This window comes from Nycticebus coucang, chromosome 2 (genome assembly GCF_027406575.1).
Source record: "Nycticebus coucang isolate mNycCou1 chromosome 2, mNycCou1.pri, whole genome shotgun sequence".
NCBI classification, from domain to species: domain Eukaryota; kingdom Metazoa; phylum Chordata; class Mammalia; order Primates; family Lorisidae; genus Nycticebus; species Nycticebus coucang.
The window spans coordinates 146,976,054-147,108,043 of record NC_069781.1 but is presented as its reverse complement, the minus strand read 5'-3'; the positions used below and the strand labels follow the sequence as shown (position 1 = coordinate 147,108,043).

The 131,990-nt window shown below is 41.8% G+C and overlaps 1 protein-coding gene and 1 non-coding gene across 3 annotated transcripts; both read right to left on the bottom strand.

The window, feature by feature from the left end:
• Positions 1 to 17,378: 17,378 nt before the first annotated feature.
• Positions 17,379 to 127,296, bottom strand: LONP2 (lon peptidase 2, peroxisomal). 2 transcript variants are annotated; one of them, XM_053582108.1, is made up of 15 exons: positions 126,901 to 127,296; positions 118,908 to 119,142; positions 114,537 to 114,668; positions 112,518 to 112,640; positions 107,677 to 107,840; positions 105,057 to 105,151; positions 99,748 to 100,006; positions 89,270 to 89,411; positions 71,193 to 71,343; positions 66,503 to 66,629; positions 56,999 to 57,132; positions 39,331 to 39,473; positions 23,176 to 23,383; positions 22,092 to 22,282; positions 17,379 to 17,795 (listed from the first exon to the last, which is right to left on the bottom strand). In XM_053582108.1, exons 1-15 carry the CDS (start codon positions 127,131 to 127,133, stop codon positions 17,574 to 17,576), a joined length of 2,559 nt encoding a protein of 852 aa, XP_053438083.1. In that variant the 5' UTR covers positions 127,134 to 127,296; the 3' UTR covers positions 17,379 to 17,573. The 2 variants fall into 2 exon arrangements, with proteins under 2 accessions (XP_053438083.1, XP_053438084.1); XM_053582109.1 differs by lacking the exon at positions 114,537 to 114,668 and having other exon boundaries at positions 126,901 to 127,248.
• Positions 90,117 to 90,246, bottom strand: LOC128580306 (small Cajal body-specific RNA 24). Its single transcript, XR_008378605.1, has one exon. It is a non-coding gene; the product is annotated as a small Cajal body-specific RNA 24 (non-coding RNA).
• Positions 127,297 to 131,990: the final 4,694 nt, after the last annotated feature.

The following is a 131,990-nucleotide window of genomic DNA, read 5'->3' as shown; positions in this document are numbered from 1 at the left end:
AGGTGGGTCGCATGAGTGTATGAGTTTGAGACCTAAGCAAGAGTGAAACCCCCATCTCTGCTTTAAAAAAAAGAAAAAGGCTGAGGCAAGAGGATCATTTGAGCCCAACAGTTTGAGGTTGCTGTGAGCTGTGCAGCCACGGCACTTCACTAATGGTAACAAAGTGAGACTCTGTCTCAAAAAAAAAAAAAATTTTTTTTTCCCCCTCAAGGCAGAGAAACTGTCCTCAGTAGAGTACGGTGGCATCATAACTCATGGCAACTTCAAACTCTTGAGCAATCCTCTTGTCTCAGTTGTTTTTCTATTTTTAGTAGAGACAGTCTCACTCTTGCTCAGGCTGGTCTTGGTCTTGAACTTATGAGGCCTTGAACTTATGAGGCTTTTTGTCTATTAGTCCTGGGATTACAGGTGGGAGTCACTGTATCTGGCCATTTAATGTTTTATAAATCAACTAGGCTGAAACACATTTTAATCAAAATCGGCACCATTACAATCAACACATTGACAATGAGAAATAAATTTATTCCTATAGTGTAAAAATTCATGCTTTTTGATTTGAGGAACTCTTGGAAAGCATTTTTTTCATCCTGCTGGTTGTGGAAACATTTTCCCTGCAAAAGTTGTCACAGTGCTTGAAGTGGCGGTTGGTGAGAGATCGGGTGAATGTGGTGGATGAGGCAAAACTTTGTAGTGTAGCCCAATTCCTTCAACTTTTGAAGTGTTAGTTGTGTGACATGAGGTCGGGGGTTGTGAAGAATCGGCTGCAAGTCTCACAGCTGTCGGACGCCTGTCAAGGATGTGCTCAGCGGATGCTCAGGCATGGTGGTCTTGTAGAATCCAGAAGGCTGTAGTGGGCCAGGCTGGCAGCAGACCACCAAACAGTGACCTTGACCTCTTAGTGGGAGTTTGGGTCTGGGAAGTGCTTTGGAGGATCCTGTGGGTCCATCCACTGAGCTGTTCATCACCAGTGGTTGTATCAAATCCGCTTCTCATCACACATCACAATCTGATCGAGAAAAGGTTTGTTGCATGGAATAAGAGAAAATGACACTTGAGGCTCGGCGCCCATAGCACAGTGGTTATGGGGCCAGCCACATACACCGAGGGTGGCAGGTTCGAACCCGGCCCTGGCCAGCTAAACAACAATGACAATTGCAAGAAAAAAAGAGCCGGGCATAGTGGCAGGCGCCTGTAGTCCCAGCTACTTGTGAGGCTGAGGCAAAAAATCGCTTAAGCCCTGGAGTTCGAGGTTGCCGTGAGCTGTGATGCCATAGCACTCTACCGAGGGCAAAAAAGTGAGACTCTGTCTCAACAAATGAAAAAAGAAAATGACACTTGATAATGACAATTGCACCGATTTCCAGTCAGCTCCTGAGGCGTCCACTTCTCAAGCTTCTCCCACTTTCCAACTTGGTTCACATGTCCAAGGGCTGAAGGTCAGTGCTGAGCAGTTCAGCATCTTCCTGTGCACTGGTCAGAGGATTCGTGCATTGCTCTCCATGGGCCGTCGTCAGCTTCAGTGGCCGCTGCTCCTTAGCTTCCAGGCTCGCTTCTCTGTACAGCTGTTTGAACCTCCTCTGTGCTGCACGCTCCATAGCAGTTCCTGGGCCAGATGCGTTGTTGAGGTTTCTAGTTGTCTCCACTGATTTACAACCCATTTTGAACTCAAATGAGAAAACTGCTCAAATTTGCTTTTTGTCTATTAGACTCTAATACCATTTTCATAGCCAAAAATAAATATAAGGCCGGGTGTGGTGGCTCACACCTATAATCCCAGCATTCTGGGAGGCTGGGGCAGGTGGATTGCCTGAGCTCTCAAGTTGGAGACCAGTGTGAGCCAGAGTGAGACCTCGTCTCTAAAAATAGCTGGGTGTTGTGGCGGGCACCTGTAGTCCCAGCTAATTGGGAGGCTGAGGCAAGAGGATTGCTTGAGCCCAAGAGTTTGAGGTTGCTGTGATCTGTGACTCCATGGCACTCTACCCAGGACAACAAAGTGAGACTTTGTCTCAAAAATAAATAAATAAATAAATAAATAAAAGTCATTAGCAAAAAAATAGTGAGAAATGCACATTAAAATGATATATAACATAACATTTATTAAAGAATGTATTCCACGTGTCCCATGCTTATAATACCAGCACTTGGGAAGCCGAGGTGGGTGAATTGCCTGAGCTTACAAGTTCAAGATCAGCCTGAGCCAGAGCGAGACCCCATCTCTAAAAATAAATAGCCAGGCGTTGTGGCGGGCGCCTGTAGTCCCAGCTACTTGGGAGACTGAGGCAAGAGAATCACTTAAGCTTAAGAGTTTAGAGGTTGCTGTGAGCTGTGACACCATGGCACTCCACCGAGGGTGACATAATGAGACTCTGTCTCAAAAAAAAAAAAAAATCCAGTATTACACAGCAAATTTCAACAATGCAAAGACTGCAATTACTTTTGGACAACCTGATAGTGTCTTACTATATCCAGATAACACTAATGTTTTCATTTTCCAGTCAGTTCCCAGATAACATTAATGTTTTCATTTTCCAGTCAATTCTGGGTATGCAGTTACTTTGAAAGGTATTAAGACCCTGTAATTGGGGCAGCACCTGTGGCTCAAAGGAGTAGGGCGCCAGCCCCATATGCCGGAGGTGGTGGGTTCAAACCCAGCCCTGGCCAAAAAAAAAAAAAATTATGTAATTATGTAACCCTTTTACCACACAACCTGATCATCTGAGCACTTTAATCTTGGAAAAACACCATTATTGGTAATTTCTAAGAATTCTTTGTAATTTTAGCCAGTTTCCTGTTGAATATCTAATAGGTGTAGGTAAATTTTGTTGGTTATTTATAAACTAAACATTATGTACGTGTTCTGGTTATAGTCTTGGGACCCTTTTTCTTTTTTTAAAGAGATCATACTTTTATCATTGTTTTCTGGAGAGGTTCCACAGGACACATAAGAGTAGAGTATGTTTAGAAGAGTTGCCTTTGAAAAGGAGAAAAAATAAAAAATAAAGCCTGTTGAGTGTAGTGGCTCACACCTGTAATCCTAGCACTCTGAGAGGCCAAGGCAGGAGGATCCCTTGATCTCAGGAGTTCAAGATCAGTTTGAGCAACAATGAGATTCCATTTCTACTAAAAATGGAAAAATTAGTCAGATATTGTGGGCACCTGTAGTCCCAGCTCCTCGGGAGGCTGAGGCAGGAGAATTGCTTGAGCCCAGCACTTCGACCCCAGCAGTGAGCTAGTCTGATGCCACAGCACTCTAGCCTGGGACAACAGAGTGAAGACTTTCTCAAAAAAAAAAAAAAAAAAAAAAAAGCACAAAGAATTTTCCATTTCCCCTTAACCTCATATTTTGCTAACTAAATAAATTTTGTGTGTGTCTGACAAATAATGATTGACATTTTAATATTAACTCTGTATTTCTTGGTCCATTCGAGTTTTATTTATAGGGTATAACGCTCGTTCTTAAGTTGCTTTTGTTATAAGTATTTTCTCCATTACTACCCTTGCCCCTTATGGTGTTTTTTTTTTTGGGGGGGGGGAGTTGTATGTAGGCTAGGTACAGGTGATGATGCTCTTTTGCTTTTAAACTTGAATTTGACCTGTTGAATCATTAATATGGTAATTACCATTGGGGAACAGTTTTTCTTTTTGCTTTGAGTGATTTTCATCGTAATATGTCTTACTTTTATTTATTTATTCTTCTTATTTTTTTTTGTAGAGACACATTTTTACTTTATGGCCCTCGGTAGAGTGCCATGGCATCACACAGCTCACAGCAACCTCCAACTCCTAGGCTTAAGCGATTCTCTTGCCTCAGCCTCCAGAGTTAGCCGGCGCCCGCTACAACACCCGGCTATATTTTTTTGTTGTTGTTGCAGTTCGGCCGGGGTTGGGTTTAAACCTGCCACCCTAGGTATATGGGGCTGGCGCCCTACTGACTGAGCCACAGGTGCCGCCCACTTTTATTTTTTTTATAGACAGAGTCTTGCTTTGTCACCCTTGGTAGTGCCATGGCATCACAGCTCACAGCAACCTCCAGCCCTTGGGCTTAGGCCATTCTCTTGCTTCAGCCTCCCAAGTGGCTGGGACTACAGGCACCCGCCACAACGCCCAGCTATTTTTTTTGTTGCAGTTTGGCCAGGGCCGGCTCTAACCTGCCACCCTCGGTATATGGGGCTGGTGCCCTATTCACTGAGCCACAGGCACTGTCCAGTGTTTTTTGTTTTTTTTTTTTTTTTTTGTAGAGACAGAGTTTCACTTTATTGCCCTCGGTAGAGTGCCATGGTCACATGGCTCACAGCAACCTCCAACTCCTGGGCTTAAGCAATTCTCCTGCCTCAGCCTCCCAAGTAGCTGGGACTACAGGCGCCCGCCACAATGCGTGGCTATTTTTTTTGTTGCAGTTTGGCTGGGGCTGGGTTGGAACCCGCCACCCTCGGCATATGGGGCCGGCGCCCTGCTCACTGAGCCACAGGCGCCGCCCTGTTGTTGTTGTTTTTTATTGTTGGGGATTCATTGAGGGTACAAGATACAGGACTTTGTTTTAAGGCCCACATTTCTGTGGACTTTCAACTTTCATGAGTGCCTGTATTTCTTAGCTCACCTAAAATAAGTGTTCCCCTCTCTCATTAAGAGTTCATCATGTACACACAAGTCCTTTCTGGCACCCATTTCTTGTTTCTTCTCCTAGGAGAAAGACAAAGGATCTGGCTAGTCTACCCCCTGAGAAGTTTATGCCACAAGACCCTTACTTTAAAGCCCTAACCCCAGGGAATGGTTCATGTCAGCATCAGCCAAGGATATCAGGAACTAAGGTGGTCCCAGAACTAATGTGTAACCTTCCCAATATGAGAGCCACAACTGGGAGCTTCATGGAAATTGCAGACACCTAGAAGGGCAAGCATGTCTCTCCAGTGAACCTTATCTTCAGGAGTTAGATGAAGTCTCTACATCCTAGGACATCATTGTAGTTCCACAGGCCCGGGAACTTAAAGAGCAAGAAATTAGAGCAAGGAAACAGATAAAAAGAAATCACTCATGAGGAAGAATCAGCAGAAAACTCCAGGCAACAGGAAGAACCAGTCCAGAACAACCCCTCCAAGGGACCATGAGGTAGCTACTGCAGAGGATTCCACCAATAAAGAAATGTTAGGAATGACAGAAAGGGAATTTAGAATGCACATGACAAAAACAATGAAGGAAATGATGTAAACAATGAAGGAAACTGCTAATAAAGTGGAAAATAACCAAAAGGAAATCCAAAAACAGAATCAAATAAGAGATGAACGATATGAAGAATATAGAAAGGAGGGCGGCGCCTGTGGCTCAAGGAGTAGGGCGCCGGTCCCATATGCCGGAGGTGGTGGGTTCAAACCCAGCCCCAGCCAAAAAAAAAAAAAAAAAAAGAATATAGAAAGGATATAGCAGAGCTGAAGGAACTGAAGCAGTCAATTAAGGAACTTAAAGATGCCATGGAAAGTATCAGCAACAGGTTAGACCACGCAGAAGAAAGAATTTCAGAGGTACAAGACAAAGTCCTTGAGATAACTCAGAGGCAGAAAAGAAGAGAGAGAAAGCAGAACGTTCACTGTCAGAATCATGGGACTTTATGAAGCGTTCCAACATACGAGTTATAGGAATCCCAGAAGGGGAAGAAGAATGCCCCAGAGGAATGGAAGCCATACTAGAGAATATTATAAAAGAAAATTTCCCAAATATTGCCAAAGATTCTGACACTGCTTTCAGAGGGATATCGGACCCCAGGTCGCCTCAACTCTAACCGAGCTTCTCCAAGACACATTGTGATGAACCTTCCCAAAGTCAAGACAAAAGAAAAGATTCTGCAAGCTGCCAGGAGTAAGCGCCAGTTGACCTACAGGGGCAAATCCATCAGAGTGACTGCAGACTTCTCTAATGAAACTTTCCAAGCAAGAAGACAATGGTCATCTACTTTTAATCTACTTAAACAGAACAATTTCCAGTCCAGAATTTTGTATCCTACTAAGCTAAGCTTTAAAATTGATGGAGAAATCAAATCATTTACGGCTATACAAGCATTGAAGAAATTCGCCACAAGACCAGCTCTACAGGAAATACTTCAACCTGTTCTACACACTGACCATCACAATGGATCAGCAGCAAAGTAAAAACTCAGAAATTAAAGGACAGAACCTAACCTCCACACTGATGCAAAAGATAAAACTAAGCAATGGACTGTCACAAAATAAGATGAATAGAATACTACCACACTTATCAATTATCTCAATAAATGTTAATGGCTTGAATTCCCCACGGAAGAGACATACATTGGCTGACTGGATTAAAAAACACAAGCCATCCATTTGCTGTCTGCAAGAAACACACCTGGCTTCAAAAGACTAAAGCTCTGAGTCAAGGGTTGGAAAGCAACTTTTCAGGCAAATGGAATTCAGAAGAAAAGAGGAGTTGCGATCTTATTTCAGATACATGTGGATTTAAAGCAACTAAAGTTAAAAAAGACAAAGATGGTCACTTTATATTTGTTAAGGGAAAAATACAACAAGAAGATGTTTCAATTCTAAATATTTATGCACCCAATTTAAATGCTCCCAGATTCTTGAAACAGACCTTACTCAGTCTGAGCAATATGATATCTGATAATACCATAATAACAGGGGACTTTAACACTCCTCTTACAGAGCTGGACAGATCCTCTAAACAGAAATTAAACAAAGATATAAGAGATTTAAATGAGACCCTAGAATAACTGTGCTTGATAGACACATATAGAACACTCCATCCCAAAGATAAAGAATACACATTCTTCTCATCACCCCATGGAACATTCTCCAAAATTGATCATATCCTGGGACACAAAACAAATATCAACAGAATCAAAAGAATTGAAATTTTACCTTGAATCTTCTCAGACCATAAGGCACTAAGGGTGGAACTCAACTCTAACAAAAACGTTCGACCCCACACAAAGACATGGAAATTAAACAATCTTCTGTTGAATGACAGATGGGTGAAGGAAGAAATAAAACAGGAAATCATTAACTTCCTTGAACATAACAACAATGAAGACACAAGCTACCAAAACCTGTGGGATACTGCAAAAGCAGTTTTGAGAGGAAAATTTATTGCTTTAGATGCCTACATTCGAAAAACAGAAAGAGAGCGCATCAACAAACTCACAAGCCATCTTATGAAGTTGGAAAAAGAAGAACAATCTAAGCCTAAACTCAGTAGAAGAAAAGAAATATCCAAAATCAAATCAGAGATCAATGAAATTGAAAACAAAAGAATCATTCAGAAAATTAATGAAACAAGGTGTTGGTTTTTTGAAAAAATTAATAAAATAGATAACCATTGGCCAGTCTAATGAGAAATAGAAAAGTAAAATCTCTAGTAATCTCAATCAGAAATGATAAAGGGGAAATAACAACTGATCCCACAGAGATACAAGAGATCATCTCTGAATACTACCAGAAACTCTATGCCCAGAAATTTGACAATGTGAAGGAAATGGATCAAAATTTGGAATCACACCCTCTCCCTAGACTTAGCCAGGAAGAAATAGAGCTCCTGAACAGACCAATTTCTTTTTTTTGGTAGAGACAGAGTCTCAGTTTATGGCCCTCGGTAGAGTGCCATGGCATCACACAGCTCACAGCAACCTCCAACTCCTAGGCTTAAGTGATTCTCTTGCCTCAGCCTCCCAAGTAGCTGGGACTACAGGTGCCCACCACAACGCCCAGGTATTTTTTGGTTGCAGTTCAGCCGGGGCTGGGTTTGGACCCGCCACCCTCAGCATATGGGGCTGGCGCCTTACCGACTGAGCCACAGGCGCCGCCCTGAACAGACCAATTTCAAGCACTGAGATTAAAGAAACAATAAAAAATCTTCCAACCAAAAAATGCCCTGGTCCAGATGGCTTCACACCATAATTCTATCAAACCTTCAAGGAAGAGCTTATTCCTGTATTGCAGAAATTATTCCAAAAAATCAAGGAAGAAGGAATCTTCCCCAACACGTTCTATGAAGCAAACATCACCCTGATACCAAAACCAGGAAAAGACCCAAACAAAAAGGAGAATTTCAGACCAATCTCACTCATGAATATAGATGCAAAAATTCTCAACAAAATCCTAGCCAATAGATTACAACTTATCATCAAAAAAGTCATACATCATGATCAAGTAGGTTTCATCCCAGGTATGCAAGGCTGGTTTAACATATGCAAGTCTATAAACATTATCCACCATATTAACAGAGGCAAAAATAAAGATCATATGATCCTCTCAATAGATGCAGAGAAAGCATTTGATAAAATCCAGCATCTTTTTCTAATTAGAACACTGAAGAGTATAGGCATAGGTGGCTCATTTCTAAAACTGATTGAAGCTATCTATGACAAACCCACAGCCAATATTTTACTGAATGGAGTAAAACTGAAAGCTTTTCCCCTTAGAACTGGAACCAGACAAGGTTGTCCTCTGTCACCTTTACTATTCAACATAGTGCTGGAAGTTCTAGCCAATACAATTAGGCAAGACAAGGAAATAAAGGGAATCCAAATGGGAGCAGAGGAGGTCAAACTCTCCCTCTTTGCTGACGACATGATTTTATACTTAGAGAATCGCAAAGACTCAACCACAAGACTCCTAGAAGTCATCAAAAAATACAGTAATGTTTCAGGATATAAAATCAATGTCCACAAGTCAGTAGCCTTTGTATACGCCAGTAACAGTGAAGATGAGAAGCTAATTAAGGACACAGCTCCCTTCACCATAGTTTCAAAGAAAATGAAATACCTAGGAATATACCTAACGAAGGAGGCGAAGAATCTCTATAAAGAAAATTATGAAATCCTATAGCAGAGGATTTTAACAAATGGAAGAACACACCATGCTCATGGATGGGCAGAATCAACATTGTTAAAATGTCTATACTTCCCAAAGCAATCTACCTATTCAATGCCATTCCTATCAAAATACCAACGTCGTACTTTCAAGATTTGGAAAAAATGATTCTGCGTTTTGTATGGAACCAGAAAAAACCCCATATAGGTAAGGCAGTTCTTAGTAATAAAAATTAAAGCTGGAGGCATCAGCATACCAGATTTTAGGCTGTACTACAAAGCCATAGTGGTCAAGACAGCATGGTATTGGCACAAAAATAGAGACATAGACACTTGGAATCAAATAGAAAACCAAGAAATGAAACTAATACCTTACAACCACCTAATCGTTGATAAACCAAACAAGAACATACCTTGGGGGAAAGACTCCCTGTTCAATAAATGGTGTTGGGAGAGCTGGATATCCACATGTAAAAGAGTGAAACTGGACCCACACCTTTCCCCACTCACAAAAATTGATTCAAAATGGATAAAGGACTTAAATTTAAGGCATGAAACAATAAAAATCCTCCAAGAAAGCATAGGAAAAACACTGGAAGATATTGGCCTGGGGAAAGACTTCATGAAGAAGACTGCCAAGGCAATTGCAACAACAACAACAATAAACAAATGGGACTTCATTAAACTGAAAAGCTTCTGTACAGCTAAGGAGACAATAACCAAAGCAAAGAGACAACCTACACAATGGGAAAGGATATTTGCATATTTTGAATCAGACAAAAGCTTGATAACTGGGATCTATAGAGAACTCAAATTAATTCACATGAAAAAAGCCAATAATCCCATATATCAATGGGCAAGAGACATGAATAGAACCTTCTCTAAAGAAGACAGACGAATGGCTAACAAACGTATGAAAAAATGTTCATCATCCCTATCTCTTAGAGAAATGCAAATCAAAACCACCCTGAGATACCATCTAACCCCAGTGAGAATGGCCCACATCACAAAATCTCAAAACTGCAGATGCTGGCGTGGATGTGGAGAGAAGGGGACACTTTTACACTGCTGGTGGGACTGCAAACTAGTACAACCTTTCTGGAAGGAAAGTATGGAGAAACCTCAAAGCACTCAAGCCAGACCTCCCATTTGATCCTGCAATCCCATTACTGGGCATCTACCCAGAAGGAAAAAAATCCTTTTATCATAAGGACACTTGTACTAGACTGTTTATTGCAGCTCAATTTACAATCGCCAAAATGTGGAAACAGCCTAAATGCCCATCAACCCAGGAATGGATTAACAAGCTGTGGTATATGTATACCATGGAATACTATTCAGCCATTAAAAAAAATGGAGACTTTACATCCTTCGTATTAACGTGGATGGACGTGGAAGACATTATTCTTAGTAAAGCATCACAAAAATGGAGAAGCATGAATCCTATGTACTCAATTTTGATATGAGGACAATTAATGACAATTAAGGTCATGGGGGGGAGGAAAAGCAGAAAGAGGGACGGAGGGAGGGGGGTGGGGCCTTGGTGTGTGCCACACCTTCTGGGGGCAAGACATGATTGCAAGAGGGACTTTACCTAACAAATGCAATTAGTGTAACCTGGCTTATTGTACTCTCAAGGAATCTCCAACAATAAATAGGTTCATTTTGGGGCGGTGACTGTGGCTCAAAGGAGTAGGACATCGGCCCCATATGCCAGAGTTGGCAGGTTCAAACCCAGCCCTGGCCAAAAACTTCAGGAAAAAAAAAAAAAAAATATATATATATATATATATATATAGGCTCATTTCAAGGTGTCAGTGAGATACAGCACATGTGAGCAGCATCTAGAATGCTCCTGGCTGGCAGTGAGGTCACTGAATCATCACAGTGCCTTTTACTTTTCCTTCGTGGCCTGTAAATATATATTTATTTGTGTGTAGTCATCACCCCTACTATACACTAAATTCCACAAAGCCAGAGCACGCATCTTTTTATGTCTAGCACTGTATACACATGTGTATCTGTTGAATGAATAAATTAATTCATCAAATAAGAATGTACTTGGCCGTGGAAAATCTGCGCAGTTGGAAAACCACATCAAGTAATTGGAGAGTGAGTCTAAAAAAAGCTTAAAATGCGGGCGGCACCTGTGGCTCAGTCGGTAGGGCGCCAGCCCCATATACCAAGGGTGGCGGGTTCAAACCCGGCCCGGCCAAACTGCAACCAAAAAAAAAAAATAGCCGGGTGTTGTGGCCGGCGCCTGTAGTCCCAGCTACTCGGGAGGCTGAGACAAGGGAATCGCTTAAGCCCAGGAGTTGGAGGTTGCTGTGAGCTGTGTGAGGCCACGGCATTCTACTGAGGGCCATAAAGTGAGACTCTGTCTCTACAAAAAAAAAAAAAAGCTTAAAATGTTACTGTGAAAATGCATTTGGACTATTTCCTCTTGCCACCTACCCACACCTCCCTGGCCCCACCTGCCATCCTGCCTTCTACCATTCCCCTCTGCCCCTTATGGTGTTTTTTTTGGGGGGGGAGTTGTATGTAGGGTAGGTATAGGTGATGATGCTCTTTTGCTTTTAAACTTGAATTTGACCTGTTGAATCATTAATATGGTAATTATCATTGGGGAACAGTTTTTCTTTTTGCTTTGAGTGATTTTCATCGTAATATGTCTTACTTTTATTTATTTATTTATTATTATTATAATTTTTTTTGTAGAGACAGAGTTTCACTTTATTGCCCTCGGTAGAGTGCCGTGGCCTCACACAGCTCACAGCAACCTCCGACTCCTGGGCTTAGGTGATTCTCCTGCCTCAGCCTCCAGAGGAGCTGGGACTACAGGTGTCCGCCACAACACCTGGCTATTTTTTTTGTTGCAGTTTGGCTGGGGCTGGGTTTGAACCCACCACCCTCGGTATATGGGGCCGGCGCCCTGCTCACTGAGCCACAGGCGCCACCCTGATCCAAAATTTTTAAAGTTTAGATTATTTACCAATTCTTCTAGGTAGGAATCCAAATGAATAAAATTCTACCATGAGCAGAGTAGACTCTGACTGGGTTGAATTCTGACCCTATACCTATTAACTTTTTATTACCTTGTGCCTGCCTGGCGCCTGTGTAAGGCCCAGTGTCAGCTGCGCAGGGGAGTGAGGAGGCTCCCCGTGCTGTCAGTGCCTGTTTGTGTGCCCGGCACTAACCCAGGGGGCTTGCTGAACCAGATGCAGCTCCATGAAGTCTCTTTGATAAATCAATTTCATTATTATAGATACAATATCGTAGGCTTTTCTAAATTTTGAAAAGCATACCTGGTTTGCAGGTAGTAATATAAATGATTGTATGAAAGAATATTTGGCCTTGTAAAGGTTTAAAAGGCTTACACTGCCATGTAAGATGAAGATTTAGCCAAAAAGCTATTTTTATTGCCTAAAAATGTACTGACGATATGTTAAGAGTTCAATGTATTTAAAATTTTTTTTATTGGGTCCAATAAATTTTAAAAACATTGAATAACTATTTGTTAGTTCATTAATACAAACTATACTGAGTGCTCCAAATCAGTGAATTTTTGTGTCAAACTTTTCCTAGAATTAAAAAAGTCCCTTTGATAAAACTTAAAAAAAAAATCTCAATGGCCATTTGCTGGATGTGCTTGTGTATATTTAGATCCTTTTAATATTTTCCTCCTGTTTTTGTGCTTTTTTTTTTTGAGACAGTTTCACTTTGTCGCCCTGGGCAGAGTGCTGTGGCATCACAGCTCATAGCAACCTTCAGCTCTTGGGCTTAGGTGATTCTCTTGCCTCGATTCTCTTGCCTCAGCCTCCCGAGTAGCCTGTTTTTGTGCTTAAAAAAATTTTTTTTTCAGGTTAACGTATGAGTGTATAAATGACCAAATCACAATATTTGAATTTGTTAGGTAGCGTCCCCCTTGTGGCTATCTCCTGTACCCACAAGGTGTGCCACATACCCCTACATTGTGCCCATTCAGTGGGAGCACTCCACCCCCCAACTTGAATTGAAAGAATTTTTCTCCTATGTGGGCATGAATTAAATCTTCTGGCTTCATATTGTGTGCTTTTTTTCTATAATAAAATGCAGTTTTCATTGCAGGAGCCACAAAATGAGCATTAGTATTGGACTAAATCATCAAGTTGGGTAATGACTGTATTATCAATTTTTTTTTTTTTAAGACAAGAATCTCACTTTGTCTCCCTGGTTAGAGTGCCATGGTGTCATCATAGCGCACAGCAACCTCAAACTCTCAGGCTCAAGCGATCCTCTTGCCTCAGTTTTTCTATTTTTAGAAGAGATGGGGTCTTGCTCTGGCTCAGTGTGGTCTCAAACTCCTGAGCTGAAGCAATCCAGCCTCCTTAGTCTCAGGGTGCTGGGATTACAGGCATGAGCCACCTGGCCTGACCAATAGTCTCCATTTTTTCAGTACTATTAGCCGGCCCAAGTTCAACTACTTATTTTGGCAAAGATAATGTGAACTTTTCTTACTTCATTACAATAAACCAAAATTACTTGATCTTTATAGCTAATTTGGAAAGGGAGATGACAAGCATGTTACATATTAACATTCTTTGTAGCTTTGTGTCCACTCCCATAATAACAGTAAAATTTACCTCATTTCAGTGACTTGTAAAGGGAAATATACTAAGTCAGTGCCCTTTACCTTCAGCAGATGACTACCTTACAATGTGGTCAGGATGAGGGTGGAATTGGGAGTTATTTTTCTTTCTTTTTTTTTTTTTTTAGAGACAGTTTCACTTTGTCACCCTGTGTAGAATGCCGTGGTGTCACAGCTCACAGCAACCTCCAACTCTTGGGCTTAAGCGATTCTCTTGCCTCAGCCTCCTGAATAGGTGGAACTACAGGCGCCTGCCACAGTGCCTGGCTAGTTTTTTGTTGTTGTTGCAGTTTGGCTGGAGCCGGGTTTGAACCTGCCACCCTCGGTATACAGGGATGGCGCCCTACCCACTGAGCCACAGGCACTGCCCGTGGGAAGTTATTTTTCAGTGGGTACAGAGTTGGTGCTCCTGAATCATACACTTAAAGATGGTAAATTTTATGTATGTTTTGCTCAGTAATAGGAGAAAAAGGAAGAGTATTGATGTCAACCAATGTCTCCCTTCCCTAAAAAACAAAAGTTAAAGAAATAAAGGTCATACTGTTAAATGTCATACATGGCAGGGGAAGCACCTGGGTTTCTTTTTTTTTGTAGAGACAGAATCTCACTTTATGGCCCTCGGTAGAGCGCCGTGGCCTCACACAGCTCACAGTAACCTCCAACTCCTGGGCTTAAGCGATTCTCTTGCCTCAGCCTCCCGAGTAGCTGGGACGCACCTGGGTTTCTTAATAGGCCACAGGAGATGCCCTCCTGCTAACAGGCAAAGCACAACCGTCCAGGCTCTGGGGGAAGACTACAGATAACCATAAGTTGAAAAAAAAAAAAAAGTTTTTTTTTTTTTTTTACCAGGACCCTGCTGGGTAGAGTGCTCTAGCATCACAGCTCACAGCAACTTCAAACTCCTGGATTCAAGGGATACACCTGCCTCAGCTGCCCGAGTAGTTGGGACTACAGGCACCTACCAGGATGCCCAGCTAGTTTTTCTATTAGTAGAGATGGGTCTCTCTCTTGCTCAGGCTGGTCTAGAACTACTGAGCTCAAGCAATCCACCTGCCTCGGCTTCCCATAGTGCTGGGATTACAGGCAGGAGTGGCCCAGCTCTGAAAGTTCTTTGTTGCTACCCTGTTAGGGTGGTTAAGAGGCAGAGCAATTTGGGTGAGGATCAGCTCCCTCTGGTTGCTGAAAACGACTTAACAGTCATAGTTCTTTTCCTTCCCTGTAAAATGACTGAGTACAAATGATAAAATTAACAGTAGTTGAAAAGATAGGGTATTTGTATCCTAATTTTTCTGTGAAGTTCTGCTGTAACTTGTCCTTGGACTGGACTTTCCTTTCCAGAACACCTTCACAGATTAGCAAGTAATACAGTATTTTGGGTAACTTGCAGACCTCATTTTCATCCAGGACATTCCCAAATATCTTTACCTGTTGTTTTTTTGTGAGACAGTCTCGTTTTGTCACCCTCAGTAGAGTGCTGTGACTTCATAGCTCACAGCAACCTCAAAGTCTAGGGCTCAAGTGATTCTCTTGCCTCAGCCACTCAAGTAGTTCGGACTACAGGTGCTCACCACAATGCCTCACTATTTTTAGAGACGAGGTCTTGCTCTGGCTGAGGCAACCTGTGAGCTCAGGCAATCCACCAGCCTTGGCCTCCTGGAGTGCTAGGATGACAGGTGTGAGCCACTGAGCCCAGCCTCCTATCTGTTCTTATATATATTTTGCATCATAAGATTCTGAAGTCCACTGGAAGCTGGCTAGAATAATAATTAGAAATTGCTATTATTTTAGATTGCATTCTAACTTAACCTCTACAGTAACAATCAGGTACCATTATTTGCATTTCACAGATGAGGAAAAAGATACAAGAAGTTCACCCAGCTAGTAAGAAGAGGAGCCTGACTTCATACTTACTCAGTGTGGACTGAGTGAGAAGGGAACAGGCTGGGGGTCTACCAGCAAGAAGCAGAAGGCAGGTAGCTTAGGTACGGTCCCGGGATGGATGCTTGCCCATTCCTGAAGAAGAGCCCAGTCTCTGAAACTTGTGCTGGTGTGTTTCTGTGATGTGTGTTAGCAAAGCCATTGCCAGATACAAGCCCAATGCTGAAGGCTACTTCCCTCAGTAGAAGGGATGTGTAAGTCTCATCCTAGGCTCACGGAATTCCAGTATTTTCCACAAGGACAAATATTTGGCTTTATTTTTTGCCCATTTCTCCTTTTTTAAATTTTTTATTATTTTTTTGTAGAGACAGAGTCTCACTGTACCGCCCTTGGGTAGAGTGCCGTGGCGTCACACGGCTCACAGCAACCTCTAACTCTTGGGCTTACGCGATTCTCTTGCCTCAGCCTCCCGAGCAGCTGGGACTACAGGCGCCCGCCACAACGCCCGGCTATTTTTTTGTTGCAGTTTGGCCGGGGCTGGGTTTGAACCCGCCACCCTCGGCATATGGGGCCGGCGCCCTACTCACTGAGCCACAGGCGCCACCCCAATTTTTTATTATTATTTTTTTTAGAGACAGAGTCTTACTCTATCACCCTCGGTAGAGTGCCCTGGGGTCACAGCTCACGGCAACCTCCACCTCTTGGCCTTGGGCGATTCTCTTGCCTCAGCCTCCCAAGTAGCTAGAACTACAGACGCCTGCCACAACGCCCAGCTATTTTATTTTTTTGAGATAGAGCCTCAAGCTGTTGCCCTGGGTAGAGTGCCCTGGCGTCACAGCTCACAGCAACCTCCACTTGTTGGCCTTAGGCGATTCTCTTGCCTCAGCCTCCCGAGTAGCTGGGACTACAGGCGCCTGCCACAATGCCCAGCGATTTTTTTTTTGTTGCAGTTTGGCCGGGGCCAGGTTGGAACCCGCCACCCTCTGTACATGGAGCCCGGTGCCCTACCCACTGAGTACAGGCACTACCCACGTTTGTGTATTTAATGTGTGGCCCAAAACAATTCTTCCAATGTGCAGCAGAGAAAAAAGTTTGGACACTCTAGACCAGCATGTCTTTAGGTTGATTGTGATAAAGTATTACATTATAGCTCTCACAGAGCTTAGCTGTGTGCCAGATTATTTCTCTACTACAATTGAAACCCATGTGCCGGGCGCAGTGGCCTGTAATCCCAGCACTCTGGGAAGCCAAGGGGGTGGATTGCTTGAGCTTACGAGTTGCTCCCAGCCCGAGCAAGAGTGAGACCCAGTCTCTAAAAAATAGCTAGGCGCTGTGGTATGCACCTGTAGTCCCAGCTACCAGGGAGGCTTAGTCAAGAGAACTGCTTTGAGACCGAGTTTGAGGTTGCTATGAGCTGTGACACCATGGCACTCTACCCAGGGTGACAGTAAGACTCTGTCTCAGATAAAAAAAAAAAAAAAAAGAAAGAAAATACATTCTCAGCTATTTAGGCTCTTGGTTTTAAAACATGACTACAATGGTCCCCTCAAGTTCTTGAACTTGACTGGGCATCAAGGTTTTTTTTTTTTTTTTTTGTAGAGACTGAGTTTCACTTCATTGCCCTCGGTAGAGTGCCGTGGCCTCACACAGCTCACAGCAGCCTCCAACTCCTGGGCTTAAGCGATTCTCTTGCCTCAGCCTCCCGAGCAGCTGGGACTACAGGCGCCCGCCACAACACCCGGCTATTTTTTGGTTGCAGTTTGGCCGGGGCCGGGTTTGAACCCGCCACCCTCGGTATATGGGGCCGGCACTTTACCGACTGAGCCACAGGCGCCGCCCGGCATCAAGGTTTCTTAAAACACAGATACCTGCTCCACTTTCCACCCACCGAGTTTGATTCAGGTGGTCTGCAATGGGGCCTATGAATTTACATTTCTGACAAGTTCCAGGTAACATGATGTCGTTCTGGTGACTGCACTGAGAACCACTGCTCTGTGTCTTCCCAGGGATAGTAATGGTCCCACTGAAGACAAGAAGTCAATTTTTATCAATTTATTGAATCAACATATTTCTGTAACACACTAGCTACTGCCTGAGTGAGGCTCAGCACTGCTGCGATTGTGTTTATAAAGCAGGCACGTTCTGCACACCCTACTGGTGTGGATAAAATCCACCTTGTCAGTACCTTTTGGCACTTTGAAACTTAAAATTCTAAAAAGCTGAGGTTTGGGCCTATAGTTTGCTATTTAAGAGACCAGGTCCGGTCTTGACGGTAAAGCCACCATCAAAAGCTGCATTGAGAACTTCATCCAGGCAGCCTGCTGTGATGAAACTTAAATCCTGTCGTACATTGCTGGGGATCCCCTCCAGATCTTTCTCATTTCTCCGAGGAATGATGACCCGCTTCAGCCCTGCTCTGTGTGCTGCCAAAACTTTGTCTTTAATTCCACCCACCTAAAGGAGAGAAGGGAGTTTTGATGTTAATGATCACCCTTAAGTTGAAAGAAACCCCAACCCACCTTTTATTCAACCACCATTTTTTTTTGTTATTGTTTGTTTTTTGCAATTTTTGGCCAGGGCTGGGTCTGAACCTGCTACCCCCGGCATATGGGGCCAGTGCCCCACCCTTTGAGCCACAGGCACCACCCCCAGCCACCACTATTTTAAAATAGCCAAACCATCTTCCATTTTATTACAGTATGAGCTAGAAAAGACACTACCAAAGGTTAATAATAACCTCAAATTTTTAATGTTTCAATTAGCATTACATTAAATCCTCTTAAAGGGAGGGAATTTCACATTTGTGATAGGTGTGAGTACTTCTGCCAGTGATTCCTTTTTAAAATACTGTCAGAATTAACATTTATATTCCCTCCTGTAATCACAGTAATCTGTGCTTAGGCTGGTTCTGATAAAGCATCACACTGTTTTGACCGGTTCCTACAGAGATTGAGCCGTGTGCCGGGTTTATTTCCTTCTCTACCGGGTTGAAGCCATGACCTGTGTGCTACTTAAGAAAACATTATCTAAGCTCGAGTTTTTAAAATATGTCTACAATTGACCCTTCAAGAAATGGAGTCCTCGGGCGGCGCCTGTGACTCAAGTCAGTAGGGCGCCGGCCCCATATAGCGAGGGTGATGGGTTCAAACCCGGCCCCGGCCAAACTGCAACCAAAAAATAGCTGGGCGTTGTGACGGGCGCCTGTAGTCCCAGCTACTTGGGAGGCGTTGGAGGTTGCTGTGAGCTGTGTGAGGCCACAGCACTCTATAGAGGGCCATAAAGTGAAACTCTGTCTCTACAAAAAAAAAAAAAAAAAAAAAGAAATGGAGTCCTCTTTTGTGGGGCCCCTCCTCTTAAGCATGGGCCAGACTTTGTGACTTGATTATAGAAAGTGTGGCCTGGGGCAGTGCACACACCTGCAGTCCCAGCTACTCGGGAGGCTGAGGCTGGAGGATCACTTAAGCTCAAGAACAGGAGTTTGAGCCTCAGTGTCTGCAATATAGTGAGACCCCTCCACTCTTGTCTCTTGGGAGAAAAAAATAGAATATGACGTTCAAGGTTAAGTAAAAAAATAAGAGGTCTTAAATCACTTGCCTGGGGGTAGCCAGTCACCATGTTTGAGGTCTCAGATAAGTCCAAAAGGTAAGGAACTGGGCCTCCTGCCACAACCAGGACCTATTTGCCAGTCGTGTGAGTGAACCACCTTGGAAGCAGCTCTTCCAGTCCCAGGCAACCTTTAGATGAATGCAACCTGGCTTTTATCTGGACTGTGAGATGAGAAGCCCCTGGGCCAGAAGAACCTTGCTAAGCCTCTCCTGAATTCCTGACCCACAGAAACTTTGAGAATAAATATTCTTGTTTGGGGTAATGTGTTATGTGGCAATAGATAACAAATACAGCTGTAACGTCTTCCCCGTGGAATACGTAATCCTGGAGACAGCTCTCTGGGAGCCCTCACGTCCAGTCCAGACCGGCTACTCCCTGGGCCTTCTGCATAGCCATCATCCTGTCCCTCTGACACCCTCTCACCATTTTCTTCTTCATGTGCTCAAGTGCACCTTCAACCTGCCTTGTTCAGGAAGAGTGGAAGACACACTAAATTCCTGCATGTGGTTTCACTGTCTCACTTGACAGACAGTAAAGCTATGTGTACAAAACTAGATTTAAAGTGGTTTTCCCTTGCACTTTTGAAGGTGTTACACAGCTGGTGTCATTGACGAGGAAGCTTTCTCCTTGGTGACCGAGGTCAAGAGAATGAAAACTTTTTCCTGGTTGGTGTAGGTCTTGCCAATCTAAAGATACCTTAAATTTTAAGAAATGTCCCATTATTTGGGCAGTGCCTGTGGCACAGTGGGTAGGGTGCTGGCCCCATATTCTGAGGGTAGCGGGTTCAAACCCGGCCCAGGCCAAACTGCAACAAAAAAATAGCCGGGTGTTGTGGCGAGTGCCTGGTAGCCTCAGCTACTCGGGAGGCTGAGGCAAGAGAATTGCTTAAGCCCAGGATTTGGAGGTTGCTGAGCTGTGTGACACCACGGCACTCTACAGAGGGCGATAAAGTGAGACTCTTTCTCTACAAAAAAAATGTCCCATTATTTCTTCTTCTTCTTTTTTTTCTTGTAGAGACAGTCTCACTCTATTGCCCTCGGTAGAGTGCCGTGGTGTCACACAGCTCACAGCAACCTCCAACTCCTGGGCTTAGGCAATCCTCTTGCCTCAGCCTCCCAAGTAGCTGGGACTAAAGGCGCCCGCCACAATGCCCCGCTATTTTTTTGTTGCAGTTTGGCTGGGGTTGGGTTTGAACCTGCCACTCTCAGTATGTGGGGCTGGCGCCCTGCCCACTGAACTACAGGCGCTGAGCTCAGATTATTTTTTCACTGTAATTTTTTCTGAGTAACTCTTTGCCCAATTCTAAAACCACACTTTTAAATCCAAAGCCTTGCTTACCCTCTGTTCTTGAATGACACCTTCTGCCTTAGCAATCTTTCCCATGCCCCTGCTTTGCTTCACGTCTCTTTCTCTAGTTCTGTTTCATGAGCCACAACTCTCCTGTCTCCTCAGAAATGCTCTGAACTGTGCAGCTAACGACCCCACTCATTTTAGGTGTTAGAATTTATTTCCTTTCTTAGGGTTTATGGTGAAGAAACCACCCCTCATTTCTTTTTAGTAGCACAGCTAGGAGCCACTACTGCCACTTGAAATGTTCCTGGGTAAGGTGAAGAAAAGTGATCAGCCATTTTTTTTAAGCATGGATCTACAAATATAATAAATGGAGTTCAGAATATGACCTTCTAACTTAATGGATGCATTAAACACTGGGAAAAGCATTTTTAGTGATCTTAATTTGCAATTCTATGATTTACTTTTACTATTAACTCATAAAATATGGACTTCTCAGAATAAAACACATTCTTTCTATTTCTCATTTTGCTGTGAACATGTCAAAATTTTGTTGTAGATTGCTACTGGCACTTAATGACTTAATACCCCAAATACTTTCTCAAATTCTGTGCATTTTAACAGTGTTTTTATAAGCAGTTTAGGATATGGACTGGAACCCCCAAGCCCCATAACATAGAATTTTTTCAAAATTTAGCAATTAGATATGGTTAATTGTTATTACAGTTTCTATTCCAGACCAATTGTTTTTTTCTTTTTTTTTTTTTTGGTTTTTGGCCGGGGCTAGGTTTGAACCTGCCACCTCCGGCATATGGGACCGGCGCCCTACTCCTTGAGCCACAGGAGCCGCCCTTTCTTTTCTTTTTTTTTTGAGACAGAGCCTCAAGCTGTTGCCCTGGGTAGAGTGCTGTTAACACCACAGCTCACAGCAACTTCCAACTCCTGGGCTCAAGCGATTCTGCTGCCTCTGCCTCCCAAGTAGCTGGCCTACAGGGACCTGCCACAACATCCTGCTATTTTTTGTTGCAGCCATTATTGTTGTTTGGCAGGCCCGGGCTGTATTCGAACCTACCAGCTCAGGTGTATGTGGCTGGCACCTTAGCCACTTGAGCCACATGCGCCAAGCCATATACCAATTGTTTTTCTATAAACCTATCAAATCTAGTAATCTAACTTTTCTGTAGAATAGGAGGTCTCAAAGAAACAAAAAGAGCTACTGTTGTATTTTACACATATGCTACAGATTTAACAATTTGTTAACTAGAACAAGGCCTCAAATTTTCATGAACTGCTGATATTCTTTTTTTCTTTTTTTGTGAGACAGAGTCTCACTCTGGTGCCCTAGGTAGACTGCTGTGGCATCATAGCTCACAACAAACTCAAACACTTGGGCTCAGGTGATCCTCTTGCCTCAGCCTCACAAGTAACTGGGACAACAGATGCCTGCCACCACACATGGCTAGTTTTTCTCTTTTTTTAGTAGAGATGGGGTCTTGCTCTTGCTCAGGCTGGTCTTGAACTCCTCAGCTTAAGCAATCTACTCACGTTGGTCTCCCAGAGTGTTGGGATTACAGGTGTGAGCCACTGTGCTTGGCCTTAAACTGCTGATATTTCTGATGACCATACTGGCATATTTTTCCTTTAGCACATCTTAATAGGGAAAACAGGGCAAAATTATCAGTTTTTCTTTTGTCAAAATTTTAAGATATACATTAAAGTATAAAAATTTAATATATATTTAAAACCAGGGTTTTCAAATAAAGACAAACCTCTATTAATGTAAATTTTAAAATATTAATTTAAAAAAATTAAATAAAAATTGAAAACCATGTAAATCAGTTGTTTAATACTTACTGGAAGAACAAGGCCTCTCAGTGTAATTTCTCCCGTCATGGCTACATCTGAACGTACCAGCCGCCCACTAAAAAGGGAGGCGAGACAGGTTACTATGGTAACTCCAGCAGATGGTCCATCTTTCATGACAGCTCCAGCTGGAAAGTGCAGATGGATGTCTGTGTTGTCAAGAAGATCAAAACTTCCAAAAGCTTTAAAAAGGAGAAAAGGACTTTAATGTAGGAAAATTAAACCCATTTTTTTCTCCTAAAAAAATAAAATCAGAATGAAATGAATGTTTTGGGTAAATGAATGCTTCAAAATATTAATGGGATGGTACAGAGTGAGGATCTGGAAGAAAAGTTTTGTTCTACTGAAGAAGGTTGAGAGCAAACCAGGAAAATGGGCTAAAATTTCTACAGGGGTTCAAAAACAAAGGTTTAGACTTTACTGAGTAATGTAACTGATAATTTGGAGGTGATCTTAATCTTTTTTTTTGAGACAGAGTCTCACTTTGTTGCACTTAGTAGAGTGCCATGGCATCATCATAGCTCACAGCAACCTCAAACTCTTGAGCTGAAATGATCCTTTTGCCTCAGCCTCCTGAGTAGCTGGGACTATAGGCCCCCACCACAAGGCTCGGATATTTTTATTTATTATTATTATTTTTTAATTAAATCATAGCTGTGTACATTGATATATTCATGGGGCATCATTCACTAGCTTCACAGACGGTTTACCAAGTTTCACATATACCCTTGTAAGATGCACACTGGTGTAATCCAATTCCCTTCCCTCTACCCACCTCCCCCCTCCCTCCCCTCCCTTTCCCACTTCCCCCTATTCTTAGGTTGTAACTGGGTTATAGCTTTCATGTGAAAACCCTAAATTAGTTTCATAGTAGGGCTGAGTAGGCCCGGCTATTTTTAGAGGCAGGGTCTCGCTCCGGCTCAGGCTGGTCTTGAACTTGTGAGCTCAAGTAATCCATCCATGCTGGTCTCACAGAGTGCTGGGATTACAGGCGTGAGCCAGTGCCCTTGGCTGAGCCTAATCTTTGTGACAGAACTGGGAGCTGCCCCTAGGACGCAGCCCGGGCCTCACACACCATTAGTCAGCTGGTACTTCTTTGCATTGCTGCGCAGCCAGCTGATGGCAAGGTGGGCAGACTCCTTCATGACATCCCCCAGCTGGCCAGTCAGTGTCAGCTGGCCTTCTCCGTCCATTCGACTTGCTTCCACAAACATGATCTCTCCACCTAAGGGCGTCCAAGCCAATCCTATTGCCACCCCAGGTTGACTCAAACGCTGAGATACCTTGGAGGAAAGAGGAGAATAATCGGAGTTAGGCCTTCTCAGGCTGACTGATGATGTGCTGGGCGACAGGCTGCCTTTACCTCTGTGTCCTACTACCTGACAGGATTCTCAGTCGTATTTGCCATCTGGCTTTCTGCCTGAGGAAATATTTAAACTTCTCTTTACCATTTATCAGAAGCAACTTTATCTTAAAATATGTGTGAGAACTTTAATTTCTTAAAGTCAGACCTAGTTACACATGCCCTAGTTTTCTTTTTTTTTTTTGTAGAGACAGAGTCTCACTTTATGGCCCTCGGTAGAGTGCCGTGGCCTCACACAGCTCACAGTAACCTCCAACTCATGGGCTTAAGCGATTCTCTTGCCTCACTCAGCCTCCCAAGTAGCTGGGACTACAGGCGCCCGCCACAACACCCGGCTATTTTCTGGTTGTTTTGCATTTTGGCCGGGGCCGGGTTTGAACCCGCCACCCTCGGTATATGGGGCTGGCGCCTTACCGACTGAGCCACAGGCGCCGCCCCCATGCCCTAGTTTTCAAGGAATAAACCCAATAGTTTTATCGGTTTAAGCATTTTTATTAGGCTGCATATTTATACATACTCCAGAACCTAACTTCATCTTAGGTGACCATGAATTTGTTTCAGAAAGCAAAAATTCTCTTCTTAGTACGCCTTTAAGAAGTGTGAGGTGCAGAGATTGAATGTGAAGAGATTTATCACACACCCTAGCTTCCAGTCCCCAGTTACTGCTGCAGATAGGATAAAATGCTACTTAACAGCGTCCCAGATTCTTTCCATGGATAGAAGGGACACTGTCCTGCCGTGGCCTGGCTGCCACTTTACACTGAACATGCCAACCACTGAGGTTCTGGGCCTAGGCAGTGAACCACGGAGGTCACGCATCGAGTCACAAAAGCACGTAAGAAAAAACAGTGATGTTAACTTTCACTGCTCCCTTTGAACTTCCAAATTTCCTATCTTATAGAAGTTATTCACGTCAGAGAAACTAAGCAAAAATATATCAGCCAAGCAAAAATTCGAGTATGAGATTTTTCTACTGAGAGGTTACTTTCTCACTGAGGAAGAGTAGTCTGTAGCCTTAGCTTCTAGTTGCAGGACTGGGTTGCTAATGCTTATTCCTTTTCCAAGGGGCTTGGATAGTGAAAATCCTGATTTTAGAATTTATTCCAAAATTACATGTGGCATCCATCGAAGCTGATGCTTATTTGCAGTAGTAAACATAAATGTCTGAGTAAAATACTTGGAGACTTGGCAGGCCAAACTCCAGCATCCACTGAGCTGATTCAGCACATACCATGGACCATGGTCCCCCCAGCCCTGGCACTTGCCCTGTTCAGTACTGATTCAGGAGAAAGACAAAAAATATCAATATGAAAAAAACCCATACTAAATAAGAAAAATAAAAACTACAGTAGAGCCCCTGTAAGCTGATCACCCCAAGGGACTGTAATAAACTGGTCAATACATGCAGGAGAGGTTGTCAACTTAAGAAGTGACACCTGTTCTGCTGATATATGTGTGTGTGTGTGTGTGTATGTCCAGTCTATGAAAATCAGGTCAACTTACGGAGGTTTTACTGTATTCATAAAACCGTTCACAACGTGGTTTTTCTTAAAATATAAAGTCAATTCTCTATACCTGGACATTTAGTTTGAAAATTTGCAAGGGATTCCTGTTTTTGCTTGTTTGTTTTTGAGGTAGGGTCTTGCTATGCTGCCCATGCCAACCTCAAACTCCTGCCCTCAAGTGATCCTCCTGTCTCAAGCTCCCCAGTAGCTGGGACTACAGGCATATACCATCACACCTGGGTCTAATCCCCCCCCCTCTTTTCAAAACTATTTGACTCCTTTTCTAGGGCCAGGTAAACGAATTCAAAGACTTACCCTGATAAGTCTTATCTATCTACCTACCTACCTATAAACTATATATATATACATAAATTCCTGATCAGTATACCAGGAATCAATATACTGATTCCTGTTTAACACAAAAACTCATTTGATATAACTGTGCTAGCTATGCCATAAATAATCCTTTTCTTTTTTTTTTTTATTGTTGGGGATTCATTGAGGGTACAATAAGCCAGGTTACACTGACTGCAATTGTTAGGTAAAGTCCCTCTTGCAATCATGTCCTGCCCCCATAAAGTGTGACACACACCAAGGTACCACCCACCTCCCTCCTTACCTCTTTCTGTTTCCCCCCCCATAACCATAATTGTCATTAATTGTCCTCATATCAAAATTGAGTACATAGGATTCATGCTTCTCCATTCTTGTGATGCTTTACTAAGAATAATGTCTTCCACGTCCATCCAGGTTAATACGAAGGATGTAAAGTCTCCATTTTTTTTTTTTTTTTTTTTATTGTTGGGGATTCATTGAGGGTACAATAAATCAGTTATACTGATTGCAATTGTTAGGTAAAGTCCCTCTTGCAATCATGTCTTGCCCCCATAAAGTGTGACACACACTAAGGCCCCACCCTCCTCCCTCCATCCCTCTTTCTGCTTCCCCCCCCCATAAACTTAATTGTCATTAATTGTCCTCATATCAAGATTGAGTACATAGGATTCATGCTTCTCCATTCTTGTGATGCTTTACTAAGAATAATGTCTTCCACTTCCATCCAGGTTAATACGAAGGATGTAAAGTCTCCATTTTTTTTAATAGCTGAATAGTATTCCATGGTATACATATACCACAGCTTGTTAATCCATTCCTGGGTTGGTGGGCATTTAGGCTGTTTCCACATTTTGGCGATTGTAAATTGAGCTGCAAGAAACAGTCTAGTACAAGTGTCCTTATGATAAAAGGATTTCTTTCCTTCTGGGTAGATGCCCAGTAATGGGATTGCAGGATCAAATGGGAGGTCTAGCTTGAGTGCTTTGAGGTTTCTCCATACTTCCTTCCAGAAAGGTTGTACTAGTTTGCAGTCCCACCAGCAGTGTAAAAGTGTTCCCTTCTCTCCACATCCACGCCAGCATCTGCAGTTTTGAGATTTTGTGATGTGGGCCATTCTCACTGGGGTTAGATGATATCTCAGGGTTGTTTTGATTTGCATTTCTCTAATATATAGAGATGATGAACATTTTTTCATGTGTTTGTGAGCCATTCGTCTGTCGTCTTTAGAGAAAGTTCTATTCATGTCTCTTGCCCATTGATATATGGGATTGTTGGCTTTTTTCATGTGGATTAATTTGAGTTCTCTATAGATCCTAGTTATCAAGCTTTTGTCTGATTGAAAATATGCAAATATCCTTTTCCATTGTGTAGGTTGTCTCTTTGCTTTGGTTATTGTCTCCTTAGCTGTACAGAAGCTTTTCAGTTTAATGAAGTCCCATTTGTTTATTTTTGTTGTTGTTGCAATTGCCATGGCAGTCTTCTTCATGAAGTCTTTCCCCAGGCCAATATCTTCCAGTGTTTTTCCTATGCTTTCTTGGAGGATTTTTATTGTTTCATGCCTTAAGTTTAAGTCCTTTATCCATCTTGAATCCATTTTTGTGAGTGGGGAAAGGTGTGGGTCCAGTTTCAGTCTTTTACATGTAGACATCCAGTTCTCCCAACACCATTTATTGAATAGGGAGTCTTTCCCCCAAGGTATGTTCTTGTTTGGTTTATCAAAGATTAGGTGGTTGTAAAATGTTAGTTTCATTTCTTGGTTTTCAATTCCATTCCAAGTGTCTATGTCTCTGTTTTTCTGCCAGTACCATGCTGTCTTGAGCACTATGGCTTTGTAGTACAGACTAAAATCTGGTATGCTGATGCCCCCAGCTTTATTTTTGTTACAGAGAACTGCCTTAGCTATACGGGGTTTTTTCCGGTTCCATACAAAACGCAGAATCATTTTTTCCAAATCTTGAAAGTACGATGTTGGTATTTTGATAGGAATGGCATTGAATAGGTAGATTGCTTTGGGAAGTATAGACATTTTAACAATGTTGATTCTTCCCATCCATGAGCATGGTATGTTCTTCCATTTTTTAATATCCTCTGCTATTTCCTTTCTGAGGATTTCATAGTTTTCTTTATAGAGGTCCTTCACCTCCTTCGTTAGGTATACTCCTAGGTATTTCATTTTCTTTGAGACTATGGTGAAGGGAGTTGTGTCCTTAACTAGCTTCTCATCTTGACTGTTATTGGTGTACACAAAGGCTACTGACTTGTGGACACTGATTTTATATCCTGAAACATTACTGTATTTTTTGATGACTTCTAGGAGTCTTGTGGTTGAGTCTTTGGGGTTCTCTAAGTATAAGATCATGTCGTCAGCAAAGAGGGAGAGTTTGATCTCCTCTGCTCCCATTTGGATTCCCTTGATTTCCTTGTCTTCCCTAATTGTATTGGCTAGAACTTCCAGCACTACGTTGAATAGTAAAGGTGACAGAGGACAACCTTGTCTGGTTCCAGTTCTAAGAGGAAAAGCTTTCAGTTTTACTCCATTCAGTAAAATATTGGCTGTGGGTTTGTCATAGATAGCTTCAATCAGTTTTAGAAATGAGCCACCTATGCCTATACTCTTCAGTGTTCTAATTAGAAAAGGATGCTGGATTTTATCAAATGCTTTCTCTGCATCTATTGAGAGGATCATGTGATCTTTATTTTTGCCTCTGTTAATATGGTGGATAACGTTTATAGACTCGCGTATGTTAAACCAGCCTTGCATCCCTGGGATGAAGCCTACTTGATCATGATGAATGACTTTTTTGATGATAAGCTGTAATCTATTGGCTAGGATTTTGTTGAGAATTTTTGCGTCTATGTTCGTGAGTGAGATTGGTCTGAAATTCTCCTTTTTGTTTGGGTCTTTTCCTGGTTTTGGTATCAGGGTGATGTTTGCTTCATAGAATGTGTTGGGGAAGATTCCTTCTTCCTCAATTTTTTGGAATAATTTCTGCAGTACAGGAATAAGCTCTTCCTTGAAGGTTTGCTAGAATTCTGGAGTGAAGCCATCTGGACCAGGGCATTTTTTGGTTGGAAGCTTTTTTATTGTTTCTTTGATCTCAGTGCTTGAAATTGGTCTGTTCAGGAGCTCTATTTCTTCCTGGCTAAGTCTAGGGAGAGGGTGTGATTCCAAATATTGATCCATTTCTTTCACATTGTCAAATTTCTGGGCATACAGTTTCTGGTAGTATTCAGAGATGATCTCTTGTATCTCTGTGGGATCAGTTGTTATTTCCCCTTTATCATTTCTGATTGAGGTTACTAGAGATTTTACTTTTCTATTTCTAGTTAGTCTGGCCAATGGTTTATCTATTTTATTTATTTTTTCAAAAAACCAACTCCTTGTTTTATTAATTTTCTGAATGATTCTTTTGTTTTCAATTTCATTGATCTCTGATTTGATTTTGGATATTTCTTTTCTTCTACTGAGTTTAGGCTTAGATTGTTCTTCTTTTTCCAATTCCATAAGATCTCTTGTGAGATTGTTGATGTGCTCTCTTTCTGTTTTTCGAATGTAGGCATCTAAAGCGATGAATTTTCCTCTCAAAACTGCTTTGGCAGTATCCCACAGGTTTTGGTAGCTTGTGTCTTCATTGTTGTTATGCTCAAGGAAGTTAATGATTTCCTGTTTTATTTCTTCCTTCACCCATCTGTTATTCAACAGAAGATTGTTTAGTTTCCATGCCTTTGGGTGGGGTTGAGCATTTTTGTTAGAGTTGAGTTCCACCTTTAGTGCCTTATGGTCTGAGAAGATTCAAGGTAAAATTTCAATTCTTTTGATTCTGTTGGTATTTGTTTTGTGTCCCAGGATATGATCAATTTTGGAGAATGTTCCATGGGGTGATGAGAAGAATGTATATTCTTTATCTTTGGGATGGAGTGTTCTATATGCATCTATCAAGCACAGTTGTTCTAGGGTCTCATTTAAATCTCTTATATCTTTGTTCAATTTCTGTTTAGAGGATCTGTCCAGCTCTGTAAGAGGAGTGTTAAAGTCCTCTGTTATTATGGTATTATCAGATACCATATTGCTCAGACTGAGTAAGGTCTGTTTCAAGAATCTGGAAGCATTTAAATTGGGTACATAAATATTTAGAATTGAAACGTCTTCTTGTTGTAGTTTTCCCTTGACCAATATAAAGTGACCATCTTTGTCTTTTTTGACTTTAGTTGTTTTAAATCCACATGTATCTGAAAATAAGATTGCAACTCCTCTTTTCTTCTGAATTCCATTTGCCTGAAAAATTGTCTTCCAACCCTTGACTCGGAACTTTAATTTGTCTTTTGAAGCCAGGTGTGTTTCTTGCAGACAGCAAATGGATGGCTTGTGTTTTTTAATCCAGTCAGCCAATCTGTGTCTCTTCAGTGGGGAATTTAAGCCATTAACATTTATTGAAATAATTGATAAGTGTGGTAGTATTCTATTCATCTTATTTTGTGAGAGTCCATTGCTTAGTTTTATCTTTTGCATCAGTGTGGAGGTTATGTTCTGTCCTTTAATTTCTGAGTTCTGGGGCAGCGCCTGTGGCTCAGTCCGTAAGGTGCCGGCCCCATATACCGAGGGTGGCGGGTTCAAGCCCGGCCCTGACCAAACTGCAACCAAAAATAGCCGGGCGTTGTGGTGGGTGCCTGTAGTCCCTGCTAGTCTGGAGGCTGAGGCAAGAGAATCGCTGAAGCCCAGGAGTTGGAGGTTGCTGTGAGCTGTGTGAGGCCACAGCACTCTACCCAGGGCCATAAAGTGAGACTCTGTCTCTACAAAAAAAAAAGGTTAATTTCTGAGTTCTTACTTTTATCCATTGTGGTGGTCAGTGTGCAGAACAGGTTGAATTATTTCCTGTACAGCTGGTCTTGTTGTGGCGAATTTCCTCAATGTTTGTATATCCGTAAATGATTTGATTTCTCCGTCAATTTTTAAGCTTAGCTTAGCAGGGTACAGAATTCTGGGCTGATAATTGTTCTGTTTAAGTAGATTAAAGGTAGATGACCATTGTCTTCTTGCTTGGAAAGTTTCATTAGAGAAGTCTGCGAATGGATTTGCCCCTGTAGGTCAACTGGTGCTTACTCCTGGCAGCTTGCAGAATCTTTTCTTTTGTCTTGACTTTGGACAGGTTCATCACAATGTGTCTTGGAGAAGCTCGGTTAGAGTTGAGGCCACCTGGGGTCCGATATCCCTCTGAAAGCAGTGTGTCAGAATCTTTGGTGATATTTGGGAAATTTTCTTTTATAATACTCTCTAGTACGGCTTCCATTCCTCTGGAGCATTCTTCTTCCCCTTCTGGGATTCCTATAACTCGTATGTTGGAACGCTTCATAAAGTCCCATAATTCTGACAGTGAACGTTCTGCTTTCTCTCTCTTCTTTTCTGCCTCTTTTACTGCCTGAGTTATCTCAAAAACTTTGTCTTCTACCTCTGAAATTCTTTCTTCTGCATGGTCTAACCTGTTGCTGATACTTTCCATTGCATCTTTAAGTTCCCTGATTGACTGTTCATTTCCTTCAGCTCTGCTATATCCTTTTTATATTCTTCATATCGTTCATCTCTGATTTGATTCTGTTTTTGGATTTCCTTTTGGTTATTTTCCACTTTATTAGCAGTTTCCTTCATTGTTTCCATCATTTCTTTCATTGTTTTCAACATGTGTATTCTAAATTCCCTTTCTGTCATTCCTAACATTTCTGTATAGGTGGAATCCTTTGCAGTAGCTACCTCATGGTCCCTTGGCGGGGTTGTTCTGGACTGGTTCTTCATGTTGCCTGGAGTTTTCTGCTGATTCTTCCTCATGGGTGATTTCTTCTATCTGTTTCCTTGCCCTAATTTTCCTTTCACTTCCTCTTGCTCTTTAAGTTCTCGTGCCTGTGGAAGTTGCGGGCGGGTTTAGACGGATTGAACACACGCGACCACTTGCCGGTTTTCCACTGTTTTAGTCCTCCTCTTTGGGTCCAGAAGTCTCTCGCTGACTCCCTGTATCCTCTCAGGGGTGATGATAGGCAGATCCCACCAGCCAGAGATGCCTGGAGTCCTATATCCCCAGACTCATGGTGCCCAGATGCAAGGAAGCTGTTACTGGGCTGCCATCTTGCTCCGCCCTCCGAATAATCCTTTTCTTACATTTGAATCTTCAATGCTCTGTCAAAATAATACCTACCAAAGTACCCCAAAGAAGCAGTAGTAAGATTCTTATAGAGCACCATGTGCTTCAGGAAACGAAGCCAGTTTTCTGACACTCCCACCTGCTGGGGAGCCTTACTAGTGTGTGTGGAAGTAACTGGCAAAGTGTTAATTGGAAAGGGTGCGTGGTTAAGTAACTGCATATGGCCAAACCAAAAGCATCTGAGCTCACAATTACTATCTAATTTGATGGTAAGTGTTCTAGTATTAACTTTAAGTTGAGACTAATGGTAAGTCTGTATAACATCACTATACCTATGTGGGAGAACTGAAGTTACTATGAAGGCGATCAGGCTAATACTTATCTAACAAATAAAGGACCTTTAATTCTTAGACTTGGAGCCATGTGCTGTGAGACTTCAGCAATCAAGCTTCTAGTTTCCGTGTTTCTCCTTCAGACAAGAGGACGTCCAAGTCTATATGAATTTAAAGGGTAAGATACGTGCTGCTTTCTTGCTTCTGAATGCAGTTTTTCTGCCATCTTAATCCCTTTAGACAGAACAATTTGTGTTTTGTAGGAAATGAGTCACTCAATATAATTTCAAAACAATGTTTATCCACCAGCACTTTCCTATCAGCTTCTATTCCCATTACTGGTTTGAGTTATCATCAATTCTATCAGCTGCGATAAGCCTAGGCTTGAAGCTCAGAACGTCTTGATGTCAAGACAGCACATGTGCACCTCACGCTGATTCTGATGTCAAGGCGGCGCACATGCACATCACGCTCATTTTTGTTCCATTTTTCACTTGTCCTATTATTGTGCTCTAATATCCTTACCTGTTAAATCTCCTTCAAAGAAATGGCCAATTTCTTTTGTAAAAATTCTATCAATAAGGTAAATAAGCAGATTGCGAAAGTATTTCAAATATTTAAGGAAAAACCTAATTAGTATAGACTATGTCTTAAATGTATGGTTGCATTCCTTTTTATATTTTTCTCTTTTGAGACAGTCTCACTATGTCGCCCTTGGTAGAGTGCCGTGGCATGACAGCTCACATCAACCTCAGACTTTTGGGCTTAAGAGATTCTCTTGCCTCACCCTCTCTAGCTGGGACTACAGGCACCCAGGCCTCATACACCATTAGTCAGCTGGTACTTCCACAACACCTGGCTATTTTTTTTTTTTTTTTTTTTTTGCAGTTGTCATTGTTTAGCTGGCCCAGACTTTTGAACTCGTGTGCCTTGGTGTAGGTGGCCGGCGCCCTAACCACTAAGCTACGGGTGCAGAGCCATGCTCTTCCCTCTTGATCAACTAAATACAGTGAATATGAGGCCAGGCACAGTGGCTCATGCCTGTAATCCCAGCACTCAGGGAGGCCAGGGCAGGTGGCTTGCCCTGAGCTCAGGAGTTCGAGACCAGCCTGAGCCAGAGCGAGACCCTGTCTCTAAAAATAGCTGGGTGTGTAGGGCCCCTGTAGTTCCACCTACTTGGGAGGCTGAGGCAGGAGCAAGAGTTTGAGGTTGCTGTGAGCTATGATCCCACAGCACTCTACAAAGTGAGACTCTTTCTCAAAAACAAAACAAAACAAAACAGTGTATATGCACAACTCTTTGTCACTATTCCAAGTATCAACATTGAAGGACCCATCAGAGGAAGCAAAATTTTATATTCATTCAAAAGTCCTTTACCAAATATCCTGAGCCAGGTCTATTACCGATCATAGGGACATAAGAACCAACACCTCCTGGAGCTGACTGGCTGCCTTAAGGTCACGGGACAAAGGCATAACTGATTAACCTCCAGTGTAGGGAGCTACCTGGTATCTACAAAGTGCTTATGTCTTTAAAGAGGCAGAGGTCCCTGTCTGAGAAGACGATCTACGGTTCAGGAGTCACAGGAGAGGCGGTGTAGAGTCTTAGAAGGGCCAAGGAATGGGCCATGAATAATTTTGTGGACTTCTTTCCAGGGACAAGCATGGTGCAATGCTGAATGCAAACCTGAGCAGTCGAATTGCTGTGGGTGTGCAGGTTTGTTCTGTAGTGACGCTTACACTGCCAGCTGGTTTCTTTATAGCTCATACAGCGCTTTCCATGCTCCTGCCAGGGCTGTCACCAAACGAGCTATCCATCTGGCAACCTCCTTATAAAGCCTTTAAACAGAGATCCTAAGCCTTGAATTCATGAATATTCAATTTTTTCTAGTAGATTTATTTCATTCAGAAAAGGGAAGGGCAGACTCTGTTTCCCTTGGAGAGGTGCTGGGGTCTACCAATGTCGTTTCTTTTCTTTTCTCTGTTTTTTGGAGACAGAGCCTCAAGCTGTCGCCCTGGGTAGAGTGCCGTAGCATTACAGCTCACAGCAACCTCAAACTCCTGGGGTCGAGCGATTCTCCTGCCTCCACCTCCCAAGTAGCTGGGACTACAGGCACCCGCCACAATGCCTGGCTATTTTTTGGTTGCAGCCATCATTGCTGTTTGGTAGGCCCAGGCTGGATTTGAACTTGCCAGCTCAGGTGCATGTGGCTGGCACCTTAGCCGCTTGAGCCACAGGTGCCAAGCCACCATTGCTGTTTCTTAAGCAGCATTAAAGAGCCCAGGTCTGGCCTGCTGCTTGTACCACTGACAACCAGCTGCTTTCTGAGCCTTGCAGTAGGGCCTTTCCTTGGCACAAGCGATTCCCGATGAGGCCTTAGCTAGACTGAGGGTGTACTAGCAATGCTGTCTTCAACAGGTGCATACACCACAAAGACAGGCTGTGTCCAGCATGTTTAAGTGGAGTGGGGAGGAGAAGTAATTTACTGTCCTTGGGGCATTTTCGAAGTACTGCCTGGGCCATCTGGCTACCAGAGTGATATTCAGCAACTGAGGTATGCAGCACTTCTAGGCTGAGTTCCTGAACTTAACCGTCTGGCCTCTAAGTGCTAATCGACTAGTTCTCATTTAGCCTGGAGTACTATGGTCTTTGTTTCTCCATTCTTGCAGTAGTTGACTTAGAAGAATGGTTTCCAGTTCCACCCAGGTTGTTACAAAAGAGACTAGATCACTATTTTCCTTTTTTATGGCTGAGAAGTACTCCATGGTATACATTCACCACATCTGTTAATCATTCATGAACTGAGGGGCACTTGGGTTGTTTCCACATCTTTGCCATGTGTACTGTGCTGTTACAAACATTTGAGTGCACATTTTTTTTTGATAAAATGTCTTCTTTTCTTTTTTTTTTTTTTTTTTTTTTTTGTAGAGACAGAGTCTCACTTTATGGCCCTCAGTAGAGTGCCATGGCCTCACACAGCTCACAGCAACCTCCAACTCCTGGGCTTAAGCGATTCTCTTGCCTCAGCCTCCCGAGTAGCTGGGACTACAGGCGCCCGCCACAACGCCCGGCTATTTTTTGGTTGCAGTTTGGCCGGGGCCGGGCCTGAACCCGCCACCCTCGGTATATGGGGCCGGCGCCCTACCGACTGAGCCACAGGCGCCGCCCGAATGTCTTCTTTTCTTTAGGGTAAATGCCTATTAGGGGATTGCTGGGGGCACATGGCAGATCTACTTTCAGTTCTCTGAGGCATCTCCATGCTGCTTTCCACGGAGGCTGCACTAGCTCGCAGTTCCCCAACAGTGAGTGTGTAAGTCTTCCTTTCTTTCTGCATCCACGCAGCACTTGTTTGGGACTTTTGCTAAGAGGCATTCTCACTGTAGTTAGGTGATGCGTCATTGAGGTTTCGATTTGCATTTCCCTAATGATTAAAGGTACTGAGCATGTTTTCATGTATTTCTTGGCCATTAGACTATCTTCATTTGAGAAGTTTCTATTCATGTCTTTATTCACCTTTTATTGGGGTTGTTTGATTTTTCTCCTTACTGATTTCCTCGAGTTCTTTGTAGATTTTGGTTGTCAGCCCTTTATTGGATGTATAGCATGCAAGTAAGTTCCTCCCACTCTGTAGCTTGTTTGTTTACTGTGTCCCTGGCTATGCAAAACCTTTTTAATTTGATCAGGTCCCATTTATTTTTGTTGTTGCTGTGGTTTCTTTTGGGGTCTTCTTCATAAATTCTTTCACTGGACTGTTATCTGTAAGAGTTTTTCCAACATTTTCTTCTAGACTAGCGGTTCTCAACCTGTGGGTCGTGACCCCTTTGTAACAATGAAAATACACTGCAGCATTAGGAAGGTTGAGAACCACTGTTCTAGACTTAGTATAGTTTCCTGCCTTAGGTGTTAAGTCTTTTATCCATCGTGAGTTAATTTTTGTGAGTGGTGAGAGTGGCAAGTCCTCTCACCTCACTGAAAAAGTTTCAGTCTTTTAAGTGTGGCTATCCAGTTTTCCCAGCACTGTCTGTTGAATAGGGATTCTTTCCCCTAGTATATGGTATAATCTGCTTTGTCAAAAATCAGATGGGAATATGAGGATGTGAAGCTTTATCTCAGGTTCTCTGTTCTGATCTCTGGTCTGCTTTTGGGCCAGTACCATGCTGTTTTGGTGATGTCTCCTGATTTGTCTTATCACGTAAGGGTGCGTTGGCTATTCAGGGTCTTTTCTGGTTCCATATGAAGGATAGAACTATTTTTCCTAGACCTCTGAAAAATGGTGTTGATATTTTAATGGGATTGCTTGCATCTATAGATCACTTTGGGCAGTACAGACATTTTAACAATGCTGATTCTGTTGATCCGTAAGCATGATGTATTTTCCCATCTGTTTATATCCTCTGCAGTTTCTTTCTTCAGCGTTCCATAGTTTTTGCTATTGAAGTCTTTCATCTCTTTTGTTAAGTATATTCATAGATGTTTTCTTTTCTTTGTTGCTACTCTCAAAGTTATTGTGCTTTGATTCTCAGCTTGACCGCTGATGGTGTTGATTTGTGTACAACTGATTTTGTAGCCTGAGACTTTGCAAAATTTATCAATTCCAGGAGTCTCTTAGTTTGAATCTTGGGATATTCTAGATACCAGATTTTATCTTCAGCAAATAGCAACAGTTTGACCTCTTACCTCCCCGTTTGGACACCCCTGGTTTTCTTGCTTGACTGCTCTGGCTGGGACTTCCAGCACTTTGTTGAATGGAAGAGGTGACAGTGGACAGCCTTGTCTAGTCCCAGTTCATCTGGGACGGGGACTTGCTCAGATGTAATCAACACACAAGCTTGGAGTCAGTAAGGTCTGGAACCAATCTCAATTCTGGCATAAGCTGGGTCTTTTCTCAAGTTATTTAAACATTCTAAGCCTGTTTCCTCATCTGCTAATGGAGAAGCACCATGACTGAGGGTTAAATGATACACATCACTTGTAGCGGGCCTTCCACGGTGCTTGACACCTGATAGATAACACACATGAGAATGGCCAACAAATCAAGCCAACCTCTCCCAGTCCAAATAGAGCACTACGGTGGGTGAGGATATAAATGAGAACCTGATGTAGGGCAGACGCCTTTTTAAAATACTACACATCGGGCGGCGCCTGTGGCTCAGTCGGTAAGGCGCCGGCCCCATATACCGAGGGTGGCGGGTTCAAACCCAGCCCCAGCTGAACTGCAACCAAAAAATAGCTGGGCGTTGTGGCGGGCGCCTGTAGTCCCAGCTGCTCGGGAGGCTGAGGCAAGAGAATCGCTTAAGCTCAGGAGTTGGAGGTTGCTGTGAGCTGTGTGATGCCATGGCACTCTACCGAGGGCCATAAAGTGAGACTCTCTCTCTACAAAAAAAAAAAAAAAAATACTACACATCACTGCCACACTCTTTTAGCAAGAAAAGGCAGGAATTATCTTAGTGTGACAGGGTATTGTAGAAAAGTGGAAAGAGACTGGACTTGGAGCCAGCAGGTCTGAGTTAGCACTCTGACTCTACTAATTGCACCTTATGTGAATTGCACGATTCTTTTAGTCTCTTTATACTTTTTCCCTGTGTATAAAATGGAAGGTTTTTACCACACTGATGGCCCTTCATGGACAATAGATAAATGTTTCATAAATCTTGACTTTATACAGGTAAAAGCTGAGGCAGATTGTGGTTAAGTAATTTGGGGCTGATAGTCATCAGACCACTACAGGTAGAGAGGAATCCCAGACTACAGGATAAAATTCTTTCTTTTTTTTTTTTTTTTTGCAGTTTTTGGCCAGGGCTGGGTTTGAACCCGCCACCTCTGGCATATGAGGCCGGCACCCTACTCCTTTGAGCCACAGGCGCTGCCCAAAATACTTTCTTTCAAGTGTAAAAAAGATGAACAAAATGTTCCCAATTCTCAGATACCAGATATTCTATTTTAAGTTGCTAGTTGTAAAAGGCAAAATGGCTACTGAAATCTTCCTTTCAGACTCATGTTGATAAAAGTATTCACATGTAATAGATCAGATGATACAAGGAAAGTTAAGCAAGTTTTTCTCTAGTGCTAACAAAGAAAGCTATTAAACAGTGTCTATGCAATTCCTCACTTTTGTCTTTTGTCTCTCTCTTTACCAAACCCCAATAGGAGCCCTGCTTTCAAGGCTAACATGAGCACTGCTGTTGAACTCTTTCACCCAAAACCCAGTAATGGGAGCAATGCTTCCAAGGCTAACCTGAGTACTGCTATTGAACTCTTTCACCCAAAGCCCAGTGATAAGAGCACTGCTTCCAAGGCTAAACTGAGCACTGCTGTTGAACTCTTTCACCCAGAGTGAAATAATCTTCTCTCCTGTCTGGGAAAAGGGTGTACACAAAAGAAACATACATCTATCTTTTGTTTTTATTTATTCAAAGAACTGCTTTTTCTGAAAAGCCTACAGCAAAATGCCATCAGATATGCAGAAGCCAGAACCTGTTTACATCTTCACTCACAAAATCACTGGATTCTCTCAGAATGAGAAAGGAGACTTTGTTTACTTAACCAACAAAGTTTTACTCAAGTTCTTTCAATACTTCAAAATTCAAATCCCTGATATCTTAAGAATTCAAATAACCAAACTAATGTCTCAGATTCTATTGTTCAAGTCCAGATTTACTGTCACGTGTAAATAAGATGAAACTCACTGAGCAGCTCTGTAGTGTCCACCACCAGCTCAGAGTGAACACAGAATAAATAAGATGGTTTGGGGACTATTTTTCCTCTTCTCAATTGTAAGAACATGAGGAAAACAACGTCTGGTAGTAATGATTTCAAATTTTAGATTATCTTCTGAACAATTTATCAGATTTATTTTCTGAAAATATTTTTTTCCTTAAACTGACAAAAAAGGGGTGAGGGTAAAGCTAATTTCAGTGGTGTGACACAGTGACTGACCTGTAAAAGCTCCTTTCCGCACCTTGGGAAATATCTCATAATGCAGTCATGTTCTAATACTTGTTTCCACTGGCTGCCTCCCGTGAGTCCTGGGACCCTTGCCCTTCTTCTATGAAGTATATAGTTGGAAGAAAAGATGAAAATAGGGCAAAACCTGCCCCTGGATTTAACCTTAAAGAAACTATTAACAATGAAACAAGAGGTTCCTGAAAGACGCTGCTGGGCCTATGCCGGCGCTGGGCTATGAAGTCCTGCGTTTGTTCTCAGACATCTCAGGCTGACCCCCCCACCTCCTCGTCCAAGCCCTTCACCGCACACACACACAAAATACATACAGGAGTATAAAATTTTTCTAAGGAGAAAAGTGAGAGACACTGGGCTTAAAATGGAATTGGATGGCAGATAATCAAATGAGGCTGGGTTTCTGAAGAGGAGACGGCCGGTCTCTGGCTTCCTGCAATGATCACATCATCACGTTAAGCGCTAAAATGCAATACTGTATAGAAAAGAAGTTTCCAAGACTGAAACAAAAGTCACCCTCTGGAAACACCCAATTCCACTTCTCCCTTGACCCATTAAGTAACTCAAAGAGCAAACTGGGGAGTAGCAGCAAAGAAGAATGATCACCTCCATCTCATACATCGGTGGCCCCAGGATGTCTTTCAGAGCGTGGAAATCAATCAAAATTGGCATTTCAGGTGGCAGGGCCAGGTCGGTGGCATCATTGATAGAGTCAGGCTTTGCATCTTCTAAGATGTGCTCTTTGCAACCTAAGAGAGAAAAACTGATTTCACCTTGTGTATCTGTGGAATGGAGGGGGAAGAACTGGTTTCTAAGAGCCCCTTAAGGGTGGTGTTTGTGATTCTTCCCTCCCTCCTTCCTTCCTTCCTTTCTCTCTCCCTCTTTTTTTTTTTTTTCTTTAGAGACAGAGTTTCACTTTATCACCCTCGGTAGAGCGCTGTGGCGTCATAGCTCACAGCAACCTCCAACTCCTGGGCTTAGGCGATTCTCTTGCCTCAGCCTCCTAAATAGCTGGGACTACAGATGCCTGCCACAATGCCCAGCTACTTTTTTGTTGCAGTTTGGATGGGGCCGGGTTCGAACCGACCACCCTCAGTATATGGGGCTGGTGCCCTACCCAAAGAGCCACAGGCACCACCCTCTCTTTTTCCTTTTTTAGACAGGGGTTTACTCTCTTGCCTGGGCTAGAGTGCAGTGACATCATCATAGCTCACTGCAGCCTCCACCTCTGGGCTCCAGCGGTCCTGCTCCCCCAGCCTCCAGAGTGACCTTGTTTACTATCTGTTTCCTCCATTGAAGTGTAAGCTTCAGAAGGGCAGTAACCTTGCCTGTCTTCTTTTTAACTATTACATTCTTAACTCAAGAGCAGAGCCTGGCACTATGTAACTTAACGACTCTAAGCCAGATGCTGAAGGGTCAAATACAACAGATGACTTTGGACAATTCTGTTAGATCAATGTAACTTAGGGCTAGTGACAACTTTTCAATTCCCTCTTCAGGGAAGTTTGATCATGTGTCTCATTTTCTGATGGGCAATAGGAACTTGGAAATGATAGAACTCATATAAGCAATGCCTCTTTTGCAAGCATATAACTCAACTCTGTTATTTTCCAATAAGTAAATATAATTAGCAATGCCAGGGTAAGAGAATTTGAAGCCTGGTCTGAAATCCCTATAATAACAGGCTCTTTTCTTTACCTAAGAGCTCTAGGTTGGGTGATATCTTGTCACTGCAGTGGCTCATTTTGGTTTGGGCTTCAGACATAGAGGGAGCAGGACTCAACCGACCCTCTAACCACCACACTAGTCTCTGTAAGTCTCTATTATAGTCTTTGTAAGCCCAGTATGAGTAAAGAAAAATATTACTTAATCTGTGGTCAGAAACCTAAAATGAGCAAAGGATTTAAAAATGCAGGAAATATGGGTGGTGCCTGTGGCTCAAGGAGTAGGGTGCCGGTCCCATATGCCAGAGGTGGCAGGTTCAAACCCAGCCCTGGCCAAAAACCACAAAAAAAAAAAAAAATGCAGGAAATACTTGGGTTCTATTCTAAATCTATGATTCTTCCATTCTTGTATCATAAAGTTAAAAGAATTATTTTTCCACTAACTCTTTTCCTTTTAAAAGTGATTAGTGAATATATTTAACAATAATAGACCCTAAGTTTAGACTCTAACAACTGGAGACATCCTGGGGTGCTGCTAAGTAATCCTCGTGTGACCTTCGGGGTCTGCCCTCTTGCCAGGCACCACTGGGCTGTTTGTCAAGACTGAATCACGGGTTATACAAGACAGAAAATATAACAGCTCGTATCTTTTGTCACTTGATGGCTATCTGACAGAGCAAATCTCTGTAGGATAGCTGTGAAAATGAAAAAGAAAATCCTTTATAGACTGCCCAAAAGCAACATCGTCTGATGGGTGTACGTCTTGAATTATAAATATTCTCATAATCACACCTCTGTAATGTCAACATGATCTTTCAAAGTTTGGCTCAACCATGTTCTAGGAAATCTTCCCTGATCCTTCTACCTTCTCTTACATCATTTATTTGTTTCACAAAGTCTAGCAATTGCTGGGTTACTCAGCAGCGTGTGGAAACAGGGGATTTTCTGCTTGCTGCTCTTTCTGCAGGGCGTTTAAGCAATACCGACCAACAGTAGGAAAACACGCAAATGATCAGGCTCGCTATAAGCAGGTATCAGAATAAAAAAGCAAGTGCTTAATTCAAATTAATGCACAGAAAGAAAAGCACCACCCGTCTAAGGTTACTCTGCTCTAAAGGTGCGAGGTAGCGGCACCCTGAAACTTTAGCCAGTGCTCACAGAACCTGCAAGTTTCTCTAGGCTGAGGTGCTTTGTGACAAGCTTTTCTGAGATCTAATTACTGTTACCATCTGTATTTCACTATCGCGGGATGAAGTAAGCTTGATGGGTAAAAGCTAATCCACAATTTTTTTTTTTTCTTTTTAAGAGACAGAGCCGCAAGCTGTCACCCTGGGTAGAGTACCGTGACATCACAGCTCACAGCAACCTCAAACTCCTGGGCTCAAGGGATTCTCCTGCCTCTGCCTCCCAAGTAGCTGGGACTGCAGGCGCCCACCAGAACACCCGGCTATTTTTTGGTTGCAGGTGTCATTCTTGTTTGGCGGGTCAGGACTGGATTCCAACCCACCAGCTCAGTTGCATGTGACTGGTGCCTTAGCTGCTCGAGCCACAGGTGCCGAGCCACTCCAGAAATGTTTTGTAGTTCTCAGCATACAAGTCTTATAACCTTACAGTCTTATAACCTCCTTGGTTACACTTATTCATAGACAGTTAATTTTTACAGCATTGGTTAACTTATTCATAGATAAATTCAATGCTATTGTAAATGGAAGTGCTTTCTTAATTTTCCTTTCAACTGTTCATTTCCTTAACCTCTTTAACTTTCCATTTTCCATACTTGAAAATAAGGAAAACAGGAACTACATTTCAAATAATTCTTCTACAGATAATGGATATAGGATATAGCAATAATGAAAGCAGAGAGTAGCTAACGAGTTAGACCTACAGCCTGTCTCCCTAGGTCAGGATCTCCACCCCGACATCTGCCAGCTATGAACCTTGCACAAGTTATTTGATCTTCTGTGCTGCAGTTTTCTCATCTGCAAAATAGACCTAAAAACAATACCTGTCTTATAAGGTCATTTGAGGATTAAATCAGTAAATACATGCAAAATGCTTTGCACAGAGTCTGGCACATAGTAGGACTTTCTAAAGGATTATTCTCTCCCTGTCAGAATTTTCACACTAGTCTACTAATTTGGTCAAGTTCTTCGAGAGAGAATGGATACTGGATACAGCCATAATGAAAGCAGAGTCCCTGCAGGTCAGACTCTCCGCCCTGCCAGCTGCCAGCTGTGAACTCCACACAAGGTACCTGGCCTTCTGTGCCTCAGTCTTCTCTTCTGCAGCACTGCTTCCCCACGTCCATTTTACTACTTGTAAATGAGTTTTTCTAAATTACTGCTCTAATTACATCACTTGTACAATGAAACATCTTTATAATATAGTTTTTCATCACAAATTAAGCAAATTTCTAATTCCTAAAATCTGCCTTCAAGGACCACAATATAGTGCCAAATCACCTTTTTAATCCTAGCTCCCACTATTCTGGAATGTTTTCCTCGAAGGAGTAACTACCCCCTTAACAATAATTCAACTAACATTTATGGAGCATAACTCTTGAGTAAAAACCAGGGCCCTCCAAATAAATAATATGGTTAAAAATGGGCAGAAACCCTGAATAGACATTTCTCAAAAGAAGATATACAAATGGCTACAGGTTTATGAAAAAATGTTCAACATCACTAATAATCAGGAAAATGCCAATCAAAACCTCCTATCTACCAGAATGGCTATTACCAAAAAGACAAAAAACCCCCAAACATTTGCATGAGTGTGGAGAAAGGGGAAACTTTTACATACTGTTGGTAGGGATGTAAGTTAGTACTGCCATTATGGGAAACAGTATGGAGGTGCCTCAAAAAATTAAAAATAGAACACCATGTAACCTAGCAACCCCACTCCTGGGTGTATAATATATATCCCAAGAAAATGAAATCAGTAGATTGAAGTGATATCTGCACTCCTGTGTTTACTGTAACACTGTTCACAACAGCCAAGATGTGGATATCAGTGGATAAATAGATTAAGAAAATGTAGTGTATACACACAATGGAACAGTATTCAGCCACGAAGAAGAATGCACTCCTGTCATCTGCAGCAATATGGCTGAATCTTCAGGACATTTTGTTAAGAGAACCAAGGTGGGCACAGAAAGACAAATGCAGCATATTCTCACTCATGTGTGGGATCTAAAGAAGTCGATCTCATGAGAAGGTAGAATATTGCTCATAGAGGCAGGCCAGGGAGGGAAGAAGGGGGCTGGGCAGAGTTTGGCAAACAAGTACAAAATTACGCTTGGACGGCAGCACCAAGTTCTAGAGCACCACTGCACAGGAGGGTGATCATGGCGAATAGTATTGTATTGTTTTCTTCTTATTATTTTTTTGAGACAGAGTCTTACTATGTTGCCCTTGGTAGAGTGCTGTGGTGTCACAGCTCACAGCAACTTCCAGCTCTTAGGCTTTGGCGATTCTCTTGCCTCAGCCTCCCAAGTAGCTGGGACTACAGGCACCCACCCCAACGCCTGGCTATTTTGTTCTTGTAGTTGTTGTTGTGTTGTTTGGCAGGCCTGGGCTGGATTAGAACCTGCCAGCTCCGGTGTAAATGGCTGGTGCCCTAGCCACTGAGCTACAGGCACCAAGAATGTATGGTATTTTCAAAATAGCTATAGAGGACTTTGAATGTTCTTATCACAAGAAATAATGAATGAATATCTTTTTTTTTTTTTTTTTAAGTAGAGACAGAGTCTCACTTTATTGCTCTCGGTAGAGTGCTGTGGCTCACACTGCTCACAGGAACCTCCAACTCCTGGGCTTAGGTGATTCTCGTGCCTCAGCCTCCTGAACAGCTGGGATTACAGGCGCCTTCCACATGCCCAGCTTTTTTGTTGTTGTTGTTGTTGCAGTTCAGCCAGGGCCGGGTTTGAACCCACCACCCTTGGTACATGGGGCCGACACCCTACCCACTGAGCCACAGGTGCTGCCCCATATGCTAACTATCTTGATTTGATTTTTTTTTAAGAGTCTCACTCTTTCACCCTGGGTAGAGTAGTACCCTGGTGTCATAGCTCATGGCAACCTCAAATGCTGGGGCTCAAGTGATCCTCTTGCCTCAGCCTCCCAAGTAGTTGGGACTACAGGCACTCACCACATGCCTATTTAGTTTTTCTATTTTTAGTAGAGGCAGGGTCTTGCTCTTGCTCAGGCTGGTCTCAAACTCTTGAGCTAAAGCAAACCACCTGTCTTGGCCTCCCAGAATGCTGAGATTACAGACGTGAACCACTGTGCGCAGCCTGATTTCATTTTTTACATTTCAAATTAATATAAGGGTACAAACAATTAAGTTACAATGTGTGTATATGTGTTTCTTTGTGTGTGTGCTTGTTAGGTAAAGCCCTTGTTGTCGTTGTACCCCTCACACAGGAGATGTGCCATATACCCTCACATTGTGCCCATTAGGTGAGAGCACATCAATCCCACTCCCTCCTTCACTCCCACTTTCCCCTAAACTTGAATTGAGTTTTTCTCCTGTATGGGCCTGTATTAGTTCATCTACTGCTTCATATTATTATTGAGTACTTCTTTTCCATTCTTGTGATACTTTAGTAAACAATGTTCTCTAACTCTACCCAACTTAATACAAAAGATGCAAAGTCTCCATCATTCTTATGTCTGAATGGTACTCCACGCTGTACCAGTTTGTTAATCCATTCAGGGGTTGATGAGCACTCATTTGATTTTTTTTTTTTGTTTGTTTGAGATAAGAGTCTCAAGCTGTCACCCTGGGTAGAGTGTCATGGCATCATAGCTCACAGCAACTTCTAACTCTTGGGCTTAAGCAATTCTCTTGCCTCAGCCTCCCAAATAGGTGGGACTATAGGTACCCACCACAATGCCCAGCTATTTTTTGATTGTAGTTGTCATTATTGTTTGGCAGGCCCGGGCTGGATTCAAACCCGCCAGCTCTAGTGTACATGGCTGGCGCCCTAGTCGCTGAGCTATAGGCCCTGAGCCAGTACTGATTTGATTTTAATACAATGTATACATGTTTGGAAATGTCACACTATACCTCACCCATATGTACAATTCTCATGTGCCTATTTAGAAAAAGGAAGAAAGGGGCCCCAGTTTTCTTACCTGTAAAATGAAAGACTAGATGAATTCTCTCCCTACACTGTGAACCACAGCACCTTACACAATATAGGTAATGATTTATGGTCTGTTCATTAGACTGAATTTTGGCTGTGTAATTCTTAAATTTTAATAAAATCTATGAAGAAATGACAAATCACCAAAATAATTAATTTGCCAAAAGATTACTAAGTTTCTAATATTGATTTTGCCAAGTAAACAAACATTTTGAGTCAGTGAAAATTAATTATGTAATAAAATTACTTATTTTTTTATTTTATTTTTTTTTTACTTATTTATTTTTTTTGCAGTTTTTGACCAGGGCTGGGTTCGAACCCGCCACCTCTGGCATATGGGGGCAGCACCCTACTCCTTTAAGGTACAGGAGCCACCCTATTTTTTAATTTTTTTTTTTTACCTTTCTTATAAAATTACTTCTGAATAGATTACAAGTTTTCTGGAAAGTTGAATCCCACCACACTTGGGTTCCTGAATTATGGAGCAGGAGCAAAGTGGAACTTGGAGACTGGTGCTCTCCTGTCAGGGCCTAGCAGCTGTGTAAGTGGCTCTATGCACAGCCAGCTGCAGAGAGGCCACATTGGAAGGAGGACAGTGGCTTACATCTCAACTCTTTAGCATGCATGGTAGACATGGATTCAGACCCTGTCTAAGCATAGGACAGAAAGATATATATGGCTGCAATTATATAAACTGAATTTTTTTTTAAACTGGCCTACTTTAAAAAGTGAGATGAGTTGCTGAGATTGTAAGTGGATTTCTTATTTTACAAGATGGTGTCATGTGTCTCAAAGCTAAACTAACATGGATGTAAAGCATCGGAGAACCTTCTCATGGGAAGGCAGAAAGGGAAAAACAAAGGATTCTCAAAAGAAAAGAAAAAGAAAAAACTCAGAAAAATCTCAATATTTCCAAGTGTATAATTTGTGCTGTCAGTTTCAGGTTAACCTTTTCCAGAAAACCCTCTTTCCAGCCAGAGAAGTGTGTTCAGTTACTGACCAGGCCTGCCACAGCATTTGGGGCTGCGTATTTTCACCTTTTTGTTTTTTTTCTTTTCTTTTTTTTTTTTTTGTAGAGACAGAGTCTCACTTTATGGCCCTTGGTAGAGTGCCGTGGTCTCACACAGCTCACAGCAACCTCCAACTCCTGGGCCCAAGCGATTCTCTTGCCTCAGCCTCCCGAGTAGCTGGGACCACAGGCACCCACCACAACACCCGGCTATTTTTTGGTTGCAGTTTGGCTGGGGCCGGGTTTGAACCCGCCACCCTTGGTATATGGGGCCGGCGCCCTACCGACTGAGCCACAGGCGCTGCCCTTGTTTTTTTTCTTTTAAATGAATTAGCTATAATGGAGAAATCTTTGGATCAAATGCCCAGAAAAGCTTTTCTAAGAATAAATTCTTTCTTCTTTCTGTTAATATTTTCTTCATTATTTAAGGGGCAGCAATAGAATCATAACATGATCAAAACCATTTTCTTTCAAGTTTACCTACTAAACATTTCTATATAATAATCACTGAAATATAGATGAAAGTTATGACTGAGTCATTTTTTTCAATTTTATTGGCAATTATCCATGAATTGCCATTCTATCATGAAAATAACAAAGAGTATCTGCAAAAATTGTTTCCATTTTTCCATTCAGATGAATTTAGAGATGCAAGCAAATGGCCTTTTTGTCTTAATTCACTAAAAGCAATTTTAAAGAGTTATAAGTATATTTTTAATAAATAATGAAACAGCTCTCAATGATTAGTTCAATGCCTCCACAGACTTCAAAAACCAGCATTTTATCTAACTTTTAGAATTATATGTTTATATATCGACCTTCGCCAGCAGACTACACATTTATTAAGCTCTCTCTCTAGTCTGCTGCCCAGAGCCCAGTTTAGAAGCTGGTACACAGGAAGCAGTCCGGTGCTGCCTCTCAGTCACTGTGAGCCCACATGCAGGACGATGGTCCCACAAGCTCAGAATGAACTGAAGAGTTCCTACCCCCTGGGGTTGGCATAGCGCTTGTAAAGCTGCAGCACAAAGCACCATTCACATGTCTGTGGTGATGCTGAGTGAACCAACCTACTGTACCAGCAGTCCTATTAAAAGTACAGCACTGGCGATTATATACATAATAATTGATAATAAGTGACTACATTACTGGCTTATACATTCACATTCACTGTATTATACTTTTTCAAAACACTGAAAACTTTTTTTTGGCCAGGTGGCTTATACCTGTAATCCTAGCACTCTGGGAGGAGGGATGGGTGGATTGCCTGAGCTCAAGGGTTCGTGACCAGCCTGAGCTAAAATTAGCTGGGTGTTGTGGCAGGCTTCTGTATTCCCAGCTCCGTGGGAGGCTGAGGCAACAGAATCGTGTGAGCCCAAGAGTTTGAGGTTGTTGTGAGCTGGGATGTCACGGCATTCTACCGAGGGTGACAAAGTAAGATTCCACCTCAAAAAACCCCAAACCAAAACCAAAACATTTTTTTACAGATGGCATCTCACTATGCTATACAGGCTGGCCTCATTTTTGGGCTCAAGCAATCTTCCTGTCTTAGTCTCTCGAGTAGCTAGGACTATAGGTGCCCACCATTGCACCTGTCTGTACTAGACTTACCGTTGTACTCCTATCATTAAAAAAAATGTTAACTGCAAAGTGGCTTCTGAAAGGTTCCTGAGGAGGTGTTCCAGAAGAGGCCCACTCAACAGACTAATAAAACTATTCCTAACCACTTCTGCAATACAGAAATTTCCATTCTCTACTAACCACAGGTTTTCCTTAGAACTCTAAATAAACTCAACTCTGGTAAATGGGGATTGTATTAACAGAAATAAAACATATAAAAACCTTTAAAATAGGCCAAAAAAAATCTGTGGGAGCCAGACTTCAAGATGGTATTTGGCTTTCAAATATCCTATTCCTATCCCCTGTCATACCGCACAAGGGTTGATCTATGTTGAGCAACAGAACATGGCAATAGTGATGGTTACCAAAGACTGCAGCTTCCATCTCACACTGTCTCGCCCTCTCTCCCTTTCTCTCACATCATTCCTTTTGGGAGAGGCCAGCTGCCATGTCCTGAGTTCTGAGAGATGCACATGTGGTCAGAAGCTAAAGACTCTGGCCAGCAATGAGGAACTGTGGTCAGCTAACAACCATGTGAGTGAGGTCAGATTCTTCTGAGTTGAGCTTTTGGCCGGCTGGCAACTTGACTGTAAGCCCCATGAGAGGTCTCGGGCTAGAACTACTATTCAGTTGAGCTGCTTCAAGATTCGTGACACATAGAAACTGGGATAATAAATGTTTGTTAGAAGCTTTGATCCACTAAATTTGGGAGTAACTTGTAAGACAGCAATAGACAACTAATATAAAATCCTAAAGACAAAGAGACAGATCCCGTAACAATTAGAAGGCTGCTGCAAGAAGACAAAGACAGGGATTTAGCAGTAAGTTACACAGAGCACAGAAGGTGCCTTCTATCACATATAGCATTTTCCACGACTACAAGAAATGCATCCATCACAGTAGACAAGAGAATAGATATGCATCAGATTTAGTGAAGACTAGTCCAAAAAACAAAATGGTGAAAGGATCAAAAGCACTTGATTTTCCTTCAGGGATAACTTTCTGTTTTGGTTAGGAAGGAGTCACACTTAAAATAACTAACATAAAGCGAGTCAAGGACTTGAGGAGGCAATGGCAGAAAGCCACAACAAAGGATTCTGAAAGCAGCCTGACAGACAGCTGAGTCCTGAAGAACCAGACTCTGAGAAAGTCCAGGCAGAGAGGAGTCGGCAGAGAGGAGTCGGCAGAGAGGGAGAGCAGGTGGAGAGGAAGAGCAGGCAGAGAGGAGTCAGCGGAGAGAGAGAGCAGGCGGAGAGGAGTCCACAGAGAGGGAGAGCAGGCGGAGAGGGAGAGCAGATGGAAAGGGAGAGCAGGCGGAGAGGAGCCGGCAGAGAGGGAGAGCAGGCGGAGAGGAGTCGGCGGAGAGGGAGAGCAGGCAGAGAGGGAGAGCAGGTGGAGAGGAGTCGATGGAGAGGGAGAGCAGGTGAAGAGGAGCTGGCAGAGAGAGGTAAAGCACCACAACGAGTAGAGGAGCAGACACAAGCCTGTTGGTGGTGCCTCTTCCCTGTGGTGCTAGGGGTACTTGCTTAAGTGGCAGGACACCTCTGACCTGCAGACCTCATTTCTGCCTATAGTTAAAGGTATGGTAAACTGGGAGAATTAAGGTCAGTGAATAATGAGAACCAGTGCTATAAAAAGAAAAGCTTTTATTTTGATACACATTTTTAACTTAAGTTTCCGGAAAGAATATACCAAGGACTTAAGGATATGATATCTACCTTCTTCCACTACACTAAGTTGACTTCACTGTCCACTTGCCCGTAGTCTCAGCTACTTCTGAAGTTGGCAAAAGACCCTACCCTTAAAAAAAAAAGAAAGAAATTCTCATAAAGTGGATAGATTTGTAATCTAGCTAGCCCAATCTAGTGGTCAGCAGGGGGCTCAGGGATCTAGCGAGAGGAAAAGCCTGTCTTCACTGACATCAAATCTTACTGCTTATGACTCATACCACACAACCACTAGCCCCCTTTCCACTTTATAGTTTGTATTTTTCTATGGACTGGGAAACAGTAAAGCTTTTATAAAGACACATCTATTAACTGAGTCAAACAGACAAGGTACAGTGTTTATTGAGGAATATTTTAAAGGGATTTATGAATCAAATCAAACTAAATGGCTCCTGAAGATCCTATTCAAATGAGTCTTTATAATAGTAATTATATAAAAATGGTGGCCTAAAGCTATAAAACAAAGGCTTTATTTCTTCTTAAGTTTTTTTCCCTTCTTACTTTGGGATAAAGTGAGCATCGCTACAAATCACATGGATAGAATATGTGCTATATGTAGAATCATGAAATTATTTAGTCAAAACTAACTCTGAGAATTAAAGATTGTCAAGGCAACTGGAACATCACTGCAAAATCCCAGGAAAAAGGAAACCAGAAAGAAGGAACTTAAAACTCTACATTCAAATCCCCGTCAAGTTGTTGACTAACTTCTAGGTTCAGTATATTCAGGGTGAGGCTCCAAGAAACCTGGGAGAAAAGAACAGTTAGGAGGCCAAAGACCTCACCTGTCTTTCAGTCAAGAACTCTAAAGGATCGGGTCCTAAAGTGAATATCATACCCCAAGTAATAAGGACCACATCCTGGGAGTACCACATGCCAGAAGTAAAAACAGTATATCTCAGGAATAAGGCCTGACCTGAAATAGACCAATCCTAACAAAGCCTAAAACTAACTTTGACAGGACCAAAGGATCTGTCCATATTCTAGCTACCTGAAGAAAATGTAACACTGTAATCCTTTTTGAAGGATAATAATAGCTAGAGCCTTTGTTTTTTTTTAAATCCACAATGCATAGAAACCAGTAAAAAAACCACAAGAAATGCTAAAAACAGAACAAATGACTAAAAACTAAGAAAAAACAAATCTGATTCACCTGTGAGTCTTAAAAACAGATTCACAGGTGAATCAGAGAATAAAAACCATGATTAGTATCTCCAAAAAGAGAAGAAAAGATGGAGTAAATAGATGAAAAGAGAGATTTCAACAGAGAATCTATTGGAGTCTCTTCTTCTCCAAACACACATACATATGCACACACACACACAAATACACATAACATCTCCCGCAGTCTCTACATATACAAAGAATCAAATGGAGGCGGCGCATGTAGCTCAGAGGAGTAGGGTGCCGGCCCCATATACCAGAGGTGGTGGGTTCAAACCCGGCCCCGACCAAAACAACAACAACAACAAAAAAAAAAAAAACTGCAAAAAAGAATCAAATGGATACTATAGAAGTTCAAAACATAATACGCAAATTAAGAATTTGAGCTCGGCGCTTGCGGCTCAAGCAGCTAAGGCACCAGCCACACACACCTGAGCTGGTAGGTTCGAATCCAGCCCGGGCCCACCATAAAGCAATGACGGCTGCAACAAAAAATAGCCAGGCGTTGTGGTGGCCGCCTATAGTCCCAGCTACTTGGGTGTTGGAGGCAGGAGAATCACTTGAGCCCAGGAGTTGGAGGTTGCTGTGAGCTGTAATGCCACAGCACTCTACCCAGGGCGACAGCTTGAGGCTCTGTCTCAATAAAAAAAAAAAAAGAATCTATAAACAATTAGAATTAAATCAATTTGGCAAGTTAGTTGAATATAAGATCAATATAATATTCCTATATCCTAGCAACAAAAAAAATTAGAAAAACTTAAAAACACCATTTATAATAATAGACATACACAGATCAAATACCAAAAAATATATCCAAAGAAAAAATATGTATGGTGGCACATGCCTCTAGCCCCAGCTACTGGGAGGCTGAGGCAAGAGGATTGCTTGAGCCCAGGAGTTCGAAGCTGAAGTGTGCTATGATCATGCCTGTGAATAGCTACTGCATTCCAGCCTGGGCAACACAGCAAGACCTTGTCTCAAATTACAAACAAATAAATGATTAGAAAAAGAAAAATAAGTAAAACTGTGCCAATGAAAAAGACTTGATAATAGCAAATTGGTTTGTTTTTTTTTTTTTTTTTGGCCAGGGCTGGGTTTGAACCCCCAACCTCTGGCATATGGGACTGGCGCCCTACTCCTTGAGCCATAGGCGCCGCTCGTTGTTGTTTTTTTGAGACAGAGTCTTACTCTGTTGCTCTAGGCTAGAGGTGGTGTCATAGCTCACAACAACCGCTAACTCCTGGGTTCAAGTGATCCCCTTGCCTCAGCCTCCTGAGTAGCTAGGACTCTAGGTGCCTTCCACAATGCCTGACTATTTTTTTTTTCTTTTACTCTTGCTCAGGCAATCCGCCCACCTTGGCCTCCCACAGTGCTTGGATTACAGGTGTGAGCCACTGTGCCTCGCCCACAAATTGTCAATGGATATTATACTCAAGTACTTTTATAGATTCAACTTATAGATTCAATGTAATAACAATCAAAATACCAGAGTTTCATTTATTTATTTATTGGTAGAAATTGAAAAGCTGATTTCAAACCCAGCCCTGGCTCAAAACTGCAAAAAAAATAAAAATGAAGAAAAAGAAAACTTAACTGGATACTGGAAGGTCTGCAATAGCCAAGGGAATCTTTTGTTTGTTTGTTTTGAGACAGCATCTCACTCTGTCCCCCTGGGTACAGTGCCGAGGCATTATAGCTCACAAGCAAACTCAAACTCCTGGGCTTAAGCAATCCTCCTGCATAAGCCTCCAGAGTAGCTGGGACTACAAGCACTAGCCACAATGCTGGGCTAAGTTTTCTATTTTTAGTAGAGACGGTGTCTCTCTCTTGCTCAGGGTGGTCTTGAACTTCTGAGCTCAAGCAGTTCTCCTGCCTTGGTCTCCCAGAGTGGAAGATTATAGACATTACCCACCTCACCTGGTTGACACAATAAGTTTTGAAACTGTGTGATACTGCCACTGAAAATTTTATCTCATGCCCAAACTACCATTCACTTAATATGTCAATGAATTTAATTCATTTTCCCTATAAGTGTGTATGTAAGGTCTACATTACTTGACCACCTATAGTACACATTTACGTGATATATATATTTATTTTTTTTGAGACAGAGCCTCAAGCTGTCACCCTGGGAAGAGTGCCGTGGCATCACAGCTCACAGCAACCTCCAACTCATGGGCTCAAGCGATTCTCTTGCCTCTGCCTCCCAAGTAGCTGGGATTACAGGTGTCTGCCACAACGCCCGGCTATTTTTTTTTTTGGTTGCAGCCGTCATTGTTGTTTGGCTGGCCTGGGCTGGATTCGAACCTTGAAGCCGCTTGAGCCACAGGCGCCGAGCCATTTAAGTGATATTTTAAAAGCTTCTCTATAATGACACCCAACCCAGTTCATGAATGATTGTTAATTCTGTGTTAATTTCTTCTTTCTTTTTTATTTTTTATAGTAGAGACCAGTTCCTGCTCTTGTTCAGGCTGGTCTTGAACTCCTGAGCTCAGGCAGTCCTCCTGCCTCGGGCAACCAGAGTGCTAGGATTTATCTTTTTTTTTCTAACCAATTTTTCAGGTGCTTTCTATATGGATAATCAGAAACTAACTTCTACTGAGGTTCTTTTATTTAATGTGGCTTCCTCAATAAATACTACATTGTTCAAAAATAAAGTAATTGAAAGTGTGCCCTATTATGAGAAACTTTGTAAGGACTGATTATAATACGAATCCTGAGGATAATCTTTGTGGTAAAATCTTACTAGATATTAATTGGACATAGTACTTGAACAAATGAGTATTTGCCCAACTCTACAGAGAAACACCTAAGTAAGGAAAATTGAGTGCATAGAACATTTGTGTTTTGGCTAAAGACAGGAAAAAAGCAGAATAAAACTTTAGTCACGCAATCAACTAATCCCTTAATCAGACTAATACTCCGGAAATGTCAAGGGCCATTCAGAAAAAACTAATAACATGCAGAAAAACACAGGCAGTATTGTTTTGAAATAAATATCTTTATTTTGTAGGTAACTAACCGAAGCCATAAATATTCGTCCTCTAACGCAGATCAACTACAAACCTCACTTCCCTTTAAAACTCTCTATATTATTTGGTTTATTTAAGTTAAGACCCCACAAATACAAAAGGTAACTGTTCACAGACCAGGGCCTCTGGGTTTATGCCTGAAAGTTTGTTTGATGCACTGGAGGTTTCTGCCTGTTTTGAAGCTTGTGGACTAAAACTACTTTTCTTCCTGGCAGTAACCCCAGTATTATTTTTTAACATTAAAAAAAAAAATTCCCACAGTGCATTACTTAAAATTTTTAAGACTGTTGTGCTTCATACTCTAATTTTAAGTAATTCATTTTTTAATGAGAAAGTTTTAGTATTAAGCTCATATAAACTTAGTGACACAATAACCCAAGGTAGGTATTTTTTAGAATTTTTCTTTTCGCTTGCTAAGGCTATGAGCAGCGATCTGGGACCTACAGTATTCTACAAAGACCTGGAGCGCAGTTGTTCACTGGTTGTACAGGGTGAGAGTTGACTCGGAGGGCAAGCCTGTGCCTCTGATAAAGACTACAACCAAAACCAGCCTGAAGAGACCATCTGGATGTCTCTGGTAACATCTCAACTAACCACATCTGCTTAACTATGTTATAATGTTTTAGGAGGTGCTCTGTGAATCATGGATTTAATAAAAAATAAATAAATAAATATTACCATGAAAAACCGAATGTTATCACACAGTTCACAAGCTATTGGAACAAGTCCTTGAATATCTGTGGATTACTTTTAAGTCACTAATACGATCACAGATCTTATTAGAAATATGCTAAGTGGGGCGGCACCTGTGGCTCAGTGAGTAGGGCGCCGGCCCCATATACCAAGGGTGGCAGGTTCAAACCCAGCCCCAGCCAAACTGCAACAGCAAAAAAATAGCCGGGGCGTTGTGGCGGATGCCTGTGGTCCCAGCTACTCGGGATTCTGAGGCAAGAGAATCGCCTAAGCCCAAGAGCTGTGAGGCCATGGCACTCTACTGAGGATGACAAAGTGAGACTCTGTCTCAAAAAAAAAAAAAAAAAAAAAGAAATATGCTAAGTGATGGATGTATAAACATTAAGTAATGCATAACTATGGAACATTTCCCTTGACATCAAATTCCTCTGAATATATTATTACCAATTCTAAACCATACCACCTAAATCTTAAACACATAATTTTCAAAATATGTTAAGTAGACAACCTTATTTCATCCTCTACCTTTCTCTCTTGTCACAGACAAGAACAGAAAAGACCCAGCCTCAGCTGCCGACAGTTGCGGCCACACAGTAAATCTGGGGCAGCTTTTGGAGCTCAGCTCTCTGCTGCCTCTGCCAGCTACACCAGTGACTTCCATTCCTGACAGGCACTTCATCAGCTAGGACACGTTCTAAAAATTCAGAGTTCTACAAATGGTAGCTGAACATGTGTTTACATCTATATTTCCTCTCCAAATCCTATTAAAATGGCAATTAAAAAATAAAAGAAGTATAAACCCATGAGAACAAGAACGAGACACCGTGGAAAACAGAAAGCTGGCAAAGTAACAAACACTTGGCAGGCCAGAGAAAGCGGAGCCTTCAGTGTCTGTGGGGACAAGGGTGGAAGAGCAACAACAGCACTTGATCTGAGCCATAAAACCCTAGGCAAGCACAGGGATTCGAGTTGCCACTGACAGTGTGGCTGAAGGGTGGCACTAAAAACAAGGTGTTAAAGCTTGGATAAGAAACACTTGGTGCTCCTTGTCCTCACCCCAACTCCACATTACCAGGGCACTGCCCCTCTCCAATTTAACAGAAGACGGGAGGTTAACGGTGTAGAAAACGGACCAGTGAGCTTCCAGGCAGCGTCGGGGTGAAGCACGGTACTGGAAACAGAAGGGTTATGTGAGTTTACTGTTTGATGATACTGCTTTTAATTAAATTTACCTGCTCAGAAAGAGAAGAAAAACCAAGGAAGGTATTTAACAGCCTCTGTCCCACTAATCCTATCACAATTATGGCTTTCAATCATATTCACTGAACCCCTTTCTGGAAAGACCTATAGAAATGGTCTAACATGTAATAAATCTCTACTACTAAATAAATTTTCACTTCCCTACTACTCGTCATGTTTTTTTGTTTTTTTTTTTTTTTTGAGACAGAGCCTCAAGCTGTTCCCCTGGGTAGAGTGCTGTGGCATCACAGCTCACAGCAACCTCCAACTCCTGGGCTCAAGCGATTCTCCTGCCTCTGCCTCCCAAGTAGCTGGACTTACAGGCGCCACCACAATGCCTGGCTATTTTTTGGTTGCAGCCGTCATTGTTGTTTGGCAGGCCAGGCTGGATCTGAACCCGCCAGCTCAAGTGTATGTGGCTGGCACCTTAGCCACTTGAGCCACAGGCCCTGACCCATCGTGTTTGTTAAAATAAGTTTTAGCAAACTACATAACAGCATGAACTGAGAACGCTTATGATTCTGGGGCAAGTAGTTAAAATGTGTAAGAAAAACAAATCGTTACATGTGGAGTCATTCCAGAGTACAAAGATATGCCTTTGTAGTCTATGGACAGCTTGGGTTTTTTAATGTTGTAACAATTATTCATGTTATAAATTATGCAAAGAATTAACAATTGTCTAAATCAGAAAGAAATAAGATGACAGAATCCATATATGAAGTGTACCATCATTACAAAGAGGAGAAAGTTACTAGATCCTCAAAGCTTGAATAATGAGAATTATTCTAGTGAAGACTCTCTATTTGTAAAAGAGAATCCTCTTGATAAAATATATCAAACATTAAGATATTACTTGCAGAATGCATCTGACCACACAGCAGCGTGCCACCGCTCCAAGGACTACTTGACCCCTCCCTCCACACCCAGCTTTCCTCTGTCACTCACTCTGGGCCTGGTGGCCCCAGCACAAAGTCACCAACCTTCTCCCTCAGTCGCGTCGGAACGGTCCAACTTGGCTTCTTTATGTTGTCCTTCTGCCACCTTCACAGCAACGGCTCGGCAGACGGCCCCTAACTTTCTGTCCAGAGAACGAACCCCTGCCTCTCTGGTATACCTGTCGCCAAAGAAAAATATTTTACTTTTGACTAAATACCACCTGTACTGACAGAAGTAATATGATTAACGTTTTTTTTACTAAAGAAACAGCGTACATTTAAAAGTTCATCACCTTTTCTCAACTATGAACTTTTCCACACTTAGAACTTCTCCTTAAAGTGCTATTATTTCTTTAATGTTCAGACATGTTTTCAGCCACAACTACTTCCTTTATACATATTATCTTGTACTATTCCCTTATACCTAAAAATGAATCCTTGATTGTCCAATTTATATTGCCAAAGTAAATTTAGCAGCACATAAAACAACATTTATTCCTTGATGATATATTTAAAAGTTTTCTTAAAATTTGTCATTTAGGAAAATTCTAGATAAATTTATTGTACTTGAAATCGTGCTGAAAAAGAATCAGAAACTGCACTCTGTTGAACTGAAACAAGGGTGTTCAACTTTCCTTTTCTCTGCCTCACACAGAAAAAGGAGAGTCATCTTGGGCCACACAAACATTAACAAAAGCTGATTGGAGAAAAAGCTCTGGGTATATTTTTCATAATATCCGACACCACAGATAAGCAAAAACAGTCCTCATAAAATCAGCATATGCCCTGCAGGCCACAGGTTGGACACCCTTGAACTAAAAGCATTTTATGAATCTGAGACAGAAATCTGGTTTCTTACAAGGCACTGTGCTAATCATCTCCATTCAGTACATTTTTTTTTTTTTTTTGGGCAGTTTTTGGCCAGGGCTGGGTTTGAACCTGCCACCTCCGGCATATGGGGCCAGTGCCCTACTCCGTTGAGTCACAAGTGCAGCCCCATTCAGTGCATTTTCATTGTGAAGATTTCTAAAGGAAGAAAGTAATCTAATTGTGACGTTGAGAAAAAGACTGTACTCCTGGTTAAGCAGATCTGCTTAAAAACATTTAGGTTAGAATCAAATTCCATAAGTCATTCCACAAACCATATATAGTGCAGCCATTTCTGGCCATCAGCTTTGGATGGACTTGAATGGGCAGCGTAAGAAAAAAAATGCAGTTTTTTTTTTTTTTTTTGTTATTGTTTTGTTTTTGGTGAGACAGAGTCTCACTTGGTTGCCCTTGGTAGAGTGCTGTGGCATCACAGCTCACAGCAACCTCAAACTCTTGGGCTCAAGTGATTCTCCTGCCTCAGCCTCCCAAGTAGCTGGGACTAAAGGTGCCTGCCACAACATCTGGCTATTTTTAGAGACGGGGTCTCACTCTTGCTCAGGCTAGTTTCGAACCTGTGAGCTCAGGAAATCCACCTCCCTTTGCCTCCCAGAGCGGGATTACAGGCATAAGCCACCTTGCCTGGCCCAGGAATGCAGTTTTATGGGAAAACTTGATTTGATCAGGCAGTCAGGGATACTGCAGACTTTAGGGAAGCAGATTTTAAAAGTTCTGGGACAATCCCATATAATGAGTGAGAGACATGAACAGAACCTACTCTGAAGATAGATGAATGGCTAACAAACATGAAAAAATGCCCATCGTCCCTAATCATCAGAGAAATGCAAATTGAAACCACCCTGAGATACCACCTAACCCCACTGAGAACAGGCCACATCATAAAGCCTCAAAGCTGCAGATGCTGGAGTGGATGTGGAGAGAAGGGAACACCTTTACACTGCTGCTGGGACTACAAACTAATTCAGGCTCTTTGGAAGGAAGCATGGAGAATCCTCGAAGAACTCAAATTAGACCTCCCACCTGACCCTACAATCCCACTAGTAGGCATCTACCCAGAAGAAAAAAATTCATTTTACCATAAGAACGTTTGTACTAGATTGTTTACTGAAGTTCAATTTACAATTGCCAAGATTGTAGGAAATAACCTAAATGCCCACCAACCCATGACTATATTCATAAGCTACGGTATATGCATACCATGGAGTATTATTCAGCCATAAAAAGATGGAGATTTGACACCTTTTGTATTTATTTACCTGGATGTAGTTGAAACATTCATTTTAGTAAAACATCACAAGAATGGAGAAGCAAGAATCCAATGCACTCAATACTAATATAAAGACAGTAGATGAACTAAATACAAGTCCACGTAAGAGAAAAACTCAATTCAAGTTGGGGGGAGAGGGAAAGTGAAAGGGGACTGGCGAGCTCCCACTTAATGGGCACAGTGTAAGGTATATGACACACCTCCTGGAGGCAGGACACAACTACAACAGGGACTCTAACAAATGCAAACACTGTAACCTAATTATCCCTCATATTAATCTGAGATTTACGAAAAAGTCATCCTTCTCTCTCAGGCACAGAGTGGGAGACACCTTTAAAAAAAAAGTTCTGAGAGAAGGCAGACAAAAATCCTCAGCTAAATGGTCTAGCAGGGGCGTTTAGCCTATTTTCTTTCCTGCTGCACACTGGCAGAGCAAGAGCTGTCAGGAATTGTCTCGGGCCACACACTGAATACACAAACACTAAGGAAAGCTGGTGAGCACAAGAAAAGATCTGCGCGTACTTTACACAGTATCTGACAACACAGATAAGCAAAAAATCCTCAAATAATCTGCATGTGGTCTGTGGACCACAGGTTGGACACCCCTGCTAAAGTAAAGCTCATTTCAATCAAAAGGATCAAAGACTATATAAAATATAGTTCATATAATTTTAATAAGAAAACGAGGGAGCATCTTAAAATAAACAAACATTTAAAAATAAAACAAAAAACCCTATGTAAGGCGGCGCCTGTGGCTCAAAGGAATAGGGCGCCAGCCCCATATACAGAAGGTGGCGGGTTCAAACTTGGTCCCAGCCAAAAAGTGGAAAAAAATAAAAAATAAATTAAAAACATGCCCTATATAGTTTCCTAGACCACTATTGATCAGTTGCGGTTAAAGATCCGGATAAAAGAGGGGAGAAGAGACTGAGGAAGCTGCACACGCGCGAGGACACACAGAGATGGAGCCAAGAGACTCAGGGCTGACTGCAGCCCGCTGACTGACTGCGGCCTGCTGACTGCGGGAAGGACAGCAACAGAACACGCTTTGACAGACACATCTAGAGCAATGATGAGCTAGGAACTAATGCAAATCGTGAGTCATCAACAGCTGGCCAAACACAGTGGACACACCAACCCCTATTTGCTACCCCTAAACTGAAGAGGGAAGAAAGAATCACCGGGGTCAAATGAGAATTGGTTGATGTTTTGCACAATGACTTGAACATAAGAATGCTATAAATGCTGATTTTCACAGGACATAAAACTAATGTATCTCATAATTAAGATAAAATAACCAATTTGCTGGTAGCTGAAACTAACAATAAAATATATATAATTACAAACTTACATTTGTAATTTGGGTTCTAAAAAATCCAACTCTCTATAAATATAGAATGAGATATACCAAGCTTACCAGAAAAATTCACCGAAAAAGGCAAAGAGAAAAATCTTTAAAAAGCTAAGAATCTAAAGTCAGAGTAAGAAAGCACGGCCTTCCTGGTATGCCAGGAACTGTTCAGGCGCCCTTCTGGTGTCCCACTGAAGCTCCTCCTGACCCCCTGCGGGACCTCATCCGAGATGGGGTTTTCATGTTCCATCCCTATGGCGGAAGACGTGGACGCAGTCTTTTTGCTGTGTTTGTTTGCCTGCTCCGCTGCTACAGCCTATAGTACGCGTGTTTCCTCGTGTGCTGGGGACTCTGGCCCGCAGACAGTGCAAGTTGTACCCTCTCTGTTCTGACAGGTTTTGATGCAAACAGGTGAGCATGTGTTGTATGTGCGTGGTTGTGTTTGCAGGAAGAAGGCAGGGAGAAAGCATGTAAGTGACAACGGTAAGGGTTTCTGAGGACAGTGAGGCTGAAGGAGAGTTTAGTGATGAAAGTGAGCATGAAGAAACTTCCTGTATGCAGTGGTGTTAGTTCCAGTGAATCTGAAGCTAGTGAAGAAGAAGAAAGTGACAATAAATAGCTGGAAGGTTTATTGTAATGGTGATGACTTTATAGCTTCCATGTTCTGTCACACAACAGGGATTCACCCTTCCTCAAAGTGCTTGGCAAAACCACTGAAGTTAAACATTTCCAGCTTTTTTTCTCAGATGATCTTACTGGTGAAATTGTGACAAATATATATGCAGCAGAAAAAATATAGAAGGTGACTCCACTAACAAAATACTCCATGTGGCCCTTGTGGAAGGATGTTTTCTCAGAAAAAATGAAGGGGTTCTTTGGTGTAATGCTGAACATGGCTCTGAACTGGAAGGTGCAGTTATTTGGCCATTCTACTGAAGACTGGCTAGACTGACCCCATTCTTTAAGAATATTTTCTCTCATCTCTGTTTTTCCCAAATATTTTGGATGCTGCATTTAGTTCCTTCTTTCACATATCGAGGGAGCAAGGGGAAGAGTGTTAGGCAGTATGCTGACCATAAACCCAGCGACCTGATCTACCAGGAAAAAGTGTGGCTACAGACGGGAGCATAGTGTGCTTCAAAGGAAGGACCCGATTCAAGTGCTGGAATCTCAAGAAGTCTACAAAGCAGTGCCTAGGAATTTCTTGCTTGTGTAATTCAGAAAATGGTTATGTGTCTTCTCACATTGCCGTTTATGGCAAGACAACAACAGAGTCTTCTTTGTCCTGATTTGCCCTTTACAGCTCGAATAGTGATTCATTTTGCACAAGTTTTGCAAGCACAAACGAGTGCTTGAAGCTATCACATTTACCCTCAACTTGATCGGGAATTGCATAAAATGAAAATACATGTAACAGGAACAGTTATGGCTTCTAGGAAGGATTTTCCAAGTGATCTGAAAGAGAAGAAATGCTGAGTCCATTTTTTGGCCTCAAATACAACTGGTCACTGGTTATAGGATGAAATCGCCTGTTCAATTTGAAAGACTGACAGTTGTTTTAGAATACACAAAGTTTGGGTGGCACCTGTGGCTCAAGGAGCAGGGCACCGGTCCCATATGCCAGAGGTGGTGGGTTCAAACCCAGCCCCAGCCAAAAAAAAAAAAAACAAACAAAAAACCACACACACACACAAAGAATACACAAAGTTTGCAGGCAGAGTGGACAGAACTGACCAGTACTGCTGATGTGATGGATTTACACTGAGGTCCTACAAATGGTGGGAAAAAACCATTCTCCAGCTGATGAAAGTTGCAGTTGTGAACAGCTACATCCTTTACTCATTAGACAGGAAGGACAGTGGAGAGTAAGTGCAGACGCACCTTTCTACAGGAGAAATCTCATCACTCAGCTTGTGAGCAACATGAGGAACAGAAATTCAAGACAGGAGACCATCATCTCTGACGTGAGGAGAGGCTAAATGGGAAGACGCATTTTATAATGCAAATGAAAAAAGTCAGCAAAGGATTGCATGGTTTGCAGAAGAAAGGAGAAAGGTAGAAGGAGAGAGACCATTTTCTACTGTGAGACATGCAAGAGGAAGCCTGCACTTCATCCTAGAGATTGCTTCAAGAAGTATCACACTCAAAACAATTATAAACAAAAAAGGGGGCGTGCCTGTGGCTCAGTGGGTAGGGTGCCGGCCCCATATACCGAGGCTGGAGGGTTCAAACCCGGCCCCAGCGAACTGCAACAAAATAAACAGACACACTTTAATTTTTATTTATTTTATTATTTATTTATTTTTTTTTTTGTAGAGACAGAGTCTCACTTTATGGCCCTTGGTAGAGTGCCATGGCCTCACACAGCTCACAGCAACCTCAACTCCTGGGCTTAAGCAATTCTCTTGCCTCAGCCTCCCGAGTAGCTCGGACTACAGGCGCCTGCCACAACGCCCAGCTATTTTTTGGTTGCAGTTCAGCCAGGGCCGGGTTTGAACCCGTCACCCTCGGTATATGGGGCCGGCGCCTTACTGACTGAGCCACAGGCACCGCCCTATTTATTTTTTTTTAAAGCTAGAGTCTCACTATGTCGCCCTTGGTAGAGTGCTGTGACGTCACAGCTCACAGCCATCTCAAACTCCTAGGTTTAAGCAATTCTCTTGCCTCAGCCTCCCAAGTAGCTAGGACTACAGGCACCTGCCATAATGCCTGACTATAATTATTTTATATAAACTAAAATAGATAATAAAATCATCAGTTGAGTTCATCTTTATGTTTTTTCTCTTTTAAAACTGTAGGATCATTTCAAGTAATCCGCCAATCTCTTTCCCACCTAAAATACACAAGAGCTGGGGAACGTATACGTGGCAGAGAAATTGGATGGGAAAGGGTTAAAAAAGGCGCATCAATGTGGAGGATTCACCAGAAGACTAATCAGGAGGCGTGAGGCCCATAGCTCAGCAGTTAGGGTGCCAGCCACATATACCACGGTTGGTGGGTTCGAACCTGGCCCAGGCCTGCTAAACAACGACAACAACAACAACAACAACAACAACAAAAATCCAGGCAATTGTGGCGGGTGCCTGTAGTCCCAGCTACTTGGGAGGCTGAGGCAAGAGAATCTCTTGAGCCTAAGACTTTGAAAGCTGTGATGCCATGACACTCTACTGAGGGTGACACAGTGAGACTCTGTCTCAAAAATAAAAGAAAAAAGGCTCAGCACCTGTAGCTCAGTGAGTAGGGCGCTGGCCACATACACCGAAGCTGGCAGGTTTGAGCCCGGCCCAGGCCTGCTAAACAACCATGACAACTGCAACCAAAAAATAGCTGGGCATTGTGGCAGGTGCCTGTAGTCCCAGCTACCTGGGAGGCTGAGGCCAGAGTATTGCTTAAGCCCAAGAGTTTGAGGTTTGCTGTAAGCTATGATGCCACAGCACTCTACTGAAGGTGACATAGTGAGACTCTGCCTCAAAAAAAAAAAAAAAAAAAAAAATTTTTTTAATTTAATTAAACAAACAAACAAAACACAAGAGGCAGTGCCTGTGGCTCAAAGGAGTAAGGTGCCAGCCCCATATGCCAGAGGTGGCGGGTTCAAACCCAGCCCTGGCCAAAAAAAAAAAAAGCAAACAACCAACCAACCAAAAAAAAGAGACTCGGCACCTGTAGCTCAGTGGTTGGGACGCCGGCCACATAACCAGCCCAGGCCAGCTAAACAACAATGATAACCACAACAACAAAAAATGGCCTGGCGTTGTGATGGGCGCCTGTAATCTCAACTACTTGGGAGGCTGAGGCAAGAAAATCGCTTAAGCCCAAGAGTTTGAGGTTGCTGTGAGCTGTGATGCCATGGAACTCTACTGAGGGCAACATAGGGAGACTATCTCAAAAAAAAAAAAAAAAAAAGAAAAACTGATCAAGAAGGTGAACAGCCTTAAAACCAAGTCAAAAGGAATGGTAAAGAGAACAGGAGTATTTAGCTTGAAAAAGAACATTTATGGGGTACAGATATGAAAAATAATATTTTTTTTAATGTCAGAAGGACTTTACACAACAGAAAGGAATTACACTTAGATTCCAGGTGCTTCCACAAGGCAGATGTGGAAGGTTATAGCAAAATGACTATAAATAATATCTTTGTAACAAATGAGTCATTCACTAAGAGTTACTTAGCACTAAGTACCTTATTTACATCTGGAGTTAAGAAGGACTAGAACATTAGGGTCTATAAATGTACTCTAACAGGTAAAAACTCAAAAATTGATACTCTATGTCCTAAGTTTGGTAATTCAACAAATATCCAAAATGTGCCACCTGGGGTAGCACATATTTGTGCTGGTTTTTATCAGGTTTGTTTGTTTGTTTGTTTGTTTTTTAAAGAAATGGGTCTTGCTCTGTGGCCCAGGCTGGAGCACAGCGGCACAGTCATGGCTCACTTCAGCCTTGAACTTTTGAGCTGAAGTGATCCTCCTGCCCCATCCTTCCAAGTAGTTGAAACTGCAGGTGCATGTCACCACCCCGAGCCAATTGTTCTTCTTTTCTTGGAGATAGGGTCTTGATGTAATGCCCAGGCTGGTCTTGAATTCCTGGCCTCAAGTGATCTTCCACATCTTCTAAATTTGCAGAAATTAAAGGCTACCATGTCTAGCTGATTATGTTATTTAAAAAAAACAATTATCAAAATTAATAAAACTGCTCAGTGATTTTCTAAAGTCCATAGCTTTTAAAATTTGATTTTTTTTTTTTTTTTTTTGAGACAGAGCCTCAAGCTGTCACCTTGGGTAGAGTGCAGTAGCATCACAGCTCACAGCAACCTCCAACTCCTGGGCTCAAGCGATTCTCCTGCCTCTGCCTCGCAAGTAGCTGGGACCACAGGTGTATGTGGCTGGTGCCTTAGCCGCTTGAGCCACAGGTGCCGAGCCATAAAATTTGATGTTTTGAGTTAGCAAGCATATACATGAAAAAGAAACAGTTCTCCAAGCAACAACTGGGAAATACAGGTAATGATTTCTCTTCAGAATTATTATTATTAAGAGTCAGAGAAACTGTGACATGCTCTCTACCACTCATGTTTTACAGATGGGGAAGCTATCAGAAAGGTTAACAACTTATTGAAAGTTACCCAAAGGCAATATGGGTAATGATATTGTTGGAAGACTTTAGCACATAAATCACATGATTTATTTCTTCTGGCATTATCCACATTATCCATCATAAAACAAGTTAAGAAAAGGAAACCCCAGGTCTGTCTTGTATATAAATCTAAATAGCTCTGCAAGAAGGCTGGCATAGCTCAAAATGCAGTCTGACTGGCCAAATTCTTAAGTTGAAGTTCAAAATGGAGAGATTCTTCACATCTCTTAAAGAGCAGGGTTGAATAGATGAAGGCTTCATGAGGAGTGCTCAGTAGCCTGGAACACCCTTCTGGGTGATACAATGGACCACTAATACTAAGATATAAATTCTCAACAGGATACATTTTCCATTCAAATAGGGAATCTATAAATTAGAATAAGCAACACTCTCCTCAGATAATTTATGCACAGACTTAAATTTGCTACAGGCTTAAATACCTGGCAGCAAACTCGGGAAATCCCCTTCTCTATCGTTCAAGTGTTAATTCTAAAAAATCAAAATCCTAAGAATTTTTAAAATCCTTTAGCCAAAGAGAAGAAAAGAAAATCTGAATGACCTAAACTGGATATCTGAAAGTAGCATCTCACTTCTTGAGAGAATTCAAAAATTTTCGAGATCCTGGACATAAAGTGTCTATATATTTTTCATGTTTACTTCTTAATGTATCAAATTAACTCCTCATACATGCATTACTGCTGCGGCAAAGGAGGAATTCTGGTTTAGCTATAAAGGTATGCTAAATGCTTCTGTATGAACTCCTGCCTGATGCAGAGCCCTGTGGAAATCAATGCCTATGGAAATGCTTGCTGGGAAGCTGTTGGAAAAAGAAAAATGAATGCAATAGGATTCCAGTAAAACAATCCCGTTTTCAGACTCAAATATGAATGAAGGCTCAGAATGGCTAACTAACCTGGTGATGATGTCAAGAGTCGTAACCTGAGGGATCTGAATCTGCTGAGGAGTCAGCCCATGTTGTTCCAGTTGCTTTGGGATCAGGTGCCTATGGGCAATCTCTATCTTTTCCTCTTGGGTATACCCTGGAAAAGAAGCAATCTTGTAATTATTTACATGACTGCCACAATGCCATGCTTTTTTAAATGAATCAAATACAGATTCAATAGATTTAGGTATTACTTCAGCTAAAACTACAACCATGATAAAGAAATTTAATCTAAATCAGTAATTGGTAAAATTTCTAGCTTTTTCACAAACATTTGCTAAGTGCAGTTTTGAAAGTCTTTTGATTAAATCTCTCAATGAAGAGAAAAAAATTTTTTATTTTTTCTTTTTTTGTAGAGATAAGAGTCTCACCTTATCGCCCTTGGTGGAGTACCATGGTATCACACAGCTCACCCAGCAACCTCCAACTCCTGGGCCTAGGTGATTCTCTTGCCTCAGTCTCCTGAATAGCTGGGACAACAGGCACCTGCCACAAAACCCGGCTACTTTTTATTGCAGTTTGACCTGGGGCCAGGTTTGAACCTGCCACCTTCGGTACATGGGTCCGGCACCCTACCCAATAAGCCAAAGGTGCCGTGCGAGAAAAAACTTTCAAACCTTAGAGATAATTACTTCCTTATATCAAATCCTCTAAAATTTTAAATAATAAAGGTATCCCTTTTCTTTAGCATAATTTGATACATACTTGAAAAAACTCATACACACACACACATACAGATCTCAAGAAATAAGCAGTGGGTTCCAAGGGAAGGGGTCCAAAGGAACTATTTCCAGAATTTTGACTATACATTTTAGCAACAACACAAAATCCAAGATGGCCCTATAAAAGCATTTTCCTTCTACACATTTACATATTTATTTATTTTTTTGAGACAGTCTCACTATGTCACCTTCCATAAAGTGCCATGGCATCACAGCCGACAGCAACCTCATCCTCTTGCCTCAGCCTCCAGAGTAGCTGAACTGTGCCTGCCATAATACCCGGCTAGTATTTAGAGACAGGGTCTTGCCCTTGCTCAGGCTGGTCTCAGTGTCTCGTGCCTGTACTCTTAGCACTCTGGGAAGCTGAGACAGGTGGATAGCTCTCACAAATTCAAGACCAGCCTGAGTAAAAGCGAGACCCCATCTCTACCAAAAAAAAAAAAACAGAAAAACGGAGGCAAGAGGATCGCTTGAGCCCAAGTTGGAGGTTGCTGTGAGATATGATGCACTGCACTCTACCAAGGGTGACTCTGTCTCAAAAAAAAAAAAAAAAAAAAAAAAAAACCCAGCAATAACAAAAAATCCTGCACTTAAGCAATCCACCTACCTCAGCCTCCCATAGTGCTAGGATTATAGGCATGAGCCACCACATCCAGCCTAAAAAGTGATTATTTTTAATGCTAAATTACAAGGTCTGACAATTAAATCCACAACTCATCCTAGAAAAAGTATTACATAATTCACTGGTGAGTATCACTACGGTAACCTTTGAAGAAAGCCATACACTGTAGCCAGTGCCTAGTCCACCCTTTAAAGCAATTTTGGAACTCTTTTTCTGGAATGACTATCAGAGCTGTCATCACATTACCCTTGGTGTTCTGTCATCAAAATATCTTCCATTCAATATTTCCTTTATCTTAGAGTAATGAAAAAAGTCAATTGGGGCCAGATCAGGTGACTAGGAAGGTTGTTCCAATGCAGTCGTTTACTGGCTAAAAGCTCCCTCACAGACAGTGCTGTGTGAGCTGCTGCATTGTTGTGATACGGAGCCAAGAGTTGGTGAAAAGTTCAGGTTGTTCTAACTTTTTCACACAGCCTTTCAGTACTTCCAAATAGTAAACTTGGTTAACTGTTTGCCCAGTTGGTACAAATTCATAATGAACAGTCCCTCTAATATCTAATCACACTGTTTTTTTTTTTTTTGTCCCGGTCCCTCCTTGCCCCTGTTATAAAAATATGAGTTTATTACAGCAAGCAGTAAATCGTTAATTAGCAAGCTCCTAGAAAGGGTTTGTGTTGGAGTCCGCCCGAGGGGTTTGTGTAGGTGCGCCTAATCACACTGTTTTGACTCTTGGTTTGGACTGATGGGACTTTTCTGGTCATGGAGAATTGGCTGACTTCCATTGCATGCTTTGATGCTTTGTTTCAGGGTCATGTTGTGATAATACAGCCCAAAACATCATCCTGCCTCTCCAAAAAGTCTTGGCAAACTTCGACTCTCTTTGATTCTCTTTTGCTTTTGTTCAGCTGGTTCAGGATCATTTTTGCACATACCTTTCTCATGCCAAGATTGACAGTGAAGATTTTCCTGTTTCTCTATCGAAGTTTACTTGGTCTACTAAGGTTCTCAGAGTCAGGAGATGATTTTGATACACAATTCAATTATGCAATGTTTTCATCACTTTTTTGTGTGTGTGACAGATGGGTAGAGTGCCCTGGTATCACAGCTCACAGCAACCTCAAACTCTTGGGCTTAAATGATTCTCTTGCCTCAGTCTCCCACTTTTTTCTATTTTTAGTAGAGATGGAGTGTCCCTCTTGCTCAGGCTGGCCTTAAACTCCTGAGTTCAAACAATTCACCTGCCTCGGCCTCCCAGAGTGCTAGGACTACAGGTATGATCCACCAGTCCCGGCCTGTTTTCATCACCTCTGCTCATTACTGGCTGCCCTGACCTCTCTGCATCAGTGATGTTTTCTCTCCCTTCAGAACACTTTAATCCATTTGTACTGCCATCTTCTTCACGGCATCATCCCCATAAACTTGTACTAACATATCCCTGATTTCACTTCTACTCTTGCCAACTTTAATGATAAATTCAATGTTTGTTCATTGCTCTAATTCAAGGTGCGACATTCTTACAAAGGCATACAAAAACACGCAATAATGAAAGTGACTCAGCAAGATACTGCCATATGTCAACACGAACACAGCTGTGAGACACTGATATACCAAGCTTATGTAACCTCACCAAGTTGTTTGTACCGTGCTGCCAACATAAGTACACAGTGACAAGTTCACAAACTGACAGTCAGACATCATAAATCTGAAATAGTCAAAATTTATTCTTGATTTCTTGAAGAACACACACATATAGCCACACGCTGCAAAATGACGTTGTGGTCACCAACAGACTGCATATACAGTGGTGGTCCCTTAAGATTGTAACAAAGCTGAACAATTCCTATTACCTAGTGATGCTGGAGCCACGGTAACACTGTGGCAAAGTGTTATTCAGGCAAAGCTTTATTACGTTTGTGGTGCTGCCAGTTGCATAAAACTGTAGCACATGCAATTACCTATGGTAGATAATACTTGATAACTTTTTTTTTTTGTAGAGACAGAGTCTCACTTTATGGCCCTCGGGTAGAGTGCCGTGGCATCACACAGCTCACAGCAACCTCCAACTCCTGGGCTTAAGCGATTCTCTTGCCTCAGCCTCCCAAGTAGCTGGGACTACAGGCGCCCACTACAACGCCCGGCCATTTTTTTTTTTGGTTGCAGTTCAGCCGGGGCTGGGTTTGAACCCCCCACCCTCGGTATATGGGGCCGGCGCCTTACCGACTGAGCCACAGACGCCGCCCAATACTTGATAACTTTTTAACTGTTATTATAGAGAATACCATACCCCTTCTACTTATTGAATAAAAAGTTAATTGTAGAACAGCCTCAGGCAGGTCCTTCAAGGGGCCCTTCAGAAGAAGGCACTGTGAGAGGAGGTGACAGCTTGCCTGGGACTGCTCCTCAAGACCCTCCAGTGAGACAAGATGGGAGGCGGAAGACAGCCGCACTCAAGACCCTGGCCCTCTGCAGGCCTCAGCTAATGTATGCTTGTATCTTAGCTTTTAACAAAGTTGAAAAAGCAAAAAAAAAGAAAAAAAATTTAAAAATGGAAAAAAACTTACAGCTGTTTAATGGATTTGTGTTGTAAGCTAAGTGTTGTAAGAGTCAAAAAGTTAAAAAGAGTAAGTTCATGAAGTAAAAAAGTTAAAGTAAGCTAATGTTAGTTTATCGTGAAGAAAAATGTTTGTGATGAATCTGGCAGGCTAAGGGTCCAGAGAGTATAAAGTCTGTGGTGCTGGAGGGTGTCCTAGGCCTGCACACTCATCCACCACTCATTGGCTCACCCCAAGCAACTTCCAGTCCTGCTAGCTCTGTCCATGGTGTGTACCCTGTATAGATGTATCGGTTTTTATCTCTTAGATTGTATTTTTATTGAATCTTTTCCATTTGGATTTGTTAAGGGACACAACTACTTCCCACTGTGTCACAACTGCCTCCAGGGTTCAGCATAGCATCAGGCTGCACAGGTTTGCAGGAATAGCCGGCTGCACCAAATACCTGGGTGTGCGGCAGCTGCGCCGTCTAGGTCTGCAGGCTCACTCTACTAGGGCCAGGCCATAATGAGCTTGTCTGAAAAGGCATTTCTCAGAACACAGCCTCGTTATTAGGGGACACGTGACTGAATACTTGTCATGATTAAAACAAATAACAGCTTTGCTGCTTCAGACCTTGAAGCTATGTAAAAGTTTAATTGTACACCTTATTCAGAACTTCTAAAGATTATACATTGGTAAATGAACAGCTTCACTAAGAATTCCACTGCAAAGCCAATTTTAAAGGGTTATGCTTAATCATCACTTATTCAAGGACTACGCACCTGGAACCTGGATGACCTCCATTCTGTCCAGCAAGGCAGCTGGTATGGTAGCGGTGGTGTTGGCAGTGGCTATGAACAGAGCTTGGGAAAGGTCAAAGGCCACATTTAGATAATGATCTGTGAAGTTATGGTTTTGCTCAGGATCTAACACCTAGGGGAGAATAAAAGACAAATTTAGTAGTTCCAATAGAAAGCTATAGACATTAAAGCAGGCTAACGAGGTTTAACTGATGTATCTGCTCAACGCAGTTAGTTTAGACACACAGGCTGGCACCAGGGCCTGAGCATGATCCTTTGCATTCCCCCACATTCTTCATACTTATTAACAAAAAAATCAACACCAAAATTTCTTAATGCAGGCCAGGCACTGTGGCTCATGCCTGTAATCCCAGAACTTTGGGAAGCTCAGGTAGGATGCTGAGGTAGGATGGCCAGAGGCTAGGAATTCCAGATCTGTCTAGGCAACATCTCAAGACCCCATTTCTAAAAAAGTAAGAAAAATAAGCTGGACACAGTGATGTTGCCTGTAGTCCCAAACACCCTGGAGGCTGAAGCAGGAGAATCGCTTGGGCCCAGGAATTCAAAGCTGCAATGAGCTATCACAGTGCCACAGCCTGGGTGACAGAGCAATACCCTGTCTCTAAAAAAATAAATAAGTACATAAAATTTCTGAAGACACTTAAAAGCACAAATAAGCAAGAATTAATTACACTTTCAAGGTTTGTTCTTAAAATTAATGACTCATTGTGTGGCTTTATAAGATACCAATCCTGTAAGAATCCACTTCTGTGTTGATAACATAGCCTGTCTTAACTTCCATGAGAATACAAAATAAACATGGACTACCATCTCCTCAAGTTGATCTAATTTTCACAGACTGGACATGTACCACATGTGCTAAGGCTTCATTCCCTATGGTGACCACCTCCACATATATATATGTTGACTAGTTTGTCACAGTCCCTCAGGCGGTCAACTTAACAGAGGTTCTACTGTATTTTGAAATTCTTAGACAACAGGCAAAATTTCTCCTAAAACATTATTGGAAAGTCTGGTATAAATTCTTTAACTGAAAAGGAAATTCCAAATAAGAGTAAACTAGCAGAAATTACTATGCTACTATACTGAAAAAGTACAGCAAAAAATTCACTTTTTAAAAATGTCTTAAAGCTGGGCGGTGCCTGTGGCTCAAAGGAGTAGGGCGCTGGCCCCATATGCCAGAGGTGGCAGGTTCAAACCCAGCCCGGGCCAAAAACTGCAAAAAAAAAATAAATAAATAAAAGTTAAAAAAATGTCTTAAAGCAAAACCTTGCTGCTTATAAGTAAAACACCAAAAGCTCTTAAAAACATTTAATTAGATATGGGCGGTGCCTGTGGCTCAGTAGGTAGGGCGCTGGCCCCATATGAAGGGTGGCAGGTTCAGCCCCAGCCAAACTGCAATGACGACAACAAAAAATTAATTAGGTAATTTATCACTTAGATTATTTTATTTTATTTTTTTTAGACAGAATCTCACTCTATCGAGGCTGTGTTCTAAGAAATGCATCTTCAGACAAGCTCAACACAGTTAGTTTAGACACACGGGCTGGCACCATGGCCTGAGCATGATCAGACCAGGCTCTTTATGTGTTTTTAAGAGCCTGGCCCTTGTAGAGTGAGCCCGCAGACCTGGACGGTGTAGAGTACCCTTGTGTCATAGCTCACAGCAACCTCAAACTCTTGGGCTCAAGTGATCCTCCTGCCCCAGCCTCCCAAGTAGCTGGGACTATAGGGGCCCGCCACAACGCCCAGCTAGTTTTTCTATTTTTAGTAGAGTCGGGGTCTTGCTCTTGTTTAGGTTGGTCTCGAATTACTGAGCTTAAGCAATCCACCCACTTCTGCTTAGAGTGGTGGGATTACAGGTGTGAGCCACTGCTCTTGGTCTAGTATTTGCTTTCATTTTTGAGATAGAGTGCCGTGATGTCATAGCTCACAGGAACCTCAAACTCTTGGGCTCAGGCAATTTCCCTTGTCTCAGCCTCTGGAGTAGCTGGGACTACAGGTGCCAGCCACAATGCCCAGCTAGTTTTTCTATTTTTAGTAGAGATGGGGTTTTGCTCTTGTTCAGGCTGGTCTTGAACTCCTGAGCCTAAGGGATGCACTGCCTCAACCTCGCAGAGTGCTGGAATTATAGGTGTGAGCCACCACACCCTGCCACCAGTTAGATTCTTAAAGTAAGCAACTGTGTATTAAAAAGACTATCCTGTTTTTTTGCTCAAATGATTGAAATGATAGGGATTGGTTGCCTACACAGGCCTTTAAAGCACCAAGGACTTTCTACATGTTCTAAAAGGTCAAACCCATAGCCACTTTCCCTTATGTCAAATTACTACAAACAGGGTTGATATACATCACCAAAAAGAAAACAAAATGACTAAAATACTTATCATAATTTTACTATAAAGCAGTTTTTCCTACTGATCCTCTTTCTAAAGTTTAACTTATTTTAAAACATATACACAAGCACAAGCTAGTCTCAATTCAAGGCCCTTTACAAACCATCTCAAATTTCAAAAAAAATCTTGAATTATGTTAAACATTAATTATTACTGGAAACTGACTGTTTATCTAGAATTCTCAGAAAGCTCTAATTTCCTATTTTCACAGGGCTTAATGTTTAATGTTATAAAAAATAAATTACTTTCAAGTAAGTCATCAAAGAAAACTATGTTCAGTACAGAATTGGTTAAAAGTAATCCTACTGTACACCAATTACCTAAAATCTGTGAATCTGTACACGGAAAATGTGCCAACTTTAGTTAAAACCTTTATCTAGTGACATGAACTGTCTCCTTTGACCACAGCTGCACCTAGGCTCCCCTGAGTCCTCTGCTCTTGCTGAGCAAGGGTCTTGCCCAGTCATCCTGGCACCTGCCCTCACCCACCCTCAGTGTGTCATCACCCTGGCCTGCCTTTAGTGGTGGTTCTGTTGGGTCCTTCCAGTGACGACTCCCTCATCCCTGATGCCTCCTCTTAGGAACTTTCTCCCTGAGCCCCACATCTCCTCACTCCTGCAAGATCCCATTGCAGCAATTCTTATACCCTCTGACGAAAGTCAGACTTACCATCTTCAATAAGTGTCATGAAAAGTTTTTCCTATTTTTCTACAGAAAAATCTATTCTTCAATGTCTTTAATTAAATTTAATGCATGTATGTTGGATATGTTTTAGAAATGGCTGTCAGATCTTTAAGTAATTTTTTTGCCTTAAGATTTTAAGAAACTTAGTTTTTAAAAAGTAGGAGAATTAATAAAGCAATGTTTCTGAACTGTGAGTGAGTGCATTACTTAGATTAGGAGGATAAAAATATCAGTTATGCCTGATAGAAGAAAAACTTTAGACAAATTAAATTTAAGAGTTTCACTGAGCAAAGAACAATTTCCAAATCAGGCTGTCAGTCCCCACAACCACAAAAATTTAGAGTGTCACACGGTTCGAATATTATTTATGGACAGAAAAAGGAAAGTGACATGCAGAAAACAGAAGTGAAGTCCAGAAGCGCCTGGGCTGATTACAGCTGGTGTTTGCCTTATCTATTATCTATACACAGTTTCAATAGCTGGCCGCCTGTGGGTGCTCCAAACTCTGTGACTGGCATAAGAATAGTTGCAGTCTGTTTCATCATCCATTTAAGCTATAGTTCACTAGGTCCAGAGAAACCTTTAGGCTGAACTTAAAATACGTATGGTGACAGCTTCAGGCTGAACATAATTCAATAAACTCAATTCACCTGCCTCCAACTTTTACATAGAAAAACAAAAAAAGATATGTACAATTTGTTTACAGGTTCAGAAATTCTGATCAATATTCAACAAGAAAAGATTTCTAATAATCCCTGCTCAGAAGAAACCTCAAGGCAAACTGATAAGTCTGCAGAGGAACAAAAGTCACAGTGAGAGCTCCATGGCTGTTAAACCTCTGCGTGTCACCCCTAATTTCAGAGGCAGGCTCACAGTACACAGGTCATCCACATGCAGGCCTGCTTTCAAGAACGGTCATAGCTCTCGTCTCTTCTCCCCAGTTAAACGCGTTTCCTATATGAATACTAGGACTGTAATTCCTAGCTACAGAGTATAACTGGAAATGGAACTAGCTCTGGTATGACACTTTGTTCCCAGGAATGTGAAGTCAGAGGTGGGATGAACTGTGAGGATGACTTCTGACCAGGGTGGAACTACAGATGTTCGTAGGCAATCCAAGAATATACCACTCATTACAGATGACTAGTAACTGTCAGCGTTAGGTATGCTAGTGTGGATGTGTTTCCTAAAAGTCCTATACCCTTTAGATACAGACACTGTTATATTTACGAAAAGATATGCTGTCTGGAATTTGCTTCAAAGTAGTCAGGGGTGGGGTAAGGAAGAATGGGAAGAAATAGATGAAACCAGATATTGATGCTGGGTAATGAGTTCATAAGATTCATCATATTATTTTCTCTACTTCTGTTATGGTAGAAATCTTCTATAACAGAAAGTAAAAATAATAATAAAATAACTAAAACCTGGGCAGTGCCTGTGGCTCAGTGAGTAGGGTGCCGGCCCCATATACCGAGGGTGGCAGGTTCAAACCCGGCCCCAGCCAAACAGCAACAACAAAAAAAAATAGCTGGGGGTTGTGGCAGGCGCCTATAGTCCCAGCTACTCGGGAGGCTGGGGCAAGAGAATCGCCTAAGCCCAAGAGCTGGAGGTTGCTGTGAGCTGTGACACCACAGCACTCTACGAGGGTGACTGAGACTCTGTCTCAAGTAAAAAAATAATAATAATAATAATAACTAAAATCAACTCTGGAAGCCACACACAATTAATACTATTGTGATATTGTGGAATACATGTTTGGTGTTCATCCCTTTAAAATCCTTGGAATCTCCAAAGGTAAGTGTCATTGTGTATGCTAATGGCAGCTGGTGGCTGGCAGCCCTCAGGTCACTTCAGGATGGGGTCTGGCCACAGGGAAGATCAAGGCATGATTAGGGCTGGGACTTTTCTCCTTCTCTGGGAAGGGGAGATCAACCAACCTTAAAGATAAGGTTGATCACCAACAGCTAATAATTTAATCATGCGCATGTAATACGGCCTCCATAAAACCTAAAAGGAGTGGGGTAGGGAGCTTCCAGGAAGGTGAAGAAAAACACATCCACGTGCCAGGAGACTGGGATACCCCAATTCCATGGGGATGGACACTCCCATACTGTTCATTTGTTTCCTTTAAGATACCTTTTATAATAAATTGGTAAATATAAATGAATTATTTCTCTGAGTTCTGTGACCTGCTCTAGTACATTAATCAAACATGCTTTCGGGAACCTCAATTTATAGCTGATTGGTCACAAGTTCCAGAAACCTGAACTTGTAACCAGCATCTGAAGTGGGGGCAGTGTCATGGGACTGAGCTCTAAACCTGTAGGAACTCATACCACCTCCAGGCAGTGAAACAGCTGAGCTGGATTAGAGAACACTGAGTTCTTATCTGCTGCTGAAACTGCCTGCTTGGTGCGAGGTGGGGGGAACCTCCCCACCCCCATAAACTTGGTGTCAGAAGTGTTCTGTGTTCTAAGAATACAGCAGAAGAAACTGCTTTCTTTCTTTTTTTTGAGACAGAGTCTCAAGCTGTCGCCCTAAATGGAGTGCAGTGGTATTACAGCTCACAGCAACCTCCAACTCATGGGGTGAAGCGATTGTCTTGCCTCGGTTATTTTTTTTTTTTTTCTATTTTTAGTAGAGACGAGGTCTCACTTTTGCTCAGGCTGGCCTCAAATGGTGAGTTCAAGCTATGCACCCCCCTGGGCCTCCCTGAGTGCTAGGATTATAGGCATGAGCCACCGTGCCTGGCCAGAAACTGAATTTTTTTTACCTCTATATACTCAACTATAGAATTACATCAGCAATGAAGGCAAATGAGGAAAGAGTTCAGGACAAGAAGAAAGAGGCATCAGAGTCACGTAGAGGATAGATGCAGGAAAAATCAAGAGATTCAATTGATAGCTAACTGATACAACTAAAGAAGAGGTCTCAACAAATTAAAATAGGGAAGAACTAAAGAAATAACCAAATTTTCCAGAAGACCAGATGGAAAAGCTTTAGACTCCTGTGCAATAAAAAAGGACAGAATATTATTAGAATAACAACTATATTAATTTTCATGCAAGTCATTAGTTCAAAATATTTGTACATCTTGAATATATGTAATATATATATATAAGAATCTGAAGCATAATAACAAAACAGGCACTGTGAACCTGCTATGCACATAGGCAACTGTGATGACATTTGTTTATCTGTTTAGCCTAGTGGCTACCAAACCCAAAAATGAGCCATCAAAGTGAAGTAGAAGACATTATTCATTTTCATTCTTATTTATCTGTAAATACCAGAAAGAAGTTAGTTTTTTAAATATTTAATATACAAAATGGCAGTGATGCCCTCACTTGGTCTCCACATGGTGTCTGTAAGACATGCTTTGAGGGGGACTCCGTAACGGGAGGACTGTGGCATCTTCATTCATGGGTCCTCACTGAGGCTGGAGCACTGCAGCCCATGTGCCCGAGCAAGTGTGCTTATATGTTGCATATGCATGAAGTGGTTTAAAAAGATCCCTGCAATATATCATTAAAGATAATATAGGCAACCAAACAACTGATAAAGCTGACACTTTTATTGCTAGAATAAAGTTTTGACAGCCACATTATGAAGTAAAAAGAATTATCTAATTAGAGCACATTGCTCTTACTAAAAATATAATCATCTTATCTCTTAAAAAGTATTCTCTATGTGTTATATAAAGTACAGAACATTAGCACACTGGTGCGAATGTGTATTACACACTGAATTGTACCCTTTATTATACACTAAATTATATCCCCTCAAAATTCATATGTTGAAGCCCTAACCCCCTGTGTGGCTACAGTTGGAAATAGGGCCTTTAAGGAGGTAATTAAAGCTAGGAGAGGTTAAGGGTGGGGCACGACTCAGTATGACTGGGATCTTCGCAAGAAGAGAAAGACCACAGGGACCTGCACACACAGAAGAAAGGCCGAAGAGAAGGCAGGGAGAGGCCCCGGGAAAAACCAAACCCGCTGATACCTTGATCTTGCTTACTTTTTTTTGAGACAGAGTCTCACTTTGTCACCCTCGGTAGAGTGCTGTGGTGTCACAGCTCACAACCTCCAGTTCTGGGGCTTAGGTGATTCTCTTGCCTCAGCCTCCCGAGTAGCTGGACTACAGGCGCCTGCCACAACACCCGGCTATTTTTTTATTGTTGTTGCAGTTTGGCCAGGACTGGGTTCGAACCCGCCACCCTTGGTGTATGGGGCCAGTGCCCTACTCACTGAGCCACAGGTGCCGCCCTTGCTTAGACTTCTGGTTTCCAAAGCTATGAGTAAATAAATTTCTGCATTTTTTTGTTACTCTTTTTTAAAGCTACCTAGTCTTTAAAAATAAAATAGTACTTTATTATGGCTGCCTTAGCAGACTAACACATCCATATTTTATATATAGTACTATATACTATAATTATGTATACTATGTACATGGAAATATATTTCCAAAATGTGTTCCCAATGGGGTAGATGACCACAGCGTGGAGCTGACTGGTACAAGCCACTGGCAGTCTCCTCAAATACAGAACTCAAATACAACCCACACACAAATCTCTGAAAAAAGTTACCTAACGATATATTCCAGCTGAACAAGGGACAAAATAAAAAGACCAGAAAGTAGCACTGAAATCATTTAATGTGGAAGCACTTCTAGAAAGGCAGAATAAGGAACTCTGAAAATCCACTCTTTCTGAAAAGCAGTGAGTGTTGGCAAAAAGTTGTCAAGATCAACTTTTTCCAAATGCTACATATTAACTTGCAGCAATCTGAGGAATGCTTATTCAAGAAAAACAGCTGAATCTTGATGAACAGAATAAGCTTTGTGGTATTTCAATTTGCTTTACTCCCATCTCCTTCTCCGAATTTCACAGTATCTTGGCGAACCAATTGCCTCACAACCACTTTAGGGCAAGAATAGGAGCAGAGCTCCTAAAGCTTCATCCCCAGAGAACCGTCACTATTGGGCCTGCCTGGCCGCTCCCTGGAAAAGCTCCATAATTTTATTTGATCTAAGTTAGAGAACACTCTGTGAGAACAGCATTATCACCATTTGTCAAAAACCAGTGGCAACTGTTCAGCCCTGCAGCTATCTGAGGCCATGACACTAGTCTGGACTTATAAAAAGCTGATCAATTTCTGTATTTGCTGGAGAGTATAATTTTTTTTTTAAATAATAAAAAAAGAACACTAATCAAAAAACTAAAAAGGGAAAACAAGAGGATGAGACATTCATGGGGAGGGGCAGGCTCTGAAAAGCACCAACATGCCCGTAAGAATCTAGAAGGCCATGTGAAGGTGGAGGGCTCCTAACCGTGCCCAAGAAATACCTGAGAAGGCCCTGAAAGCTCATCTCCGCAGACACTGAGGCCTGCGACAGGAGGAAGTGAGGGCAAAGGCAGAGCTGTAAGCTGTCTGCCTAAGCACTAAACACACCAGTAAGCGGGGTGGATAGGGATTCAGATCCTGCATGCCTGAGTATGTGCATTTGTATACATATACCAGGGCTGCCTGGAATGCATCCAGCCATGTAAGATGAAAACAGAGACATACACATTTTTTTCTTTTTTAAGAGATAGGCTCCTGCTATGTTGCATGGGCTGGTATCAAACTCCCAGGCTCAAGCCATCCCCCAGCCTCAGCCTCCCTGGGATTAGGAGGTGCTGGAACTACAGGCACCTACTATGGCACCAAACATCTGATTATATTAAATGTAATAACATCCTTTTCTTTTTTTTTACAAGAAATAAATTTTATTTTTTTCAGCCATTTTTTAAAAATTATTTTTTATTAAACCATAACTTAATAATACTCTGATAATAAAAAAATTATGAGACCTACAATGAAATAACAAAAGTATGGTCTAAACACAATTTTTCTAAAGCAGTCAATGTAAACTGTCCCTGAGAAAGCCCAGATGTTCGACTTCTTAGATGAAGGATTTTTTTCTTTCTTTCTTTTTTTTTTTTGCAGTTTTTGGCTGGGGCTGGGTTTGAAACCTCCACCTCTGGCATATGGGGCCAGCGTCCTACTCCTTTGAGCCATAGGCACCGCCCTTAGATGAAGGTTTTTAATCAGCTATTATAAACAAGATCAAAGAACTAATACTATAATATGGATGAATTCTGAGAACACTAGGTAAAGGAACACAAGCCAGTTATAAAAAGGAAAATAGTGTGATTCCACTTAAATGAGGTACACAGAAGAGTTACTCACAGAAACAGAAAAAGAGAATGGTAGTTACCAGGAGAGGAAGGAGGGAGAAATGGGGAATTGCTGTGTTAACAGGTATACAGCATCAGTCTTGACAGACAAAAAAGTTCTGGAAATAGGCTCCAAAATAATGTGAAAATATTTAATGCTACTGAAAAATGTTATTAAAAAAACTAAAAGAAATCATGTCTAAGAAATTATAGTATAAGAATGATAAGTCTTGAAAAACAAAATATTAAAAGATGAAAATAATAAAAACAGAAATTTTAAGAGTTGAAAAGTATAGTAAATTCGAATGAAAAATTTACTTCAGGGGCTAAATTTTTCAGTTGCCAGAAGAAACAATCAGTGACCTTAACAATAGGCCAGTTGAGATTATCCAATCTGAAGGACAAGGGGGCCAGGCCGGGTGCCTCATGCCTGCAATCCTAGCACTTGGGCGCCTCACGCCTGCAATCCTAGCACTTGGGAGACTAAGGCAGGTGGATTGCCTGATCTCGTAAGTTCAAGATCAGCCTGAATAAGAGTAGACCCCCCGTCTCTAAAAATAGCCAGGTATTGTGGCAGTGCCTGTGGTCCCAGCTACTCAGGAAGCTGAGGCAAGAGAATCGCTTTGAGCCCAGAAGTCTGAGGTTGCTGTGAGCTGTGATGCCACAGCACTCTACTGGGGGTGACCAAGTCAGACTATGCCTCAAAAAAAAAAAAAAAGTAAAGTGAACAGTACTTCAGAGACCTAAGGAATGTCAGAAAGATTAACAACCTGCCATAATAGGACTCCCAGAAGCACACAAAAAGGCATGTTTGAAAACAATAATTGCCAGATATAGAGTACTCTCCCCATTATCCAGCACCCATGGGGACTGGTAGGTTCCAGATAAATGTAGTTTCCAGTTGTTGAAAGTTACTATTATAAATAGCCCTAATTGTATACACCATACTATATCACACCATTAAGTCTGTAGTGACTTGATATTAGTATTGAAATATACTATTAAAAGTAAATTATGGGCTCAGTGCCTGCAGATCAAGTGGCTAAGGCACCAGCCACATACATCGGAGCTGGAGGGTTCAAATCCAGCCTGGGCCCACAAAACACAATGACAACTATAACCAAAAAATAGCCGGGCGGGTGCCTCTAGTCCCAGCTACTTGGGAGGCTGAGGCAAGAGGATCGCTTAAGCCCAAGAGTTTGAGGTTGCTGTGAGCAGTGACACCACGGCACTCTACCCAGGGCAACAACTTGAGACTCTGTCACAAAATAAATAAATAAATGAATGAATTATGACAGATAAAGACAGACTTCACTTAGTAACAATTCTGCTGTATTATACAACAGCTCTGTGAATGTACTGTAGGATTTTAGTTAAATGGTAGTCAATGTACTTTTCAACTTCACTATTTTCTTTTTTTAACTTCAAGTAACTCACATTAACACTTAGAACTGTTAGGAGAACACATGGGATACAAGCGTGGAGCACAAAGCATTGGCTGCTGCTGGCCAGGCAGACGCAAGGTAGACCAAGTCAGACTCTGATTTGGGGAGAGCAGCTCACATGCTGGCTGCTGGAGTTCTGGAAAACCAGGGGCTTGCCGGACTTCTCAAATTCGATTCATTAGGTACAAAGGTCCCTCCATAAGGTTAATAGCTGAGCTTAGATTAGAAACAACAGAGATCACAAAGTGGTGAGGGGACATACTGAAAGTGCTGAAAGAAAAAGATCATTACGATAAGTGGTCTTAAGAGTTTAATTAAGCCACAACTCTTTTTTTTTTTTTTTTTGTAGAGACGAGTCTCACTTTATCGCCCTTGGTAGTGTGCCATGGTGATACAGCTCACAGCAATCTCCAACTCCCGGGCTTAAGTGATTCTCTTGCCTCAGCCTCCCGAGTAGCTGGGACTACAGGCTATTTTTTGTTGCAGTTTGGCTGGGCCGGATTTGAACCCGCCACTCTCTCGGTATACAGGACCAGCACCCTACTCACTGAGCCACAGGTGCTGCCCTAAGCCACAACTCTTATGACCACTTATCTTAATCCTGTCCCAATATTTGGAGTTGTCTAAAGGTTTACATATACATAAATGTGTGTATATTATATATAATTTATAACAGTGCATATTTGTAAATGCAGTTTATTGATTTTTACTTCTAATAAGTGTTCCATTTTATGAACCTACAGTTTGCCTATCCACCAATTTAAAGTTATTGCATATTTCTAGTTTTTCCTGATTATGAATAAAGTTATAAACAAAGATTATGAATAAAACTAATAAATATGTATAGAATTTTGGAAACTAAATTGAAAAAAAAGAAAAAAGATCATTAACCAAGAATTCTTTATCCAATAAAACCATACTTCAAAAACAAAGGAAACTTTAACATATCCCCTGATAAAGAAGCAGTGTGAGAATTCATCACTAGCAGACCAGACTACAAGAAACACTAAAGGCCATGAAATAGCATCCAGGGAAGGCCAGGAAAGGAAGCAAGACAGTCAGTGTCCACACAAAGAAACAAGGAGCACAGGCAAAGCATGGGCGAATACAACAGTGGGAATAGACTTTCGTAACTTTGTTTCTTAGCTGTTTCAAAACACCAACATAAAGGAATAATTACAAGTGACCCTGACTGCTCACGGATTCTGTATTTGCAAGTTCATCTACTTACTAAAACTTATCTGTAACTCCCAAATCAATACTGCATGGCAGACCTCAGACACAGCATGGGTTTGGTTCCACGCCACTGCAATAATGCAAATATTGTAAAAAAGTAAGACACACGTATATTTTGGTTTCTCAGTGCATACAAAAGTAATGTGTACACTCTGGTCTATTAAGTGTCCAAAAGCATTATGTCTAAAAATGTACATAATAAAAAAATACTTTATTGCTAAAAAATGCTAACGATCATCTGAGCCTTTGGCAAATTGTCATCTTTCTGCTAGTGAACAGTCTTGCCTCGATGTTAATGGCTGCTGACTGACCAGGGTGATGGTTGCGTTCAAGTTTGAAGTGGCTTTGTCAACTTCTTAAACTAAGATGATAATGAAGTTTGCTGCCTCCTCTGCCTTTCACAAAAGATCATTCTGTAGCAGGTGCTGCCTGATAACATGCTACCGACAGTAGAACTTCTTAGAAAGAGGGAGTCAATCCTCTCAAATCCTACCACTACTTTATTGGCTAAGTGTATGTAATATTTCAAATCCTTTGTCATTTCAACAATGCCCACAGCATCTTCACTAGGGGTACATTACATCTCAAAAAACCACTCCTTGCTCATCTATGAGAAGCAACTCATGTGTTTGAGATTCATCATGAGCCTGCAACAATTCAGTTGTATGTTCAAGCTCCACTTCTCATTTTAGTTCTCTTCGCTTTTAGTAATCTGCAATTACTTCCTCCAGTAAAGTCCTGAACCTCTCAGTCACCTATGAGGACTGGAATCAACTTCTATTCAAACATCTGTTTATGCTATTTTGACCTTCTTTCAAGAAGTCACAAACGTTCTTTTTTTTTTTTTTTTGTGGTTTTTGGCCGGGGCTGGGTTTGAACCCGCCACCTCCGGCATATGGGACCAGCGCCCTACTCCTTGAGCCACAGGCGCCGCCCCACAAACGTTCTTAATGACACCTAGATGGTGAATACTCTCTAGAAGATGTTCAATTTACTTTGTCCAGATTCACCAGAGGAATCACTATCTATGGCACACACAGCCTTATGAAATATAATTCTTAAATAATAAGAGTTAGTCAAAATTACTCCTTGATCCATGAGCTGCAGTTGTGTTAGCAGACACGAAAACAATAATACACACCTTTTATACCTCTGTCAGAACTCTCGGGTGGTAAGTGTACTGTCAACAAGCAGTAATATTTCCCAAAAAAATAATGTTTTCTGAGTACTGTGTTACAACAGTAGGCTTAAAATACTCAGTAAACCATACTATAAACAGATGTGCTGTTATCTGGCTTTGTTGTTGTTACATTTACTGACTATAGGCAGAGTAGAGTCAGCATAATTTTTAAGTACATTAACATTTTTTGAGAGGTTAATGAGCACCGGCTTCAACTGAGAGTCATCAGCTGTGTCAGCCCCTCATAAGAGTCAGTCTGTCCTATGAAGCCAGGCAATGACTCCTCTCTAGCTACAAAAGTCTACGCCGGAATCTTTAATACAGTTTAAACTATTTGTCTCACATTCATTAGTGATCTTAGCTAGAGCTTCTGGCTCACTTGTTATATCAGTATTCTATACCAAGCACTTTTATGCTATGAAGACGGCTTCTTTCCTTAAACTTCACAAACCAACTTCTGTTGGCTTCAAACTTTTCTTCTGTAGCTTCCTTACCTCTCTCAGCCTTCGGAGAATCGAAGACAGTCAGGGCCTTGCTCTGGATTAGACTTTGGCTAAGGGAATGCTGGGGCAGGTTTGATCTTCTTCTTCTTCTTTGTTTTTTGTAGAAACAGAGTCTCACTTTATCGCACTCAGTAGAGTGGCGTAGCGTCACAGAGCTGACAGCAACCTCCAACTCCTGAGCTTAGGTGATTCTCTTGCCTCAGCCTCCCAATTAGCTGGGACTACAGGAGCCCGCCACAATGCCTGGCTATTTTCTTTGGTTGTAATTTGGCCGGGGCCGGGTTTGAACCCACCACCCTCAGGATATGGGGCTGGCGCCCTACCCACTGAGCCAAAGGCACCGCCCTCCTCTGACATTTTCTTCTTCTTCTTTTTTTTTTTTGTAGAGACAGAGTCTCACTGTACCGCCCTCGGGTAGAGTGCCGTGGCATCACACGGCTCACAGCAACCTCTTAACTCTTGGGCTTACACGATTCTCTTGCCTCAGCCTCCGAGTAGCTGGGACTACAGGCGCCCGCCACAACGCCCAGCTATTTTTTTTGTTGCAGTTTGGCCGGGGGCTGGGTTTGAACCTGCCACCCTCGGCATATGGGGCCGGTGCCCTACTCACTGACATTTTCTAACAACAGTTGTGTAGTTCAGATTAGAAGATCTGTGGTATCCAAGTAAGACATACACTGCTTGATCTAATTACCAACTGGATCTTCAGTTTTTGTTTTTTTTTTATTTTAGAAGAACTTCAGTTTTAAAGAAAGAAGTTTACTATGTCTAGACTAGCAGTGTTTCTCTTTTGGAGGAATATACATTTTTAGATCTGTAAATATTCTTGTCTATAAGAAAATTGATAAAATATCTGTTTTATTTGTCGCTTCACACAAAAATGTATTTGAGAAATGCACTTACACTTAATAAATCTGAATATGCATCAATTATAAATATAATAAAATCCACCTGATAAGAAAATAATTCTGTAATTTTCTTTCAAGTCTATTAATTACATAAAAGTATTTTCATTGTATCTAACATTTTAATGCTACTCAATAATAGCCTAGCTATTATTGTAACACTACTGTCCACCACAATTTATTAAGTAGTTTAATCCATTTTTATGTCATTCCAATAAATTATTAAAAGAGGCTGTCTAAATATGAATGCTCATATTTTGGATAAGAGCAATTGACAGTATGTTCTATTGTACATAAGCAATAATTCCATGGAAGCTAAAGGAAATGAGTGTGTCCCTTCATGAATGAATATGAAGGCAAGAAGAATCAACAGCAGAAAAGTTTATTCTTAAATTTATTCAGAGTAACCACTCTAGTTTATATCGACTATTATGCTCTTCATATTGATATTCCCTTAATATAAATCAGCTGTCCAATAAAATAACCTTTCACAATTACATTTTACAAATGATATCTAGATGTTATTTTTAAAAACATTTTCTATGTGGAAAGATAAAAAACTATACTCGTAGATCTTCCAGACTCTCAGCAATACCCTACTTTTACATACATGATGTTAAATAACTGAATTTCTCTTTTTTTCATTTAAGTGAGTCTACTGGCAATGGAAACAGCAAGTGGCTTTCAAAGTAAACACAGAAGAAATGTTGGCAAATATAAAAGTAACATCTGTATAGCACTTTACAGTTCACAGAGCACTTTTACTTATATGTCATGTAACTCTTTCAACCACCTGCAAGGTATAAGGGTTTTATCCAGGATTTGGGCAAGTGGGGAGAGAAAGGCACCATAATACTTGGTTCTTCCACATGTAGACCCTGCTTCCTTCTGTGAGGAACTAATGCTGTCCATATTACGTACAGGGCCCGTGTGGCATTTACTTTGAGATATCATTTGAGGCTTTCATACTTGTATTTTAGAATGCTGATAAATCAATTAATAGTAAATGGGTACCAAGGTCTACATCACATAAGAATATTTCATTTCGTACTAGCTACTTCTTATCAAATGTCAATTCAACAAATATTACTGGATCATTACAGGCACAAATGAAGACCTCAAATATATAGTGACCATCATAGGGGACTTAATAAGCTTTTACTGCTTGTAAAGCTGTCTTGGTGGACTTTCTTCCTGACTCCCCAAAACAGTCTGTTGAGAAAACTTAAGTATCAGGGATTACTCCTAAATTCTTTTCAGCATAATCACTGAAGTGTCTAATGGGAGAATCTATAAGCTATCTGGAAAATGCTGCAATATAAATTAAACCAAAAGTCTAAGAAACTACTAAGATCTCAACTATGATACAGAACATTATCTAATTGCACATATTACTCCAGAGTAAACTCTGAGCCCGAAGATAATTACCTTATAATAAAAACAAGCAAAACCAAACCAAAACAAACCAGGCAAACCAGAATGGTCTCCCTCCTTTTAAGACTCATGTCCAGGCCATCCTGTTCTAAGATTACATTTTACTTAAAGGTAAAAGCAGGGAGGAGGTAGATATGCTAAAATAAGGAAGATTGGATAAAATATATTTATGAAGCAGTCAGGTCCCAGACCCCCTCCCTCACCCCAGAGAAACCTTGGAGGTTTATTTTCCTTGGATCATAGAACAGAGGTTCTCTGCGCAGAGGAAGAGGGCACAGCTGAGAGTAAGTGCTACACTGGAAACAAGGGCTCCCTCAGGTGAACGGCACACAGCAGCACTCTCCACCCACCACCCACCCCCACAGGCTCCCAGAACGCTGCAGCCAGGCCTTCATTCTCAGGGCAAGACACAGAAAGAGTCTTCACTGGGGGTTTTGACCAGCCTAAGAAAAAAAGACCTAAAAGTTACTGAAATATTCTTTGCTGAGGAAAAAACAAAGTTACTGAAATAGGAGGTTCCTCAACCACACAGACCACCCAGATGACCCCACTGCTCTCCTACGCCCACAGCCTCCTGCTCCCATTATTAAATATGAACAAACACAGAAAAATCTCCAGACATCTAATGAAAAACTCTGATATAAAGGACAGAGACCAAAAGAAAGATAATAAACAGATAAAAGCAGCTACAAAAAGCAAGCAGCACATTCAGGATCGTTGTGGCGGGTGCCTGTAGTCCCAGCTACTAGGGAGGCTGAGGCCAGAGAATCACTTAAGCCCAAGTGTTTGAGGGTACTGTGAGCTGTGACACCATACCACTCTACTGTGAGCCTCTGTCACACACCAAAAAAAAAAAAAAATTTTTTTTTTCCAGCAAAAATGGATAAAAAGAGACCCAGGCCGAACAGTAAGGCAAATGATACCAATAACTTAAAAACAAAGATAAAATTTGTATCTGTGAATTTGTACTGTGAATTTTCAAGACACTGAGATAAAGCGAAGACCCTAAAAGTTTTCAGGGTAAACAGAGCCAAAGGATAGGAACTGAATAACTGACTTATCAATAACACCGAGAAAGTAAAATTCTGCAGGAAAACTATTTCCAACTAGAATTCTATACTCAAACTACCAATCAACTATGAGGAAAACAAAGACATTTCAGTATGCAAAGTTAAAAAAATTTTTATCACCTATATAAGCTTTCTCAGGAAACCATGAGGGGATTAACACCACAGAAATGAGGGGATGAACTAAGGAGGAGGAGCCCCTGGGAGGCAGGGGACAGCGGGGACGGAGAGCGACCAGCTCAGACGGGACACCTGGGCATCTGCAGAAGAGAGCTAGAAAACAAACAGGACAACTGTTAACTCTGAAAAGATTTTAGAGAACATGAACAGGAAAACACAACAATAGGAAGAGAAAGGTGATCACAGCTTACCACGTGGCTCACCTGCAGAAAGCACTTAGATGGTAACAGTGAGGCGAATGATACCAAGGACTTAAAAACAAAGATAAAATTTGTATCAGAAGACTCAGGGTATAAAAATGATAGCATGGGGGAAAGGGGAAGAAAAAAAGTAAAACTTTCATCTCCTACAGAGGAGGGTAATCTATAAATAATACCAAAAAGGAAAAATCAAAAAAATACAGCCATGCAATTTTGAAAATGCAACTAAGCAGCTAAGTGACAAAGGTCAAAGTGCAGAAAAGGAAATGGGGACCCCACGGAGAAGGAACTTGCTTGCAGTTTATTTGCAATAACCTTACAAAATTATCTGGCTCTAAATAATAAGCATGTGTGAATTCTGTTAAACTATTTCATAAAAACAAAACAGGAAAAGAAAAAAAGAAGTGAAGGGGCTTATCAGAAAGAGAACAAAATCCCCAAGATATGTGAATTTAAGTGTCAAATTACTCAAACTTCTGTCTGTTCCAAATGTTTTTCCTGAAATTGAACTCAGACCAGTGAGTACATTACTTGAATATGAGCGTCCACCCTCTCTCAGTGTGATTACAAGCGGAATTTTCTCAATCTTACCTCAAGCAGAGCTGCGGCAGGATCGCCTTGTAGACTTTTTCCCAGTTTGTCAACCTCATCTAACAGGAACACTGGGTTGTTGACCCCGACAGTCTTCAGACCATTGATTATCCGACCAGGCATACTGCCAACGTAGGTGCGCCTACAAAAAGCAAGCAGCACATTCAAGACTGTGAGGTGCCATGAAGTGAGGGCAACACCAGGTGGGAATCAAAACCCAGAATTCACACAGTCATTAAGTGATCACCATAATACAACACAGGGGTGCTACATATTTAAAAGGCACTATATAAGGGCAGAGCCTGTGGCTCAGTGAGTAGGGCACCAGCCCCATATACCAAGGGTGGCAGGTTCGAACTCAGCCCCAGCCAAACCGCAACAAAAAAATAGCTGTGCATTCTGGTGGGAGTCTGTAGTTCCAGCTACTAGGGAGACTGAGGCAAGAGAATCACCTAAGCTCAGGAGTTGGAGGTTGCTGTGAGCTGTGACACCACAGCACTCTACTGAGGGCAATAAAGTAACACTGTCTCTAAAAAAAAATTTTTTTCTAAAGGCACTATATCATATCAAAAAGTTATTACCATTATTCTTACTTTATTATTTTTTTAGAGATAGAGTCTCACTTTATCACCTTCAGTAGAGTGCTGTGGCATCACAGCTCACAGCAACCTCCAGCTCTTGGGCTTGGGCGATTCTCTTGCCTCAGCCTCCCAAGAAGCTGGGACCACAGGCGCCCGCCACAATGCCCAGCTATTTTTTGCTGCAGTTTGGCTGGGGCCGGGTTCAAACCCGCCACCCTCGGTATATGGGGCTGGTGCCACAGGTGCTGCCCCATTATTCCTACTTTAAATGTCAGTAGTGGAACGATCCACCCTTCTTGCTTGCAGAGGGTGAACAGAAAGCTACTGTATTTCTCTAGGACATTTACAATGAGTTATCTTCACCTTGAGAAGACACTAAATAAAAATAAATGTCCACAAAAAGTTATTAGATTCGATTCTAATCTTATTTTCCATTTAAATTCTGGTTACAAGTTGCCCCTGATACTGAAGAACTGTATTTGATTTTTAGGGTAAAACAGAACAACACTACACTTAAGTCACCAGTTGTGGTTCTTACTCTTTAAGGTTCCAAAATGTCCAAAAGACATTTTGAATTTAATTTAATTCAAATTAAATTATGAATTTAATTCCTGTGCTTTTCAGTTTTTCAAAGGCTCCACACTCTCCCCTTCCTTGCCCTCCCCAGCATAATCACACTTTCACACACTGAAACAGCTTCCTCAGGGCTGGATAAAACATCACCACCTTCACGGAGAGATTAACATTGGTTGGTTCAAAGAGCCACTTGGAATATAGAACACCCCTCCCACCCTTCGCCAAATTCCAAACTCTTTTAAGAGGCAATAATCTGTTATTAATTGTAGTAAGAGAATCGGGAGTCAACAGTATTTACACAAAAATTACATAATTCTGGCAGCACCGAGTTCAGTCTGATGTTTTGGTGAACACTAAATGTTAGGGGCTGCTTTATCACACTGAACAAGGATCACTCACGAAATCGTGACAGATGAAGAATGTGGCATGAAATAAAAACAAATATGTCTATCAAACTGAAAAGTGCCTTTTTACAGAGCTTGGCAAAACTTTAAGTAGCAATTTACTAATTTTAATTACAACCTTGCTGCCTAAGTCACGTATGCACAAAGCAAATGCTGTTTCTGAAGAGGCATTAAGGGCTGAGTGCTAGAAGAACATGATCTCCGGTAAGTGCAGCAGCAGCATTACTCCACGGCCTGCACAAGGCTGTTCACAGAGAACATGATCTCCGGTAAGTGCAGCAGCAGCATTACTCCACGGCCTGCACAAGGCTGTTCACAGAGGAGGCCTCAAGTCTGTCACATGACTGGCATAAAGTAGGACAGAATAAACAGAGTGTCCTTTGAAAAGACAAGAAAGCCTTAAAAACACTGTGGGAATGCCTTTCATCAGGGAAGGTGGCAGAGGCACTGAAACCCGACAGAAAAAATACTATCTTGTTATGATAAGGAATTAGCACGTTCAACATTTCACAATGAGATTCGCACTACAGGAAGGACAAGACTCAAAATTAATAAATTCTTTCAAATTATTATTTCTCTAGAGAACTTACAGATTTGCCATTACTCTTATTTTAAGAATGGCTAAGAAGGGAAAATTTTTAAGAATCTCAAAAACTCGGAGCCTATAGCTCAGTGGCTAGGGCGGAGCCACATACACTGGAGCTGGCGGGTTCGAACCCAGCCTGGGCCTGCCAAACAACGACAACTACAACAAAAAAATAGCAGGGGCTTGGTGCCCATAGCTCAGTGGTTATGGTGCCAGCCATATACACTGAGGGTGGCGGGTTCGAACCCAGCCCGAGCCAACTAATTAACAACAAAAATAACCGGTGTTGTGGGCGCCTGTAGTTCCAGCTACTTGGGAGGCTGAGGCAAAAGAATCACTTGGGCCCAAGAGTTTGAGGTTGCTGTGAGCTGTGGCACCACAGCACTCTCCTGAGGGTGACATAGTGAGACTCTGTCTCAAAAAAAAAAAGGATCTCAAAAACTCGACAGGTTCTTTCCTTCTCTTCCTTCCTCCCTTTCTCTGTCTTTTTCCCCTCTCCTCCCCCTCCATGCCTCTGCTTCATCCATGTTGAGGATATGGGTCATTTCTTTTTTTTTTTTTTTATTCTTAAATCATAGCTGTGTACATTAATGTGATCATGGGGCACCATACACTGGTTTTATAGATCGTTTGACACATTTTCATTACACTGGTTAACATAGCCTTCCTGGCATTTTCTTAAGTTATTAAGACATTTATATTCTACATTTACTAAGTTTCACATATAACCTTGTAAGATGCACCACAGCTGTAATCCCACCAATCACCCTCCCTCCACCCATCCTGTCCCCTCCCTCCCCTCCCTTTCCCCCTTCCCCGTATTCTTAGGTTATAACTGGGTTATAGCTTTCATATGAAAGCCATAAATTAGTTTCATAGTAGGGCTGAGTACATTGGATACTTTTTCTTCCATTTCTGAGATGCTTTACTAAGAAGAATATGTTCCAGCTGCATCCATGTAAACATGAAAGAGGTAAAGTCTCCATCTTTCTTTAAGGCTGCATAATATTCCATGGTGTACATACACCACAATTTATTAATCCATTCGTGGATCGATGGGCACTTGGGCTTCTTCCATGACTTAGCAATTATGAATTGGGCTGCAATAAACATTCTGGTACAAATATCTTTGTTATAACGTGATTTTTGGTCTTCTGGGTCATCCTAGTAGAGGAATTATAGGATCGAATGGCAGCTCTATTTTTAGATCTCTAAGTGTTCTCCAAACATCTTTCCAAAAGGAATGTATTAATTTGCATTCCCACCAGCAGTGTAGAAGTGTTTTCTTTTCTCCACATCCACGCTAACATCTCTGGTCTTGGGATTTTGTGATATGGGCTAATCTTACTGGAGTTAGATGATATCTCGAAGTAGTTTTGATTTGCGTTTCTCTGATGATTAAGTATGATGAGCATTTTTTCATGTGTCTGTAGGCCGTGCACCTGTCTTCTTCAGAGAAGTTTCTCTTCAAGTCCCTTGCCCAGCTTGTGATGGGATCACTTGTTTCTTGCTAATACGTTTGAGTTCTCTGTGGATTCTGGTTATTAAACCTTTGTCAGAGACATAACCTGTAAACATCTTCTCCCATTCTGAGGGCTGTCTGCTTGCTTTACTTACTGTAGTAATTTATTTACCTTTCCTTTGTTGATAGGGGAAACTTCAAAAACAAATACTGACAATTCTAGACCTAAAGTTATGAAGAAAAAATAATAATCTATGGAGGCATTTTTTCTGAAGAAATCTAGAAACCTAGATTTTAGTCATACTGTATATAAGCAATTCCTTCTAAACTTTCTACTGCTCCCTAGAGCCTACAGAATAAGGTTCAAACTCCTTGGTCTGGAGCTCCAGGGTCTTCACAATCTGTCCCCCATTAGTCTTCCTAACTTGTTGCCATTACTTTCTTGCTTCATCTACAATCAAGATCCAACTACATCCTTGAGGCCAGGCGCAGTGCCTCATGCCTGTAATCCTAGCACTCTGGGAGGCCAAGATGGGTGGATTGCCTGAGCTCACAGGTTCAAGACCAGCCTGAGCAAGAGTGAGTCTCTAAAAACAGCTGGATGTTGTGGTGGACACCTGTAGTACCAGCTACTTGGGAGGCTGAGGCAAGAGGATCATTTGAGCCCAGGATTTTTAGCTTGCTGTGAGCTATGACACCATGGCACTCTACCAAGGGCAACAGAGTGAGACTCTGTCTCAAAAAAAAAATCCAATCACATCCGTTATGCTTTTCCATCTCTGTTAACATGGTGCTTCTTGCCCTTAATACTCTCCTTGCCTATACAAATCCCAAGATCTCTAATAAACTCCTCCTGATTACCTCTAATACAGTGATGGTTCCAATGATGCATGCCTACTGCATTTACTCACCCTGTAATTCATATGATGCATACTTACGACCTAGCTTTTAATACTGGTATTGTACCTTCCTTCCTCTAAAGAGCCACTGAGTACTCTGATGACAGAGACTGGGCCTTATCACAAACCAGATGTGGGATATACAGCTATTAAGATTGTTCCCCATCTTTCTATCACCACTGCCAGGTGACACAAGCCTTTGAACACTACTCTGGGCAAATTACTTGATCTAAGTCTCAGTTTCCTCATCTCTAAAATGGGGACAATAACAGTGCCAGCCTCATGGATTCTATGAGGATTATGAGAAAACACAGGTAAAGCACACAGCGTAGTATATAGAACATAGCAAGCTTTCAAAAGATGCTGTTACTAGTAACAGCTACTTAAAGTCTACTGGTTTCCTAGAAAAAGTACAAACACAGAAATCAGTACATATAAATTTGAGCACATTTCCATTTCTGCCACATAGAAGCACCTTTTACAAACGTCTTCAACTACACCAACATGCTTGATGCCCTTAATGTTCCTCAGTCACAGGTGACATCTCCTGAGTGTGCACCACTAGTCTGGAGGCCAAAGCAAGACAACCATTACCACGGAGGTCACAGGCCACTGCATACAGATACCAGCTGACTCCACACTGAAGGAGAAAAGGCCGCAGGGAGCGGGACCTGAGTCTGCCGCCTGTCACCGATTCTGTATCTCACCAAGGTGGTCAGAAACTGATTAGGCAGCCAGGAATTAAAAAGTGACTGATCTAATAGTAACTGCGAAGTAATTATTTAATAGAAATAGTACTTTCTCTGGTTAGTAAAAGACAAGAACTTCTAATTTACCAGAAACTACTCCAGTTTCAGTATCGTATATATGTTGAGGTTGTTTGAAAATATTTTTCTACTCAGGACCATCTTTTCACTACCAGAAGGCACAGTCCCATGCAATTTACTACCTAAAGATACAGAACATACTAAGTTTGTGCAAAAGAAGATGAAATCAGATGGTGAAAAACGTAGTAATATACAAAATAAAAATGTTTTCTTTCAATATTGCCAAACACTAACACCATTTCTAACAAATTAAGAATCTGAATTAAGGCTCGGCGCCATAGCTCAGTGAGTGGGGCAGCAGCCACATACACCGAGGCTGGTGGGTTCAAGCCCCACCTGGCCAGCTAAACAACAATGACAACTGCAACCAAAAAATAGCTGGGTATTGTGGGCACATGTAGTCCCAGCTACTTGGGAGGCTGAGGCAAGAGAATCACTCAAGCCACTGCACTCTACCGAGGATGACACAGTGAGACTCTCTCTCATTTAAATGAGTAAATAAAATAAAGAATCTGAATTAAGAACAAAATATCCTCCTGAGGAACTACACAGGTAGAAAGTAACTAAGCTAGTACTCTTTAACAAACTAATTTTCTAAACAGCAAAATATTAATCTTTTCTATGCTCTGCTTTCTTGTCCATGCCCGGGAAGGTAAGGCAAGTGCTGACAACAACTGAGAAAACAAGAGGAAGAAGCTCTCCTTTCTCCTCGACTGCCGGAAAACTGCGCAACAATGGTGCCCAGTCAGACTGAGGAAAAAACAAAACTTTTCATGAACTCCAATCATGAGCACATGACCAGTACCAGGACGCCAAGACGTGGGAGTCTCCCGAATGCCTCAATTGTCACATGGAGCCACCCACAGTTGTGCTGTGACCCTCTGTTCCTCCTCCTCTCCTGTCCACCTTCCACTCCTGACATACACGCACACTCTGCCTTCACCCTCTCCATATGCTTCCAAACAGGTTCTTAAATAAACAATTTTACCAAACTTTAATTTAGGAAATTAGTCTCCAATGGAGCAGAACAGGCTGCTGTAGTGTTTAATGCGACATCCAGTATGGTGACGGCTAGGGAGTGCTCACCAGCAAGGTGTATCTAAGCCCAGCCTTACAGAACAAGCCACAAGGTAAATCCAGATGCCTTTAATTTTATTTTTAGACAGTACTTCACTTTGTCACCTTGGCTAGAGCACAGTGGTGTCATCATAGCTCACGGAAACCTCAAACTCCTGGGCTCAAGTGATCCTCCTGCCTCAGCGTCCTTGAGTAGGTGGTGAGACTATAGGCCCCCACCACCATACCTGGCTAATTTTTCTATTTTTTGTAGAGATGGGGGTCTCACTCTTGCTCAGGCTGGTCTCAAACTCCTGAGGTCAAGTGATCTTCCTGTCTTGGCTCCCAGAGAGCTACAGCTGTGAGCACTGAGCCCTAGATACCTTTTATTTGGCAATGATCACAACCTCTACATAACCATACATTTCCAAAAAGCTTAAATTTAAAAATATTTTAGGGGTGGCGCCTGTGGCTCAGTGAGTAGGGCGCCGGCCCCATATGCCGAGGGTGGCGGGTTCAAACCCAGCCCCGGCCAAACTGCAACAAAAAAATAGCCGGGCGTTGTGGCGGGCGCCTGTAGTCCCAGCTGCTCTGGAGACTGAGGCAAGAGAATCACTTAAGCCCAGGAGTTAAGAGGTTGCTGTGAGCTGTGTGAGGCCATGGCACTCTACCTGAGGGCGGTATAGTGAGACTCTGTCTCTACAAAAAAAATAAATAAAAATAAAAATATTTTAGGCATACCAACTGTAACATAACCTCCTTTTCTTATTCTGAGATAGTCTCATTATGTTGCCCTTGGTAGAGTGCCATGATGTCATAGCTCTTAGCAACCTCAAACTCTTGGGCTTAAGCAATTCTCTTGCTTCAGCCTCCTAAGCAGCGGGGACTACAGGCACCAGCCACAAGGCCCTGCTACTTTATTGTTATTGCCGTTGTCATTGTTGTTTAGCAGGCCCAGGCTGGGTTTGAACCCACCAGCTCCAGTGTATGTGGCTAGCACCCTAACCATTGAGATACAGGCCCCGAGCCCATAACCTCCTTTCACAAAAGACTCATAAAGTAAATTTTTATTTTCATCAGACTCGATTTCCTTTTTCTTTCTTTCTTTTTTTTTTTTTAAGAGATAGGATCTTAGGCCAGGTGCAGTGGCTCACACCTATAATCCTAGCACTCTGGGAGTGCGAGGTGTGTGGATCGCCTGAGCTCAGGAGTTTGAGACCAGCCTGATCAAGAGTGACACCCCGTCTTCTCTAAAATATAGCCAGGCATTGCGGTGGGCCTATAGTCCCAGCTACTTGGGAGGCTGGGGCAGGAGAATCACTTGAGCCCAAGAGTTTGAGGTTGCTGTGAGCTGTGATGCCACATCACTCTACCCGGGAGAACAAAGTGAGACTGTCTTCCCCAGCCCCTCAAAAAAAAGAGACACAAGGTCTTGCTATATCACCCATACTGGTCAGAAACTCCTGGCCTGGAATGATCCTGAGTAGCTGTAGGAGCTGGGAGTACAGGTGCACGCGGCCATACCCAGTTAACTTTTTTTTTTAAAAGTTAAACTTTTTAAAAAGTAAAACTGTTTAGCAGGCCCAGGCTGGGTTTGAACCCACCAGCCCCAGTGTATGTGGCTAGCACCCTAACCACTGAGATACAGGCCCCGAGCCTATAACCTCCTTTCACAAAAGACTCATAAAGTAAATTCTTATTTTCATCAGACTCGATTTCCTTTTTCTTTCTTTCTTTCTTTTTTTTTTTTTTTTTTAAGAGATAGGATCTTAGGCCAGGTGCAGTGGCTCACGCCTATAATCCTAGCACTCTGGGAGTGCAAGGTTTTTTTGGCCGAGGCTGGGTTTGAACCAGCCACCTCCAGCATAAGGGGCAGCACCTTACTCCTTTGAGCCACAGGTGCTGCCCCTCCCAGTTAATTTAAAAAAAAAATTTTTTAAGAGATGACATCTAGTTATGTTATACTCAATTTTTCTAACAGAGCCAAACACACAAAACTACTTACTTGAAAAAAAAAATGAAGAAATTCTCAGTAAAGATTTAAAACAGTGATCCAGTTTAAAATCAACAATGTTCACAAACAGTAAGAACCATGACATTATACTTGTCCATCACTAAACAGAGAAATATTTTTGCATAATTCTGCTATATAAATTAAATAATAATGCAGAGAACAGGCTAAATATTTTAGAATGCAATGTAAAAATCAAATGGAAGTTTATAAAAAGCCACACTTAAGATTATAAATCTAAATTTGTCCTCCTAAGAATTTAGACCTAAAATAATACTTAAAGCTGATTTTTAGTGACTGTTCATTGTGTGCTAAGTATCTAATAAATGCTTCTTCAGCCTTACTGAATAATCAATACCAATGTGGAAAGGCATAAGGACAAATTACCTATATGTTATGTGCCCATGACATCAATTCCACATAACATTAATTCCATAAATTCATGCTTTAAAACCCATCAGATACTTACATAATACCACTCTACAGGTGAGAAAAGAAAGGAAATAAACCAAAACGACTCAGTATTAGTCAAATCCCCTGAATGGGGAACAACTCCCCAAAACTCTGTACCTTTGATTAGAAGATCAGGCCCTAGACCTGGCTTCCGCAAGGTTAGTCCAAGAGTGACAAGGCCAATTTCTCTGCAAAAGCAAACTACAGCCTCCAGTGGCACAGACGAGAACAAGAGAGTCCAGGGAATAAAAATATCTTTGAAAACTGCCCACCCAGATCCACAGCACTCACTGCTTATTCAATAATATCATGGAATGATTCCTTTTTTATGCATATAAATTATAAAGTGAGCACATAAAAGATAATAAAAATAAACATTTCTCATAGAGAAATTTCTGAAACAGTTTTTTGGGTTTTTTTTTTACAGTTTTTGGCCAGGGCCGGGTTTGAACCCGCCACCCCCAGTATATGGGGCTGGCACCCTACTACTTGGGCCACAGGCACCACCCTCTGAAACAGTTTTTGAATAAGGCAAATGGAAAACAAGACGTTAAAAAAGCATTGTATGGGCTCAGCGCCTGTGGCTCAAGCAGCTAAGGCACCAGCCACATATACCTGAGCTGGCGGGTTCGAATCCAGCCTGGGCCTGCCAAACAACAATGATGGCTGCAACAAAAAATAGCCAGGCGTTGTGGTGGGTGCCCATAGTCCTAGCTACTTGGGAGGCGGAGGCAGGAGTTGGAGGTTGCTATAAGCTGTGATGCTAAAGCACTCTACCCAGGGCGACAGCTTGAGGCTCTATCTCCAAAAATAAATAAATAAATAAATAAATAAAAAATAAATAAAGCTTTTATCAGCAGTTCATGGTTTTGGCATTTTTAAATGTTCTACATTTGAAGATTTCTTTAACATGTATGCTTTAGGTATGTTTCCTCACAACTTGCAACTGCTATGAAACCCTTAAACCATGAAATGTAATCTCATGCTTTCTCAGGCATCTTCCCATCAGATCAACAGAAAGATCAGTGAGAACAAAGCAACGAACGTAACACGCAAATCTGAGTCTACTAAGGTCACATTAACCAGACACACAGTTCTTACAGTTTAATATACTTTTTACAGTAGTGAGTCCATAATGCAAGGATGAGCCTTATTAATTATACCAATGTTTTTCCTTATTGCTCACTTTCCTAATACAAACTAGCCTTCAAAAAAGGAATTTTTAACTATAACAGAACAAATTGTTATCAAAGATTCCTTTCCTAATCCTATATGCCCTACTTACTGCAATCATTTTTTAAAACTCTAATAGCTGTGGGTCATTATTTATGAAATGCTGAGCTAAAAAGAATGTAAAGACCCTCCAATCATAAACAATTTATAATCACCTTCAAGTGAGAGTCCATGACAGCTGAGGCACAGAGTAGCTATATACTGTTAACACAAATACCAAGGTTATGCTGTTGATGTTTATAGGCTAATTACATATAAGTGTCCTTTCCATTTAAGGTAGCACAAATAGCTCTTTAAGAAAAATATATATGTTAAGCTGAAGTTGTTTGGGGGGCTTCAGTCAATGAAAAGCAAAGAAGCATCAGAGATTAAAGCGAGAGAAGCATCTACCTGTGTCCTCGAATGTCAGACTGATCACAGACTCCTCCCAGCGCGATCCTGTGGAACTCACGACCCAGCGTCTTGGCCACTGATCTGCCCACACTTGTCTTACCAACCCCAGGAGGGCCGACAAAGCAGAGAATTGGGCCCTTTAGGTTATTCTTCAGCTGTCGGACAGCCAAGTACTCCAGCACTCTTTTCTTCAATTTTTCCATGGCATAATGGTCATTATCCAGAAGAATCCGGGCTGCCCGAATATCCAGGCGGTCTGTCATATAATCCAACAGAAATAACTTGATCACATGGAACTTTTAAAGTAAAAGAACTTCTTTGAAGCCTGACAAGAGCCAAAATATTTTTTATAAAAATGAACAGGTTTGGATCTGCCTAAATGAGTCTTCAAGGAGACCTGCATTTGGTTTGGTTTTTCTGCTTAAGATTTAGTGTTTCTACTGGAGCCGTGTTTCTCACCACGGACAAAAATTGATTCTCGCTGGACACAAGATTTAAATTTAAGACACAAAACAATAAAAATTCCAGCAGAGAGTGTGAGGAAAACTCTTGAAGATATTGGCCTGGGAAAAAAACTTTATGAGGAAGACCCCTCCCACCCCCCAGCAATTGCAGCAACACTAAAAATAAACAACTGGGACTTAATCAAGCTGAAAAGCTTCTGCATAGCTAAGGGTACCTACCACAAAGCAAACAGCCAGCATTTGGAACAGGAAAAGATTTTTGCATGTTATGAATCTGACAAAGACTGGATAACTAGAATCTACAAAGCACTCAAATTAAACAGTAAGAAAAGTGCAAACAACCCTATTAGGGGGGCAAGTGAAATGAACAGAAACTTCTCTAAGCATGAACAGATGAATGGCCAAAAACACATGAAAAAATGCTCATCATCTTTAATCATTAGAGAAATGCAAATCAAAACCACTCTAAGATATCTCCTAACCCCTTCAAGATTAGCCCACATCACAAAGTCACAAAACACCAGATGCTGGTGTGGATGTGGAGAGAAGGGAACACTTCTACATCGCTGGTGGGACTGCAAACTAAGACAGCCTTTTTGGAGAGAAGCATGGAGAATGCTCAAAGATCTAAAAGTAGACCTTTCATTTGACCCTGCAATCTCATTTCTAGGTATCTACCCAGAAGAACATAAATAATTTTACCCAAAGACATTTGCACCTAGAATGTCTACTGCAGCTCAATTCATAATCGCCAAGTTGCAGAAGCAAACCAAGTGACCATCAAACCATGAATGGATCAACAAACTGTGGTGTATGTATACTATGGAATACTACTGCCATTAAAAAAAAGATGGAGACTTGGCGGCACCCATTGCTCAGTGTTTAGAGCGCCAGCCACATACTCCGAGGCTGGCAGGTTCAAACCCAACCGAGGCCAGCTAAAACAACATGACAACTACAACAACAAAAAAATTGCCGGGTGTTGTGGCGGTTGCCTGTAGTCCCAGCTACTTGGGAGGCTGAGGCAAGAGAATTGCTTAAGCCCAAGAGTTTAAGCTTACTGTGAGCTATGATGCCATGGCACTCTACCGAAAGCAACATAGTGAGACTCTGTCTCAAAAAAAAAAAGAAAAAATAAAAAAAAAGATGGAGACTTTACATCTTTTACATTTACCTGGACGGAGTTCAAATATATTCTCCTTAGTAAAGTATCACAAGAATGGAAAAATAAATATGCAATGTACTCCATACTAATATGAAATGAATGTATTAAGAATTACATGCTCTAAAGCAAAAAAAAAAAAAAAAAAAAAGAATTACATATGAAAAATAAAACACAAATATAGCCTAGTATGAGGGTGGGGGGAGGACAACTGGCAGGAGGAGTGGGGGCAGGAGGAGGGATCTCAGCTAACATGCACATTGTAAGGGTGTACAACACACCCCCTGGGTGAAGGGCTCTTTTACAAATGAAACTTTACACTGTAAGTAAGAACGATGTAACCTAAAAATTTGTATCCTCACATTAATTTGAAATAAGCAACAAATTAAAAAAAAAGTTAGTGTTTTTAGAGATAGGAGACATTTACAATTAAAAACTCAATACTTGGGCAGCGCCTGTGGCTCAGTGGGTAGGGCGCCAGCCTCAAATACGAGGGTGGCAGGTTCAAACCCAGCCCCGGGCAAACTGCAACAAAAAAACAGCTGGGCGTTGTGGCGGGTGTCTGTAGTCCCAGCTACTTGGGAAGTTGCTGTGGGCTGTGATGCCACAGCACTCTACCGAGGGCTATAAAGTGAGACACTGTGTCTAAAAAACAGAAAAAAAAAAGAAAACTCAATACTTGGGGCAGTGCCCACAGCTCAGTGGTTAGGGCACCAGCCATAAACACCCATGCTGGCAGGTTCAAACCTGGCTGGGCCTGCTAAACAACAACAATGACAACCGCAGCAACAACAATAACAATGACAAAAAACAGCCATCTCAGCTACTTGCGAGGCTGAGGCCAGAGAATCACTTATATCCAAGAGTTTGAGGTTGCTGTGAGCTGTGATGTCACAGCACTCTACTGAGGGCAACACAGACTATCTCAAAAAAATAAAACAAAACAACATAAAATAAAATACTCAGTACTTGTATCATTTCATTTGGAACACATTATTTCCTATGGAGACAAGTAATATCTGTTCATTCCAGAAACCTGACAACACTAATGAAAAAGAAGAAAACAGTCACCCATAATCCCACGCCCAAGAGCTCACCGAGACCCCTTGCCTTTACTCTGGCATGTGTTATTCCAGGCTGTGTGCTTGTGTTTACATATCTATTTTTCAAATGGGATTTTATGGGGCCTTTAGGTTTTGTAAACTGTTTTTTCACTTAATATATTACAAACAACTTTCAGTGTCACATTTAAAGTATATTTTTCACAACGATTTTATGGCTACTTAATATTTCATTATTTAACTGTCCAGATTCATTTAACATTTAATTTCCTACTGCTGGGCATTTAGGTTGTTTATAAATCTTTATAGTTATAAACAATGCTTCACACTGTGCATCACTGTAACTAAATCTCTACATATATTCGTAATTATTTCCTTTAGCTAACAGTCTATAAATGGAAGTACTAGGCAAAAAAAAATGTTTAAAGAATTGCCTAATTGCCATCCAGAAAAGTTGTATTAATTCAAGTCTCACCAGAAGTGGATGAGTTTGGCTTTGTTTCTAAAGCAAAGCTTTCATCAGGTTTTCTAAAGTGCTTCAGCACTTCAAATACTCATAGATTAAACACCAGGTCATGGAAGCCAAATAAAGTCACCAGCTGGGAGGCTGCCAGGGGACAGTCGGTACAGCTACATGGTCGTACTGACAGTGTAAGAGAATGGGAGACAGAAACACACACAAGCTCACACTTTCTGACAGTTATCTAGAATTTGCTATGCATTTTCTGTTTTCTTTCTTTCTTTCTTTCTTTTCTTTTTTTTTTAAAGACAAGGTATCACTCTGTTGTCCAGGCTAGATGCAGTTACATCCTTGCTCACTACAACCTCAAAACTCCTGGACTCAATATAAAGAAAATGCAGTACATATAGATAACAGAATATTATTCAGCCATAAAAAAGAAAATTCTGCCATTTGCAACAACATGGATGGAAGTAGAGAACACTGTGTTAAGTAAACAAGCCCAGCACAGACAGATAGACCTCACAACCTCACTCATACGTGGGGGCTGCATATTAGAAAACTGATCTCATGGAGACAGAGAGCAGGATGGTGGTGACGAGAGGCTGGGAAGGGGCCGGCAGCAGAGGGTAAAGTGGGGATGATTACTGGGTACAGAAATATAGTTAGAGAGTTGGAATGAACATCTGATAGTGTAACAAAGTGACTACTGTCAACAACAAGCTGTGGTATACTTTTTTGAGACAGAGTCTTACTTTATCGCCTTTGGTAGCGTGTCATGGTGTCGTAACTCACAGCAACCTCAAACTCTGGGGTTCAAGCGATTCGATTCAACTGCCTCAGCCTCCCAAGTAGCTGGCACTACTGGCACCCACCACAATGCCCCACTAGTTTTAGAGATGAGGTCTAACTCTGGCCCAGGCTGGTCTCGAACCTGTAAGCTCCAGCAATCCACCCACCTCGGCCTCCCAGAGTGCTAGGGTTACAGGCATGAGCCACCATGCCCAGCTTAGTTGTGATATACTTTAAAATAACTAAAAGAGTGGAACTGGAATGTCCCTAGCACACAGAAATATTACGCATTGTATGCCTATATTAAAATTATCACATATACCCTATACATACAAACAACACTTACATATGCATAATAATTAAAAATAATTTAAGTACAGCTTTTTATGTGTCAGTCATACCTTAATAAACTAATTTTTAAAAACTAAAACTAAAAAAAATAAATAAATAAAAATAATTAAAAAAAGAAATGGGGTGGTGCCTGTGGTTCAAGGAGTAGGGCGCCGGTCCCATATGCCGGAAGTGGCGGGTTCAAACCCAGCCCCAGCCAAAAACCACAAAAAAAAAAGAAATGAAAAAGGGCGGTGCCTGTGGCTCAAAGGGGTAGGGCACTGGCCCCATATACTGGAGGTGGCAGGTTCAAACCCGGCCCCATCCAAATAAAACTGCAAAAAACAAACAAACAAACAAAAAAAACTAAAAATAACTAATTTTGGCTCGGCGCCTGTGGCTCAAGCAGCTAAGGAGCCAGCCACATACACCTGAGCTGGTGGGTTCGAATCCAGCCTGGGCCCGCCAAAGAACAGTGACAGCTGCAACCAAAAAATAGCCAGGCGTTGTGGCGGGCACCTGTAGTCCCAGCTACTTGGAAGGCAGAGGCAGGAGACTTGCTTGAGCCCAGGAGTTGGAGGTTGCTGTGAGCTGTGATGCCACAGCACTCTACGAGGGCAATAGCTTGAGGCTCTGTCTCAAAAAAAATAAAAATAACTAATTTAAAATAAGATAATAATGGGGAACATGTGAAATGAAAATTGATGTTGAGCCTCCTGAGCGATAAGTAGAGTGTAATTAGCGTGTCGTTAAGCTCAGTGCCTGTAGCACAGTGGTTATGGCACTGGCCACATACACCAAGGCTGGTGGATTCAAACCCAGCCTAGGCCAGCTAAACAAAAATGACAACTGCAACAAAAAAAATGGCCGGGCATTGTGGCAGGCACCCGTGGTCCTAACTACTTGGGAGGTTGAGGCAAGGGAATCACTTCAGCCCAAGAGTTGGAGGTTGCTGTGAGCTGTGATGCCACATTACCCTACAGAGGGCGATATAGTGAGACCATCTCAAAGAAAAGGGGGGGATGTTGTTAGCTCACCAGTTGTGCTTTTGTTCCAAGGAAGTTCCACCATAAGTTCCAAATAATTTCTAGTCAGAGCATATTCGGGCATTGACTGAGGCATTTTTTTGAGTCTGTTGGCAAAGAATACATAGCAAACATGCTTAACAACATAGAAGAATCTCAAACAAAGAGAAAAATCAAGCAAAGCTCACTTTTTTCGTTACATAAATCGTGCATATTTGGTTAAATAAATCTAAAAGAGTTTTTAAGTGTCTAGCTAACAAAAATTTATTTTGTTTTGTCATGCACTTACACAAAATAACATAGATCCCTGCAACCAGAGGGAAAAACAGTATATCTAATGCTACCCTGGAAATAAGACCTCACCATCTGTCCCTTTTGAGCTTATAGGAATCTCAAGTAACATATATTACAATAAGATTTAAGTGCCTAATCACATATAACACAATAATTATATATTTACCATCTGTCCCTTTTGAGCTTATAGGAATCTCAAGTAACATATATTACAATAAGATTTAAGTGCCTAATCACATATAACACAATAATTATATATTTTTTTGTATCAGAAATAAAGTGTGCTCATAAAAGAAAGCTAGTATCAGGTATCTGATAAAAAATGCAACTTCCAACACGGCACCTCTGGCTCAAGTGGCTAAGGCACCAGACATATACACCTGAGCTGGCAGGTTCGAATCCAGCCCAGGCTTGCCAAACAACAATGACAACTACAGCCAAAAAATAGCCAGGCATTGTGGCAGGCACCTGTAGTCCCAACTACTTGGGAGACGGAGGCAGGAGAATCACTGAGCCCAGGAGATAGAGGTTGCTGTGAGCTGTGATGCCACAGCACTCTACCCAGGGCAATAGCTTGAGGCTGTCTCAAAAAAAAAAAAAAAAGCAGCTTCCATAATACATGTACTGCTTAGCACCACGCTCAGCCTATAAGCAACGTTCTACATTTATGAAATAATGTCAAAATCAATACAAAATACCCTTCAACACATTTACTAATGTTCTTAACTGGGAACCCCAGAAGGTCAAACTTTAAGTTACCAAGCATTCAAGCAGGCTCATTATAATTCACTAATAAAAGAATTTGCAAGATAGTTATAAAGTTGTAAGTATATAAGGAAAAAATGATTTTCTATTTAACCAAGTTTATCCAGAAAATACAATCAACCCATATATCCTATTCTCACATCAAGACTTCCCCATACTTTGTCTTGTTCAAAGAGAAACTAATAGTCCCTGTACTCTAGAGTTCAATGTAAAGAAAACAGTGATATACAAAGAACATATGGATAACTGACAAACATTCTCAAAACAAAGAAGTACGGTCTGTCCTTTTAGACAATGAAAAGGCAGCTACAACAGTTACTATGTGGACAGCATAATGTAGGTGGAAGAATTGTATTTTTCATCCTCAGTATCTGGGAAAAGTATTAGCGAAAGTGATGCTAATTCATGAGTATTAAGAATGCCTCAAGAGGGCTCAGTGCCTTTGGCTCAGTGGCTAAGGCACCAGCCACATACACCGGAGCTGGCAGGTTCAAGTCCAGCCTAGGCTTGCCAAACAACAATGAGAACTACAACAACAACAACAAATAGCTAGGTGTTGTGGCGGGCACCTGTAGTCCCAGCTACTTGGGAGGCTGACGCAAGAGAATTGCCTAAGCCCAAGAGCTTGAGGTTGTTGTAAGCTGTGATGCCACGGCACTCTACTAAGGACAACACAGTGAGACTCTGTCTCAAAAAAAAAAAAAAAAAAAAAAAAAATGCCTTAAGAGGCAGTGCCCATAGCTCAGTGAGTAGGACGCCAGACATATACATTGAGGCTGGCAAGTTCAAGCCTGGCCTGGGCCTGCTAAACAACAATGACAACTACAACCACAAAATAGCCAGGCTTTGTGGCAGGTGCCTGTAGTCCCAGCTACTTGAGTGGCTGAGTCAAGAGAACTGCGTAAGCCTAAGGGTTTGAGGTTGCTGTGAGCTGTGACGCCATACCACTCTACAGAGGATGACATAATGAGACTCTACCTCAAAAAAAAAAAAAAAGAATAGAAAAGAAAAAGAATGCCTTAAGAGGCTGGGTGTGGTATGTCATGCCTGCAATCCTAGCACTCTGGGAGGCCAAGGCAGGAGGATAGCTTGAGCTCAGTAGTTGGAGGCCACCCTGAGCAAGAACGAGACACCATCTCTACTAAAAATAGCCAGACATCAAGCCCTAGCTGCTTGGGAGACTGAGGGAAGAGGACTGCCTCAGCCCAAGAGACAGGTTGCTGTGAGCTGTGATGATGCCACACCATTCTACTCAGGGTGGCGGAGTGAGACTATCAAAACAAACAAACAAACAAACAAAAAAGACTGCCTTAAGAATTAGATTCCAGGTGAAAACTGAAGAGGGGAAAGCATTCCACAGATTAAAGGTATAAAGGCTTGAAAGAGTTGGCAATGGAAAGGTAAGATGCACAGGGTGGTCTGTGAGCATAACGAGCCTAAGAAAAGAAGAACAGAGAATACAAAACACAGGCTTCCACGTTCAGTCTGTGATCCAAAGCAGCAGAGTCATCTTCCTTGAGCAATAACTTTCAACATTACTAAGCATAATGAGTAAGCACCTTACATAATTTACCTTTTCAGCTCTTTGACACAGACTTTGTGAGCCTGCTCTGGCATGCTGGATGTCCGTATTTTCTTCTCTAGCATGACGATGTCATCGTTATCTTCATCTTCCTCCTCATCTTCTAAAGCGCCTGGGATGTGTGTGACTCTCCTCATAGGGCGTATTGCTATAACCTGAGGTAGAAAGAGGAAGAGTAAAACCAAATGCCAAAGTAACTGAAATGCGGTACCTAGCTGCACACATGTGAAGTCATAATTGCTATAAATTGGTGCCTAATAGCATAAACATTTTTAAGGCTACACTCTACACATCTTGAAGAACCAAAGTTCAGAATGATAAAGCAATCAACCTGCATGCCTAATCTGTCATCAAGACTCCCCTACTCTGTCTTACACAAGAAGAGACCGACAGCCTATCTTCTTCAGCTTACTGTCTGGAGATGGTGCACGTGAGCAACGCAGTGATAACTGAGCAGATACCATGCCCAGACACGGGTACACACAGGGCCGCAGAGCTTCATGAGATCAACATAAGGCAGATGGTGATTTTTTGAAATATGCTTGTAATATTGCATGAGAAAATAAAAATCAAGGAACTAGTTACAAGAAGTAATTAAAACATGTAGGAATTACCTTTCTTTGAGCTACTACTATAGCCACTTTCTTTTTTCTTTTTTGGGGGGAGACAGTCTCACATTGTCATCCCCAGTAGAGTGCTATGACGTCATAGCTCACAGCAACCTCAAACTCTTGGGCTCAAGCGATTCTCTTGCCTCAGCCTCCCGAGTACCTGAGACTATAGGAGCCCTCCACAATGCCTGCCTATTTTTTTAGAGACCAGGTTTGCTCTGGCTCAGGCTGGTCTCAAACCCGTGAGTTCAGGCAATCTACCCACCTTGGCCTCCCAGAGTGCTAGGATTACAGGTGTGAGCCACTGCACCCAGCCCCTGCCACTATTTTCTCTGATATTCGTTACTCATTACCATTTGGAGACTGAATAAATTCCATTTTTCCTACATTATAAAAGTTCTCAACAGCACCTTCAACCTTTCTACCCCTGGCTCTAGCCTCTGTCTTCAATACATGAAGTTTTCTCCCTTTCACAGTATTTTCTGTTACTTGCAGTTCGTCCAGTCGACTACCACACTATTCACTTCTCTTGTGAGAGTCTGCTTCTCTGACAAGTGGCTATCACCACAACTTCATCTTCCTCATCCATTACTTTAGTAAGCCTTTGGCTTCTGTCCTCACCGGCTGAAATCGCCTCTTTCTACCCTAACAGCCATCTCCTGTGCCTATGGCGCAAGGAGTAGGGCGCCAGTCCCATATGCCGGAGGTGGTGGGTTCAAACCTAGCCCCGGCCAAAAACAAAAAATAAACAAAATTCATGAATCAACTCTGATCATTACTGAAGTAAAATAATCCACTGATATTTAATTTAAAAGCCTTCAGAATTTATTTTTCTAACCCAAGCGGTTATCTATTTAATGCATTCAAATATAAAAAATTTGAAACATAAAGCAGTAAAAAAATTATAATTTTATAAAAATAAATATTAAATATACATATTTTACTCTCATATATCATTAAATTAATAATACATATTTTTTAACAACAGAAATGTTTATTTCCAAATCCCATGCAGTTGAAGAGAATCACAACAGTGATCAAATAAGATATTTTAAAGGATAAAAAACTAAAAGTATGGCTCAGTGCCTGTGGCTCAAGCGGCTAAGACCCCAGCCACATACACCTGAGCTGGCAGGTTTGAATCCAGGCTGGGCCTCCAAACAACAATGACGGCTGCAACCAAAAAAATAGCGGGGCGTTGTAGCAGGCACCTGTAATCCCAGCTACTTGGGAGGCAGAGGCAGGAGAATCGCTTGAGCCTAGGAGTTGGAGGATGCTGTAAGCTATGATGCCATGGCACTCTACCCAAGGTGACAGCTTGAGGCTCTATCTCCAAAAACAAAACAAAACAAAAACAAACAAAAAAAAAACCTGAAAGTATTATTTTAAGTGAGATTTAAAAAATTATACCAATGATTTCACTATTGAGGCAAAAGCATTTTTATTTATTTGAGACAGTCTCACTATGTTGCTCTCAGTAGAGTGCTGTGGCGTCACAGCTCACAGCAACCTCAAACTCTTGGGCTTAAGAGATTCTCTTGCCTCAGCCTCCCAAGTAGCTGGGACTACAGGTGCCCGCCACAATGCCCAGCTGTTTTGTTGGGGTTTTTGTTATTGTTGTCATTATTGTTTAGCAGGCCCTGGCCGGGTTCAATCCCACCAGGCCGCTGCGTGCATGTGGCCAGTGCCCTAACCACTGAGCTACAGGGACTGAGCCACAAAAGCATTTTTAATGCATTTTTTTATCCTGACTGCTAAAATAGTACTTTTCTACTCTTAGAGATGACAAAGAGTCAGTTTTAGGCTAACTCCAAATATTATCTTCTGATTCCTACATTCGTGAATAACTCCTTCTTGTTTAAACATTTTCTGACATGCTTCTGAACAACTTTCTTTTTGGTGACGGTACCCTGCACTGACAGTGAGCTGCAGCTTTCTGTGGCTCCAGTGCAGCGTGTACATGGGTTTGTCTTTCTGCACACAACGACCCCTGAGCACTGACCAATGCACGTCAGAGATGCCCCACGCCTGTGTCCGTGTGGGAGCAGCAACTGTCCCAGCCCACACCCCAGCACAGTGAGCGCTACTTCTCTCTCTGTCCTTGGCCGACTTCCCTGCCTCCTCTCTTGACCCACCAGGGAAGAGTCCTTCCCTTCTGCTCATCTATTTCCTTTGGTGAAAAGACGCTGCTGTGCTGATGACCCTCAGATCACGAATTATCATCAACCCCTCACTTCAGAGTTCCAGATCTCCAGCAGGCTCAGAGGACTGCCATTTTCACATCTTGTTCACCTCAAATATCTCTTCTTGATCTTAACTCTGCCCAGAGTAAACAAACAGTTCAAGGTGAACTTCAAACAGATACCAGCATATACATAAATGCAGTGTATGATGATGGGGAGGGAAGGATCATTTAATTAGTGGTGTTGAGTCAAATCAAAAGCTATTTGAGGGAATAATATGACTAGGGTCTTCACCTTATTAATAGGACAAAATAAATAACATACGGGTTTTAAAAGTTAAATACTTTTAAAAAATCAACTAAAGGGAAACTAAAAGAAAAGAAAGTACTTACCAAACCACTGGAGGTTAGAAGACAGGAAAAGACTGAGAGTCTGACTAAATGAAAATCTAAACTTTTTAAAGTTATGCAAAAAAAGTCAGCCAAATTAAGGCTCAACACAAATTCCTCCTAGGAAATAATTTTGTGTTAGGTTCCTAATATTATACACAGTAAAAAAAAATTATACTCAAGACAATCATAATCATCATAGTTAATCATAATCATAATCATCTAAGATAATCATCACAGTTATTTACTAGTTGTTAAAATATGCAAAACATTGGGCAGTGCCTGTGGCTTAAAGAAGTAGGGCACTGGCCCCATATACGGGAGGTGGCTGGTTCAAACCCAGCCCCGACCAAAAACTGCAATAAATAAATAAATAAATAAATAAATAGGCTTGGCACCTGTGGCTCAAGGAACTAAGGCGCCAGCCACAGACACCTGAGCTGGTGGGTTTGAATCCAGCCCACGCCCGCCAACAACGACGGCTGCAACCAAACAATAGCCGGGTATTGTGGTGGGCACCTGTAGTCCCAACTACTTGGGAGGCAGAGGCAGGAAAATCGCTTGAGCCCAGGAGTTGGAGGTTGCTGTGAGCTGTGATGCCACAGCACTCTACCGAGGGCGATAGCTTGAGGCTCTGTCTCAACAAAAAAAAAAAAAAAAAAAAAAAGCAAAACATTGGAAACACCACAAAATGTTTGAAAAAAGGGAAATGGCACATAAATTGCCCCTTTGGAAGATAACCAAAACAAACAAACAAACAAAAATGAATGAGAAAAATGTTTATATGCCTTAAAAAAAAAAAAATTCAGGCCAGGTGCAGTGGTTCACACCTACCTGACACTCTAGGAGGCCAAGGCAGGTGGATCCCTTGAGTTCCAGAATTCCAGAACAGCCAAAAAAGAGCAAGACCCCACCTCTATTAAAAATAGAAAAATTAGCCAGATGTTGCGGCCCCTATAGTCCCAGCTACTTGGGAGGTTGAGGCAAGAGGATCATTTCAGCCCAAAAGTTTGAGGTTGCTATGAGCTGTGATGCCACAGCACTCTATCCAGGGCGACAGAATGAGACTCTGTCTCAAATAAAATTAAAAAAGATATATGGCTTGGTGCCTGTAGCACAGGGATTACAACCCCAGCCACATGCCCTGAGGATGGTGGGTTCGAACCCAGGCCAGGCCAGCTAAACAACACTGACAACAGCAACAAAAAAAGGTGGGGCATTGTGGCAGGCTAAGGTAAGAGAATAGCTTAAGCCCAAGAGTTTGAGGTTGCTGTGAGCTGAGGTGCCACAGCCCTCTACCAAGGGCGACATAGTGAGACTCTGTCTCTAAAACAAAAATAAATAAATAAATAAAAAACAATAAAATAAAAATACCCAGGCATGGAAAACACACCTGCATTTTATTAGCAACTTCAGCTACAAAAAAATTGACTTCTTCTTTGTTCGCTTTTTATTCCCCTCAATTCTTTTTTTTTTTTTTTTTTCAGTTTTTGGCTGGGGCCGGGTTTGAACCTACCACCTCCAGTATATGGGGCCAGCACCTTACTCCTTTGAGCCACAGGCACCGCCCAACCCTCAATTCTTTTTTTTTTTTTTATTTTTCTAGCTACAGAACATCACACCTGAAATAGAGTGAAAGAAATATTTACCCGCTTCTCATCATCCTGCTTGGGTTTTCTGGTTTTCTGGAGCAACTTCAGGCCTTCGATTTGTCTGACAAGCAGGGGTATAGTCATCTTGAACCGCTCCTCCAGGCTCACAGCATCTAAAATCTAAGGACATGTAGGTCAACTCAGACTCCCTCAGAAACACACTCCAAAGACAGGCAGGCAGCCAGAGCTATAGCTTAAGTATTGCTGAGCAAGAAAGAAAACAACAATTACTATCTATTTACAGCCATAGTATGGCTAACACAACCAAACTAACTATATTAAATCAGCAAGGTTCTTGGAGATAACTGGGTATTGTGGCGGGCGCCTGTAGTCCCAGCTGCTTGGGAGGCTAAGGCAAGAATTGCTTGGGCCCAAGAATTTGAGGTCGCTGTGAGCTGTGATGCCGTAACACTCTACCAAGGGTGACATTGTGAGACTCTGTCTCAAAAAAAAAAAAATCTTCGTTTTTTTCATGTATAAATGAAGCCAATATTGTGTTTCAAGATCAAAAAACCACACACACAGTTTCAGTTTTTGAAAAATTAAGATCTTTCTAGGAATTACTCTCTTAAAGACCAGAGGTGTCTACATGTTAGGACTAGATAAATTCTAGGTTCAAAAGAGAGAATGTTTACACACAAGCAAATAGAAACAATCAACCAACCCTGCTAAGGAATTGTCAGAGTAACTGCTGCTCTCCTTCCCTCAGTAAAACACACCTGCTGACGCCTCCACTAGGGACTCCCACACACCAGCACAGGCTGACCCGATTCTTGTATCTATAATCAACCTATTTGTATTAGTTATATTTGCTATTTTAATTGCTGGATTTATGTATTACTGATAAGAAAGAGTTGTTTCAATGAAAATTAACAAATGTTCTAGGAAGATTTAATAAAAAAAGACTCCTTAAAAATACATTAAAAATAAGTGTATAAGGAAACAAAGTTTTATAGTTTGGGCATTAAGTCAGGAAAATCTAGCATTCTATACTTGGATTATTTTTCAAGTGTCTTTAAAACTCATTTCACTTTAAAGAAATATAAACTGAAAATCATAAATAGGGCAGTGCCTGTGGCTCAGTGGGTAGGCTGCCGGCCCCATATACTTAGGGTGATGGGTTCAAACCTGGCCCTGGCCAAACTGCAACAAAAAAATAGCTGGGCATTGTGGCAGGCACCTGTAGTCCCAGCTACTTGGGAGGCTGAGGCAAGAGAATTGCCTAAGCTCAGGAGTTGGAGGTTGCTGTGAGCTGTGACACCACAGCACTCTACTGAGGGCGATAAAGTGAGACTCTGTCTCTACAAAAAAAAAAAAAAAAAAAAAATCATAAATAATGTACCACAGGTGTGACTTATATAAGAAACATCATGAACTTTCTAAGAAAGCAAAGCAGGTTAAACACAAGAGAAAGGCCACAGGGCCAGGCACAGTGGCTCACACCTGTAATCCCAGCACTCTGGGAGGCTGAGGCGGGTGGACTGCCTTAACTCAAGAGTTTCAGACCAACCTGAGCAAGAGCAAGGCCCTGTCTCTAAAAAATATAGCCAGGGGTTATGGTGGGTGCTTGTAGTCCCAACTACTCGGGAGACTGAGGCAAGAGAATCACTTAAACCCAAGAGTTTGAGGTTGTTGTGAGCCACAGCACTGTACCAAGAGTGACAAAGTGAGACTCTGTCTCAAAAAAAAGAAAGGTCATGGTTCCACATTTTCGAAGATCATAAGGCAAAGTATGTTTACACATATAAATATTTACTTTTTAATGATTCTTTTTTTAACCTTTATCATAAATTGAATAATTACTAGTATTTATGGTATAAATATAATAAAAAAGCTGCTAGTATAAACAAAAATGTAAAACACTTACTTTTGAACATCAACTTAAGTGAACAAACATTTTTCACTATTCCTTTGAGTCTCCACTATCTTTTTCTTGAAGGTCAGTTTAACTATCCCTATATAGAGCTAAATAAAAAATGATGAAGCAACATGGCATTCAGGAAAGGAACACCGTACCTGGAGCTTCTCTTTGTTGCTTGTTCGGATAATTGATGTCAAAATGTCTGGCAAAGCTTCCCTTGGAAGACTATCTAAAAGACGTCTCAATTTAGCAACTGCAGGGACAGACATATCCAACATTTCAACCAACTAGAAGGAAAAACAAGAGTCTTTTTAATGAAATCTGGCATTATTTGTGAATTACAGAGATCAGATTTCCAAACAGGTTTAATGTTTGGGTCTCAGTCTTTGTTTTTGAAAGGTCATTAATACAGTCCAGGCATTTTTTTGCAGGCCTCAGAGAAGTACTTTCAAAATGACAATCAGAATGAAAAGCAAAAATAGTACAAAAGTGGTTAATACTAATGTTTATAAAAGGTTTTGTGAATTTGTGCTATTTTATTTTTAATTTTCCTTTGAAAAAAATTCAGATGTATAGAAAACTTGCAAGAATAGTGCAGCAAACTCTTGTGTGTCCTTCTCCTACTAGACTCAGCGACTGAGCTCCCCAACGCAGCCACCTCTGCCTCCCTCTCCACACACATGCTACTATTGCTTAACACTGGGAAGTAAGCTACAGACATCATGACCCTTGTTTTTAACAAGGACATTCTCTTACATAATCATAATTGTTAGATGCTAAAAATTTAACATAGTTGATGCTATTATGATAGCCAATCAGAAGCTGAAATACTGAGTATTAGTTTGACCTTTGGATAAACCAGAATCTGAGCACTGACTGTGAATGATTTTTAAAAAACTCTTCCAGGGAAACTGTGACAGTCACTAGGGCTATTGACAAAGATTCCCCCTTTTCTTCTGAGCACAGGGTTGGACTGCTCTTTCTGATCTTGGAATGTAGGTGTGGCTGTGAGCTTTACACTGATCCATGAGACACATAAAAAGGGACAGTCCCCTCTGGGCAGGAAGACTGAAAGCCGCTGGGAGATCTGCCCTGTCTCCTCTTCCTGCCTCAGTGGAAGCACCGGTATATCTTGAAAAGAATCTCTAATCTGACTGGATCCCAGCGTGCCTCTAGTAAGAGGCACATCGCCACACAGGACTTCAGGCACAAAGTATGAACAAGAAATACACCTTTGCGGCTCAGCGCTCATGACGTCAGCCACATACAGCGAGGCTGGCATGTTCAAACCCTGCCCGGGCCAGCTAAACAACAATGACAACTGCAACAAAAAATAACCGGGCATTGTGGTGGGCTCCTATAGTCCTAGCTACTTGGGACGCTGAGGCAAAGGAATCGCTTAAGCCCAAGAGTTTGAGTTTGCTGTGAGCTGTGATGCCATAGCACTCTACTGAGGGCAACATAGTGAGACTGTCTCAAAAAAAAAAAGAAATACACCTTTGTTATGTCACTGAGATTTCAGGGTAGCTAATACAGCAAAACTTAGTTCACACTAATTCACAAATGATATAACAAATCCTCACTTAGTCAACTCAAGATTTCACGTTAGTTAACAATCAAACCACACAAACAAGACTGTAATTCGGGGCAGCACCCATAACTCAGTGAGTAGGGTGCTGGCCACATCCATTGAGGGTGACAGGTTCAAACCCAGCCTGGGCCAGCTAAAAAGCAACAATGACAATTACAACAATAAAAAAAAAATAGCCGGGCACTGTGGTGGGCACCTGTAGTCCCAGCTACTTGGGAGGCTGAGGCAAGAAAATTACTTAAGCCCAAGAGTTTGAAGTTGCTATGAGCTGTGATGCCACAGCACTCTACTAAGGGTGACAGAGTGAGATTCTGTCCCAAAAATAAATAAATAATTAATTAAAAATATATACACACATATATATAAAATTTAGGAATTAATAATTATGATGAAACTAATCAAATAAGTAGACAAGATTTGAAGACCCTTTCTACTAGGAACTCATCCTACGAAAATAAGTTAAAACCCATTACAAACATTTATTGAGTACACCAGACACAATATACTGCTCAGCACAGGATGGCTAAAGCAGGGATAAAGCTGAGTTTGGTAGGGGAAGATTACCCACACATTTCACAGTACAGTGTGCTAAGCATGGTAGTAAATGGCATGTGCCTATGAAGGCACAGAAAGGAATTCTCAGCCTACAGGAGCTAGTAAAGTGTGAATTAAATTTAAAAACTCAGAGAAGGACAAACACTCCCAGAGGAGAACAGGAAGTGGAATCACAGTATAAGAAAAAACAAGATGACGGGCGATGCCTGTGGCTCAGTGGGTGGGGCGCAAGCCCCATATACTGAAGGTGGCGGGTTCAAACCCTACCCGGGCCAAACTGCAACAAAAAAATAGCCGGGTGTTGTGGTAGGCGCCTGTAGTCCCAGCTGCTCAGGAGGCTGAGGTAAAGCCCAGGAGTTGGAGGTTGCTGTGAGCTGTGTGATGCCACGGCACTCTACCATGGGCGATAAAGTGAGACTGTCTCAAAAAACAAAAACAAAAAAAACCTGTGGCTCAAGCGGCTAAGGCGCCAGCCACATACACCTGAGCTGGCGGGTTCAAATCTAGCCCGGGCCGCCAACAATGATGGCTACAACCAAAAAAAAAAAAAATAGCCGGGTGCTGTGGCTGGTGCCTGTAATCCCAGCTACTTGGGAGGTAGAGGCAGGAGAATCGCTTGAGCCCAGGAGTTGGAAGTTGCTATGAGCTGTGATGCCACGGCACTCTACCCAGAGTGATAGCTTGAGGCTCTGTCTCAAAAAAAAAAAAAAGACGGGAAGCTCTTTTATGTTCGCACTGGCTAGTGCTATGTGTAAATGGAGTAATAACCAGAGTTGAGCAAGATAGATAAGCTAAGACAAGTCACAAAGAGTGTCCATGTTATAAACCTGGGGTTTATCCTATAGCCAGTAAAGTCTTTAACTCAAGGGAAAGGCATGCCCCCCACTTTTTAAAGAAAGACTCAGTGAACAGAAGCTGTTAAAGAAAGAAGAAACTAGGTGGTGGTATTTAGGAGGCTATTAACGAAGTCTATCAAAAAGGGCTGTAGAAGCAGAGATAGAAGGGATGAGAGAAGCATTAAATTAAAAGCAATCTTAAGGTCTAAACAGAGAAATGATAAAATTTTGATTTCCTAACTCTATAAAATGTATGAAAGTATGTAAAATTAGACATGGACATGAAAACAAAATATAAAATTGAATATGGGCCAAGACCAGAAGATGTGTGAAGGTATAAAACTTAACGGTGATTTATTTCTCTCTAAAAATTCCTTTAATGTCATCATAAAATCTTCACACATTTACAAAGTTTCTGTATATTCAAAGTGGAGAAAAGTAAAAGCAAAGCAAAGGGAGCTCTAAAGCTCCGACAGGAGGACGGAAGACCCAGGAGCACGGCTCTGGGGATGAAGGAGGCGTGTCATCTCCTCCACCTCCGTTATTCCTGAACAGTTTTCACACTTATTCTAGCTTCAAACTGTAGATATTTTCTTCAGAGTAAGTTCTTTCTTTCAGCCCCCATGGAAGTACAGCTCCTATTTTTTTTTTTTTCTATTATGTTCATCACACTAGAAGTGAGTGTCTTGAAATGCCACCTTAGGTAGGAATACCATAAGAACACTTGCCTTACACGCTTTTCAATGATCATTGGTGTTTACAACTAAGACATTTAGACATTATTTGATCCTCATAAATAGTCACTAGATTATACCAAAAGCAGAAACCCACCTCTTATTAATACACTTCTATAATAAATTTCATTTCAAAATGGGGTGGAAGAGGAGCTTTCTGTTCTATCTAGAGTTAGCAAAAAAAAAAAAAACAAAAAACCCTCAAACATAGCATTAAGAAGTCAAATATTTAATGTGCAACTAATATGTGCTTCCCTCTCAGCATCCAATGGTTTTAATCATACTTGAAATTAGCCCCCCATGGGCTTAACCTTCTACAGCAGTGGTTTTCAACCTTCCTAACGCCACAACCCTTTAATATAGCTCCTCATGTTGTGGTGACCCCAACCATAAAATTATTTTTGTCGCTACTAGCAACAGTATCGCCAAGCACAGTTGGATCTTGACTCTGAAGCAGTAAGCACATATAATCTTATGCCTAGATATTTTAGTGACAAATAGCTTCTGTGTAGTATTTTAATTTTCTGCTTTAAATATTTATGTTTAATAATTATCTGATTTGGAGACATAGGAAGTCATAAAGAAAGCTCTAGAAATATTTTTTTGGAAAAACTTGAGAAAAGGTAGGGTAATATGTGCTGGAATGATTCAGATACAACCTACACAAAAGTAAACTGGAATAAATGTATTACTTAATCATTTAAATGTACACTGCCCTAAAACTTCACCATCTAACAGACTGATCATATCCTAGTACAACAGAGGAACCGAATAAAATAGGGTCTTACGGAAAAAATAAAAGCAGCTCACCTGCACTGCATATTTGTAAAACTGCTCTGACAGTTCTCCCAGCTCCTCCCTAGTTTTGCAGGTGCTGGGAAATTCTTCAAGCCGGTCCAGCTGTTCCACTTCAGCAATGGGATATGGCTTCTCTTTTAAGACCTGTACAATCTGGAAACGGCACAGGCCTGTGATCAGCAAAGTGTAGTGGGGTTTGGGCCAGTTACTGCCCACAACCTGAACTGCCAGAGCAGCTGTTCCAATCCTGAAAACACAAAAAACAGCAGTATTACAAATATTCATGGCAGAACAGAAATGCACTTCGAAAAGTTTCTGAGAATTTTCTGAGAAATTCATTTTAAAAGCAAAGAGCATCTAAAGTTTAAAAAATAATTTCTCAGGAAGGGGGAGGTAAGAGCAGAGAGAGGGAAGGAGGGAGGGGTTGGGACCTTGGTATGTGCCACACCTTTTGGGGGCAAGACACAACTGCAAGAGGGACTTTACCTAACAAATGCAATCAGTGTAACTTGGCTTATTGTACCCCCAATGAATCCCCAACAATAAAAAAAAAGTTATATGGTGGAGGAGATGCAAATTACAATAAACTAAGAGCTTTAAAAAAATAATTTCTCAATTTAGCATTAAATATGTGATCTGTTTAGTCACTACCCTCAGCTATAAGGCAAAGCCAACCATCTAACTACCCTGTTTCCCCGAAAATAAGACAGTGTCTTATTTTAAGGTGTGCTCCCAAAGATGCGCTAGGTCTTATTTTCAGGGGACGTCTTATCTTTCCTGTAAGTAGGTCTTATTTTCGGAGGATATCTTATTTTCGGGGAAACAGGGTATAATCAGCACCTCCTTTAAAAATTAGGTAGGAATTTCTAAATATTTATATATATATTTATATACAATATTTATATTATTTAGGCATAAGAATGTTAAGAGTACCTGACAATTATATAGCTTAAATTAAATTTGCCAACTAGGAGTCAGGCAATCTTATACCAGAATAAATTATAAGTATTTAAAATGTATTTATGGCCAGGTGTGGTAGCTCACAACTGAATCCCAGCACTTGGGAGGCAGAGGTGGGTGGATTGCCTGAGCTTACAGGTTCGAGACCAGCCTGAGCCAGAGGGAGACTCCATCTCTAAAAGTAGCTGGCACTGGGGCAGATGCGTGTAGTCCCAGCTACTTGGGAGGCTGAGGCAAGAGAATTGTTTAAGCCCAAGAGTTGGAGGCTGCTGTGAGCTGTGATGCCACAGCACCCTACTGAGGGCGACAAAGTGACTCTGTCTCAAAAAGGAAAAAAAACAAAAAAAACACCACACAGCACGTGAGCTGGTCAGTGAATTTGCTTACTTCTATACACAGGAATTCTTGATTACTTCCTCATAAATTATTTCCTCTGTGGGCTGCACAGAGCCTTTGGCTTCTTCCTCCCACCTGGCTTATTTGGTCTTTGTCCATCCTTCCTTACCGTGTTTGTCATCATCATGTGTACAAGGAATAAAAATGATTTAAATAATAGCTTAGGCCAAACAATTGGGAAAGAGGGAAAAGGGGAAGAGAAAAAGCCACATACTTTAAAATGTTGAAATGAGGAGGCAGTTACCTATTACTTTGATTTTCTCCTGTTGTGGCTGCTTTGTCTCTAATCAATTGTGGGTTAATGCTATTTCCCATTTCCCAGCTCAGACTGCCTGAAAGAGTTAGCAACATCTAAATTCATTATAGACCAATTCAGACTACAATTTATTGCAGACATTCACCAAGGTTTGCGCAATACTGAAAAAGTTCAGTTCTGTTTGTATACAGAAACATGTACAGATAAGAAACTGGATTGCTGGCCTGAGGGGTTTACAAAACAGAAACCAAGGAGAAACTAAAGAGAGAGGACAAATCCAAACCTCCAGATTAAGATATAACTTTGGACTATGTCACTGATAACAGGTGATACCAAAACAATGAGATTTCACTTAAGATAAATGTTTTTGCTGTCAAAAGATGTTCCAAACTGAGTTGGATTTATATCATGCCTCTTATTCTAATGAGACAAAATAAAGGTTTTATAATTTATTTTTTGTGAGTATTGCTCTGTTACCTGGCCTAGAGTATAGTGGTGTCATCGTAGCTCACTGCAACCTCAAATTTCTGACCTCAGCCTCCCAGTAGCTGGGTGTACAAGTACACCCTACCACTCCTGGCTAAGTTTTCTACATTTTTATAGGGACAGGATCTTGCTACATTGCCCAGGCTGGTTTCCAACTCAAGCAATCCTCCCTCTTCCTCCTAAAGTGCTAGAATTATAGGTGTAAGCCACATTGCCTGGCCACATATAAAGGTTTTTAACACGTTAATTGGTTTTTACATGAAATCATTTATAATTGACTAGAATATATCCTTTTTTTTTTTTTTTTTAAGAGACAGTCTCACTTTGTCACCTCGGTAGAGTGCCATGGCATCACAGCTCAAAGCAACTTCCAGCTCTTAGGCTTAGGCTTCTCTTGCCTCAGTCTCCCAAGTAGCTGGGACTACAGGCACAGCCACAACGCCCGGCTATTTTAGAGTCGGGGGTCTCCCTCTGGCTCAGGCTGGTCTCAAAACTGTGAGCTCAGGCAATCCACCTGCTTCGGCCTCCCAAGTGCTTGGGATTACAGGCATGAGCCACCACGTCCAGCCTCTGAATTAAATTTTAAGGCAAATTTTACTCCCTCCCACCACAACGAACAATATAAATTTGTACCTATAAGAAGTATAAAAATAAATACCTATTAACATGGCTTCTAAATAACTGAGCCACTGGAAAAACACAGCTATTACTTCAAAATTTACTTCCCTTAAGAAGCTATGTACTAACACCAGCGCCTAGTCCACCCTTCAAAGCAGTTTTGGAACTCTTTCTGGAATGGTCACAGAGCTGTTGTCATACAAGTTCTGACAATTAAGTTCACAAACTCACCCTACAGAAAGTGCTACATATCTCACTGCTGAATATTGTGACAGTCAACAGGTGGCCAATAGTGACAATCAGCAATGAGGTATATAGCACTTTTTCTAGGATGAGTTCGTGAACTTAATCATCCAATGTCATATAATGTTTACATTTTAATGACACTTAATGAAAAGAAGCATTTCTACTAAACCTCTGGAAACAAAAGTTATACATTTCTGAGAAAAAGCCAATGAAATACCTTTTTAGTTCTCCTTTGGTGGCACCCTACTGTTCTTGAGTATTTGATTTCTGGTAAGATTTAGCATCATGATTAATACTAATTTAGAACAAGCAGAAGAGTTTTAGGATAGCTCCCAGGTCTACAACAGAAGAGGTTTCTATTGCTACAGAATTTTTGATTCTCACCTCTTTTGAGTTTAGGAAATGCCACCTGTAAACAGACCTTCCTTAAGAGTAACTGAAGACTTAGGAAAATCTAAGTAAGCTATCCATCATATACTTGCTAATATAAAAGATTAAACCTTAAAATTTTACTAGTACAGGGCGGTGCCTGTGGCCCAAGAGGCTAAGGTGCCAGCCACATACACCTGAGCTTGTGGGTTCAAATCCAGCCTGGCCCACTAAACAACAATGACGACTGCAACCAAAAAATAGCCAGGCACTGTGGCGGGCACCTGTAGTCCCAGCTACTTGGGAGGTGGAGGCAGGAGAATCACTTGAGCCCAGGAGTTGGAGGTTGCTGTGAGCTGTGATGCCATGGCACTCTACCCAAGCGACAGCTTGAGGCTCTGTCTCAAAAAAAAAAAAAAAATTTTCTTACTAGTACAGTGTCAGGTACTATTTCTTGAATGCCAAAGGAGTCTAATAGATACAAACAGGAGTGATGAACAGGGAAAGAATCCCAATTATGAAACTGTGCCTCTGCTGAATATGCAACACTAACATGTTAGTAGAAAGAACCCAGCGAAATCTATTGGGGCTCTGCAGATGAGGAAGCCAACAAAGACCGAAAAAACTGGCACTGTGGGGAAATGACTAAAGACTGTAAGGCTGGACGGACAATGGATGATTATCTAGAAATGCATGAAAGGTGTCTTTAAAAAAACAAAAAGAAGAAATGCATGAAAGGGTATTGTACAGGTACTGTGAAATTCTCACCCATTTTCCTTAAGAAAACAATAGGTTGCTCAGAAATCACTAAAAATACAGTTCAGTTAAGCAGAGCAATACACAGTGTCCTAAGGTAGCACAGGAGCCAAGTTCTATACTGCAGGGCAAATCGAGGCTCTTCCTATAAAAGGCTCCTGTCAGGCAACACGCCGGAACACTGACACACAGAAAGAGACTGTGCTGTTCCAAACAGCAAAGGAAGTGGCACAGGCCCTGCTCCTGTGTGTGGCAAAGAACACAGGGGAGCAAACTACTTCTGCTGCTCAATAAAGACTGGGCAGCGTCACCTGGATGGTGTAAAGGAAATAAGAGACAGAGCAGAGCCCCTCACCTTCCTTCTGGAGCACAACCACCACCTGGAAAGCAGGTAACTGGGGAAGGATAGATTTGTATTTAAAAACAGACTAATCTTGTGGGTAACTCAAAATTTGTACCATTAAAGCTTTTTTTTCTTTTTCAGTACAGAGTGGTTTGTTTTTTTTTTTGGCCGGGGCTGGGTTTGAACCCACCACCTTCCGCATATGGGGCCAGCGCCTTAATCCTTTGAGCCACAGACGCTGCCCCGTAGAGAGTGTTTAAAGGCCATATTTTAGAGGGAAAAAGACCCCGAAACCTATTACCAAAGAATATGGTACAATCTTTCCAGACTTTTAAAGCAGCAAACATTTCTAGGATTTCTAGGATGGTCTGATGGGTCCTTATAATGCTAGAATTCTATAAAGACTTTTCAATGTATGATTTCTAATTTGAACAATTAAATTTTAACATTGCTACTCATTTAAAACAAAGGTACAATATGAACAACACATTATCTGATTACTGGTGATTATTTCCAGGCAAAAGAATTTAGTTACTGTTGTCTTGAAAGGATTTACATAAGAGAAACTAAAAAATCCTCTAGATCTTGCCAGAATAACACCAATAAATAGTCAAACTTAAAATATGACTAAGCCAGGGCAGTGGTTAAAGCCTGTAGAATGAGCTATTGAGGAGGCTGAGATGAGAGAATCACTTGAGACCAGGAATTCAAGACCAGCCTGGGCATACAGCGAGATTCTTGTCATTAAAAAATAACATTAGGTGCTCGGCTCCTGTGGCTCAAGCCGCTAAGGCGCCAGCCACATACACCAGGGCTGACGGGTTCAAATCCACCCCGGGCCTGCCAAACGATAACAGCTGCAACCAAAAAAAAAAAAAAAAAAAAAAATAGCTGGGCGTTGTGACAGGCGCCTGGAGTCCCAGCTACTTTAGAGGTGGAAGCAAGAGAATGGCTTAAGCCCAGGAGTTGGAGGTTGCTGTCAGCTGGGATGCCATGGCCCTCTACCCAGGGTGACAGCTTGAGGATGTGTCTCAAAAAAATAAAATTAAAAATAAATAAATAAATAAATAAAATTAGGCTGGTACAGTGGCTCACACCTGTAATACCAACACTTTGGGAAGTGAAGGAGGACTTCCTGGAATTCAAGGTACAGCGAGGTATGATCATGCCCGTGCACTCCAGCATGGGTCATAAAATGAAAGACTCTGTCTCAAAAACAAACAAACAAAAAAAATTAAAATATGACTAACTCTTCTTTTAAAATTCACAGCATACCCATAAGTAATCAATATATAAGCATAGAAGAAATGTATTCATGAGAATTCTTGCCTCAACAATCAACTAAGTGCCACAATTATGGCAAAAATAAGCAGAAGTTCAAGGGGAGGGTTCATATGTTGGAGAACAGGAATCCAATGCAATTGATTAGAAAGTACCAAAATTTGGAAAGTGTCTAACTCCACTCAGGCAATAACCAAAGCAGATCAGATTGGAGCTAAAATATTTTCCATGCTTGAGAAAAGCAAGGCTTCTACTATGTGAATGAACATCAGGTTGTTGTGGGAATTTTTTTTGTTGTTGTTGTTTTGGGGGCGTTCTCTGTTTAAAAGAAGGGGAGACGAAAGGTACTACCCTGTTTCCCTGAAAATAAGATAGCGTCTTATTTTAAGGTGTGTTCCCAAAGATGTGCTAGGTCTTATTTTCAGGGGATGTCTTATCTTTCCTGTAAGTAGGTCTTATTTTCGAGGAAACAGGGTAGTTTCATTGGAAAATCTAAAGCTACAAACTGTCCTCAAAAAAATGTGCATAGTCACACATTTTGAGTAAAACTAAGGCATTCCTAACCATCATGAAATCCATTCAGAGTCAGGAAACTCTTAACAGTCTCAAATCAATGCAGGGGAGGGTCAGGGACATGCAAAAACAAATCATCCCTGACCTCTGACCCTCCCACCCCCACCAATTAGTATTTGACCCTTTGGTGTTTTTTTTTTGAGACAGAGTCTCACTTTGTCACCCTCCGTAGAGTGCCATGGCATCACAGCTCACAGCAACCTCCAGCTCCTGGGCTTAGGTGATTCTCTTGCCTCAGCCTCCTGAGTAGCTGGGACTACAGGCGCCCACCACAAAGCCCGGCTATTTTTGTTGTTGTTGTTGCAGTTTGGCTGGGCCAAGTTCAAACCCTACACCCTCAACATATGGGGCCGGCGCCCTACTCACTGAGCCACAGGTGCCGCCCAGTATTTGGCTGTTTTAAAAATGAAGGATAATTGCAGGGGAAGGAGCAGCTTTAAATTGGAAAAATGCTTCAAGTAGTTAAGGATAGGAGGCCGTGGCTTGAGAGGTGGGTTTGAAGGTATCTGTTGACAGCACACCAGCACTGTCCAACAAAAATATAATGCAAGCCACATATGTAATTTTAGTGGCCACATTGTAAAGTGAAAAAACAGGTAAAATCTTAGTATTTTATTTAACCTCAAGTAGTCAAAATACTACCATTCCAATATTTAATCTATATAAAATTAACAAAACATTGTTCATACTAAGCTTTCCCAAAATCTGTTGTGTATTTGCATCCTTACAGCACATTTAGGGTAACAGTCCACCCTGGTTAACCAGGGATTGACGGGCTTTCTGCGACATAGGACTTTGAATGCTAAAGCTAGGGCAGGCCTGGCAAAGCAGGACAACTGGTCACTCCACTATCTCAATTTGGATTAGTCATGTTTCAAGTACCCTACAGCACACACACTATACTGTAGCAGACAGCACAACTATCCATCAAGCATGGTGCACGCAAAGCAAATTATGCACACTAGTTAAGCTTCACAACACACCTAAGAGAGGGATGCTGTTAGTTTCCAAGTTACAGATGAAGAAAAAAACAGAGGCAGGTCAAACGTCTCACAAGTAGGGCAAGCTAGTGGTAAGCCTGGGGCCTAAGAAAAGAAATGCTGAGATATGAGAGATGGAGCACAAGTGAGAAGCTAGGAAAGTTCCAGAAAGGGAGCCAAGAGAAATGGGAGTAGGAAAGGCCCCTTTAGGAAGGGGAGCAGAAGTACGAGGAGGAGGAAAAAGGCGGCAGGGAGTGTAGAAGGCACCCAAAACTTAATGGGAGGGGTGGTGCAGTTTAGGAATGGGAAAGGAAAAGGAGGAAAGGTGTGCAGTAGAATGTCTCAGAGAACAAAAATAACAGAAAGGAGAAAGGGGGAGCCGGAAAGAGGAAGAAAAGGGAACAGAGGGAAAAGGGAAGGAAAGAAAAGGCAAAAACTATCCAGGGAGAAAGGAAGGGCCTGGAGAGTTACGAGCACTGGCCTAGGAGACAAAGACCAAGGATGGGGGTGAGGAGATAGGGAGGAGGATCAGATCAAATCATGACCGGCGGCAGGTGACTATACAGAGATTTCACCAGGTGCTAGAAACTGCTTCACGATCTCAGTAGTGATCACCGGGCAGATTGTCTTCCCCATTTTTCATGTGAGGAGCCTGAGGAGGCCGAGCCGAGCCGCAAAGGTTGCCCCGAACCGAACCTCTGCGCTCAGAAGCCGCCGGGGCCCGGGGGCTGCCCGGCCTACCTGTGCAGCGGCGGCAGGTCCTGAGCGTCGCTGGCCGGGTCGGGCGTGTTGGGGATGACGCCCAGGATGGTGCTCTGCAGCGACGTGCCCTTGAGCAGGCGGCTCCGCACCAGCTGAAGGTTGCGGGCCGAGTCCACGCTGGTGCGCATGGTGGAGCCGGGCAGCAGCACGCCCTCGTGGGTGAGCAGCAGCGGGAGGCGGCTGGGGATCTGTATGGGGCTCACCGACGACATGGCGACGCCCTTCGCGCTGGGGGCTGTCAGAAGGAGACAGACAGACGGCGTCGCGCGGCCTCCCCGGCCACCGCGGCCGCCACCAGACCTCACGGCCGCTCGCGCACCGCGCTTCCGGCCGGCGGTACGGTCCGCCCGCAGGCTCAAACGCCCCGGCTTCGCGCTGCTCGGCCGTAGATGCGCGAAGAGAGGCGCAGCACCGCGCTGTGATCTTCGCCTCCGTTTAGCTGTACCTGCTGAGTGTTTGGAAGGATGTTTGCGCGTGTACATACTTGAAATGTCTTTAACTTTTTATTCAAACTAGTTTTAGATCGACACAAATGTTACTACAGTATAGCAAGGAGTTCCAGTGTAGCTTTCGCCCAGCTTTCCGTGAGAGCATTTTACATAATCCTTCAAACGTCAAAACCAGGAAATCGGTATTACTATTCCCTCTTCCGTAGACCTTACCCAAATTTTGCCAGTTTTCTCACTAATGTCCTTAATTGCATGTGGTCCAGGGTCCGATCCACGTTCCCACTCGCCCTTTATTTTGTCGTGAGACGTCCTAGGTCTCCTCTAAACTGTAACAATTCCTGAATCTTTTGTCTTGTTCTTTGAAACCGCAATACCTTTTTTGGGGGGTGGAGGGGAGACAGAGCCTCAGGCTGTCGCCCTGGGTAGAGTGCTGTGGCATCACAGCTCACAGCAACCTCCAACTTCTGGGCTCAAGCGATTCTCTTGCTTCAGCCTCCCAAGTAGCTGGGACTACAGGCACCCACCACAATGCCCGGCTATTTTTTGGTTGTAGTTGTCACTGTTGTTTGGCGGCCCTGGCTGCGTTCGAACCCGCCAGCTCAGGTGTATGTGGCTGGCGCCTTAGCCGCTTGAGTTACAGTCGCCGAGCCGAAAGCGCAATACCTTTAAAGGATATCGGTCAGTTATTTTGTAGATGATCCTTCAGTTTGGGTCTATCTGGCATTTCTCATGCTTAAATCAATTGTCTGTAATTTGTAGCCTTGTGGTGAGGGTGACATGTTCTTCTTATTAATGACGATTTTAATCTTGATTAGTTGGTGAAAGTGACATCTGCCAGATTTCTTCACTGTAAATTACATTTTTCTTTGTAATTAATAAGCATCTTGTGAGGAGATAATGATCCTTTTACTAGTTAGAATTCTACTGTAAGAAAAAGCTACCCCAATCTTCCCTATTTATTTACTTACCAGTTACTTATTTCCCTTAGTGTGGGTTGATGGATGTTTTTTAAGGGTTGTAATTCAATAATATTATGTATTTCTTTGCTTGAATTGTTTCAGATTTGACTGTTGGGAATTCTTTCATGTTGGAATTTGAGTTGAGTTTTGCAGGGGGAAATTTTTTTTTCAAATATGAAGTCTAGCAATGCTCCCTTCAAATTAACAGGCATTTGTGGAAGGACTGCTGTGTGCCAGGCCCAGGGCTAATTGTGGAGGAGCATGGAGGGTAACACAGAACAAGGTCCTGCCCTGGAGTATCTGTGGCACTGCATGACAGACTCATCAGCATTGGAATCTGAGATAGGGCAGACAGAACTGTACATTCCTGTGTGTGTGACAAAGGGAAAGAATAAGGTGGGGGCTGGGTGCTGCCCTGCAGACACAAAGGCAGGAACTTGAAAGCTCCTGCCTAAAGCTCTTTCTCTGGCACTATCCCACCTTCTTTCATTCATTTACTAAACAATATTTTTTTTACTTTTTCTTTTTTTTGAGATAAAGTCTTAAGCAGTTGCCCTGGGTAGAGTGCCATGGCGTCATAGCTCACAGTAACCTCCAGCTCTTGGGTTAAGCGATCCTCTTGCCTCCGTTTTTCTATTTTATTTATTTATTTATTATTTTTTGAGACCCAGCCTCAAGCTGTCACCCTGGGTAGAGTGCTGTTGCATCACAGCTCACAGCAACCCCCAATTCCTGGGCTTAAGTTTCTCTTGCCTCTGCCTGCCAAGTAGCTGGACTATAGGCACATGCCACAATGCCCGGCTATTTTTTGGTGGTAGTTGTCATTGTTGTTTGGCAGGCCCAGGCTGGATTCAAACCTGCCGGCTTTGGTGTATGTGGCTGGAGCCTTAGCCGCTTGAGCTATAGGTGCTGAGCCTAAACAATATTTTCATATTGCTTAATGTTTATTATCATAGCCATTCACTAAAAATAATTTTTTGGACACCTGCTGTATGCTAGACACTGGTGCTGAGGGATAGATATATCAGAGAATAAGGCAGATAAGGTGTCTGCTTTCATAAAGCTGACGTTCTAGTGGGAGAAGCAAGCAATAACCAAGGAAACAAATAAGGAAAAGTATTTCTGGATAGTGATAAGTCCTTTAGATGGTCAAGGAAGGTCTCTTCGAGGAGCTGACATTTGACTTGAGCCCTGCACTATCTGGAAGCAGCGCTGCAAAGATCAGGTCAGTGATTCTCAGCCGGTGTGCCACGAGAGGATCTTAGATGTGCCACAAAAATTTTTAAAGATCATTAATTATATTGTTTTCAAAAGAAGTTCATAGCACAGTAACTATATTCCTTTTTTAACTTTTTTTTTATCGACGTAATTTTAAGTGTGCTGTGGAAGTTTACGTGTAGTCTCGAGTGTGCCATGAGATAATAACAGTTGAAAAACACTGGATCAGGGAGTGGGGGCTGAGACTGCTATTTCAGGCAGAAGCAGCAAGAATTATAAAGATACTGTGGCTAGAATGAATTTAAGGTGTTTGAGGAACCAGTTTCTGGAATATACTAAGTTTGGAACCTGATGGTACCCAGGGTAGGGTCAGATTATAGAGCGCTGTGTAGACTTTGGTAAGGAGTTTGAATCTTATGCTAAGTCTAATGGAAATCACTGGAGATTTCAAGGCAAGGACTAATGTTAACTGGTTTATGTCTTCAAAAGCTCATTTTGGCTGCTATGTAGAGAGTGGAACGTAAGGATTTAGTGTCAGAAGCAGGGAGTTAGTTGCAATTGCTCAGGCAAGGAGTGATGATGGCTCAGACTAGGAGCAGGTGGAGTCAAGTTGTGTTTGGCTGTAGCTTCAACAGAACAAGCTGATGGACTGAACACAAAGACTGAAGGGGAAACAGTCGTGAGACACCAGGGCAGTGTTTTCCCACCTTTCTTATCTTGTAGCACACTTGAACCTATAAACTTCTGCAGCACACTTTAATTGTTTATCGAAAAATGAAGAGTAAAAAAAAATATATACTTAATGTGCTTTGAACTTGTTTTGAAGATAATTTAATTAGTGATCTTTAAAAAGTGTTGTGGCATACCTATGATCTTCTGATGCACACCAGTGTGCCCTGGCTCTTGGGTTGAAAATCACTGTGAGGGCCTAGAGAGAAGTTGAGTTGATGGGCTCTGGGTGTGGTCAGTGGGTTGCTCATAGCATTTCTGACTGTGTGTATCCTGTGCTCAGCTCTGCGGTGATGCAGAGATAAAATATGCATTGCCAGGTCCATAAGCACTTACCTTTTTGTCAAAGGTCTGTCCCAGACTAAGGGGGGCTGGGTCACATTCTTTGAGGCTTCCAGTGTTTTAACAAAGAACTTAATTTTACAAGGCAGATCATGGTAGCTCATAACTGTAATTCTAGTCCTCGGGGAGGCCGAAGCTGGAGAATCTCTTGAGCTCAGGAGATTGAGACCAGCCTGAGCAAGAGTAAGACCCTATCTCTACTAAAAAATAGAAAACTTAGCCAGATATTGTGAGAGGCACCGGTAGTCCCAACTACCCTGGAGGCTGAGGCAGAAGGATCCCTTGAGCTCAAGAGTTTTAGGTTGCTGTGAACTGTGATGTCACAGTACTCTAGACTAGCCAACAGAGTAAGACTCTGTCTCAAAACAAACAAACACAAACAAATAAATAAAAACCACCTCACAGACTTTATGGTATATTTTTAAAACATTTAAGCGTTTTAAAATGTTTAATGCCTTTAATATACACACATGCCCCAACAACAACAATAAATAATGCGGTGTTGTATTCTGTTAGTACAATAATGGCTGGATTTTTTTTTTTTTAATTTATTGTTGGGGATTCATTGAGGGTACAAGGAACCAGGTTACACTGATTGCATTTGTTAGGTAAAGTCCCTCTTTATTTATTTTTTAATATAAATGTGTACTGCACTATAGGAAGTAAGGTGCGGGAATGGGCCTAGGGTTAACATGCCTGCGTGGTGAACACCTTTCCGTCCTGACACTACATCTCTGTGATAGCCTGTGTCAGCTGACTTGGGAGGCCGGCAAGAATCCAATGTGAAGTCTTTTATGAACCTGTGGTTTTCCTGGATCCTTTCTGATAGGCATGTTCTTTTATTTATCCATCAAATATTTATTAAGCATGTACTATATGCTGAGCACTAGTCTAGATGCAGGGATACGTCAGTGAACAGGCGGACAAGGTCCGTGTGTGCGCTCGCCTGTTGAGACAGGGTCTCACTCTTTGGCCTAGGCTAGACAGCCAGGAGCTAGCCTTGAGCTCCAGGTGATACCCTACTACTTCAGCCTCCCGAAAAGCTGGTATTGCAGGCATCTACCACCACAGCTAGCTAATTTTTAACATTTTTATAGAGATGAGGGGGTCTCACTATGTTGCCTAGTCTGGTCTCAAACTCCTGGACTCAAATGACCCTCCTACCTTGGTCTCCTGAAGTGTTAGGACTACACACATGAGCTGCCATCTCTGGCCCAAAGAGCTTACGTGCTAATGAGGTAGGCAGAAAATAAATAAGTCAACAATGAAATAAATGGGAATTTCAGAGAGTGATTAAGTAAAGGAAATATAACAGGAAAACCTGCAGAAAATCTGGCAGCGAGAGGATGACGTTAGACAGGGAGGTCTGGGA

Bases quoted from the DNA above. Each gene is read 5' to 3' on its own strand.
- LONP2 (XM_053582108.1), bottom strand. From the start codon at position 127,133: ATGTCGTCGGTGAGCCCCATACAGATCCCCAGCCGCCTCCCGCTGCTG. The intron at 105,152-107,676 runs GTAAATTATGTA...CTTTGCCAACAG, and splicing joins TGTGTCAAAGAGCTGAAAAG to ACTCAAAAAAATGCCTCAGT. The intron at 100,007-105,056 runs GTGAGCTAACAA...ATTATATGACAG, and splicing joins TTGGAACAAAAGCACAACTG to ACCGCCTGGATATTCGGGCA.